Raw genomic sequence first — 144,179 nt, 5'->3', positions numbered from 1 at the left:
ATTTTTTTCCCCTTGACTTTGATTTTGTATGATTTGGCAGTGTTCTGGCAGAAGGCAGAAAAAGTGTAGTTAAACATATTATATAGAAAAAAAGTGTGATAGATGAACACTGTTTTGAGGTACTCAAAACATGGGACTGTGCGTGTTTAGGTAAAATTTCTCTCAAGATTTGTTTTGTAGCTCAAGAATTCATGTTTTGATTTTATTTTTTAATGCAACATGTTCAAAAACATTTTACTTGTTATTGCTAGAAAAAGCCTTTTGAGTTTTCCTCTTGATATTGAAAGAGGTGATACTTTCATTCTTTTCTTGAAATACTCCCTGTTTCTTGTAAGTAATAAAAACAGGCTATTTTTGTTGTTTATTCTTTTCCTTCTGCTTTCACCAGGACTTAAACATCTTTCAGAATTTCCATTTAGAAATCTGCTTTCAGAATTTCCTATACCTGTTTATTTTTCACGTGCCTGCCCCTCTGCTGATCTCCGTTTGACCTTATAAGCCTTTTTCACTGTATCTATTCTGTAGTGTTCATTGTTGTAATATCATTTTTATTCTTGTTTCCTTAAGAGCAAAACAACCCCCCAAAAGACAGTTGAAGTCTCTGGAAGGCTCAGGGTATGAACCTAATGGACAAAAGTATCCTGAAGTCTAACTTGTGTTGTCCTTTTTTCTTCTGCAGGTTTGCTCTGTCTAGTTTTTCTCTTGTGAATTAGCATCATGAACTCCTCCAAGGAGGATCAATTTAGTTTTGCAGAGCGATGAAGCTCTCACTGTATTTTAAATCTAATGTAATTTTAAAATACACAACTCTTATCTTCATCAGTAAAGTAGTAATAAGCTGTAATACGTTGATATGGACTAGGTAAGTTGTGCCTCTCATTTCTGTGGTAAATATCAAGGAGCAACTGCTATATGCTTATTGCAAGCTTTTATATTTCATTGATTTAATGTTAAAAACAGTTCTTGCTTTACTGTTTACAGCTGTTCAAGATGGTCTGATTTTCCTGGGCTGGAACTTTGGGGAGTGCTTGGCTTGCTGCCTGATTTTCAGCAGCTTGTCATGGACAGATGTTGTGCTGTCTCCTTCTGAGTATTTTAGAGCTGCTCAAGTGAATTCTTCAGACAGCACTTATAAATCCACATGCAGGCTTTTGAAGGCTAATAATTTAAACTGTAAGGCTAAAAACTTAAAATCTCAGATGGCATATTTGACATGCTATTCAGTGAGAGCACACAGAAATCAGTGTCAGCCTTTGCTAGTTTAAAAATACACTTAGAAAAAATTAATGAACTCTGGTAATTATGTAAGATTATGAAACAGGAGAATATGTAACTTTGGTGAGAGGACCATGTTGCTCTACTTTGCAATGTGTCCAAATTAAAAAATGTGTATATTTATTATAAAATAAACTTTGAATATTCACATTTTGAATGTGCAAGTGATTGTCATAGGTTCACTATGCCTAGTTCACATAATTCCAGATTCATGTATATAATGGAAAAAGTAAAATGATTTTCATGTCCATGACTACAAGGAGAAATTTGCAATATAAATCAAGTCTGACTGCCATGTCAGTCATAAAAGCTGTCAGTGTTTCATGTGATTATAACTTTGGAAATGCAAACCTAGAGTATATTTGTTTAAAAATTGCATGAGTCTACTGTTCTATACCATACTGGCATAAAGATAATTTCAAACCAGTAGTAAGAACTCTGTTTATCACTTGGCTAAAAGAAATGCCAAATAGGACCAAATGTATTTTTTTATTTTCCATCCAAAACTTTCTGGAGACATTAAGTTGAACACAGGAGTGCTTGATACTCAGTTTTTTCTTAAGCTTTTGTATTCTACTCATATAGAGAAATTGCTGTGTGAGAGAAGGGGTAAGAATTCGAAAGTTGGTGGCTTAAAGCATGGAAAATTTCACTTAGCCAATTTTGGTACTAAATGGTTTAGAAATATTTTCCTGTTCCATCTCTCTCATCCTTCTATTTTACTTTAATGGCATTTACCATCCTGATACATTTGTTTTATTCTGGGGGTGGTTTGTAGCTGCATGTCAGCCACTAAAGCAAGGCTCTTGTCAAGCTGTAAGCTGAAAGGACCAGAGCGTTTAAGCTAATGCAAGTGCAGAGGCTCCAAGAGAACAGAAGATACTTTCACTAGAAGTTACAGCTTGGTTTTGTTTTTCCTCCCTTAGTATGCTACTTCAATGCATGTTATTTTCTGTAGTTGTCCCTTTCTCTTATATTTTTCTCGATGATAGGAGGTATAGGGATTTTGTGTAAATATGCTGTGTCCTTTAGCGTCCACTGCAGGCCACAGGAAAAGAAGACAGAAGTGATCCCAGCCATCCTTTATTTAGCTTTTTGCATGTGAATAGACATGAAGGATGATCCTCAAGTTGAACTAAACTAATGTGAATTTGTATTGTGTGTCGTCCCTTAGGGGGATTTAAAGGTGTTTGGTTTTTTAAAAATGCATTTATCCTCACAGCAGTTTTGTTAGTGGGCTTTTATTGCCACTGTTGCCCATGAAGAACTGATACATAAAGCAGCACAGTATTTTAGCTTGCCTCTAGCAAGTTTTGGCAAGTGCATTGAATTGCAAGGTTAAGCTTAGTGTGTTTGCTAAGGGGTGATCCAGAAGTTCTGCAACAACTTATGCAGAGACCACAATGTACAGTAGCCTGCAAACAAAATAAGCTGTTAATCACATATTTGTACTGAATTAGCCTCTTTCTGTATGATCATGGTTTATTTCATTTGTGTTTGTTTCATTATACCTAAGGCTTAGGTCAGTATTCTCAAATACTGAATACTTAATGGCTTAGAGATCAGATGCAGGTACTTTTGTAATTGAAATATGGTAACAATGCTGTTGATACATGAGGTGGAAGAAAATCCTGCTTCCTATCTCATAACTATTATTTTCTAATTTCTGTGATAACATAGAATAAATTTATTCAGTTAACAAGTTCCTTGTAGATATGCCTGTGTCCTTGTAGATACACCCATGGATCTATACATGGAGCTGAGGAGGGAGATGTGAAAGTTTAATCTTTTTTTTTTAAATGCATGTGATGTGCTTGTGGGGGGTCACAGGATAATGCAGGGTGCGTGAAGGGGAGTTTGGTGCTGCTCCTACCCCAGAGCTGGGTGAAACAGGATGGGGGGGGGACTCAGCCTTCTAAGGGGAAATGTTCAATAAATCTGCCTTGTTATTAATGTTTCTTTGTTTTCTCTATAGTACTTTATGGAATTTGCAAAGCTTTTGTCTTTCAATATACAAACTCAGGTCTGGGGCTATGTTATTGGTTATGTGAAGATTTGTTGCTTCTCCACAACCTATAAACTTTACAGTACTTTTGGAGTTTTTAAGTAGGCACTGCTAGGATAGGGACCTGTTGTTATGGACTAAAATGTGTATCTCCACCTCTTCCAAATTTTTAAACAGGTGAATTAAATTTGAATTGTCTCTTTGAATTTATACATAAGAAGAAAGTTACAAATCTGAGTTCATCAGTTTGAGTCATCCTCCACTCATTTCCTAATTTCCCCTAAGAAATCTATTTCCCTTATGTACTTCTTTCTGCCTTCAAACTTGTACAATTACAAATTATGTTGACGCACAATGAGATATATTAATGCAGCAGTACATTTTCCTTTCCAAATGCAATCCATGTAGAATAATGAAAAGGACAGGCTGATCTCATTTGTGATATATGTGGTGTTAGCAAGAGATCATTTCTTCTTCTGTCCTTGATGAAAATTAGGCTGTCAAATATACTAGCTGTCCATATGTTAGCAGATGGGTTTCCTTGGTTCTAAATGTCACCAAGTTTTATTATGGTAAAGGAAGAAATTGGGGAGAATAGGTTGTCGTTAGCTAAGCAGAATTTAACAATGAAAAAGCATTCTGACAATTATTTAGAAAGGTGTCCCATCATTTTATAGTTTGTCATCTTTAGGGTTTCACAATTCTGTGGAAGAAAATAAAATGTACAAAGATGCATTTAAAAAAAGTAAAAGCCCCTTCTTGTACTTTATCTTTAATGTCCATTATAACGAAACCTGCCTAAAGTTGGTTAGTTTTTGTAGCAGATAATAGTTTTGATTAAAGAATTCTCTTCCAAATCCACTTTAATTAAAAATCCTGGGAATTAACTATATGCCATCTGATTGCAAAATTGTTAATGTAATTGTTTAACTTGAACATTGGCAATAAACACTGTGGTTCACTTCAAATTTTAATCTGTCCCAGATTCGTAGTAAAATGTTCATTAATTCTGATCTCAGATGGTGCATAAAGTCTTCCAAGTTTTGTTTTTAATTTTTTTTGTATTAACTTATGAAAATAGTCGCAATAAGGTGACAGTTTAAAATATATGCAGAACTCTGAGTCTGAATGTTGCAGATGGTTGAGTTTTCATATTCCTTCTATCATGAAGCAAGCATTAATAAATGGCTTTAGTATTGAATACAAGTTTTGAATATCTTTTACTGAACAGGTCCTTCGAGACAGTAACTGCACACGGGGTAATTGAATCTGGGTTACAAAACGTTTTGAGAGCACCCTGTGCTTAACCAAGACAGACTGAATGTGTACATCAGCCTGTCAAAGATATACCTCCTCCAGCCAAGAAATGCCTGTACAAACTTTTTTCAGCATTTTGAGTGCAGCACCAATGAGCACCTAAATTGGCAACCAGGTTAATACACATCTGGGGTACCCTTGCTCCCCAGAGGAGGAGCACTAACATTAAAAAAAGTGGAAAAAAAAAAGTGTTTCCAGCTTCATAACTTTAGAAAGTAAGGGGGAAATAGTATAAAACCCAAAATATAACCCCAAAGTTGTCTGAACTGATTTGCACAAAAGTGGTAGGACTGCAAGGAATGAATAAAGAAAACTTTATTAAGGAGTATCTTGCATTCCTCTCTTGCTTTCTGCCTGGCAATGCCTAAGTATCTTGTGATGAATTTGCTTTATAGTTCTTTGGTTTTTCAACTAACCAAACAACTAATCCTCCAACAAAACAAAACGCACACATTACAAATCAGAGTCACTGCTGCAAGCCTGCTTTTTTCTATCAAGCCTGCCTCTGCCATTTGTGGTCCTCTGGTCTGTGGTAGGCAGGACGTGAAGTGACTTCAAGAAACTGTCACGGCCTTCTAGCTAAGGAAGTTATGCACAATTAACATGTAAAAAACCCACACCAAAACTAAGTGAAGCTGGTTTTTTTTTTTTTAGAGCAACTATGAAAATGGGCTGCTGATGCTAGTGGTATCTGCTGTTGCTTTTTAGAAAGGGTTTTGAGAAAGGATTTGTGTAATGAGCTAATGCCACTCTGTGACTATCAGATTGTTCTTGCGCTCAGCTGAATGGATAAACCATCAGAGAGATTATGTTTGAGGATTTGGAAATTTGTGTCTTTGGAATATTGTCTATGTAACCTGTATTTACAGAGTGAGAGTTACACAATGAAAGAATTCTGTATTAATTTGTTAGTGGAGGATATTATTAATTACAGACTCTCTCTTGTGAGCAAATTGGTATAATCTGACTGTGGAACTATTTTTCTGCATGGGTAAGCAGATGCATTAAACTATAAACAGAGATGTATTGGGGCTTCTTCTACTTTAACACAGGAAAAATTAAAAGTTAAAGTTGGTGAGCAGGTTCAACATAAAGTAAAATCACCAGACCAGCAGATAAATTTTTAATGCAGAATGCAGATCATCTTCATCACTCAGGATCTTAACACCTCCCAAGATAAATAGGATATTCAATGCTTTTAGTGCTCTGTTCAAGTTCCCTTTAAAATGAGCCAGATGCAGCTTCATCAGTTTTTACTTTGAAGGAGTTATGGTACCATATTGCTACATATCAGCATAATTAGAGATGTACACTCAGTGAAGTTAACAATGCATATTTACAAGATGTAAATGCAGTTCTATAGTTGTGAAGTCCAGAAATTAAATAGCTGAATTAATCTGGCAGAAGCAGAGTCAAGAGAAATTACTGAAAGCCAGAAAAGAAAGTCTGCAGTACACTTTCTTTATTGCTTTAGCTTTATACAGTCTGTTACTGATATGAACGCTCTGATTAGCCGTGGGAAGGGCTGAGAGTTACAGTGAACAAATCTGCTCATCAAATGAGTCCATGATGGCTAAAAAATACCATAAACATTTTTCTTGTGTTTCTGCTGTTTACTGTCAATCCTTTTTATATATTGATGAAAAAGTCACTTTGCAACCTGTAATATCTGGCAGGTTTATTAATGCTGTAACTTTGAGCACCTTAGGATGCTGGGTAGAATGCTTATAGCCAGCCTTGACAAAATATCCAGTATCAAGTGCAGTGTTCCAAATACAATGTTTGTTTTATGGATGTGAATGGTGAACTGGAGTTTTTTAGTGACAATTAACTCATGAAGCCAAGAAAAAATTCATATTAGACACTGCAGTCACAGGTAATGCTTTAGTGTAGACCCAAATTAATCTTGTGACACTTTTATTCAGACTTGGACTGTTTTGCCCCATCCTAACAGCACACAGGATTTAAATGTTTACTGTGAATTAGTAAGATTGTCCCACCTGCTCTTGGTCTTTCTCTTTCAAAATGGTATTTATGCTATCAGTTAGCATTAGTTCTCCCTCTCTCAAAGGGTTCTGCTTGAGACTGCATGGTGACCTCCTTGAGAGGCTGTATCTTCAGATTTATATTTCAGCTCAAAACTAGTTTTGAGAAATGCGAGTTTGGATGATTTACTCAAAGTTGAAAGCCTTAGAAATGCACAGTAAATACCTAAACCCTATTTGGCACCTTAGGAAGGTACTAACAGCAGCAGTCAGGAACTGATATAAAGAAGGCTTAGTTTGCTTATATAATTATAGTGGGGAAAAAAATCCTAGAAGGTGTAAAAAAATTAAGATTATGTGGGAATCCGGTGCAAAGTATCTGAAAATTTTTAGGCTTAAGAGAACAATCCATCCTAAAAAGTGGTGAAGGAACCTTTACATTTAATGATGCATCTATGCATGTGGTCATTCCTCTCGAAATGCAGCAGTTTGATTTCTCCCCTGCCAATTTCTTCTCTGCCTCTCAGAAGTATTATTTCAGCTTATTGGGGAAAACAGTATTTCTGTAAACTTCAGGCCTTTGTCTTAAAAATATTTTTATTATTTTTTGTGGTTTATTGTAAACAGGTCAAATTAATAAGATGCTTTTTGTGGTGTATTTGGAACTTCAAAGCTTTAAAGGTGGTGTGTTCCTGTGCCATATGGCTGAATTTCTAATTATATAATGGCTTCTAATTTCTAATTGGTTTTATAGTTGCTGTACAAGGATGCAAGAAGATAGCAAGAAGGCACTGGTCTTGGCTGTCCAGTTTGAGACTTGGAGGTGCATTTTGTCTCATATCCATCCTTTTTTAACACAATTCCCAGAAGCTTCAGATAACTTGTGAGCGCTGTGTTCCCTGTTGTAGCTAGTAATTGTTCTGTTTGTCTGTGAGCAGGATGCCTAACGATTGTGTGCTGTTATTTGTCTGCATTTTGATAGCTGCACTTTTTCTTTAAACTGAGACCTGTAGATACCACAAGTGCAAAATATTATTTTTCAAGCTTTCATTATGCAGATGCTCTTCGCTTTCTGAGTTGTTTTTTTAGAATTTTAAAGTTGTTAACCAATTACAACAGAGCTTGTTGCAGCTTGGCTCATTTAGTGTGTTCCCAAGGAAAAAAAACATATTGCTACTCATGCATTCAGCTGTAGTTGAGTGTGCATTAAACTATGCCTCACCCCCTGTATGCTATTCTGAGCTTCTGCATGCAGACATGCTGAGTTGGGCCAGGTATACCAGCAAAGCCTTGGGGATGTTGGCTGTGATGGGATGAAATCATACACTTTGCTGTTATAAAAAGTGTCAGGAAAAAACCTTCTAAAGAGTTTGAGGAGGGTTTCAGGGGAAGAGTTGTTCTGGAACACTTTTTTGCCAATGTAACTTGCACTTCTATTACAGGAATTAGCAGAGGCTGAAGTATAAACTCTGTGTTAGAATTACAGTTTGTGAATCACTTCTGACCTCACTTCCAGCTAAGAGCCCTACTGGCAGGTGTTACGATGCCACTTACAGCCACAATTTAGGAGCTTTCTTCTAGGAGGGCTCCAGAGACTGGTGGTTGAACTGTGCTCTTTGATTGCTTTAAGTCTCCCAGCAAATGAGTAAGATGTGTTTGTAGACACAGGAAAGCCCACTCCTAAGGCTGTTAAATGAGTTGATTTGAATCTGGGAATAGGAGTTTCTTCATCACAAAATCCTTTCCCAGGTATTCTGGAGTAGTCCTACAGTGGCTGTAGGTTTCTGTGACCTTTAAGATGAAGTTCTTTATTTAATAGCAATTTGCTAAACTTTGTTAGATGGGAATTGGTTTTATTTGCTGAGCATTTCTTCTACGAGCTTTCAGAAAGAAAACTAAATACTGCAAAAATATACTGTGCAAGTACCAAATTACAAGACTTTATTTTTATGGCCAAATGCCAATTATCCTGAACTCAAGTAATTAGAACAAATACTTTCTAGTACTCCATGTGCCTGGCAGTGAGAATGTAGTATTGATAGGTAAAAGAAAACCAGTGAAGGGCTGTGATAGGAGCCAAATATGTGTATTTCCATAGCTTGTTCTATTATAAATATATTTTGTTGTTTAGCATCTAATATACTTAATTTTTTAGTCAGTTTTTATAGAATTTGTCAATTCTATACCTAGTGGTTAGTATTCTGTACATGCTTAACTATTTCCTTGTTTCTAAGTACATGTAGCACTTGAATGTGTAAATGTTCCGAGTTTAAGGCAGTTTGAGAGGCAGAAGTAGTTAAATAAAGCTGAACAAGTGAGTTGGTTTTTAATATGTAATACAGTGAAATATTTTGAGCAAGTCCAGTGTCTTTCTGAAAAGTGCAATGTGATACTATATGATAATGTTTGAAAAATGTATGTGTCTCTGACTGAAGGGGTAGCTTTGAATAACACAATATTCAAATACATGCCTTATGGGGTAGATAACCACGTACTGTGCATCCTTTGCTATAGCATTATGTAGTTTGGCTGTTGTAAATTCCATTTGTACCTGAGAGAAATATATTGTAAGAGTAAATACCAACCAAAACTTATAAAATGCCTTATTCTGCAGTCTTTAGCCAGGCTTCCTCAAGCAGAAGTGGTTTGGGGGAGGTGGCTATTAGTGCTTTGTGGTTTAGTGGGACCCAGTGAACGTGCACCTGAAGTGATATGCAGTAAAAAATCGAGAGAGAAATGAGCCTTTAGATTTACTGCAACAGGGAATGTAAACTCTCTGACTAGTTGAGACCGTAGCGCTGAAAAGCTGGTATTTTTTACTGTCACTGTGGGTGTGTTTTAGGAAAACGCAAAACTGCAAGTTGCTGCTGGCAGTTTGAGTGCAATGGGATTGTGTCATGTTTCTGACAAAAGCTTTGCTGTGCAACCACATGACTGCGGCATCCAGAAATAATCACATAATCTTGCTGCTAGAGGGCCTGCATTAGACTCACGGCAGAACTCTGTATTTGGAGCCTAACTGATCTTTTCTTTATTTTTTTTTTTAGCTGAAGGTAGAAGGAACCTTCCAAATGCACCAGGCCCCTTATATTACTTGTCTGGTTTCTATCTGCCAGACATTGTAGAAAGTGAGTTGTATATTTAGAGATAATTGAAATTGTACAAATGCATAATAATTTTTAAAAATTAATTTTTGCTTTAGAGGGAGCATCTTAAAATTAAACATAATTCCAGGTTATTGCTTGTGAAAAATAATGTATCTAGGAAAAGTTGCACAAAATTGAATTTCCATTTTGTTCCTAGGGTTAAGTTTATTACTTCTGGTGGCATTTCTGAAAATCTCAGTAATTCTCTTATGCAACCACTGGCAGCAATAATATGCTCTAAGAAAGCATGAGCAGCCCAGTCAAGGCCAGGATAGAATTTAATGCTTTGAATAGGGAAATCTATTGAGCAACCTGATCTAGTGAAAGATGCCCCTGCCCATGGCAGGGGGGTTGAACAAAACGTCCTTTAAAGGTCCCTTCCAACCCAACCTATTCTATGATTCTGTGAAATGTTAATATGTTCAAGCTTCTACCTATTTAAAACAATTGCTATACCTTCGCTACTTGCCTTTCCTATTTAGATGGCAAAAGGAGGAAGAACTTTTTTTGTAAGCTATACCAGGTTTTTACCTGAAGTGGGCTTTTTCAGACCCTGAACGTAATGTCATGTAATTGTAATAGACTTACATATTGTTTTGGTTTGGTTGGTGTTTTTTAGTTCTGTATTCAGCATGCCAACTTTCCCTGTTGTATGCAACCTTTAGAAGACTGGGAAGGGATGCTTTAGCTTTTGTCAAGGTAGGTTTCTCTTGTCAACAGAGATTATAAAGACAGGCAGTGCTCTTGTTTTGGGTAACCAAAACAGCAGGGAGGGAGACTGGCTGCCCAGAACTTGGCTGTGTAAAAGCTGAAGGTGGTTCTGCAAGTCTTGCATGTTCAGGTGGGGGGGTGTGTGTGGGGAAGTTACAGTGTAAGGCTGGTTAGAATTGCCAGTTTTATATGGTCAAGTCTTACCAGCTGACTGATGTAAATCAGTATGTTCTGTCTTGGGTAGATTTTCTGATTTTTAGCATCTAGCTTGCCCATGTCAAACACATTTAAGAACACTTACTGCTTGAACCCTCCAGCCACTGTTGAAGGATGCTTCATAACCAGGTATCCAATGCAGTTAACTCAATGTGATGTGGCATATGTAGGCATTGCTCCCTAGATGTTGTATTATAATTTTGCCGGCTTGTGGCTCTGGCTTCCAGCTTCTAGTAAAAGTGTGGAAGATCAACTTACTTCCCCATTAATTTCCATAGTTTCTGTAGTGTCTTCACCAAACTGATCGCTGAAGCTACTATTTTTCAGACACCTCTTTTGATGATAAAGGCAAGTTAGGGATAACTTTTGATGCTACCAAATTATGCAATAGCTGATGTGTGTAACTGTTATTTTATGGTTACCACTGTCCTCTCCATATTCAGTAATACAAAGAGTCTCATTTTAAACAGAGTTGTAGTCTTTTCAGGACAGAAGATAATATATGTATTGATTGATACACAATAAATTCTTGATGTCAGTGCCTTCTTATAGCCATTTTTCTTTCAGTATGGAGACCGTTACAATGTGTTTGTAAGATTTCAGATGTAGTGGGCTTTAAAATGTGAAATATAGCTCTTCCATTGTATGAAATGATTTCTGTATACATGAAAAATTATTTCAGCAAAGCTTGTTGGGCTTTTTTAACTTGCTCACAAGTAATAAAAAAGCCAGATAATAAAAATTTTGTGAACAGGTGTTCACAATTTTCTTATTTGAATGTCTCAGTAACCTTTCTTACTGCTTAGTCATGAAATTCTTTTCTGCAGGTATTGATTGTTTAAAATTATAGAAAGTTATGGTACCAATACTTTTTAAGCTCACTGAAGGGTTACCGTATTGATTCCTAACCTAAGTGAGGCTGAAAGTTTCAGATTTAGTGTGCTTCAGCCTTAGTTAAATAAGAAAGCTGAATTTCCTCAGCTGCAATGGTTTCAGATTTGTAACTTCATGCAGGATTCAACTTTGGAATTAACTTGGGTTCTGTCCCTGCAGGCTACGTGAAAGTGGGGAGCGTTGTAGCGGTGGTGCTGTGTGGGGGGGTATGAGCTGTGTTAGGGAAGGATGCAAAATGCCTCCCACTAGTTCAGGGTAATTTAATTTTTAATTATAATATGCTTTATCCAAGAATCTCAAAGTGCTTTATAAACACTCATGGCTTCATTCTCACCACATGGTTCTGTATTGCAATGCTTTGCAGTAAGGGAGTGCTGTGAGAGTGAAATGTTACCTTAATTTTCCACATACAAGATGGGCGTGTTATGGGTCTAGTGCAGCAAATGTTCTTGATGACTTCTTGCGTGAGACACAGGGTAGACCACAGTTTAATAAAACTTAATCAAACAGTTGCAGGCTAAAATTAAAGGCCGTAACCATATTGTTAACAGCCTAGAACTGTTCCACAGTCACAGAGGGATTTAGTGCTATTGTTGGTAACAGATATTAATACAGCAGTCAACAGCGTTGCCAGGTCCAAAGCTGATAGTTTTCTGATCATTCACAACACATGAAAGTTAAAATAGACTTAAGATCAGGAAGGCCCATTCCTTATTTAATATGCTTGTTGGCTCATTCTGCTTTTTCACCAAAACAAAGATAAACCAAAATAATGGTTTTAAATACTATTTTGCACAGCTTCGAAGTAATGAAAAAGTTTGTAAAATGGCTTTTTAAGAGATGCAGTATTTAATCAATAGAAATTAGAAAATGGAAAGAAGCACAGTAAGAGAAAACACTAATTGAATGAGGCTACGAATCTCAGCTGCAACAGTTAAGAGAATGCAAGTTCTGCTGTTTCCTTGGGGGCCTCCTCATTTTTCTTTTTTTTTTTTTCCTTGTCTTATTTAATCAATATAGTTTTCAGGTTAGTGCTTCTTCATATCATGGTTCCTTAGCAAAATGTCACCAGCCTAGCAATGCTTCAGGTTGCAATCTGTATCACATCAGCAGCCTAAAACTGTAGATGGAGTTACTTGTTTTTGCTCATACCTCCCTAACATGGCCATTTAATAATGGATTTGTAAAAAGCAGAGAACTTGATATGGAAACATTTACTATGTTTTAATGATTTTTTTTTTTCCCCCAAAAACTGCGCAGGCTTTAATGGAAAAACAATTTTATTTAAATAAGAAATCGAATAAGTATCTTGGAGACGTGGTTTCAGCAAAGAGGAGGTCATGTGTAGTAAAGCTGAAAACTGTGAAATGCAGTAATTTATAAGCAAGCTTTTGTGAAAGATGTAAAGAATAAGAAAGCTTCCCCTCTCATTCTTGATTGAAAGGTTCAGCTTTTCCTTAGATGCACATGAACACTTCTATACAAATGGGGAAAGCCAATACAAATATGAAGACTTCTTGTTTTATTATCTTATTTGTTGTGTTGGTAGTGTTTTCTCTAGCCTTCGTGCTGCATCAACAGTTGTATATGTGTGAAGATCTGTAAAGTTGACTCTAGTGAAGAATTCAAAACAGGAGAAAGATGTCAATGCTGCATAACATCAAAAATCTTTCTGTGAGGATTCAGTGAAGGTTCCATGTGATCTTAGGTAGCCTGAATTCTTTTCACTTTACAAAGAGAAAAAAGTTACTTCGTAAACTTGAATTTATCCAAATTACCTATATAGTTGACATACCATTTTTTCTTTTACTTTTGTGAGTAAACATTTGAGTAAACTTGTATGTAGCATGTTGTAAAGGTGAATTGTGAATTTGATGGGTTCCATGCTTCCACTTTGGCTGGATAGTGACACCTCTAGATGAATCTGAAAATAAGTTTTATGTCATAAAAAAAAGCAACTTCATAAAAAAAAATTAGCAAAACCCAGTTTGGATTTTAACTTCTGTTTCCAGGTCTGGGGTTTGGCTCCTCTTCTGCCTTTAAGCCTTATTTTCCAAATGTGTATGCAGACTTCTCTTACCCTTTTTGCTCAAAGTCTTTTCTTTTTTTCTTAACTCCTCCTTTATAGTCACATTCCTCAGAACAAGTCCAAGTTTTTTTCTGTTTTCTCCTACAGTGAGGAAAATGGGATTTTCTAATTCTGCAGTTTGGCAGTTCTCAATTCTGGTGGTTTCTGTGCTAAAGAGACACATTTCTTAGAATATTAGTTGTCTTGAAGGTTCATTTCAATTCAAATATGTGAACATGAACCAAGATTATTGTGCATTAAATTATGACACATTAACTGTGAAAGTCCACTTCTTACCTCACTTTCCTGAGTCATGGTTTTTATTTTGTGCTTTGAAGCATATAACAAATGCTACTGCAAAACACTCAGTATGATTGCTAGTAAGTTGTGTAAACGCTACTCAGCTCCAGGGGTAAAATAACCAAGGTGTTAGGTTCACAGTGGTGCTTTCTGGTAGTTCATGCAGGCCTTGCCCAGGTCTTTCTATGGGGTAGCAGTGCAGCTGTGACTGCTCTGAAGGCTCCAGTGAACTTAAGCTGAATGGGCATAATTTCTCAGCTAAGACACTCGTTAGACTTGTCCCTGCTTAAACAAGATTTGTGTGTTGTGTGGCTTTGACTTTACTTGGAGTTGATTATGTGATGGTTCTCTGAGTCATGAAGTTTTTCTTATATGTAGATAAAAAAAACCTTAATGTGGTCTATGCTTTGTATACTACAGTCCGTTGTCTTGATTTCTTGCGTTATTTTCCCATTTTTAGTCTGCAAGTAAAAACCTGTCTTAAGTGTCAGTGTGTATTTAAAGATGTTTCTGTTTACATCTGCCTCTGATGTAAACAATATGCAACAGCATCCTTCCTGTGTACTCTTAGCAGAGGACATTGGTAAAGATGGGTTGTTAAAACACTCCAATTTTTCTAAATTTTCTTCGTTATTTGCTGGATGCGACCAACTGCCACCATCTCCCCCCCAGTATTTCAGTATGTACATGTTTACAGAATATTTGTGACAAATTTCTGGAGGAAACCTTGATGCTCAAAGATGCTCATTGATATCCTGAGCATGCCAGAGAGCCTTCTTGGTTATCATTAGTCATGGCAAGATGCATCTTCCTCAGCAAGCATTGCTTCTTACACCTTCCTCCCATACCCAGTGGTGCTCATTGTCTATGTTTCAGTTTGAAGTGTCCCTTCTTGTAGATCCTGTATGCTAACAGTCATACTCAATGTGAACACGTAGATGAGGCTGATCTGTTTAGCTCGTTACTAGTGCTAAAATTTGAGACAAAACACAGAAAGAAATGACATGATAGATGCTTATGTGAGGGTACTGTGGTGAGCAGGGAAGAGATTCACATTTCTTCTCAATTCAAAAAATAAGGGGCGTTATATGAATGAGGGTCAGAACAAACAAAAGGTTCACCTTTTTTCTTCAGCACATGATTGATCTGTGGAGCACCTTGCCCTAGGATGCTGCAGATGCCCAGTGTTTACAGTATTTTTAGGAAGCAACTGGAGAAATGAAATAAATGAAGTCCTAGACATGGCTCTAGTTCAGAAAATTGCTTAGCTACAGGTAATGCTTACTAGATTCCAGCTATCCATGTAGTCTTTGGGTACCTGAGATCCACAGCTGAAAATGGGACCCTGGGCTAGATAAACACTCGTTCCATCTTTGTGTCACTGTTCCTTATGGGATCAAGTCTTGTCCATCACATTTGGAATGGAAACATACTTTGGTTCTTATTTACAATGCTTTAAAAATTCTGTCAACTTAAAGGTTGGAATGAACCTGTAAGAAGATGCTGAACTTGTTTGCAGAGTTATTACTGTAATAATTCTCAGCTGTTAGCTGCAATTGGTGCTACACATCATGGGTAGATAGCGATAATGTGGAGAGAGCCTGTTAGCAGTGAACATTTTCTCCCTGTGCTGTGTGAGCTGAATTACGTGGTTAATGGGTGTGCGTGGATGCTGTGTTTAGTGTGCCTCTGAAAAAGCATGGCGGGTTTGCTGGCACAGTTATATCTAAATATTAATGTCTTTGGATTTAAAGAATAACCTTCAGGTTTGCTATTATAACACTTCTGTGTAAGTGTTAGAGTAGTGCTACAGTGATAGCACTACTTTTTAAATTTGAAAAATGCTAGACATTTTCTGATTAAAAGAAAATGGGGAGTAATTTATGCTGTCTTCTTGTATTCTGTAACTTGCTTATTGTCATTGAACATATTAACCTGACATCAAGCATGTGCTAAATGCAAAGGAATACAATGTTGGGGGTTTTTTTTGGCTTGGTTTGTTTGTTTTCTGGAGAAGTTTGTGTAAAACCAGAGGTTATTAACTCTAGGCAGTCTTTTTTGGCTTGTTCTGCTTTGCTGTTGAATGTTGAAAGAATAACATGCCTGTAGCCACTTGTCATAAAAGTCAAATCCAAATAATTACCTGTTGCTCTGCAACAAATTGTTGTGAAGACTACACACACAAGCAGAAGCCAGCTTCTGAAAACAAAACCTTTTATTAGGTCTCAAAATGTGCTCTTATACCTTTCATTTATATGTCATACAGAAAAAAAGGTATTTCTGAAAAGGAGGTAAGAGCAAAACTGAACAGCTGAGCAGGTAGACAAGGACTATCAACCAGAATTACAGAAAGGCAAGGGAGGAAAAGCAGCATGGAGCTAATGCCCCATACAGGTCTACTAAACCAGTCTGTTGCTTGCCTTCTGTTTGTTGGGGTTCTTCCTTCTGTTTGGTTTTTTTTTTTTTCTTCAAAGCTTGCTGTGAAGTTGAAGTCTTGAGGCTAGAGAGATGGTTTCTCAGAATGATTTGGGAACACTGCAGCATAACAGGATCAGAATGAAGCCTGCTTAGAACTATGGTAATACTATATTAAGGTTGATTATTAAACTGTAGAGGGACACAGCAGTTTTTTTTGAAAACTGTAATTACTTAGATTATTGTCAAGCTGAAATGAATTAGGTTTTTTGCTAATAATCGAAAGATGGAAGATAGGAAGTATGAGGGGTGGCATAAAACCCATGGATGCACACTTCTTTTGCTGTTAAGAATTTGTTGGCATCTTCACCTTAAATGTGTTGAGAGAATTGTTTCTATTGCCAGTGACTCTTTGTCACTGTCAAGATGCCACTGAAAAAGTAGATGTTGCAAAATAGTTGTTTTGTGTATGTGAGATAAATAGGATAAGCAAAGAGTTAAGAAAAAGTTTTATTTCAACTTTGTAAGAAGATGCATTCTGTTTTATCAGTTCACTATCAGCAACCAGTTCAATCTGTCAGTTTGGTGCTTTATGTGAACTTTTCCAATGGCAACCAGGAAAGATTATGGGGTTTTTTCCCCCTTGTATATATCTCTAAATCTGTCAAAGTCTGCCTTCAGCATGGCTATTCATCCATATGCTGCAGAATACTGAAAGAACAGGAATGTAGCTATTTCTTAGGCAGAAGTATTTTACTGTGCTCTGGAATGCTGGATGTGGAAGCTAATCAGTGTTTTTGGGAAATTTCTTTGTAGTTTATTACTCAGTGGAAAATTTCACCTGGGTTTATGCAGACAAGTTCATATTTATCTTAGCAGGGTAGTATGATGTCTGAATGGCAGTGGCTAACAGTAAAAAAAAATGGGATGCGGTTCATTTTCTAGCATCTTACAAAATGGTTTCTCTGAGCTGTTTAACCTTTCCTGTGTAAAGCAGTCACTGGGGAACCTTATGTATAAGTCTACATTATAATATGTTCTTACACATAAACCAACTTCAAACATTTTTTTCAGTGTGCTGCAGTGGTTCAGTAGTTTGTTTTTTAAACTGAGCCAAAATAACCATAACAGCTCTTTGTGGGTGTAGAAACCAGGTGTCAAGAGTCTCAGAAATTTCTAGATGCCCTACTACTAGTATTTGAACTTCTACTGGTGCAGTTGTGAACTGTGTAGGATTAGAGGGTCATCTGGTTCTCTAAAATTACTTTGCAGCCATCACATTAGAAATGTATATGTGAAAATATTTCTGCTTTTTATGGCCATGTACATTCTGATGAGAATCTACTAGGATTTCGGTTTTAAGGGAAAAAATTTTGTACCACCAAAAGAATAAATCTTAGCGTATGTGAAAACTTTCTTCCCTGTTAAACAGAGCTCACACATTTTTTCTTCCTTCTCAGTCCTCTGAATTTGCTGCACTGTAGCTTTTGCTGTCGTGTCCATGAGACTCAGTGGTTTCAAGGTATTAGGAAAAATAAATCCATCAGTGTGTACACTCAAATGGATGCATCCTGCAGTATGTTACCACTGAAAGTACTTGCACTTAGTACAAGTAAAGTCCACTGACTAGATTATTTTTTTCTCCTGGATGGAAAGTGTCCTCTTCACTTTTCTCTTCTGACTTTCTGATAATCAAAGCAACATACATTGTAATTGACGGTTTCTTGATGAATCGATAGTAATACTCATGACCTGTTGAGGTTTTTTTGGCTAGGTGCAAGAACATTGGTATTGTCTTGAATGAGATATTGCCAACATATAAGTAAGAATTAGGTTTTTTGGAATGCGTTCCATATATTCAATGGAGCTGTATTATAGGCAGAAGGGAGTTTTAATCCAAGGTTTTCCATCAGTCGTAGGAAAAAAAAATTGAAAGATAATTCTTACCTTACCCCAGCAGTAGATGCAGTTTCCAAGAGATTCTTCTCTCTTGTTCTGCCAGTTTTTCCTCTGTATCACTGTCCTGCCAGTGTTTTAATCTTGATTGGTTTGATCTCAATTCGTAGGCATCTTATTTATATTTGGTGCAAAGCTATCAGGGCAAGTTTATGGCTTTGGCCAACAAAAGCAGCACATCTGTCTCCCTAGGGAGTAACTACTAATTTTTCTTGGAATTAACCTTGGTTCTTTACATCTTACCTGTTTTCCTGTGTAAGCTTTGTTGGGGATAAGCCAAGGCTGCTAATCCACGTGTAGTTTGGTGCCATCAGGTATGATGTCAACTTTTCCTCCTCAGTCTGATAATTTCTTTTCTGGGGAGAAACGATATGTCAGCAGAGGGCTGCCTCAGCAGCCTGGTCCTTGAGGACAAATGGGGGAATCAAGTAGCAAAAGCTTCCATGAATGAATGCATCTTGTACTTCAGAAGTATTTTGGCATAGCTAAGCCATACGCTGCATCATACTGAAAAGTTTTGAAGGCAATGTTTGCATATGTAGGTTCCTGGCTATACTTTGCCCTTGAAGAATTTTTACTTTGCATTCATGGTATCACGTGGGGCTGGGCAGCCTTTCTTTTGTCTTTGGATATGACACTTTAAAACTAGACTGGATCCTTAATGCTCAGTTCTCAGGGGAATGTGGCATGATTTGACTGTACCAAACTTTATTTTTCCTTTGGACTGCTTGGTGTTATGCTTTTTCCTCTCTTCTCCTGGGGCACTGTGGCTGTTTATGCCTAAGTGAGATTTTTCTTGGCACAAGCTGACAGACAAACCTAAGAAATAGTCTGAAAAACCTGCTACTTTTGACTCTCTTCCTAGCTAGGAACTGCGCTGATTTTATGAATGGGGAGAGAATCCTCAAGAGCATGTTATCCCAGTCTAGGTGGTGTTTCTGGCTAGGCTGGTCTAGAAATTTCTGCATGGACTCAGTAAGTCGGGTGGGAATATGAAGCAATAAACTACCACCTTAGTCAGGAGACCCAGACAGATTTAATTTCTCACTACCAAGCTATATACTACTGTATTCATATCTCTTCAAAATATATAAAGGAATATTAGTGACTGGGATGGTAAATTTGTGGTAATCTGTGATTAAGAACTAAGAGCTTTGTAGGGCACTGAATCCAGACTTTCTTTTGGCCTAAGGGAGAGGTGCACCCCATGTTCTTTAAACAACCAGAGTATAGATACTAAAAATTTAACAATACACTGACCACTATTGTCTGTATGTCAGTGATGCTCTGACTCCTAGGATGCCTCTCCCAACTCATCTTATTTATCAGTTCCTGTACAAGACATGTATTTAGTGGAAGGCTACTTTTTTGAGTATGTAACTTCCCGATTATATTTTATGGCATTGTGCAAGCTGCTGTCTCTGGTTAGGGTTGTGTCTCCCTTGAGAGTCAATTCATATCTTGTTTGCTTGTTTGTGTTGGGCCTTTCTAGTAATTTTGAGATAACTGGAGAGAACAATACAAAGCTTGATAAAACCATATGTAATGACATGTGATGGAAAATGAAGAGAACTATACTGTGTTTTTGTTTTGTTTGGGGGTTTTTACTTTGCAAATTATTGTGTTTCACCCAGCTAAAATGCTGCCAGGGCCTTAGACAACCTCTTGTAGCTGAGGTTTTACTATGATACCAGGCTCATATGTCTTTACTGAAGAGGATCCTGTTATGATAAGAGATTTGAACTTTGTGTGTTTGCTGCAGGATTTCCAGCCCCCAGCTGTGGGCTGGCAAGGAGGGGGTTATCATTAATATGTCAATACCTTATGCACAAAAACATTTCTCATAATCAGATACAGTAATACATACCATGTTTTATTATAGTCTTGTTCCTTAACTTTTCCTTCAGACTAATGTAACTTATTTCTCTCTAGGCTAGGCATGCTAGCAAGAAAACAACCTTGGGGATAATAGCAGGTTTTGGGGTGAATATCCTAAACTTGGCTAGATTACTGTGAATACAGAACATTAAAATCAGGCCAAAAACCAGAATTGTACGTAAGGTTAAAAACTGACACAGAGGAAATACATGTTTGAAATAAATTCTGGTGTAAAGTGCTGTAAGTGTCCGGTTTGTCTTACGCCCTCTGAAAGAAATCTGATGTTCTGGGTTCCATCCTCAGTTGGCATGTTGCTTTTCATGAACTGTTGCTCTCAATATAAGTACTGTTTTTCACAAAGTAACTTATCTCCAGCTAAAAATACACGCTGGAGTGTCCCTCTGTATTTTACTTTGTCAAGTCCTTCACAGCATGAATGCCTTGGTTCTTTGGTGAGGAGCAATGTGCTTTGTATTGGCAGGGTGAAGAAGGTTTGAAAGTGGAAGAGTGCCATAGAAAGACTTGGAGGTACAATGCAGGCAGATGTGCTTCATGCATGTGGAGAGAGATGGTTCAGCAAGTGAGGAATAACAATCTGCCAAAACAAATTCATATGTTCTGTGGCTGCACGTGGTCTAGTTACATCTGGCTTCTAGCAGCCTGAGAGAGATTTTGGCATGTTCCAGAGAATGAGTGAAAAGCTTGCTTTATATAGTTTTAACTGTTTTGCTATAGTGTTATTGTTAAGCAGTATGTTTTTACGATAACTGTTTTCTGGCTCCAGTGGTTTTTTTGGAAGCTGACATGATTGAGTTGGTTTGCTAAGGGCAATATCTTTTTCCAAATGGCGGTATCCTGTGTTGAGTGATGCTTGTGGTGAGTCACACTAAGGCAAGGCTTTATTGTAGCATTATCCATTGCAAGTCAGAATAAATTCCGTAGCATGTGAAATGAAATCTGAGAATCGTGTTGTCTTCTGCTACAATTCATTGCTGGAATGTGTAACAGTGCTCTGCTGGAGAGTCTTCCCATGTGTTGCAGAGGATGATACATGGGTAGGAATGTTGAATCAGTGTTGGCCTGGGCAGAATGAAGAAAAAAGGAACTTTTCTGTTAAAATTCAGATTTTTTTCAATTTTTTTCATGCCATGTATCTTGCTCTAAGTTTTGCTTGCTGTACAACAAGTTTTTATGTAACAATATGTCCAGAGAGAAATTAAGTGTATAAGAGAAAGTTCTCCCATTTGTTCTCTGTTGGGAGTAACAAGGCTTTGTTGGGCCACCTGGAATACTGGGCTGAGTGCAGACCCAGCTGGGGGAGTAACATGGAGCCACACATGTGGAGTGAATGGCACCCTGATAATGGTGGGGTGGCAGACCACAGCCTCATTAAGCTCCTTTGTAGAAATTTGGGGTACTTAAGACAGGCTCTTTATGTACACATCTACTCTTCACAAGTGCTCACAGCTTTCTGGTAAGAAACATATATAATCATTAGGAACTCTAGCAGTCTCCAGTTTTTTTCATGTTTTGTCTAATGAAATTATTTCCTGGGAAATGAAGATGTTTGTAATGGCTCTTCTGGTAATTTGGCAAGTCTCACTTCACAGGTAATGTAGTTTTTCCTTTATGGAATAAAATAATTTGCATAGCTTTCTTGAAATTGTCCTTTACAAAGACAATTATATATATACAAGAGCTGTTAATATAATTTTCATAATTCAAGTTGCCTCATTTACTCTAGGTTTTATCTTGTTAGGAGGCCTGCATTCGTCATAACTTTAGAAGTTAGCTTTGGGATTTGATGCTCAGAAGTTACCAGTGAGGAGAAGGGCTGGGTTTGCTATGGAACTTGGAAGATGTTTTTCAAAAAGGTGAGGTTTGTATTGGGCCTAAATCAGTCAATTATATCTATCTTTCCTATATTTGTTCTGTACTCAGGGCTAGTACGGGGTTTAGCTTCTGTCTTAGCCTGGGTGCTTTTGTTTGCGCTTTTTTATATCCTGTACTTCAGATTTTTATTGCCTTCTTCATTGCACTACTTAAGCATTTAGTGATGTGTTTAAACAATGACTCCTATATTTCACATGTGGATTTTGTGTAATTTAAATGCAGAAACTGCCTGTCTCAAACTGGTCTTTCTGAAATAATCTGCATTCATATGCCTCCTGGAAATTAATTTTTGCCATAATTTTTTTGACAGATTATTTTGCTATATATGGAATAAATATATAAATGCAAATCCCCAAAATGAGTTGCCATGTTGTAATCAGTCGGTACTTTTACCATCTTACTGCAATTACACGCATACATGCACACACCCTGTAGTTAATGTCCTTTCCTTTGTCTTGGATTGTATTGGGACATGACTAGTCCTTAGACTGTTGTAGGTAGTAACATGAACAATTGAACAGTAGCTGCTTGGAGAGTAGAAGTATAATGCCACTTGATTTACATTGCTATGTTTTCAGTCAATTTCAAAAACATAATTGTGTTTTGCTGAATATAAATAATCTTTGATATCCCTCCAAAATATATGCATATACCCAAACTTAATCAGTTCCAGGCTATATTCTTCTGCCTGTCATCTCCAGTTGATAAATTCTGGACTTCCTTTTTCTCTCTAATAAAGAAATGAAGAAAGTAAATGAATAAAAATTGTTTCTCAACACATACTATAATTATGGATGTTAGTCATGATTTTGAATGGTGTTTGTGTTCACAGTGCAATTTGTATGTGATAACATCATCCGCTGAAGTTAATGTGTCTTCCTGAACACAGCCTTTAATTGGATATATTCTATTTTAACCTAACTTGTAATGATTTTCTTTGTATATCATTGATAATTACAAATAATAGAAAAATTGTATCAAGGAAAACAAATAGCAGGTACAAAAAAATCTGAGTTATCTTATATTGACATGTATTTTTGCAGTTTAAAAAAATCCCTGTCAGACTCCACAACATTTTCTTTGAAAGGGAATGCTGTATTTCACCTATGTTTTGATAAGGGAAAGCCATGTAGCTTTAGAAGTTGTGAAATATTCAGTACACAAGGAAACTGTTGCCTGACTAGATAAGCTAACTGCTTGGAGGAATAACCTAAAGCATTTTACTGTTAAGACTTTTAAATTATTTGTGTTGAGTGTGTTTTGCAAATCACCATGAAAGTGCGAAATATTGGCGGTCTTTAAGTATTTCTCCGCAGTTACTTGGATCATATATATTAAAAGTGGGGGGTTTATGTTTAATAATGCTTTGAGATTTTTTTAGGATCATCATTGGTTGTCCCTGAAGTTCTGCAGGCATTTGCAGTCTTCAGGCTTGCCCATTATGTACATGCTGGGTATTGAAAATTAAAGCAGAGCTGTGGCTCAGGTCTGGTGCAACAGTAACTGCTGCTGGAGGAGGCAAAACTGAAGAGGCTACAGGTACTGGAGCTAAATTTAGATGCAAGGCGGCTTGTCTCTAAGGTAGCAAGTACAGGCAAAAAAGAGATTTTTAGTTCAGTAGGCTTGAACAGATCTGTCTCACCTTGAGAAGGAAATTGTACCGCCATGCTCGTGGCAGATCTAGAGGGGTCTTTCTGCAGCTCTCATCTTCGAATGTAACAACAAAGTATTGATTGGGCTGGCGGGAAACTTGTCTGATTCAACCAAAGATCACGGTGGGGAAAGTACTTCCAAGTTCTGTCCTCCATTTTGCATTGTACACAAAACAGAACAGCTTGAGCTGGGAAGAAAACTGAGGGGTGGGAGGTAACTGCTATTGTTGCCTGTTTTGGAGCAAATTCCCATGTTTTAGGCAAGTAATGTGACCTTAGGCAGGACATAAGTCAGGCTGGATGCAGCTATTACCATCTATTTTCAGAGTAGTCTTGAAATTACTGGCAATAATTAAGAACTTTTTATTTCAGAAATGTCAGAAATGTTTTTTGACACTTGGATTTTATGTTGATTACTTTATTCAGAGAAAAAAATTCACTGTTTCTTAATTGAAAAGCGATAAATAGCTTTGATCCAAGACTGCATGTATGCTGAACCTTCTGTGAAATGCAATTTTCATAGTAAACCCAACGGACCTTTTTAGCCTGTTATGCCATTGAAACATAAGCTATAGCTACTCCAGTAGGTGTTCTTCCCTAAGGCTTTTGAAACACTGGAATTCTTTGCCCCATTACATGAGAAAAAAGTCATGACTCTGCCTCCTGATTTTGGTATGTGTTCATTGCTGGAGTGTGACTGGGATGTAGAGCCTGTATAGAGCAGTGGTGGTACAGAAGGAAGTTAAGCTGTGGTGGAAGATAAAGGTTACTATTGTCTCCTGATAAAGACCTGCAGTAGGTGTCTACATTGAAATGGAAATGAATTGTACATGTATGAGTTAATATTATTGCATTACTTAAGCATGCTTCATTTTTCAAAGATCAGATTTAGCATACTAGGGAAAACACTTGGCAACCAGAAGTTTGCAGAATGCATTTGGGGAGAACCTGAACATATATAATTTTGCGGTGTGAAAGTGATATTGCTGATCAATGAAGAGTAATAAGCAATAGGCTGTATGTATTAGAGCTTTTCTGAAAGCTGTTTTTGGGAATGTGGGAAAAGAAGCATCTTCTCATTGAAGAGGAACTACCATAATTGTGTTGGTTTTTATATTTACCTAAACAGGCAGCAAACAGGTCTGAGAAACTTGATCTTGCCACAAGAGGCAATAAATGATTTTTAAATCCTTGTATGAATCACTAATATGTAGTGACCAGAGGGTTTTGGGTTTTTTCTTTTTAATTTTCCCTCTCAATAAATGAATATAGAGCTGTCCATCTTAGGAAAATATATACCAGAAAAACATTAATGTTTGTACTTAACTTCTGCTTAGTTTTTGTGCCTTCTGTGTCTTGATGTAAAAAGAACCGGTGGGGAGGGTGTGTGTGTGAGAGAAATAGCTGAAGCTTATCCAACATGCATGGTGATGAGGAGAAATGGTTGAACTAAAAGTGTATGCTGAGCTAGCACAGAAAACAGGAATAGCTGTACAAACCCGTTTGTTTCCCAGGAGAGATTTTCTGTGTGACCAGGAGACCAAGGACAGACCTTGAGGATATTGTCTGAAAAGACCCAGGAATGCCTAATTGAGCAAAAAGATTCAGTTCAGCGGGGGTGGGAGCAGGGGTGCAGGTGAGCCTGCTCCCATGCACTGTCATCCAGTTAGTTTACTGTTTTCCAGCATATATATGCTTTTTGTGTACTTTAATATATTTTTTTGTTGAACTGTTTCAAAAGTTTTTAGCATGGTTTAAAGTCCTATGCAGTCCTGCTGTTGTCCTGCTGTTGGTCTGTCTGGTGCCTTTCTCCTCTCTTCTGGCCCATCTTCTGGTAATTTTCAAAGCTACTATTCATGTTCAAGCATGCTTAGAAAAAGGATGCTAATCTCAGTATCAAGTCCTTAAAAGCAATGAAGTTCTGAAAAGTTCCCTAAAACTTCATGTAGGTCCCTACATAAAAGCAGGTGGGAACTTTCTGCAGAGAGATGATGTTAAATGCTCCAACTGAAGGACTTTGTCTTGAGTGTGTTCATTATTAGACATGGATGAATCTCCACAGATAGGTGCTGTGGTGAGCACAGGACAGACATCAACTGAAGCTTGCTATTATCTGGAAAACAGAATAGGAAACCCAGTTTGACTGATGATGGCAGTTGGAAAACTACTTGTCTATGATTTAGCTGAAATAGTGGAAGTGAGATCAAAAGATTTACTTACACAGACATTCATTTGAAGTTATTGTCAGAAGGCAGAAGCTGGGAAAAGTTTCTGTGCTGAGGGCTGTAAGAGCGGTTTCTTTCATCACTGGGCTTGAGCAGATGCGTTTCAGAACAAAATTCTGATGAAATCTTTTTGTTGCAATGATTGATTGTGCTAGCGATATGATGCCAAGGTAGTTAATCCTGAACATCTGGCAAGGTGTTCAACCTGAGCTTATTGAAAGCCTCCTACAAGGCAAATGAGGTTATGTATGAGCAACTTTACACAGATGATTCTGCTTTTATTAAAATACAATATAGAACACCTCAGACTCATCATAAGCAAGTTTGCTGAGGCAAAGAAAAATAAAGATGCACTTTCAATGTGAAGAAACCGAAGGAATGTGCTATTGCCTGTTACTACCTGAGAGACTATGGAGTAACTCTTTTATCGTCAGCAGGCTTGAACTCGTTGCTGGGTCAGGTTTCCCTCTTGTTAGTTTTGTCTATGCCCTGATTAATGAAGACACTTACGATCCAGAAGTAAAATGCTGTGTGTGGCAAATTGTTCAAAACAGGTCGGTACTGAATAACAAGGCAAAATTGGTGTTCTACCAGGTCTGCTAAGCATGAGCAAAATACTGGAACTACAGACGTGGGAGGAAGAAAAATCCTATTAGGATATGTGCATGCTAAAACAAGATAGAGCTGAAAAGAGGCTGAAAAGCAATCCTTCCGCTGCACAAGTGGGTTTTTTGAGATATGTGGGTTTTGTTGCTTGGTTTGTTTTATTTAGAATAGAAGTCTGATTCTGAAAGGAAGAAAGGGTATAGCAAGCTAATAATTAGAAAGAAATTAACATTGAGGACATCCAAGAAGAGGTCGTTGTTTGCCTCAATGTTTAGCAATTGTTATAAATATTTAAAAACATCCATAAAACATGTTATAACATAACTAGTGGGTTAAAAAGTCCTCTAATGCAGAAAGTTGTGAAGACATGCAGTATAGCAAGATGGAGGGTTTACAGTATAGCAAGATGGAGGGTTTGCATTATTGGAGGAAAAATAGTTGGGTGCTGCTTCCAAATGCCACACCATTCCTCTGTGTAAGGGGGGGGCTATAGATCTGGAATTGAATATAATCAACAAGCCCAGGGAGCTAAATTGCCTATTTTCCTCTTGATAGGTAACAAATCACTAAAAACACTGCAGAATATATTTTGTTTGAAAAGATACTTAATCTAATGTTTGAGTTTAAATAAAAAATCTAGAGAAATCTGAAGCAAAGTGCATGAAGGCATTTAAAGAGTGATTTGTCCATTTCAATATGTATCCCAACAAGCTGAATTTACTGTTTCTAAGTAAATATTTGTCCTTTAAACTTGATGTTCTTGCAGCAACTGAGAATGAAATGTGATTATCTTAAGGTCAAACTCTGAGAGATTAGCTGCAGACGGAGGCTTTTGGTAAGTGTTTTACAAGTTCAGTGGGGTGGGTTGACATTGGCTGGCTGCTCGGTGCCCACCCAGCTGCACTCTCACTCCCCTTCTTAATAGGCCCGGGGAGAAAATAGGATGAAAAAGCTCGTGGGTCAAGATAAAGACAAGGGGGATCACTTACCAGTTACTGTCACAGGCAAAACAGACTCAATCTGGGCAAGATTAATTTCTTACTAATTAAAAATAGCCTGCCATAGGCTTGGGAAGGAGGTAGCATTGCAGGTTACACAATCTTCACATGGAAGAAATGGCTGCTCCATCACTTATCATGCCTGCGAGTGTGTTGGCTTCCCTATGGCAAAACCCCTTTCTCTTCCTGAAGTCTGTCTATCTTTCTTAGAAATCAAAGCTGTGGTTCAGCTGCAGGGCACTCCTATTCAGCAGAGTACATGTCCGAAAGCTTAAGTAATATGTTTTCAGCATATGCTCACGTACTTCCCCCAGAAAATATGGATTTGAACACATGCTTTTCTAGATTAGTATTATGAACACTCAAAAATAGAAACTCAGTATGGTGACTTAATCCATCATGAGTGAAAACCGACTGTGTGGCAGTCTCAAATATTTGCTACTCTAGTTCAGTGTAACCACCACCAAATTTTCCTTTTTGGGGGGGTTGCCATTTATACCATCTCTAGGGGAAACAAAGCACTTAAATGTGTTTGGGGAGAGTATTGCAAAAACTTAGCACCTGATTTTTTTGTCCAATAAATCATTATCTCACTGTTGGGGTTTTTTTGCTTAAGGTGCTGCTAGCATTTTATTGTGTTAACAAGCTGTTCACCTGTCTTTCTTGATTGTGTAATGATATTCTGTAGATAAACACAGAGCAGCTGTCAAAGCCTTAAACAGGCTGTAGCTTTTCTCACAGTGTTTGTTTTTTACATGTTGTCATGACCAATAGTCATATTCCTCTTGGAGTCCATTTTCTTTTTATGCATTTGCAACACCAGTTTAAGACTTCATTACATTGTACAAAAAATGAATGTTGAGGGAATTGTCTCCCTTTTTTTTCCTTAATGGATAGCACTTCAGGTAGTCAGTAGATTAAAAGGAAAAAAATACTAAACAAAAAACCAAAACCAAACAAAAAAGCCCCCAAAACAACTGCATATTAGGAGTAGCAGAGTTCCTCTTTCATTTAATATGAAGAAATATTTTTGCTACTAAAAATTACGACATCAGAATTTAATGATCAGAAATTTAGGCTCACTTGCCTGTTAGAGGATGATGATTTCTTATTTATTAGCATTTGGAAATAAATGAAAAATTCAAAGGATCTGTCCAAAGGAAGGGTGTGAGTACATTTGCTTACAGTTGGATATGTTTCTGTCACTGTAAGTCCATTATTTTTCACACTGGCAGTGAATAAACTTGGGACTTTGCACCTAAATCCTATTAGTTTTGAACAAAACACTTTTTCCTTCTGATAATGTTACGTAAGTCTTAAGTTTAATTGGCATAAAACTAGTTATATGCAACATCAGTTGTAGACTTCAAAAATACTACGCTGCCTCATCACTGGCTATATTTAAAATGCTTAGGGCCTAATTCTGCCTTGTGCACAGAACACGTTCTCAACCTATACAATGAGTTGTTTTCCAAAATGTTAGGTGCTGTTTCCTGTACGCTGCGGAGTAAGATCAAGTTCTTAACCTATAACTTTTCCAAATTCCTGTCTCAAAGGGAATGTGCTTTCACTTGTGAAGTCCCTTTTCTGATTTCTGTGCTATGCAGTAATGGTTTGTATTTGGCACTGTCTGATAGTGGCAGCATTTATTTGAGGGAATGGAAAGTTTGAGGTTGACCCTCCTTATCTGGACATATGACAATGCGCTGCTTTCTTTTCCCCAAAAATACAGTAGACAAGAGATTTAGACTGAGAACAACTGGGCCCTCAATAATAGAGACATTTATACCAACCTTCCCACTTTCAACCAAAGTGGTAATAAAGGAAGCTGCGTAGGTGACAGACGGTTCCACTGATGTGAATGCCATGGCCTTTTTCTAAAACTTTTCACTTTGGCCATTAGAGTTGTAGCAGAATAGAAATTGTTGAGTAAGCAGTTGATGTTTGTTAACCTTCCTGGCTAAGGAAGAGTGGTGACATGTGGCACCTACAGCAGTTATAAGTATTGCACATGGACTGTCACCCAATATTGTCCTGTGATTGTGAATGCAGTTGCTGCAATGCATAATAAAATACAGGTACTTGCGTAAAATGCACCTTTGACCATTACCAAGTACTACTTGAAAAGTTATCCCGATGTATGTAGGTTTACTTTGTTCCCTTGTCAAAAAGTAATCTGGATTTACCATCAGCAAAATGCATATAATTAATGCTTTTCCATATAATTTGTTTCCATAGGGATCAAGTCAGGGTTTCTGAGCGTGTGGGAGAGACGTAAATGCTTAGTGCTGGAAAAGTGCCAGTGAACAAGGGAGATCTGGAGCCTTTCATCTCAGGTCCATGGATTTTATTTTAAGCAGGGTTGGGGTTTAGCTGTTGTTCTGAAGCCTTTAGATCAGCAATTCAAAAACGATGAATATTATTTCCAGAGGATAACTGACAGCCATCAGAAGATAATTATATCACTAGCTGGCATCTTGCTCATCTGCATGGTTCCCTTGCTTCAGGCTATTCTTTGGCTCATTTGGGATGATGTCTCTCTTTGTGGTAGGGCTCTGTTCCTGTTGCAATGTCAGTAGAAGTCCGAACAATATCCCTACAAAGGATCATGGAAACCTGGGGGAAACGTTCCCTTTAGTGTTCAAGTTACGGGCTGCTGTTAGTTATGTTTATAAGATGAGGTGTATTTTATGTGTTACTCAAAAAAGAAGCAGTATTAATACTTGAAAGCTGTTGAAAGTCACGCAAAAGATGCTTGCAATTTTGTTTCAAAAGGAGGAAATCCTCCCGAAGAAGAACCCATATTTTTGGAAGTGTGATTTTTTTTTTTTTTTGTTTTGAAGGCAATTCTTAAACCATACAGTAATTTTGGAATTTGAGATTGATCTCTCAGCACCCTGGCTTCTTGTCACAGTATGAGTTTTCAGTCTAGCTGTTTACTTCTGTCCTGTGTTGAGAAGTCTCTGCTAGAATTTCTTCCTTTCCCAGTTAGTTGACACTTTTTTTAGTGACAGCTTCCAGTTTTGATAGACCGGCTTGTTTACAAGATGTGAGAATAGCATCTTTTCACCTGATAACATGCAATAAGTAATCTTACAGACTGTTACTTATCTAATAACCTGTAACAAACAGGTCTTTTAAATTAAGATGTTTTCCTTTTACGTTCTCTTATAGTCCATATAAATCCTGACTGAAAAATCAAATCAGAATTCATTATGTAACAAACTGAACTAACCTAATCTTAGTTGCTATTCATTGGGTAGGACTTCATGGGCAAAACCAGACTGTAACTGGTTCAATAGTTAATACAACTTTTTCATGTGGACTGTTTTATACTGACCTTGATGGCAGACAGTTGTCTTCTGATTTTGATCTCTGACCTAATGAGTGGTACCTAATAAAAAGTAAAAATCATTAAAAGAAATATTCAGTGAGTGATCTTTCATGAAAAAGATGAATAATGTGGTATTACATGACATGGCTAAATGTTTAAACAAGTAACTGATGGTGTGCTGATTCTTGTCTTTGTACTGACTGGAGTGATAATTAATGTATATCATACAAATCGGGACGATATGTTTTGACCCATGTGTGAAGTGATGATTTCAAATCTCTGGAGAATGTGCTCCAGTGGTATGGTAAATTATGCGTTGGCAATATAGCTACACAGAATAAACTGGACCATTTGGTGGGCTGAATCCTTTTGGATGCTAGGTGTGGAATATAAAGAAACATTAGAGAGAAGGAATGCGGAGGGTACTTATAGAGTAAGACTCCTTCCTGGATAACTCACACTTGGGAGGGTGTTGGGATAACAGATTTAAAACAACAGTACCACCACACACAAAAAAAACTTCCACACACCCCTGCACCCATCCAAAAAACCCAACCAAACAGAAATCCTCCCCAAAATCCCCAAACCATATATGCAACCTACGGTGGTGATATGGTTGAACAGGCAACTGCAGTCTGTGGATACAGAAATAGGCAAATACAAGTAACGTAAGTACTCAGTGCTTTAGTGGAAAAAGGCAAAATGAGCAGTATCTAGAAGTTGAAGTCCAGCAAATCAAAATGAGAGATTAGATGCATTAATTTGATGGTAAATGTGATTAATTCCTGAAACAAACTACCAGGATAAGTGGTAGGTTCTCTGTTAGGTGCTTTCAAAGGAAGTCTTTCTATGAATTTCAGCAGCTGAGGCTGGGATTTACTAATCCTTATTCTGCCAAAGAATAAGTAATTTGGATGGAATTATTTGAACCATATTTTGCACAAACTGAAAGTAAAAAAATTGGCGTTGAGCGTGGCGCTATCTCTTATTTTCTGCTACCAGTTGTAACAAATCAAATTTAGAAAGTTGTGGTTATTTGCTTTAAACAGTCCCCCGCTAAGAGATTTAGAGTTTCAATGCAGCTTTGGCTTGCCAGGGACTACATCTGATTGACACAATTAATCAAAGATCATGCTACTAATCCACACCAAACATAACACAGTAGAGAGAACTCAATTAAAACCTATTGTTCCTCCAATTTAAAAGATCAGCCACGGGGGAGCTAAGTATCTCAGCCTTAGTTGTTTTGCTTGAGACCAGTCTTAATAAATTGCCTTATTTTGCTTCTGTGATGCAATTTAGATGCTTATAAATCAGCAGTCATGCTTTGCCACAATTCCACACGTGAACTCCTGCATCTTTGGTTAACAACTTTCTAGACAAAGTTTTAATGGGTGTCGATAAATACGGAAGGAAAATGTAAAAAATTGAAATAATAAAAATAATTGGGTAGCGGAAATGCTGAAAAAATGCTTTACTAAGCCTTACTTCATAAATACAGAAATTTAGAACTAAACAAAAATATAGTAGTTCAATTATAGGCTCTCCCTCTTATTATCATTCATTTTGAATTTTGTTTGTTTCCCTGACTGTATATCACAAGCTTTATCCTTCTCCCTGGGCACCTTTGTATCAAGGCTATAGTGAAGACATTATTCAAGACTGTAAATTTTTGACAGCTTACACTTAGGGTACTGAAACTGCTTAATAAACGACAACACTGAAGGGATTAAGAGGAAGAAGCTTATGATTGCGAAGGCTCTCTATTTTGTAGAAAGTGGCTGTTTAAAGAAGAAAAAAACCCCTAACACTTTCATTACTGTATTTCACCTGCCTGAAAAGAGGTTTCATTTCTGACTTGCTTCAGAATTTGGGTGGTGTGAAGTAGTGATGTAGGAAGCTGCTAGGGCAGTGTGATGGCTCACAGACATGTTAAAGGTAGTCTTAAATTCACTACATTCACGCATAAATAAGGCATATAGGAACAGGAATTGGTGCCTCTATTTTCAGGGAGGACTTCTTGTCTTGTTAAATTGCTGACTGAAAACCAATACAGCATGTAACACTGAGCCAGTATTTAGCATCACTTACAAGACTAAATCTTTTTCCTTAGGTCTTACAGCAATAAAATACTTGCAGTAGTTAACTCCTTGATCCTGTCAAGTGTGGAGGATGTATACTGTTCTCTTCAAAAGGTGTTAATACTCTGGTGTTCCTTTTCAGGGACTGAACAGCTGTGCAGGTTTTAATGCTATTGAAGGCCTGAAAGGATTTTTATGCAGGATATATATCTTGTGGAGACTAAAATAGGGAGTTTAACAATATGTTGTGGTACCTTCTGTTGAAATTTTTTTGGGGGGAAGCAAAAATAACTGCTTTTTTCAAGTATTCCTGGTGGCATTTATTGTGCTCTCACCAATTCTGAACCTATATTGCTGTTTGCAGAGGTTTGCTACTGATCTTTCTTGTGTGATCCCAAACAACTCCCGTCTTCTGGATTGGTGCTGCAGGACTGGGTGTATGTGAAGCGCGAGATTCAGCTCTCTAATGTATCTTGATCATCTCTATTAGTGCTTGAAACCTGTGGTTTGCTAATGGCAGTATTTCTGATCCCACTGCATCCATATGCCTATCCCTTAAGAACTTTGGTATTTTATCCTTTTACAATAGTGGAGATGTTTTGTATTTCTGATAGAAAATGTTATGGTTGACAACATCTACTTCCTCATTATAACCTCAGTCATTTTGTCTTTTGCCACTTGTTGCATTTGGTGACGTTGTCTTTTAAAGTGATGTTATCTTCTGTTCTGCTGTTGACTAATTTCTTCAATCTATTGCACTTGTTTCTGTTGAGTACAACAGAGCAAAACATGTACTGTCTTGTACATCTTCAGTAGCTGTCATTTAAAATGTGTTGCTTCTTGGTAATTTCTATGTTTTTGCTATTATTTTTCAGTTTATAAAAGCAATATTTTCTTTTTACCCAACAGTTTTCTTTACCTGGAAGTTCTTCCCTATGTTAATGTTTTCCCCCGATGTTTGAGTCTCTTTAAATTGCTTCTATGCAACTTGGTCTTTATTTTTACTGATTCTTATACATAACCTGGTCCTTCTAAAAGTATTTTTGCGTTGTTTATTTCTTCAGTGCTTCAAGAATCGATTTCAGATACTTTGTGGCTATTTGTTTTCTGTAGTATCAGGTGTTTTCTCTTTCATGTAGTGACAACTAATTCTAATTCCTACTTTACAGTTAGTGTAGTCTTAGTGTTTCTTAAACTGTGATTAAAACCAACTATTTTCATTTTATACACATTTCCTGCAAATCTTGTGTATGTTTTATTAACTACTTCTTCAGAATAATATGAGGTTGTGCTTATCTGAGCCCATGAATCTTTCATGAAGGTGCTGGCACCTACAAAAAGCTACTCGCTCCCTCCTCCCACTTGTATCTCTACTCTCTTATAACAGTCAAAATTCTTACCTCCTCCCTACACATGCTGATTTCTGTTATTTTTCCAATATTTTGGTGAAAGCTTTCATAGGGTTTGGAATTTCCAGTTGTTAATATTTTTTTTTTTAAGGAATCCCTTTTATGGGGTAAACTTCTATTGTTAATATTTGTCAATATTTTTGATGATGCATTCCTTATTCTTCTGTTCTTTCTGTAATTGCTGTTTTGTTTTAATGTGGCCAAAAATCCATTGTGATAATTCTGTTCTTTGCCACTTGGAAGCCTTCTGGCATAATTTTCTCTCTGTAATGCCTTGTTTAGTCATATTATTTGCCTTGTGAAGTCTTTACATCTGTCTGGCTCTGGTAATGTATCTAGTAGATCCAATATCTTTCCTTTCTGTGACTTGATTCTTACAATCCTCAAAGTGAGGATTGTGCCCAGATAACACTGTGCAGCATGTTACCCCACTGCTTGGCAGATTATCACATTGCTTGATTAGATTTGGGGTTTTTTGTTTATTTATTTTAACTTGGAAAGCAACTTTGTCTTGTTTTGCCTAGAACTGAAGTGTACTTTTGTTTAAAAAATAACACTTGTGATTCAGTTGTTTGCTCCACCAGATAATTATGCCACAAGTAATGAGAACACTGAGATGGTTTTCGAGATAAGGGTAGCTGACTAATGGCCCCAGTTTCGTTATGTGAGAGGTTTTTTTCTTCAAGGTAGAAAAAATTTGTAAGTGTGCATAAATGTCTCAAGATCATTCTTTTCCTCTGCCACACTACTTATCTGGCTTAAACGTAAAAAGAATAGCAATAAATATAATCAGTTGAAGTGGGTTTTTTATGTGCAAAAATAATGTAACATTGTGTATGTCTCCGTCTTCAATGCAGAGAACAGACCCGCAGCTCCTTGCTCAGTTCTACTATGCTGATGAGGAACTAAATCAAGTAGCAGCTGAACTGGACAGTTTGGATGGAAGAAAAGACCCACAGAGATGTACACTGCTAGTCAACCAGTTTCGCTCTTGTCAGGTAATCAAAATGGCACTATCCTGACTTCCTGTACACAAAAATGTCAATGAAATGTATTACATTGTTACTTATTTTATCAATTAGTTTTTATTGTTAAAACCCTTTAAAATGAACCTTTGGTAGATATATGCCTTTCCTTACTTTAAAGGGTATATTTTTGAAAACACTATTCGTAAATTAAATCAACTGTATCTCATTTCAGAGTGTGTTGATGCTTTCCCTTAAGTAAGAACATACATTAAAGACTTTGTTTCTTTTATATAAAATAAGCATACAGAACTTGCTAGAACATATTACAAACATATTTCTTAGTAGAAATATTTCAAAATTTCAGGCAGTATAAAGTAGCCATGTCTTCTGTAGATGCTCGGCTTTCATACCTTCTGAGTCTGATAGCTTTTCATTAGTACATGAACTATGTGAAGACAGCTCATAGCTTTACCTATTTTTGAATGAATATTACCTGCTTCATGTAAAAAGTCTTGAAGATGAGAGGAACTACTGAGGAACCAAGCAAAAGAGGGTTTTAATCTGTAAATTATTTCAAAAGTACGAATCTGTCTCTAAGTTCCTGTTGTGTAATATAGTTCACCTAAAAAGAGATTCCTGGTATTATTTGCTGAAAGTATGGCTATGCTTCGAGCAAGAGTTGAAGGGAGAAGAACCAGAGACTGCAAAGACCAATTCAGTTAAGTCTAGCTCTCTAACTTGGATGGTTTTTGTGATTTGATTTATTAATAAAAACAATTCAGAAATTGAAAAACAATTGAGAAAATATAACTTTCCCTGTCACGCTGTATGCCATTCTACATCAAGTTTTTCAATAATTTTTAGAGGTAGAAACTATGTTTGTGGTACACTTCGTACTTGCACAAATACTTCTCCCAGTCACACCCAAGAAAAACACTTTGAACTGAAGTAGGCTCAAGTCAGAATACACCGTGCTCAGGTAGTAGTAGGATTTCTGTATGAAAAGTAAGCACTTGCTGTCAACTCAGGAGAATTTTAAGTGGGAAGAACATAGTGATAAAGATTCGTTTACATCTCCACCAAGTGAAAAATGGCAGTTAAGTGCAAAGGAAGTATTTTGATTCACTCCTTGCTAGAATTTCTTACTGTTACTAATAGTAAAATGTACCAAACCCCATTATGTGGAAAAATGTCAACACTAATCAAGTGAAGATGAGTTTGAAGAACAATACCCTGATAATCGTAACAAATGTTCACATTAAGTTAGTTGAGTCTGTTGAAAAGAAAAGTCAGGTATTATGTGCTTGCTTGCAAGAAAACTAAATTTTAAAAGTGCAGTTTTTTGAAGAGCGCTTACAGAGAAAGAGTTGACAGTCAATGTATTGTTATGTCAGAAACAATTTTAATACTTCTGTCTGCTTTGAATATTTTCAGTTTCCTACTGTACTGTCACTAGAGAAAAATGTGGAGTTTAAGGATTTACCAAACTGGAAGCTGCATTTAGGAGCAGTCAAAATTCAGTGACTTGGAGGGGAAAAAAAATAGGGGTGGGAGTTATCTTGAAAAGTCATTGACTTCACTGTGGTGGATCAGCTTTACCTAAATCCCTCTTCACAAATATTTTTGAGTTGTTTTTATAAACCTCCAGTAACGTACATTCTACAAACTTTCTAGGCAAATTCTTTCCAGACAGTTTTATTAGGAAAGGTTTTCTGATAATAAGGATGGATGAACAATATCATGGTATCAGATAATCTCCTTGTTAGTTATTTTATCCCTGGAGATGACAACTTATTCTCTGTTTCTCTGCAGGTGCATGGGCTTTCAATTTTATTTGTTGTAGTATAGGCAGACCTGAGGAGCTGTTCTGTTCAAAAAGTAGCTTCTCTGAATGTTTCACCTGTAGGAATACAAGAAATGCAGACTCCTACAGCTCCTTGGTCAGTTTTCTTGTCTTGTTATACAGTGACTCACCACCTTGTGACTCTTAATACCTTCTGAGGCCTGGTAATTTCTTCTTTTCATTTGTCAAACAGATTGCTGTTACTAAAACAATCTGTTGCTAGAGCTGAAAGAAAAGATGGAGATGGTTTTATTTTTTCCTGTAATTTCTAATTTTCAAAATTCTGCAGAATAGGTCAGATCATCGTCAAATGTCATGTCAAAAATGGCTTTGCTAATTAGGATTTACATTATTTTGTAGTACTTTGTGTAAAAGCAATGTTTTCTGGTTTTTTCCTGTTAAGATTTTGTCATGTGAATGCCAAACAAGAGAAGGAGCAGTATTTTAGTAAGGATTCAGAATGTAGGTATTTGCTAATCAAATACTGTATGGTAAGAGGAAAAATTGGTTTTAGCCTAAGGTATGGTGGAGTTTGAGGAAAATGGAGAACCAACAGCCAGCCCTGGGGTCAAAATGGTTGTAATGGAAGATTGTGCATATGAAAGTCAGTTAGCAGCTACATTGTGCAATACTTCTGTGATATCTGCAACAACAATCACACAATTGAGACCTTTTTTTAGAAATGTGCTCTTTCTGACTTTTCAAGCAATGCTTTCAAAAAGGACCTTGTGACCACAGAATATAGTTAACCAGACTCCCAGTCTTTGCATGAATTCTTCTTTTCCTATTTTGTCCTTGCTTTTCCTTGTGTTATTAAGGTTTCCAGATTACTTCCAATTTTTATCTCCCTAAAGTTTACAGAGGCATAGTCTTTCTATCAGACTTTAGTGTTTTCTAGGGACAAAGATTTCTAAAATCCCTTGACCTTCTACCTTTTAATCTAGTTTTGAAATTAATTCACTGTTCCTGGGTTGCTTATTTTCACATGATTTACTGATAGTGTTTGCTTGATCAACAGGTGATGTTTTGGAATTTTATTTTGTTTTATTAACTTGAGGAGGGAAATGTCTTTATATTACTGTGATTTTTCTGAAAGACCAACAAGTCTTATAAACTGTGATTCTTTTTAGAGAGAGGTTATATTCTGTTGGATCTTAACTACATCTGAAGAGCTAACTTTGTCTAGATTTTCAACTTTTGGTACTATTGTTAAAGAGTTCTGAGTTTACTATAGTGTGTGAACAGATTCAGACAAAACAAAAGGACTCTGCCTAAAGGATGTAATGCTTTATAGTGGAAATACTTAATGTTTTGTATCTTAATAAAACTGGCAGTATTGGTCAAGTCAAGTTGAAGGTACGGTGCAGAGAACTTCAGTCTTCAGGACTGTTGACACTTCCTTAGTAAGGAACTGCAACCCTGAATGCTGTTTTATACTGTTTTGCCTTTGATGATCAAAATCACGCTTTTTATAGTAAATTAACTTTTCAAAACTTCGGAAGGCCTTGCAACTTGGATTTCAAATGCTATGAGTTGACTGTAGAGTATGATGCTGAGTAGCATATGTCTATGAGTAAGAATCAAGGTAATGGTTTTCAGAGCTTCACTTTTCATTTTCACGTTAATCCAATATAACACTTTTTTCCAGTTATGGTAGCCTATAAAAATGATATCCCTAGTTTTGCTTTGGTGTTTGCGTGCATCTATTAATGCAGTATTTCGCATTCATTGTGTGGTTAATACCTATCCAACAGAATAAACTACTTCTTCTTCTAGTGGTTTCTGTTAAAATTAACAATAACTTAAGTGTGCAGAGATGCATTATGAAAAGCAACACAAATAATTAATTGAAGTTTTTTTATATTAGGGTTATAATAAGGTATCCTTCTTAATGCTGTTCCCAATATCACACGGCATTGAATTTCATAAGAAGTAATGGTAATTTGTATGTGTTTTTTAATTTATCACTCATGCATTTGCGATCATTCTCTAAATTAATTTGCCTTGATCGTTGCTATTTTCACGTTAATTAATATCTTGTTACTTGAGTTGATAAACTGGTTTCAAACAATTTCTCAGCCATTTAAATGGTATTTGGTTTAATGTTACATATTACAGAACTTCACTGTTTTTTTTCAATAGTAAGAAAACCACTTCGTTTCTATCCCAGAGATTTTGTTAGGACTTGATAGGTAAACACTGAACCTGTGTATAAGTACTTTACATTGTGAAAGTGTGTTCAGGATCATAGTACTTGCTTGCTGTTTCAGTAGGCTGATAATTATTTCTCTGCGTACAGTAGTGAGGTCTCAGAATAGCATATGAGTCAGTTCCTGGCATTGTTTTATAAAAATTAGTCTTTGAACTGCAGATTGTGTCTCAGCAATGTGTAATTTGATCTGCTAAAGTACACTAGGAAGGAATTTGCCCCTGTCAGGGCACTGACCTGGTGCAAACCACAGAATTGCCTGGCTGTCTTACCCCTCACACCGTGCCACAGAATAGTAAAATGGGGAATTTACAGTATTTGTGAAACGTGACTGTTTGTGGCTCACTAGTAGGAGTGATTGACTGGTAGCATATTACTGGCTCTTCACTATTTTCCTGATATGTACCTGCTTGGGAAGCACCTCTTGAATTATTGTAGTTGGCAGTCCAGCATTTTCAAGTCCGCTATCAGCAGTTTCAGTTTGCTGTAACATTAGGCTTTAAAATCACCAGGAGGTATTTAAAAGATGTGTGGATGAGGTGCTTAGGGACATGGTTTAGTGGTGGACTTAGCAGTATTAGGTTAATGGTAGGACTTGATGGTCTTATAGGTCTTTTCCAATCTAAATGATTCTATGATTCTAAATGTAGCCTTTAGTGGGCTGCTTCATGCATAGGTCACTCCTCTGTATGTGGGTGGGTGAGAAGCAGACACCTATGAATCTGAACCTCATTATCTATCACAGTATAAGTTAATTTTTATGAGGAATCAGAGCCCTTAGAGAAAGCTGAAGCATATTTCAGTGTTGTGTTGTTATCACTTGTCTGTCTCAATTTCTGTAGCAATATAAAATATGTGGTGAGTTATTAACAATGCTGTGTTTCAACCAGACTTATCTCCATGTTTTTTCCAGCCCAATTTAACAACTGAAAGCATCATTATGAGATGAGTTGAAGTTCAAGTGTCAATGAAAACAAAGGTTTCCCTTTATCATAAAGGAGTATGTGTTAGAGTGGTTCAAACCTACAGGCTGAAGGAGCTTACTGTAGAGTGTGGGAAGAAGGTAAAAATGGACTGTGGGAAACAATGAGTACTAAGATGGTAGAGGGTAAAATGCTGCTAGGAGCTCATCTGGGGAATCTCCTTTGTCACAGAGTGGCATACTAAAATCATAGAATCATAGAATGGTTTGGGTTGGAAGGGACCTTCAAGATTATCTAGTTCCAACCCCCCTGCCATGGGCGGGGACACCTTCCACTAGACCAGGTTGCTCAAAGCCCCGTCCAACCTGGCCTTGAACACTTTCCAGGGTTGGGGCATCCATAACTTCTCTGGGCAACCTGTTCCAGTGCCTCACCACCCTCATGGTGAAGAATTTTTTCCTAATATCTAATCTAAACCTACCTTCTTTCAGTTTAAAACCGTTACCCCTTGTCCTATCACTACATGCCCTTGTAAGAAGTCCCTCTCCAGGTTTCTTGTAGGCCCCCTTCAGGTACTGGAAGGCTGCTAGAAGGTCTCCCCAAAGCCTTCTCTTCTCCAGGCTGAACAACCCCAACTCTCTCAGCCTGTCCTCGTAGGAGAGGTGTTCCAGCCGTCTGATCATTTTTGTGGCCCTCCTCTGGACTTGCTCCAGCAGGTCCATGTCCTTCTTATGTTGGGGGCCCCAGAGGTGGATGCAGTCCTCCAGGTGGGGTCTCATGAGAGTGGAGCAGAGGGGCAGAATCAGCTCCCTCGACCTGCTGGCCATGCTTCTTTTGATGCAGCCCAGGATATGGTTAGCTTTCTGGGCTGCAAGTGCACATTGCTGGCTTATAGTCACTTTTTCATCCACCAACACCCCCAAGTCCTTTTCCTCAGGGCTGTTCTCAATCCACTCATTGCCCAGCCAGTATCCATGTTTGGGATTGCCCTGACCCAGGTGCAGGACCTTACACTTGACCTTGTTGAATCAAAATCTTAGTTAAAAAAAAAATTAAAAATTACACTCTTCATCTTTGAAATACACTTTTTGCATATCTTAAAAGCTTAAAAACATTATTTGCTTTCTGAAGCTGGAGATGGATGGATAAGACAAGTCTAAAAGTCGGGGTAGCTCTTCATCTAATACTCTTCAGTGTCTCGTTGAAGCAGTGATGTTCGATAATGGGTCACTTCAGGAGGTAATTGCCAATTTCTGCCTGATACAGGGAAACCAGTCTGGTTGCCTTTCACTTTAGCTTGCACCATGTACATGGGTAGATTTCTAGATTGCTTTCTTCTTTAATTTAAAAAAATACCACACCACCACACACAATGCTGAAGTTGTTGCAGGATTTGCAGAATACCTAGTACAATTTCCTGAGTCAAGGAGAACCATGACTGAGCTGCAGTGAACTTGGTTGTAGAACATGCGTGGATTTATCTGTAGTGGGAAATAGAAAGGATCTTCAGAGTTTGACTTTCCAATTTTTTCACATATATATATTTTTATATATATATATAAAGTTGGTGTAGCATGGAATGACAACACAGGTGGCAATCAATAATGCATAAGGGTGAAACTGAAGCTAGATTAACAAGTTGCTAAATAATGAAAAGAGAACTTATCTTTGTATTAATTAATTTTTTATCAGTGAAAAAAGGATGTGATTATGTTAAATGGTGCATGCTGGGGAAGCCATAGGTTGTTATTGAAGGGACTGTGATGCAAGGTTATGTTGCACCATCTGCTCATGGTGACCACATTCATTGCATGCAAACTCCAATGGAAAAACACTGTTCATGGTGGAAGATGAGGTAGTCCTCCATTTAAAACATGAGGTGGTAACAGGAGAGTAAGATTAATATTTTATCTGTACTTCAATTAGAACAGTATTCTTTTATGGTCCACATGTCACAAGTTTTGCTCAAATAAAAAAATATGGTATTTTTTTCCTTGTGAAAGAGAACCTGGCTATAGAAGGCTCTTAATTTCTGAGGTTATGAAGTCTTCTATCATTCTATTTAAAAATATAAGATGGTGTTTCATTTCTTAATGCATGATTATCTGCCCTAGATCGCACTTTTTATATTAAGAAAATTGACATGTTGGTATCTTGATTGAATACTGACGTAGTGAACTTGAGACACACTGGTGTAATTCACAGAGCATTTGAAGGCTAAATGAGGACAGTGGAGCCAGGTCATTTCAAAACTGATATTTCTCAGCATTTGTGAAGTATGAGACTATATCAGATCCACTTCTGTAGTGATTAATGTAATGTGACTTGTCTGACTATCAGGGGCTTTATAGTTCTTCCACATTCTTCAACGGTGCCATCAGAGGATTGCTGTCAGCTCTGTTGTATTTCTCCTTTTTAAAATTTTTTTACCATTGCAAAGAAGGATAAATTCTAGTATCAGCCACTGAATTGTTTATGCAGTCTCATGACTTAAGTATGCTTCAATTTGCCTTCCTTCCTCCATATGCACGTGGTAGCACCATGTTACCAAGATACAATATGTATATTTGCAATACATGCAAATTATTCATTTGGTGATATTTCTGTACTTGGGGATTAAGTCTGTTTTCTTCTCTTAGAAGCTTTTTCACTTAATCATATAAGGAAAAAATCCTTTATTTCATTTAATTTTTCTTTAATGCTGGGGAAGTATGATAAGAAGGACAAGAAGGCAAATTAGTTTTTAAAGACAGTTCTTAGCAGTGGAATTTAATTGTCATTTTGACCTTAACATACTTAAAGTTAAAATAAAGGCTGTCTTCATGATTCATAAATCATGAACTACTTCATCTATTTTCAAGGGATATAACACCAATACTATAACACTGTATGTATATGTGTTTCAAATATGAATAATGGATTATTGTGAAGAATATTTTGTGGAATATTGTGCAACCTTGTTTTCTCATGTGTGAAGTTATCATAAGTAAGTTTTCATTAAGCAAAAGGAAGCCTTTAGATGTTTATCTACATATATTATGCATTGGGCACAACAAGGACTTCTACATAAAGGAGGGATTACAAAATATTTTTGAATTTGAGAGAACAGATGAATTTCAGACTGCTGTTGTTACTGTTAATGTATAATTTAACAATAAACTACTAGTTGAATGGCTGGAGTTCAAGGTGATGGGAAGAAAATAAACTGTTACCCATTAGGGTAGATTGTTCAGTCATTGTAACTTTATAATTAGACAGAGAGAAGGAGAAGCTTAAATATTTAGTCATAACTCCAAGTTCCTTTTGTGGTGTAAAGATACAGCAAGTGTCTTCTGCCTCAAGCTTATGCTTTGGAAAGATTTTGGGTTAGCTTATTGCATAATGTTCTTGGTGGAAAAAAATGTAAACTCCAGGACAGTCATTTTAAAATTGTTCATTTTTAAAAGAAAAACATGTATTAGCAAGTTAGTATTGCTTCAAAAAAGTTTGAAACGGCTAGTATGAAAACAGCTTGCGATAAGGAAAAGTTTGATGTTGGAGAGCAGGCACTGGATGGTAGGCTTTACTATTGCATGCTTTTGCACTACTTGCACGCATAAACACTTCCCATTTTAAATCAGGCTTTGGAAAAGAAATATTTGTGTGAAATGAATTATGCAGAAAGTGTGCTGTGTTGGTTAAGAACGCTTACTTTTTTGCTTATGCCATCTACTCTCTTCTGCTGGATTTTCAATTTTTACAGGGTAGTGCTATTTTTTCAACACTTATTTTAAAAGTAGTGTTGAGATGAACAACAGCAGTATTACCCCAAGTACATGGTTCTTCCTGCTGCAAAGCCAATAAAGCTAACTTCTTTTATATGCAGATACTGCTCCTTGTTCCATAGTTCAGAAAAAAACCCAGAACTTAATTTTAAAAATGTAGTGCTCGTGATACTACTGTATAAAGTACACTATAAATTCTTGGTTTTGCCCTGAGAATACATTTTCAGTTCTCAAGGTTCCTGTGCATGAAGATTACTTAAGCAAATACCAAGCAACAGGTATTTGTATTCTTTGATTTCTCAGGTGCCCCAGGGTATCTGTAACTACTGCTAAAGTTGCGGTTCCACTTAGATAGTGCTCATAATAAAACAGTGTAGTAGTTAATATAGAAGTGTAAGTGATCATCTTTAGGCTGCAAAGCTTGTTGAATTGATTTGTGCAACTGAGGCACTGAGATAACTGTCTTATTGATGTAAGCTCTTGTAATTTTTGCTTTAGAATTGTTCTGATACTGTGAGAGGGTTTTTTTTCTTGTTGTTTTTTTCTGGTTAGGTATGATGTAGTCTCATAGAATCATGGAATCATAGAATAGTTTTGGGTGAAAGGGACCTTTAAAGGTCATCTAGTGCAACGCCCCTGCAATGAGCAGGGACATCTTCGACTAGATCAGGTTGCTCAGAGCCCCGTCCAACTGACCGTGAATGTTTCCAGGGATGGGGCATCTACCACTTCCCTGGGCAACCTGGTCCAGTGTTTCACCACCCTCATTGTAAAAAAAAAAAAAAAAAGTCTTCCTTATATCTAGTCTAAATCTACCCTCTTTTAGTTTAAAACCATTTCCCCTTGTCCTATTGCAACAGGCCCTGCTAAAAAGTTTGTCCCCATCTTTCTTATAAGCCCCCTTTAAGAACTGAAAGGCCACAATAAGGTCTCCCCCGAGCCTTCTCTTCTCCAGGCTGAACATCCCCAACTCTCTCAGCCTTTCTTCACAGGAGAGGCGTTCCAGCCCTCTGATCATTTTTGTGACCCCTCTCTGGACCTGCTCCAACAGGTCCGTATCTTTCCTGTGCTGAGGACTCCAGAGCTGGACGCAATACTCCAGGTGGGGTCTCAGAAGAGCTGAGCAGAGGGGCAGAATCAGCTCCCTCGACCTGCTGGCCACTCTTCTTTTGATGCAGTCCAGGACACGGTTGGCTTTCTGGGCTGCGAGCACACATTGCTGGCTCATGTCCAGTTTTTCATCCACCAGTACCCCCAAGTCCTTCTCCGCAGGGCTGCTCTCAATCCCTTCATCCCCCAGTCTGAATTGATACTGGGGGTTGCCCTGACCCAGGCGCAGGACCTTGCACTTGGCCTTGTTGAACCTCATGAGGTTCACACCGGCCCACTTCTTGAGCTTGTCCAGGTCCCTTTGGATGGCATCCTGTCCCTCAGGTGTGTCAACCACACCATTCAGCTTGGTGTTGGTCTGCAATCTTGCTGAGGGTGCACTCGATCCCACTGTCTATGACATTGATGAAGCTACTAAACAGTACCGGTCCCAATACAGACCCCTGAGGCATACCATTTGTCACCAGTCTCCATCTGGACACTGAGCCATTGACCGCTACCCTCTGGGTGCAACCATCCAACCAATAAATAAACAAACAAGGATGTACTCTAGCAGGCTTGCAGAGTCATGTCTACTTTGGACTTGCATGATAACTGGGTTTAAAAAATATTTTCCGTTTTCACACATTCCTACAAACCTCTGGCCTCAGTGTCAGCCCTGTTTATTATTTGTACTATTGTCCTCCATAGGCATTTTGCAGATTTGACTAGAAAATAATTTAACCCTGTAGCTGGAATGTGAGGAGTTACCTCAGTAGATGTAATTAACATATTTTTGGTTGTCTGGCTTATTCTGCAATGCAAATAGGAATCTGAAAGTACCTCATAATTGAGAAAATAAAATTTGGAGGGCATTCCTCAACAAGGAAGGCAGCATTATTGTTATGTAAATTTTTTAGGAGGGCTTTAAATCACTCATTTAAAGTATACAGATAGTAGAAATGATCCTAGGCCTGAATACTCTGTGTTTGAATAGAGGTCTCCAAAGTTTTGGGCTCTGCAGTTTTGAGTTGAACTGTTGTTGGATATAACTCTTTATTGGTGATATAATACAATATTGGCCTTTCTTTGTCTTTTGTCTACAGCTGCAGAACTTCAACATAACTTTCTCAATTAACTCTGTATTCAGTGAAATCAGATTTTTCCATTGTTTTTTTAATGCAAAGTGTGTTCTTGCTCTCCCAGCAGGTAAAGGCTTTTAAAGCTACCAGTGCTGTGGATTAACACTGCTAGGTTTTATAACTCTATTAATGGAAATGCATAGAGTGATTTCATTAAAAAAAAAATGGGTGGTTTTGGTCAGAGTCCTATGATAACTTTAGCAGCTGTGCATGTTGATTGCTCAGTCTTTGATTCAAGCAAGCCCTTGGGCACTCAGTAGAAATGTTATAAATGTTCTAGTTTCAGTAAATCTCTCAGCTTTATTGCTTTGATACGTAGTTGAGTATGAGCAAACAAGATAAACTTTGATTTTTATTAAAAAATCTGCACAAATATGTATTTCTGTGTTATCACACATAGTTCCTTGGGCATAATTCCATGGTCCATTGGTAGTGTCAATTTAAAGGTTTTTCCATTCCAAATTTACACTCTTCTTGTTCCCATCCCCACACTTCAGCATGGCACCCCCTCAAAGCACAGCTTCCCATTAGCTTAAACTGATTTGTGACTGTGCTGCCATCAAAAGAGGCACCTTGTCTGTCCTTCCTTCCAAGACTGTTCTGTGTGCTCCAGGAACCCCAGCTTGTGTTCCAGCAGTGAGTGAACAGCCACGGAGTGGGTGGGATCACCTGGAAGCCTGGTTGTAGAGGAGGCTTTGGTGGGGTTGCTGCATCTTGGCCAAATGGTCGTGTTGATCCATGCCATCGTGCATCTATATGGACAATGAAAGTGCTGACGTACAGCTGGAGCAGTGTCCGCAGATAGGAGTGGAGAGAGAGGGGTGAGTGTATAGATCTTTATCTACAGCCAGTTTAAATAAACTGTGGCCAGCTTTAGACCTCAAGGAAACCACGTCTTCAGCTGCACTGATATAATTATTTGCAGAGTCATTCTGTGAACTTCAACAGCTAAATGACCCGGGTTACTGTGGCTCAGTGCACTGAAACCATTCACATGCCGCCTGTACAAGTTAGCTGAGAGTGCTGGTGAGATAGCCTGGAGACAGGGACAAAAACTGCAAAGTAGGTGTGATAAGGGGCTGACTTCTCAAGCTGGCCTTGCTGCCTAATGCTTACACTGCAAAATGGCCTTATGCTGTTTGCTACCCATCTTTGATGAATTTCAGCTGTAAAAGAAACTTATCTGAAGGTGTTTCCTATTATCTGGTAAGTTTAAGTGGTATGAGAATAAGGAATCTCTAGGAAATAAAAAACATGCCCTTTTATTCTGTGCTTTATCTGGATTGTATCCATGCTGAAGAGAAAGCAATGTTTAAAAGAAAGTCAGCACTAATGAGCATCCCTTGATGAAGAAGGTATCTGTGAAGAGCTGTTAAATAACACATAATAATGTCATAGTGGATTGGCAGTGAGTTATCTAAGAAGTACTAATTGTATTCATTAACATTCTTGACAAGAGCAAACTGGGAGTATGTACTATGATCACTGTGAACAATGAGGCAGTTCAGAGGTGCGACGTTTTCATGTTTGATTGCATCTGTCCATCGAAGAACGCTTTCTTGTAGAATTACACAGAAATAGATTTCATTAAACGAGACAAGTTAGAATGAAGCTGTAAGAAACTCCCTGTTGGATTCTCATACCTAATGATTGGTTAGAAGTTGGCAAGAATCTATTCCTGATGTTACTTTGTTAATTGATACAAAGGTTAAACAGTGTGGATTGAGCCAGGAGTACTTTTAGCTAAAGTAATGGCCAAGTCTTTCTAGCTTGCTTAATTTGCAACCCTTGAGACATTATATTAGTTACGTTAGTGGAGGTCAGTGAAAGAGACAGCAGGGTAATTACTGAGATTGAGGGAAGAAGTTGACTGAAAGAAGCCTTTGTGTTCCCAAAGTTTAGAAACTGTAGTAGACAAAGGTATTTTTAACAGTAGTGGGAAGACATAGGAACCAAAAGCAGATCCTGTCCAGCTGATTCAGTTGTGTTGGAATGCTTGGGTGTTATTCATTGATCTGTGGTGAGGAGGGAATCATGCTAGTTTTCTGAATTGTACCTCTTTATGAGGCTTTTTCTAAAATATAACAGAGCTGCTGGGCTCTAGAGAAATTCTCATAAGGTCTATATTTAAGAGGCTTGATGCAGATGTTAGGAAAGCCAGAAATTTGTGCCAGAAGGATTGGGCAGTTGACTGATGGGAGAGTGAGCCAAGCCTTGTTCAAAGGAAAGTATTCTCTCTTTTATACAATCTTTTCCAGTTTAATTTAAGTGGGGACAGTGCCAGTTTAGAAAAGAAAGTGAAAAGGAGAAGAAAAGCATTTTTTTAAGTGATGATGTCAAGATTAACCTTAAATTCTAGACAATGCACACTTCTGCTGTACTGTTTATCTGTGATAATAGAGCTTGTCAGGTTTTTTTTCCTATGGAGTTTCATCTCCAGTTCAGTTGTTTTATAATTGATTACAACATTTGTCATTTCATTACTCCTAGCGATGATTACTTGTGTGAGTTGCATTGCTCCAACAGATGTCTTCTCTCTGCTGCCTGACATCTTCAAAGGGTTGATGTCAGGTACCTGATTGCTGTTTGGGTAGGCAACTGAGTGAGAGCTTGTACCTTTTCTTTTGAAAACACACAGGCTTGTCAGCCCTTTCATATGTTTTTACTGTACTTCAGAGCATTGTGAATGAAGAAAAAGAACGTGAGTATAATTGTGCTAAATACACTAAACAGCCTGTAAGTATCAGAAAAGTTGATTTTTTTTTTTTTTTGGTCTGTTGGGACTCAGGCTACAACTGCAGATTTTAAATTTACCTTTTTTCTCCCGAAATTTTAAGTGATCAATGGAATGATATAGCTAAGTAGAAAACAAATGTGCAGCAATGAACGTTTCTAATTAGTAAATAAAATAATTAATTGTGTCTTTTTAAATCTTGTCTGTTTAACAGCTTTTCTTCATCGTTGTTGGGAAACTTTTGGTCACTTGCATTATTTTTCACTTCAGAATGATTAGCATGATGGCTAGAAAATATAAACTGCTTGACTGTAAGTTGGGCCATCAGTACAACTCTATCAACTAACAAGAATTTTACTTTCTTCCTATGTTTTGGATTCATATTTGGTCTTATGCACAAAGTGATTTAATATTTCAAGATATTTTTTCTTTGAAAAAAGGCTTATAATAGTGTGTACTACTGTAGTCTTAAATTGTAGTTTTGCATGTTAACAAGCTTTTTCCTGTGTTTCCACTTGCTCATATGGATCAAATAGGTCATTCGGAGAAACTGCCTATTATCTGAGACTGTGGGCAGCAAGGATTGAAAATGCTGTGCACTGCAGGTCAGAGAATTAATTTGCAGCAGAGAACCATGGGGAGGAAAGCAGGCTCCATGCCAGCTCAGCACTGAATGTGTTGGGGATGCAGGGTGCTCTCCCTCTCTGCAGTAGGGGAAGGCAAAGCAAAGGTGGCAGTAAGTCATGATAACATGCTACTGCCATTCTGCTCGTGGCCTCCGCTGTGGAGCAGCTTTGGAGCAATACAAAGAAGGTGCTGCCAGCTCTGTGCCAGGCTGAAATTCTTTCGTTCTTGGGAAATCTTGCAGTAGGTTTTAGGGCATTTCTGGGATCACTGTACCATGGTAGGAAGGCAGTTGCCTGGTACTGGTGAAGGAGAAAGCCCATTTTTATGTTTATTGCAGCAGATACCCATGTTCAAAGCAAATGTCTCTTATTCTTCTGTTGTTATGAAACTATGGAAAAGGTGATGTTAGTGTAACAGGTTATTTACTGGGTTATTTTCAAATGTCTTATATTAAAAGACAAACATTTTAGTCTTTATAGAAAGGCTTAAGTATGTATACACTGCTGTAAGAGCATGTCTGTATCCACGATGTTTGTCCAGTAATATTTTGATTCACTGTGGACAAAGTTCTTAAGCTATCTCTTACTGATAAAGGGAGGCTGGCTGAAAAGCTCAGTCTTTCAGTACAAGTTTGGGTATACTTCATTTTGGTAAAGACAGTCATGTCTAATATTAGTTAATGGCCTTTTGGTGTGGAGGACTGAAACAGATTTTTTTTTTCCTTATGGTAGCATCAGGAACACTTAGATTGTTGAAATCTGAAAATGCTCTTTACTGCAGAGAGGATGATGCCCTGTAGCGGTGCTGTACTTAACATAGTCTCTCAAGTTGGTTTTAGTTATAAACAGCCTTTCTGTAAATGGGGATTCCTCTTTTATTTACTGAGAGCTATATGTGGGTGGTAACAAAAGAGGGAAATGAATTCCATGATTAGGTCTTCGTGTTAGAGACACTCAGAACAGATGCAAGTTAAATTTAAATGTAATTTTTCAAAAGAGTGTGCACTGGCTTAGTGAAAAATATCACTTTAGCAAAAAAATAAATAATACATCTTTGTTAAAGAGCTATTTTTATTGGTAGCTGTTCTCAAATATCTATGACCACTTTTGTTTGAAAATTGGAGTGCCGGTGTTCATCACTTTGAATGTAACAATTCCTCCACTTGGGGAGATATAATTATTCAGTGTATGCATAATAAATTTTGAGTATATGCAGGAAGTAAGATCAAAATTTCCATTAATAAACCTGTGATATTTGGAGCATTTAGTGCCCTCGTGAGGGTACACTAGCAAGACAGTTCAGGAAGAGAAACTTTAATGTTGCAGTTCAACACAGACTGCAACAATCATTGTTGCTGGGCTGGGGCAATACAGCATTTAAATTGCTAGAGATCCAAGTTGCCTTTAATTCATGATGAATTTTGTTACTGCTTTATAGTGGGCTAGGTTAAACTAGGAGCTACTGCTTGAAGTTCATACATAGAAAAATCCTAAGTTACCTTTAGGAATTGGAGCCTTTAGAAGTTGGCAGTGGGAAATAGTCAAAGAGCTAATCAGACAGAAAAGAGAGAGTGGAAGCATGGCCCTTGGGATCTGTGCAAAGTGGACTGGAGGGAAAGTGGTGGAATGTTGCTGTCTGGAGAGAGACTTTGGATCTCTGATGGGTGAAATAGCCATCTGTAGAGACCCTGCTGGGTTCTGAAGCCAGAACTTTTGAGTGTCCTTTGAAATCCTGTTACTTATATCAAAGAGTATGTCACCTTATTGATTTCTTCTGTTAATGAAAGTTACCCATAAAAACCTGACTACTAGCTAATTGCTTTAATTACAACAAAATCTTCTTTTATGCTTGGCTTTGTGCTCATCAGTTGCTTCTGTTCATCATAAATGTGATGCTGAAGGAGGTCTGCAACTTAACATCAAGCCAGAAACAGAAACAAAAAATATGAAGGATATATTTAAATGAAGAGGCTAAAATACCCTCTATTAACCTCATGGTAATATTATCACAGACTGTGTTACCTTGGCTAGATTTTACTGATAATTCAAAAAACGAATGCTAAAGAGGTACTGAACAACATGGGACGTTATCTTCCTCTGAAGAAATCTTGCAAAAGACCTCAAGAAGGTCATGTTAAATTTAATAGCGTGGAAGAGCATCATAGATTTTTATCAAGGACATGTACAAAAGGGTAGGTAAGTCTGCCTTTTGTTGATCTAAATGTACGTTTTAGAGCATAAGTAAGATGAAGTTATTGGCTTTTCTTTTTGTACCTATTCCAAAAGCTAGTACGGCATTTGCTGTTAGCTTTATGCTCTGATTATTGAGTATATGGCCAATTACTGCTGGGCCAAAAATAAACCAACTTTTTGTGCTCTACTGTGGCTAACTGCATACATTGTCTCACTACTACTCATTATCTTTCCTATCAAAATAAAATATGAGTGCTCTCTGTTATATGAAACACTGAGCTCTGTTTTCCAGGAAATGAAGAACTTGGAGTAAATCCCAAAGCAGAATCTTGCAGCGGCTGCCTGTTGTGCTGCTGGAAAGCCTAAACAGAGCAACTGAAACAACACTGTGCTCATCCCAGTATGCAAATGAACCAAAAGATAACAGATAAAGCCACCAAAGGATACATTAAAATCCGGAGGCTTTTATATAGAAAGATGGATCAAGTGAAAGATTTACTACTTCAATTCCAACTAATTGATTTCTGTTGCTTAAATTAGAGCAAAACCTCAATGCTAGCATGTAGCTGAACCCATTCATTCTTAGCTTACAAAGCAGAATACTGTAATTAGCTAAATTGAATGTTTCTTCAAGCTTTTTTAAAGAAAAGACTAATTTGCTTACAATGCATTGGATAGTCTGTCTAAATTGGCTGGCATCCTTCCAGTTTCAAAGCAGCTGAGATTTGAAATCATTATGGAGCAAGTATTCCAGATTTCCTATTTAGGTTACTCTCCCCTAGGTGTCATAAGGAGGAATGGAAGAGGGAAGGAAAGTGATGGGAGAACTGGTTTTTTTTTTTGTGTAGTAGGATAAAATAAACACTGTAGAAAACTAGAGAATTTGGGAAATTGCATATCTTGAAACAGCAAAAACTATTTACCTTGTAGAATTCTTTCAGCATTTACACAATAACTGGCAAAGTTCCAACAGCTATTCTTTCCTTAATCTTCCGGTATCACCAATAGAGTATGCGGGAAAAGATGCTCATCTTTTTAATTGGCTTTTTCACTTAGCTTTTTGACAGAATTACCAGCTGCCTATGTGAAGCCATGTAAGTCTTTACAAACAACTGCTAGTAGTCCAGAGATTGAGCTATTGTGATTTATCTCCATTGGGAAGTGTATATTAAAATTCTAATTACTTATGGTTCAACGTATTACTACTGCACAAGTTACAAATAATTATTTTTTTTTAAACTGACTCACAGTTTGGCGTACATGGAGATGTGTTGGTAGATCTTCAGTGCTCTGGAGCAGAAGCATCTAGAGATTATAGGAATATTGAAGAAATGAGCAAGAGTACTGAATATCATTTAGATGGCAAAAAAATGATACACTGAAAAATTAGTATTATACTTGCTTTGTAAAAAGTATCTTATAACCTGTTGCCTTCAGTTGCAATATTTAAGATAAGTGCATTAAGGTACAAAATTTCATGATGCTTAAATAATTATCTCCTGAGATGATTTAAGCAGAATCTTAGTACTTTTTTACAGGTATGATGATTAGAAAAACAGGACAAAAATACAGAGCAGTTACTTGGCTAGGTATGAGTCCTGTTGCTTTATTCCATTTGCATAAAACGTTCTTTGATATATCAGGAATTTTGATTATGTATATAGGTGATTATAGAAAGGGAATTCCATCTGTCTTGTAGCTGCTGTAAAATAAGATTGCATTTGAAAAATAATGCATTAAAGTAAAAAAAAAGAATTTTAGGGAGGAAAGCTTCTCAATATGGGTCTCATCCTATTCTGTTTAGCTTTTTAGAAAAAAAAGCAAGAGATTGAAAATTACATTTTCCCATGTTCAAGTTTGGTGGCAAGTAAAATAAATTGGAATGTCATGTCCTAAAATAAAATAGAATTGGGTTATTTAAAATCTGATATCAGATTCAAATATAATTCTTCTCAGAGTTCCCTGCCTTAATATTTCTCTATTTCCTGCAGCTTTTGTAAATTTTAACTGGTAGGATCACTTTTTAGCACTGTATCTCTCCAATGCTAAAAGATCTTTGCAAACTTTTATTAATTCCCTGAAACCAGGCATCTGGCTTTTTCATCCTATTGTGCCAACGTGTATTTCTCCGGTGATAAAGTAGGATCTACAGGCAAAGACCTGGTCTCAAAATAGATCAGTAATAACTGATTCAAAATACGTCCTGAGTGACTTGTGTCCTTCTACAACTTAAATGATTTAATCCTCACTTTCATTCTTTGCTCTGTAATTTTGGGTAGAAACTAAGTGGTTTAGGAGTTGATTTCTTATTGGACCTACTTTAAAAATATTGCGGTTCCCCAGCTAGATCTAGCTAAGTAATGATGAGAGAAGAATACTCAATAGCAGGAATTAAGAAATGGAAGGAAGGAAAATAGGAAACTTGTTATTAGTCTGCTTTTTCTCACCCTAAAGCATCATACTAATTTGCACATGATTCCTTGACTGTCTCCTTTTTATCCTGGAGAGGGGAGGTGGTGACAGTCTGGCTTGTTCTTCAGCCAGTGGTGCAGGATGGCAGTGCCAAAACAGGGTGTGGGCATCTTTGCTCTGTGCTGTAGTCTTTGAACTTAAGTTCCCTTTGCAGTTTAGTTACACTAGGGACTATTGTGAGGTTGGTTTTCCCTCAATTTCTACAATGTGCATCTCTTTGCATTCCTAGGGATCCAAGCACCCCACTAATTCTGGCAGTATGCTAATACCCAGCAGAGTGAGGGGTGCTCCTCTAAAATTAAGTATTTCATACATCGGTGACTTTAGCTTTGTTTCTTGTCTCTTCTCATACCTTCTGGCCACGGTCTGTGTTGTGGTGCCATGGAGGAGCTACAGAGCATTTGGTTTTCAGATTTGTTTCTAGAGAAGATGGTTGAATATTATGTGTGCCAGCATGTTGTAAATGTTTGTGGTGGTGTGTTTGTTTTTAACAACTTTATTGAAATGAAATGTTACCTCATGACAGACTTGCAAAAAATACATTTATGTAAAAATGTTTTAATTGTTAACACATGAAGTACCTTATACCAATGTGTAATAAATGTTGCCAATGGATAATTTCTTTATTTTGGATGAAGACATCTGTGGTTATGGTATTAATGTTCAGATTATTTTGTGGCAACAGCATTCTACACTGAAATTACAGAAAATGTGAACCTTTTTTTGTACCTGAAGTTGGCTTTGTCTTTCTCAGTAGGGAACACGCAAAGGGGGCAAGTTTCTTAAAAATTCCTGTCTTGTATTATTTTTTAAAAGCAGAGGAAAATAAAACACCAAAGTGTAGACCTAAAACAATTCTATCTGTTAAGCAGTTCTATACAGACAGATTCGTTTTTATTTGTTTGAAAAATATTTTAAATGGAACATGAATTCAGTAAATAGTGTAAGAAGCATGAGACAGACAAAATATCTTTAATGAAAGCACTCAGCCTTTTTCATGCTTTGAATCTACCTTTGTTATGTTAATCAAATTCCATGCAGTTTCCAGCAGGGGTATGTGAAAATTCTCTTTTCAAATAAATGAATGCAGATTATTTACTGCATATCAGGAAGCTGGGTTTAGGTCTTTGATCTTTGTCCTGGTGCAGACATAGATCAGAGCAGTTACTAAGACCCTCTAACTTGTGCGGTGTCCCCTTATCTTCCGGATGGCCAGGGGGTGAGCTGGCAGGCAGGTGTGCCAGCCCTTGCCCGCTGGGGACTCAAGTGTGGAAGCAACCTGCTTTTGATGCCCAGGATGAGTTTAAGTCTATTCAACCCCAGTGGTCCTAATCAATTTCTAACACCTCCAGGGTACTCTGTCAGGTGTTCTTTTTTGGGAAGAATGAAGTGTGTATCATTGGGGCTGGTGAGAGGAAATGAGAGAAGTCTAATTTACTTGTACTTCTAGTTTATTTACTGATATTTTACAGATAGATAGCTGGAGGTAATGAGCTCTTTAAATCATGCCTCCTCATCAGAAGTCCCACTAAAGTAGTCAAAGTTAAGAGCTGTGAATCTGAGAAACAATCTCTATGAAAACTAGAAAAAGTGAAGTTTGTTACTCTTCTTTCTGTGCAATATTCTCCTCTTTGTTATCTCTGTGTGTGTGATGACCCTTAAGAGTTAAATACTGCATTTTCTATTTTACTTAATTAGTTGGTGCCTCACTAATAAATTCTATTAAAAGTTAGAAAAAAATTTGTGGTATTTCTGTGGGAACAGTATATATGCTATCCTATATTTTGCTTCAGGATAATGTTTTGAACATCATAAATCAAATCATGGATGAATGCATTCCACATGAACGGGCCAACCGAGACTTTTGTGTTAAGTTTCCAGAGGAAATACGCCATGACAACCTTGCAGGACAGCTTTGGTTTGGAGCAGAAGTAAGTCTCTCATATTTCTGTTACTTGGGTTAATGGACAATTTTCTGTGGCATAAAGTCAGAAGTTTAAAGTATGTCTTGAGACTTTTCTGAAAATTACATATAATTACTGAATATACACATAATTACAGAGCAAAGTAAACATCTTTGAGAACTTGCTCTGGATGCTCAGTGGAAGGGGATTCTTTTAACTATGGTTTTGGTATTGGTTGGGCTAACAGCATACTAGTTTATTTTCATAATTGTCCGCTGTCGTTATGACCACATTTTTAAAACTATATTTTGTGAATTAGCATTTGATTAATAGTCTTTTTTTTTTTAATCCTGATGGACCCTCTCACATCTCATGCTTTGAGAATCTGAGAAACAAAGATATGTAAGGGAATTTTATCGGGATAAAAGTTTCTCCAACAAATAGAAGTGCATGCTGTCACTTTAATGGCTATATTATGCTATAACTCATATTAAACATACATAACTTTGTTGAGCTGACATTTGTTGCACATAATTCACTTGTTTCATGCGTATGCTAAAAATATGGTTTCTGTGCAAAACACTGAAGTCCACTTTTCTTTTACCTGGTTTATCTCAGACCTGCTTCTACAGCAACTTGTAGGAACAAGGGATTTTTGTAGTGAACAAGCTTTAATTATTTTAACCAAGGGAAGCATGAAGTGTCAGGAAAAAATGATATGATATGCAAGATACTTACTCATTAGTATTGATGGCTGTTAGCTAAAAAAAAAAATCATTGTGGCATCTTTAATGATAAACATAGTTTCTTCAGGCCTGTTGGCCTGAAGGTGACTTTAAGCACCATGGATTTGTTGAGGGTTGGAGGGGAGTAGTCTAGACATCCCACCACACAACAGCATGTTGTGTTTTTGTTTTCAGCTTTGCCTCTCCTGTATTTGAAGCAATCCCTCAGCTCCTGTTGTTATCCATTCTTTTCTCTACCAGTTCCTCCTTTCTTTTTGAAGTGCACGCTCTCCATCAGTAGTTCCTATCTTGTTCAGTCCAGTATGCCTCCACATGTTCTGTTTCTGAAACTTTCTTTGACAGTTGCTCATTGTAGGCTTCTCTGAATCAGGGAAGTCCCAGGTAGAATTTACAAAATGAATTTGATATGTCAATGCTTTATAATCCCATCCTCAGCAAAAGCAGCAGGCATTTTTCTTCTCATTATCATGTCACCTTCACTGCCGTCATCCAGGTGATGCCATGCTCTGTTTTAAAACGCTGATAGCCTGACATGTTGACTTAATGGTGCTTCCTTGGTAGTTAGGTAGGAGAAGATGGGGTAATTCTTTCTGCAACCATCCATAATGAATCCCTGTGAATACCATTATCCTTTCTTACTCTAAGGGACTAACAAACTGGGATTACAGCAACGAACAAACAGGAAAAATGCCAGCCAATGTAATAACTTCCCCTTGCATTGTGGAAAATGCTTGAGGGAATCACTGAGACAGCCAGTATCTTCCAGGAGAAAAAAAAAAAATCTCCCTTTATTCACTGTTTGTGTTACATAAGCTAATGCTTTTACTCTTTCCAAATCAAACCAACAGGCTGGAGAGACCTGGTGGTTTCAGAGAAAGTAACTGTCCGGTTAAAGGGCAAGGCAGTTTGGCAGAAAATAAACCCCCTTGAGTTCCAGCTTGTCCTCAGATCTCAGAGGGGCTGGGGGCGGCTAGGCTTAGATTCTGAGTGATGCCCAATTCTCTGTGTTACAAGTCCGGTCACGTTCAATGTATTGAACTGTCATGATTATGGATACACTTGTAACACCATACACTTTCAGTCTAGTCACGTTCCATGATCTAGCGTGGCCACACTTAAGGGGTTTGGTGGCATTCAGTGAGAACTCTCAAGGCTAGATTAGTGAATAGTGCGGTTTATTGAAGCAACAGATACACAAGTTCTTTTGGATTGCTGGTGATAAAATTACTGCCTGCAAAGCATGTGCAAATACCAAGAATATGAGTAATACAGCCTGGCTACAAACAAGTTAAGTTATAAAGCAACTCTATAGAGATTTCTAAGTTTCCTGGGGAAGCACTCAGTATAACCAAGTGATCGAATCTTACCCAAAGGCGTCCCTGTGGGGGAGAAGAGAGGCTCAGCCCGTTGACCGATCCCAGGTGTCAGAGGTAGTCTGCAATGGTATTTTCCCTGGCATCCCTCCTCTCTTAAGCCATTTTTCTATTATTTGTCCTTACAGGTGGAGCTTGAGTGACTCTAGTCATACATACCTCTATTGTAATTGGTGTAAAAGTTTCTTGTTCTGCTTTTAAAGGTATAGACTAAGAAAAATCCAGAGCACAAGCTCAATGAGGGGTGGTTGCACCTTGGAGGTGGGTAGCTTTGGGATGGAGGTGTGTTTTCTGGTATTATAATGAAATTACAATGAGCAAAGTTCACCCAAAGGATAGTTTTTTGTCAAAAAGTGACAGACTGTTGGCTCAGGGTGGTAAATACGCAGCTTGTCAGTTCCGTGGTACCTTCTAGTTCCCGTCTTATCACAGAGCCTGGCAGCGGTGTCTCCACTCTGCTCCACCCTCTGTGCCATTTCTCTTAGAGTCAGCACACCAAACTCCCCTGGTGTTGCCAACATCTAAGGTTGCCTAGGGAACTTCTGTGGGATGGATTCCTTGCATATTTGCCACACTCCACCTTGAAGATTTCTTCAGTGCTGTGCCTTTAATATAAATGTAATTTCTAAGTTACCTCCAGTAATTATTCCACAGTAACATATGCAGTGATGAAGTAATGCTAACTCATACTACTGTAGACACTATCCTGTAAATTCATGTAGTGAGGAAGACTGTATGGACTGTTATGCATATACACTTACGTGTCCTTGTCCATGCAGTTGCTCTGAGTTATCAGACTAAGAGTACCTATCTACAGGTAAGACTTGCCCTATCCATACTTTCCCACAAATACTGCTTTGGCTGGTAAGAGGTAAGAACATGATCTTCTCTGAGTGCCCTTAAAATACGAATCAGTGCATCAGGTTGCTGAGCAAGTGCTGGGATTGCAGGTCCCCCATGTAGAGCTGCAGAAATGCCTCCCATCCAGGGGAGTGCAGGGGAGAGGGAAGGGACACAGAGCTGCAAATGGAGATTAAAAAAAAAAAAAAGGAAAAAAAGATAACTTAGAGACTAGTATATTTTCAGTTAATAAAAATATTTCCATTAATACAGCAAGTGTGATTTATATCAGTGCTTGTTGTTTTCCAGATGTATCCATATAGGAATAAAGGCAGCAGTGGAGATTATTAAATAGCTTGGTTTTAATAGCAAGATTTTAAAAAAGTTCTATTAATGTGTTACAGTAAAAATCTACTTTTAATGTCTTTGTGATCTGGTCAGAGGGAGTCTATGTATAACTCTCACGGCAAGGAGTCTCTTAAATAGCTTTCCAGAAACTAAAAGGGAAGAATCACCCTGTAACCTGGTTTTTATGTTCTTTCCTATAAAATATGTTCACGGCTTCTGTGGGAGGCAGGATACTGGTCTACCTGGGTCCCTGGTCTGATAGCCAGTGTGACCAGTTTTGCTGCACAAAGCATCATGGTTACAGAATTTCTGTTCTTCTTGTAAGGAAGAGATTTATTTTACAAAATCAAGCAGTCCAGCCTGAATCAAACCAGTCCATTGATTGTACTTCAGCTGCATTCAAATCCTTTTTATGCAAGCAATCCTTGCATACATAGTGTGTGTATATATCCTACCAATACTTATTGCCCTAACTAGTGGGAGAAGAGCTTTGTTAAATTCTTCTTTCAACTCTGTGGTTCTTGCACTTGAACCTCCCCCCTTTCTCATGTCTCCCTGACTGAGCTGCTCCCTAACCTTGTATGTGAAAGCTTATGACTCTCCATATCAGTCTTAAATCTTTCACTTGTTTAATAATTTGCAACAAATTGGGGCTAAGTACTGCCCTTGTTCAAAGTATTAAATATCACATCTTGTGCTTTTTTTTAAACATAAAAGTAACTTTGTAGAAATTAGTATTTTCTCTTTTTGTGTATTTCATAGTGTTTGGCTGCTGGTTCAATTATTATGAATCGTGAAATTGAGAGTATGGCGATGAGGCCGTTGGCCAAAGATCTGACCCGAAGCCTAGAGGAAGTTAGAAATATCATTCGCGACCAGGCCTTAAGGGATTTGAACGTCTACACAGAAAAAATGAAAGACTCACTCAAGCATTTTGATGTCCTTTTTGCTGAATTTGAATTAAGGTAAAAGATCCGAAGTAAATGTGTTGTGAGCATTGGCTTGGCTACTACAGCTGTTGTGTGGCTTGTTGGTTTTTGGAAGTTGGCTGTTTTGTTCTGTTTTCTTTTTATGGAAAAATATGTAATTTTTTTATAACGGGATTTGAATTCTTCAGTAATTTGTTGTGTTTAGATTTTTTCTCTTCCAGTGTAGCAATAATGGAAAGAAAATTAAATAGCTTTTTAGCAATCAACATTTGCTCTCTTCAACTAAACTATAATCTTCCATTTGCATATTGGCATATGGCGTTTTAGGGAGGTTTTCCAAGACACAAAAGGAAGCCATAAGTCTCTTCCCTTAATGTTTTCTTTGTTGGAGGAAAGGCGACAAATATGAGACATTAAAAAAAAAGTATGAGAACAAATAGTCTAGAGATTATGAGGTTTTGTTCTCTTGTGCTTAGAGATAGAGGCAAGATGGACCCAGTGAATATAAGAAGGCAACCGAAATCTGATGAAGGAAGTCTTACAGAAGCCATAATTAACTGCAGAAACTCACTGATTTAAAAACTTGTGGTTGAAAAATGGCTTGGAGGTTTATACCAAAAATAAAAATAACTGCTTTGGGGGTGAGAAAAGTAACTGCTTATTGCGTCAAAGGTCATCTTGACCAAGTCTTGCATTGTGCTTCAGAATTTAAGTCAGCCTCCTGCATGTCTGTTAGATGTTTGGGGTGCTGGGCATAGTTAGAGACAGGATACTGGTCAAGATTATCTATGGATCTAATATAATACAGCCATTCCTACCCTCAGCAGAACAGGTTTCTTAGAATTGAGTAGTGTTTTAAATTTTTCTCAGGAATAATCTGTAGACTGTCTTGTCTCCCACTACTGTTTGCCCTTCTTCAGTATTCATATTCCTTTGTATTATTTTACTCAGGTAAGCAATTTTTTCTGATTCAAAGAACCATCATTATACTGTTACACTGGAAAATATTTTCATAGAAAACATCGGTTAAAAATGTGTTTTTAAGTGTGGCTTTGAGTGCAGACACCAATGACAATAATAACTGGTTCTTGACAGTGTCTGTGCACAGTTTCTGGCCTGTCCATGCCAACTCTACATACAGCATTTCTCTTTGCCATGGTTTTGCAAACAACTTTTTCCCTTCCTGTGTTACCTGTAGTCTACAAATGACTGATTAAGTAATACAGTGACAGAAACCCACTTTTACCGATGTTTCTTGCCTTGTGAATTAGTGTTTTTGCATGTAATTCCATATAGAAACAAGGCCAACTTTAAGTCTCCTAAATTGTCTCTGCTGGCCAACTGAATTTCACTAATATAATTTCAGGTAAAACCTTTCTAGATAAAATGAGCATTTTAGTCAGTTTTTTTTCTTAAGGAAATGCAGAGTAAACTATTCTATCTTCAAGCTGCGGCAATAAAGATCCTTCTAGGACCTACCTCCCCATGCCATACAGTATGGAGTTCCAATTGCTAAATGTGTGTAATTGTACTTATAAATTACTACTGAGTTCCACTGCCTCAGTCTGCAATAAGTAAATCAGCTGCATTTCTTATAGCTTCTCACACTGTACAATTTTCAAAGTAAGTGCTGTCAAAATAAATACAAATGGTACAGGAAAGGTTATATTTCTGTGATGATTTGTCCTAGGTTTGTTTTTATTTATAACCAGATTTGTTAAAGTGTGTAAAACAGTAGTACATTATTTTGTAATCTTTGTAGTTATGTGTCGGCCATGGTACCTGTGAAGTCTCCAAAAGAGTATTATGTACAGCAAGAGGTAATCGTACTTTTCTGTGAAACTGTGGAGAGGTAAGCATTTTAGTGAAGAACTGTGCTTACTTTCAGTCTGAGCTTTTATAGAAATACTTTAACTGTAGTCTTTAAGAAGCATCATAAAACACTGGGTATTTTGCTTTTATAGTAAGTGACCAAGTACAAAGTTAAAAAACATTAAGCATGCTTGTCAGGCACAAGCCCATACTTTTTTGTTTTCTAAACAAACAAAACCCCCGAAAGTTAATAATACAACAATAGCAATATAGTTGGTATGCCTAGTTATAGATGGGTAAATGAAGACTAAGCATTTAAATGAGCTAAATCTGTTTAAGGCATCAAGACTTAATGATATTTCATGCAAGACTACATGGGGAGATGATTCAAATCATCTGTGAAACTCTAGTGATTATCATAAAGAACTTGTAAAGGTTCTTTAAAATCTTAAAGGACTGGAGCTTGACTCTTTGTATGAAGAGATGATGTTAAAAATAAATAATACAGCAATTCATAAGCTCTTTTAGAAGTATAAGGTGATAAGAAAAATGTGAATCTGTTTGGAATGTACTGTGTTGAACAACTTTTTTTTCCCCTGTGACGGAGTAACTAGCCTAGCAGGTGGGCAGTAGAGAGGAACAGCATGTGCAATCCCCAGCTTTAATGAGGTTTAGAGCAGTGCAACACTGTTCTCAAAAGGAAACTAGTGAAGGTGTAGTCTGGGTGAAATTATTAGAGAACAATGGACTGTAAAATGCACTTGGAATAAGTGTTGGTTTTACTGTCATATTAGGAGAACTTGTGAAGCAGGACCCTGGGTCTGGTGTCATTGATACATTCATTAAGGAATGAAGGAGTACAGAGCACACTGCCACAATCTGTAGACGACACCAAGTTCAGAGGTGTTCAAGCATTTTAAAAGGCAGGATTACAACTGAAAATGGTCACAACAAGTAGGAGGAACTACATTCCATCAGTCAGAGGGCTACTACATATGCACATATTTGCCCAGTAAGAGGAAGAAGATGGTTTCTCATTTGCAGCTTTGGATAATCTGGCAGTGGACTGTAGGAAAGAACAGCGGGTGAGAGTGGGCCACGTGCTCCATGAGTCCATCTACCGTTAGTACAAAGCAGTGCTTGCTTTCTGCTCATTTTGCTGTCCACCACCAGCAGTATTGGCAAGACAAGTACTGACAAGGAATAAGAAAAAGTTATTTCCACTCTTTTTGGGACTAGTCAGATCTCAGCAGGACTAGTGTGCAGTTTTGAGTATTATCTTACGCACTGGTATGGACAAAGCAGAGAATAAATTTGAGGAAGTTATGAAACTTATGAGGAAATTAAGAAATTGTGAAGAAACCTGGAAAACATAGCCAAGTGAAAAGCCTAAACAAATTGGATTTTAGTCTAAAAGGAGCTGAAGATATTTGAAAAGTTATTAGAGGACAATGAAGTGTCCCCCAATTCTCAGACTTCAATAATAGTTGCTGTGTAGAACTGGTTTTTTTTTAGTTTAGTTTTTTAGTTTAGGGGGGTTGACCTAGAAGATTATAGCAAGTTTTATTTGAAAATGAAACCAAATACTTTCCCCTATTACTTCAAAAATGTTTATTTTAGTTGAAAAACTCTAAGCACCAGTGGTTTTCAGTAACAAGCTAAAGCTTGTCATGAAATAGTAATTAAAAAGGGAAAGTGTCATAAAAATTATTTTGGTTTTGGATGGCTATAAAAGCTTTAAGTGTTTAAAGGTTTTTTCTTATTTTTTTTAAAGCAGAGACTACAGCAGTTTATATATATAGTGTTTCAGATTGTACAAAAATAGTTCATGAGTTAAGCCAAAGCAAATTTATAGCATTTATAACAATTTTTTCAAATTTTATCTTCTTGAAATCTATTCTTTGAGAGTTTGATCTCTTACTAAGTAATTTCATTTTCTGCTTAGAGCCTTAAGGCTTGGATACCTCACTCAAGATATGATAGATGACTATGAACCAGCTTTAATGTTTACAATTCCAAGATTAGCCATTGTATGGTAAGTAATCTTTTTAACTACTCTCCACTCTGCCTCACTTGAAGATTTCAAAAACTTTGTTCAGAAGTTTGGCATATTTTCTTTCACCTGAGTTTGCTTGTACTTTTTTTAAAAAAAAAAAGTCAAAAAAAGAGGATTATCTTTTGTTTTGTGGTTTGGTGGTTTTTTTTTTCAAATCAGTACCAGTTTCCTGTAGAGTATCAAGAGAAAAAAAGTAAAGAGAAGGTAGAACTCTAGAAGGCAGGAACCTGAAGCAATTGATCAGTCATCCTCCAGAAAGAAATTTAAAAATGAATTAAGAACATCAGTTTACAGAATGTCATGTTGTCAGAAATTTTTCAAAAGCAGATATTTTTGTGTCACTCAATATGACCTAAGGGTGGTTGGACTTGATGATCTTACAGGTCTTTTCCAACCTTAGTGATTCTGTGATTCAAGTCTTGAAAACCAAAAATTTTCAATAGGAATTGTGTATTTTTCTTCATGGCTCTAGGTTCAAAAGGATTTGTTATGACAAACTGCATTGTGACCACTGAGTTAGGCTTAAATATTTTTCAAGGAAAGTATTAACATGTATAACTTATGTGTAGATTTGTGCCCTGTATTGACCACTCAAGACAACTAAATTAAAACTGTTTTTTGCTTCATGCAGTTTTTGCAATATTGAACAAATCGGATGTGTTTTTCCTAAAGAGTCTTCATGATTTAATAAGACAGCAGTTTCTCTGGAGTAAAGCCAGCATATTTCTAATATTTTACCATTGTGAATGTTTTAAGGTTAGCTAACATAAGTAGTATAATTGAGGGAAATAAGAAACCTCAAAACCTGAGTGTAATACACTTCTCAGGAAATCCCTGTGGCCCATTGTTCCTGTTAAATAGGATATTGTCTGTAACTGTCATTCTGAAAATAACAGTGATAATCTGATTATCAAAATACAACGGGAATGTTAGAACTCAGTTTGAAGCTGCTGGAAGACACGATGAAGAAGAATACATCATGACTAACTGGAAAACCAAGGGTCTCTGGAAAACACGCCATATCAATCCCAAATTACAAAGAAGGACAGAGAGAGAAGAGAAAAAAGTTTTAACTGCTCCAAAGTATCCAGGGATTTGAAAATAAATCACTGCCATGTGAAGTTCCACAGAAAAACTACACTATCCAGATATGGTGTTGTCTGGAAGAAATGCAAGCCTTTTATTTGGACTGTGAAAGGAGAAGTGTTTTACACACAAGACAGGTGCAACTCCCAAGTTGCCATGCTGTTGCTCTATTGTGTCTTAATCAGAAGGATGGGTCTGGAGCAAGGAGAAGCAAAGATTTAAGGAATACTTTTCAGAGTCATTTTTATCTAAGGTTTCTTTTCAGACACCAGTTTACCATGCGCGTTATACAGTGTATGTTGCCTAGTGTGTGAAGAGGTGTCAGTGGAATTTGAACCTAGTAGGAAATATTAAGACACACTTATATCAATTTTTCATTCTTTCCATGGTACAACTATATTCAACCTTTGATTCATAACTCCTTCAAAGGTCACATATATATACATAGGCCATTCCATAATCTTTTTTGTAGTGCTCTAGCCCTCTTTTTTTTTATTTTTTTTCTGTGAGTTAAGCTCTATGGAAATTGAACTATACCTGGAAATTGCCAACGGAATGGTGATTTTGCATCAGTTAGAAGTTCAGTGAGAGCAGCCTTGAGCTTCCATTCAGCAAAGTAGTAACATTTTTTTAGGCAGAACATTAGTACGTGAGTCAGCAATAACTACTTTGGTTTGTGGCACCCTGTTTGTTGAAGCTCAGAAAGCTTAGGGAAAGAAGTATTTAACCTTGGTAAGAGGATAATTTGTCTTAAGCCACAAAAAAAACGGTGACTTGCAAAAGAAGCAACTTTTTTCTCTCTCTCCGCTTCTCCCCTTTCCCTGCTCCGGCCCTGAAAACATCAGTCACCAAAGCAATGTTGATCAAGTTTAGTAGCTGAATTTCTTTGACCCTCTATCTTGACAATTCTGAACTTTCTGATGGCTGTCTTCCAGCCTGATGGGAGACCAGGGTACTATCCTGGTACCAGGGCATGAGCCAGACACTGGGTTTATAAACAGAAGAAAAAGAGCAGTGTTTCCCAGATGGTAAACAGAGTGTAATTGGTCCTATTTTTTTAATACTTCCGTGGAATTCATATAACTTGTGACATCAGCTTTGCTGTGTCTCAGAGAGCCTTCGGTGGTCATGCAGGGTGCTTGCTAGTGAACAGCTGTTGAGCAAAAGACATCAACAGTCTTGTTAGTTAGCTGAGGGTCCCCATTACTCTGGATGACTTGGATGCAGAGTAGGTACAATACTCTGAAGCAACATGTAATTGGAGTGTAAGAAAAGGAACATAGGTTTGAGATACAGGCAGCTCCCAGTTACCCAAGGTAAGGGCAGGAAGGGGAAAATGGTCTAGCTAAAATATGTAATATTGAGTGTGAGAACGCATGATCCATTTGCCTTTGAGAAATATACATTGTTTTTGCAGTAGGCAGAGGATTAAACAGTTTTGAGCAGAGTAGTGCCTGGTGTGGGTGGAATCTACTTCAGTCACGGTGTGGTATGATGCAGCAGATCAGATAACGGTGAAGAAAGTGAATGTTGTTTAATCCCTGACACACAGACAGGTTTGGGCAGTAGTAATTTGGTCAGGAGGAACTATTGAGATATCTACAGTGATCATGAACTAACCTCTTCCCAGGGGAACTTCTGCAGATGCTGAGCTGATTTAGAAGCATGGCATTATCTAAATGCGTTTCATGTGATTTAGCAAATGTGTTTTCATTTTTACCACATCTTAATACCAGGTTGTATTTATCTTAGAGGTAGAAGAATAGGAGCTCAGGAGTCAACTATCTTACCTAGAAATTATTTAGACTGGAAAGAAAAAGCCATTTGCAATCTGTCTTAAGTCAGTGGACTTTCCCCAACTTACTTGATAATCAGTTTCTTGTTATATTTTTTTATGGATCACCTGCAGCAATGAAGTAAATATATGTTCTTCCTCTTATGCTTCCATTGCTTTTTCTCCCATGCTTTAGGGGGGAAGGACAGAGGGGAGGGGATCTTTCTCCTGTTGCTTTAAATAGCATTTAATTCTGACTGTGGGTGAATAAGACAAAAATAAGATAACAATATGTAACTTGAGTAGAGTTCTAATGTTTATGTACAGTTGCTTTTCTGACTCCTTTTTCAGTAGTTGCTCTGTGGTAATGAAATTTTCATTTTTTGTGTTTGTGCATGTGTTTGAACTACAGTGGCCTTGTCGTCTACTCTGAGGGACCATTAAACTTGGACCATAAACCAGAAGATATGTCTGAACTCTTCAGACCTTTTCACACTCTGCTAAGAAAAATAAGGCAAGTAATAAAAGATGGTTGTAACTGCTTCTCTTCTGAAGTGCAAATCAGAGGCCTAAAAAAGAACACATAAATACCTAGAAAAGTGTTTGTTTGTTATGTTAACCATAAACTGCATTTTCCTCTCATCTGCCTGATATGCCCATGAAATAACTAAATATAGTTTTTTCATTTCATGGGAATTTTCTGAACTTTTCATATCTTTGTGACAGTTTCTTTTTTTTCTGAATATCATTTTATTACATTTCAGATTTTCCTTAGGGTTGGATGATGCCTGAAATACTAAAGTTGCAGTTTATTTTTGGGAGATACTGTTTCTAATTAGCATCAATGTTTCTGTTTAACTAGGCTTATTACATTTTCTCACTATGTTATGATGCAATACTCAGATAATTCTTAATCTAATAGAAATGACTATCAGTTTTTCATATTGAGGATCCGGTTTTACAGAATAGATAATTATATATATACCTTTTTTCACAGTGCTTTAGTCTTGGTAACCATTGGAGATGTGGGCTTTCGCTCAAGTATAAAGGGCATTAAAATATATTTTTTTAGTTGAGGTCTTTAGAAGACTGATCTGTTATATTGGAGAAATCAGGCTGTATCTTTAAAGGATCTTTATTCAGTTTTTTGTGTTCACCCTTAAGGTATCTTATCTGGGTGTTAAAAGAAACTGTTTTCGAAATCTATAAGCCCTATTATTTTCTTAGAATTCTAAGTTATATATCAACTGCAAATTTTGTTCCTAGAAATCTCTAGAGACAATTTAGCAGAAACTTTTCTTTCCTCTGTCCAATTTTCACCTGTTTATCGCCTTCCCTGTATGACATGATGACAGTTTGATGTACGAGTAGTTTTCACTTAGATAAGTTTATCCAGATTAATCTCCTCTCACCCATTAGAGGTGAGGCGTTTCCTAAGGGAGGATGAAAGCTCTGTCAGGGATGGTTCAGAGAGGAGCCTATTTCTGAAGTTAGCTTTTATGAATATCCAGACCACATCCTTTTGTCTCCCTTGAAGATTTCCTACTATTTCTGTCTAGAAGTGATACAATTTTATTTTTAGGTACATTAATGATAATCATATCGAAATATCAGAACTGACAAATCGACATGTTTGGGGTTTTTTTTAGTGATTATGGTTTTATAAGACATTGAGTAAAGAACAACAACATGAACTGAGGAGAAAAACTTAATTTAGAGGGGGAAAAAAAGTCCATGAAGTTTGCATTAAAATACCTTATTCCCAATATACAGCTATAACAGAAAACTTCACCAACATTTCACTGGCTGACTAAAGCCAAAAGAATATTTAAAAGCTAATATACTTCTAATAATCTGTACTTTCTGCTTATTCATTACATTTCACAACATGGAAAATGAAAATCAATGAAGTCAGTTTATTGCTTAGTCCATTAAATTTTCAGTTACTCTGAACTTAATGCTTGGGTTGAAAACAAATTAGTAAAATGCCTGTTTGTTCAATAACTGCAATTTTCAATGCAAACTTCAAAGAATAAAAATACTCAGATTTGTTTTTGGAGAAAGTTCTGATATACTTTAAGACTGACATTTTATTCTTTCAAGTGAGCATTAAGAAATGTGATTTTAGTTGTCTAGTAGACAAAGTTTGTGAAGTGTTCTTGGATAGCATCTATCAGAGCAAAAATTTAAGCAAGTTAAGATGCAATGTGAAATATTATCTCTGGCAGTCTCTGAATTGAAGGAATGTTGAGGAACTTGAATATTTGAAAGAACTGGGCTCAAAAAGATCTTTAAGTAATATTCTTGAGTGAAAAATACATCGAATGAAAATAACAATAAGTGTGCAGTTCATGTAGGATAATTAAATTACTTTTAAAAGTACCTAAGCTGTCTAGATTTTTTTTTTTTATCACAGATCTTTAACTTATCAGGCTGCAATTCCTACTCAATGAGAATGTTCACAGCAACCTGTAAGGGAAGATAGAATGAGATATTTGAGCTCGTCCCCAGCAGAAAGGGAGCATTTTTTTCCAGGAATCTTTCTCCAGTCTCCATCACCAATAGTTAAGGCATGAAAATAGATTCAAGTAGTTTTCTGTTAAAATAGCTGCATCTTGTGTTGCAGTTTTATGCCTGTTGTAAGAACATAAACAACATCTTACTGCAGAATATGGTCACATCCCAGTAAATTTCTCCGTGAAGTTGTATAACTTTATCAACTAAATATTTCAAGTCATGGAATAACACCAAATATAAAGCTGATTATTTTGTAGGATTACAGGTAATTTTTAAGCTGTATTATCTTAAAACATACCTCCTGTTTAAATACAGTGCTTATCATTACCTTTATGTGGATCCACATAGTGAAATCAGAACTGGCAGAGAAAAATATCTATCGACTAGGAAAATTTCCAGTGTCCTGTTGGGGGCTGGCAACTTTGAAAGAAATAGAGATTCTTGAGACTCTCTGAGCAAAAGGGTTCTTGTTTAGGTTTTGGTAAGGTTGAGCAGCAAACGATGACTCTGAATGTTTTAATTAAAAAAGTGCAATGTTTTAATTAAAAATTAAAAGCAATGTGCTTGTGTTGATTTTTATTTTAGATATAAAACATCAGTATTGGTATTTTATACATCTATTATACATTTATACAATGTGTAATTATATAGTAGTGTTATCTCTGTTCCTTTTAAATTAAGACATTTGAACCGTTTTTGCCGAACTACTGTAATCTGCACAGTAAGTATACAAAGCATATCATCGGGTATATGCATAGATACTTAATTTAGATGCCTGTGACAGTCAATGTTCTTGTGATAAAATATTACCTATACTATATATACATTTGAGGCTGCTATACGGAGATTTTCAGAGGTAAGCAACTTGGGCTTTCGCAGTACTCCTTAGTTCTGCCCTTTTTTCAGACTCCCCTGCATGCCTGGTGTTTGTTTCTGGACCATTGCAATTGATGGTAGGGTCCCTATGGATTTTGGTGGTGCAGAATCAGAAAATCATACCTTCTTAAGTACACTGAAACCTTCCTGTATCATTGACTAGAAATCAAATGCAGTATACCTGTTGTCAATGTGCTAAAGTATGGGGCGGGGGGGAAACTTGTATGCTTTTACAGTGTGCACAGTGACTGGGGAGAAAACTGGTTAGTTTTTCCAAGATGGCTGTGTTTAAAACTTTGAGTTGATTAAAACTTTTGGCAGTGAAGGAGTACCAGTGGTATTTGTTATAGATCAGTGTTGGTTTCTCAGTGTTGATGTATCAGAGCAGATCTGCAGGCTTTGGTGTGCTGGACTCAGCTCAGCACTGCAGAAGCAGGAGGATGCAAACTGCATTCCTGTACCTACATCATGTTCTTATGGTGGCAGCTGTTTATGCTGTGTACAAAGCATGAACTGAAGCACAGGCTAGCAATATCAACAATGCTGTTCTCCGAAAACAATTTAAAATTCTAGTCAGAGTAGGAGCAAAGTTAATGAAGGAGGCTTGGAGAATGTGCAAGATCAGTGTACCTGGGGTTTTGTGGCCCTGTCCTCTATTCAGCCAGACTTGTCTTTAAATGGACATCTGGCCTCAGATCTTTGAAGAAGTAATTTCTGCACCCTAGATATTGATATTGGCAGTAGAGTAAAATATGTTTATTGGTTTTGCAGTAGGCAGAGTAAATTTCTACTACTGCTTGTAACAAGTGGAGTACATCTTAAGAACTTGCCTTGTTTCTCTGCCAGTGGCTGTAGCCACTGGAAGAAAAATGTTCCCAGTATTTTCAAGGCTAGATTGCCTTCCTGTGATGCTATGCCAAAAAGAGTAAAAGCAGGTGAACCCTCAACACATGCCTTTTTTACATTCAGTGTTTTTTAAAGCCCCTCTATAAGAAGGAAGCACACCGCTGCTGTCAGGGTGGATTGCAGAAGCTCTCTTTTCCTGCGGCGGCTTAATAATGAAAGCAGAGGGAGAAATTTTTTTCCATATGAGTACAGCCCTTGGTTGGATCCAATGATGAGTTACAGATGCTTCAGCAGAAAGGAAATCAACTGTGGAAGCAGCTACAGCTTAATTAAACCTTATGGTGTAATAACAATGCCTGATGTTTAGTTTTAAAGTTTCAGTAGTGAGATTTAACATTTCTTTCCGTATACTGGTTGACATACATTTTGTTCTCAATAGCTACATGGGCATTTTAAAACATGCCATGTTCCTAATGTTGGCAGTGAATCCTGTGTAATCTAATATACAGTGTATAAAAAAAAAGTAACTGTTGATCAAGCATTTGTCACCTTGCAAGGAAGCTTGTATTTAAAACAGCCCAATGAGTCTAGAGGATTTTTATGCAGAGAAGTGAAGATAATTGTCTGAACCTCTTGTGGCACAAGCTATGTTTGTTAATAGCAAAATTTCTGCTGTTTGAATTGGGGAAATGAGCATATTTCCTTTGAATTTAAAGCAGGATTATTTCTCTACTCAAATAACAGGGCTGGTGGACTACCGCATGTAATCTGACTGATTATGTATAGCAACTTTTGCAAGGCAGCATGTATCTGACTCACCTAAAAAGACACAAGGACTGTCAGCTGGTTTCACTGATTTTTTTTTTTTAACCAAGCTTTATTTACTTATCCTCAAAACATGTTCTTAAATTTTGAGGTCTTGTTATTGGCAGAAACAAGGGGTTCATTATTCAAGTCAGTGAAGCTAGCCAGCATAAGTAAATATGTATTTCCAGCACTTACTTTACAGTGAGTGTGTGAAACCTGTCTCGGATAGGTCTAAGCAGTCAGGCTCTCTGTGCCTTCAGAAAGGAAGCAGAGCAGCTCTGGGCACCCAGACATCCAGGAATCCCAGGCACTGCCATGCGATGTTCTGGAAACGGAATAAAACCCCAGACTAGATGCTGAAAGTCAGAAGATTCAGTCTTAGATTTTCCCTGGGCCCATTTAATTCCCAGTTATGCTGATGAGTTTGGATGGAAAGCAAATTCCTTTGAATGTTGCTAGTATAGTCTATGTTTCCAGAAGTTGCTAATTCTTATCTCACGTGTTTTGAGAAGAGGGTATGACTGTGGTGTGTGGAGAAGCATAGCTGATGTTTAAGCAGTTGACTGTTGATCAGTTCCCGATGCACATATTCTCATCCATGCAAGGGAAGTTCACTGAGGATTATTGAACACGAGGGTGCCACCTTGGTTCTGAAATCCCTGAGCTACAGGCTGCTGGAAGCTGGTAGGATGCACTCAGCAGAGTGTGCTTGTCCTGTTCTTGCGCTCTTCCTTAGGATCTGTTATCAGAGACAGGCTTCTCTACTTGATGGACGCTGGCCTGACCCAGGAATATCTCATGTTTTTAGTTATCTTTGCATAGGTGAGGGACAAGCTTAAACCCTTCACTGTTGCCTTTGTGTGCCTGCTCTGTTTGTTGTGTTTTTTTAAATTAAAAACCCAACTGTTTCTAAAATCCCAGGTTATTTTGTTTCTGCTTATAAAATCCTGTATCACAGCATTTCTGTAAAAACTGACAAACTGAAAATTCATAATACAAAGCCTCATGGCAAAAATCACATTAGTCTATGTTTTCATTGATTATATTGGTATAATTCTTTCAAAAATAAGCAATAATAATACAACTATTTTTATGTTGACTTTAAAACTTAAACCATTCTCTGTCAGTTTGTTTTTATGGTGATGTTATGCTTCATGTCTTGCAGATACTGATTAGTGTTTAAATAAAAGATCTGAGTAATGAGATGGTAACATTATGTACTGTTTAGACAAAAGAAAGGAATGTATAGGTATTTTAAAATATTCTAGTATGCCAGATAGCAATTAGTGGTTTCTAGCTTTATTAGGTAAGTGGGGTCTAACAAAGATTGCCCATTTCCCTTTCTTACTCATTTATGACTGAGAACATTGTCAAACTTCGGACTCAAATGCATGTGGAATGATTTAAAGAAATACTGACTTCTTTATTAGAGAACGTGGAAACAAGTGAAAAGGGGAGGATACGATGGTGCAATTGTTCTTAAAAGCTACTTTTTCCGTAGGCTTAGAATTTTTTTCAGGATCGTATAACTCTTACATAAAAACATGATTATTTTAAAAATGAAGATATTAATTTTATGGAATGTACATAACCATAAAAATGTATATTCTATTCTTATTCTGACTTAAGTATGTTTATCTAAACTGTTACCTTTTTTAAAATCGTAGGGTAGCTTATATACAAGTCAGATACTAGTGATGTATTTTTGGGGCAATTTGATCTTTTAGTGATAGTACTTGGAAAAATATTTGGTCTTTCAGTTAACAAGTTAAGAATGCCAGCAATTGACTGGAAATCAAGATGTCAGATGTGTTGAATGTTTCTTTGGGGTTTTTTTAGTCCTCTTGTTTAGACTGAAGTTACTCCTTTAAGGGAATTACTTTAGTATGTAGTGGTGGTGCCAGCTGTATGTCACCTGCTAGCCAATGATTTCTAAACACATGAGGAATAATGAACTCCTAGCCTCTGTTTTCAGCAGAAGGTCTTGCTTTTCCCATCCATTCATTTATGATAAAATACACTTGCTGGTCTTTGAAAATGTTGGCAGCAGTTCTTGAGAGAGGATATTTTTATATGTGGTTTCTAATTGAGAAGCATAGTGTAAATCAAATTCAGACCTAAAATTAAGTGCTGCTATGTCTATGGATTTGTTTTAAAGTTATAAAGCACTTAAAGATAACAGCCTCAAATAACACTTACGTTTTTAGGTGCCTATAGTCCTAAACTGCAATACTGAGGACGCTTGATGTCATTGAAGATGCTGCATGTCTCTAGAAAACATAGTTTACTAAATACCTAAATGTTTGCTTTTAGGCCTGCCTGATTCTTAACATCATACAGAAGTTTAATTCCCTAATGACCGAGTCATGTGTTTGAGGCAGGAGAGAGCCAACTTCCAATCCCTGTTTCAGTGAGCAGGCTTCCAAGACATTAGTGTTGCATAAGCAATATTACTATTTTTAATGAATTATTTTTATCTGACAATATAATGATGTGAAACTTCTGCAGTACTCTTCTGCAGAATAATTTTCAGAATCTAGTACAAAGGATGGCAAACTGGTTTGCTAATCAAAGTAAAAATTGCGAATTAAAAAATAAAAATTACAAAATATTGTGGGTAACACTTTCACTATAAGTAGATAGGGAAGGGGAAAAATCCATTTTTGGGTGTGTTTTTTATTTTGGGGCTTCATTGCAAGGATGTAAATAATTTGATACCCTGTATTTGCATGAATAATCTCAAATTTAGGCATCAGCAATCACATGTGTTCTGAATATGAATGCCAAATGCACCTTGAGTTACACAGCTGAAAGTACGCTGTGCCCCAAAGTTCTAAATTTCTGTACTAACAGTAAAAGCTGTTTTAAAATCTGTAACTCCAGTGCCTCCTATGATTGTAAATGCAAAGTGATGTGTGCATTTCTTCATTTTCAGGGATCTACTTCAGACATTAACTGAGGAAGAACTGCACACACTGGAACGTAACCTCTGCATCTCTCAAGATGTGGATTTTCCTGTCAGAGCGGATCCTGAAGTACCCTCTGTCATTACACCGGGCATAACTGCGACTTTGCCTGCTAAGGAGCTTTCAGCAAAAGCTGAAAACACAGAGGCTGAGCTGGCTTGTTCTATGCAGTATGATGAACAGGAGCTGGAACAGCTGAATAGGATGGTACACAGAGTCGGAGATGAAATGTCTTCTCTGCTTTCCCCTCCAAGCATCTGTCAGTCTCCAGCTCACAGACCTAGCCTAAGAAATAGTTCTAGCACAGAAGCTTCACCAACAAGACACCATCTTGACAATTTAACTGATGAAGAGGACAGAGTGTTTTTTATGGATGACCTAGATGGAGCAGGAGAAGCTCTTGCTGGGTTGGATTCAGTAAGTGATACTTTTGCTTGGGTGAATAACCCTTGCCATGATTCAAAACAGAACCTGCAATATAGAGATGCTTTGCTGTATGAGAACAGCCATCAGACAGAGGAAACTTTACTTTTAAAAGATGCTGAAAGTGACTTAAGCAATAATAACAATATTGAAGATAGCAAACAGATGTCTGCCATCTCGGTTCAGAATTCATGCAGCTGTCTAGAAGGTCCAGACTCACAGTTATACCTCAATGGCTGGGATGCATATGCTGATGATGCAGAAATGGCGGAAGTGATAGCTCACAGGACAGGGGGAATGAAAATATCTGCTACTGTAATATTCAATCCTAAATCTCCCTCTAGCTCAGAATCCCCAGTAACAACTCCAGAAGCAGCTATTAGTTGTGTTCCTGGATCTGCTAATCCATTAGCAAATGAGGAGGATGAATCCCATAAACTCAGTATAGCTGCCACAAACTGTCTAATTAATTCCTGTGTGTGTTGTGGCAGCTGTGAAGACAGCAGGGAGGACAGTGTTGAAGGTTTAAAGACTAAACATTCTGCAGGAGGTGTTGTAAATGCTTCATACACGTTAGTAAAGTCTAAAGAAATGGACCACTTAGATAACTTGGACAATTCAGTCCCTGCACAGGAAACATTAAAACCTGAAACTTCTGCTTTGTTAGTAGAAAGAGACTTTGGCAGAGAAGAGCAAAAACTGCCAATCTCCTCTAAGTGCCTGGCACATTCCTCAGGTTCACAGGTAGGAGCAGAAAATGACTCACAAGCAGAAAGCATCTCAAATCAGCAGAAGAAGTGGGAGAAGAGAAAACAACTATGTGAGAAAAAACAGGACAACAGTGAAGATGCTAGCAGTGAAAGGACAGCAAAGGAAGATGTAAAGTCAAGATCTAGTTCCAGGTAAGAGCAACTTGGTGTTTTGGTGGTAACTTGCATGTAAAAAAAATACCTATATCCTTGTACTTCAGTGATTGGTGTTTAATTAATGTCGATTTTAAAGAAAATAGCGTGTTGCAGGGTTAAGGAATTTTTCAATATACATGTTTTAATGCAAGTAGCTTTTCGTTGGACTTTATCAGCTTTTTTGGAAAACATTTAGAGAACACCTGAATTTTAATCGTATAATGTCTCTGTATCATTGAAATCAAGTGTGATAATCTTGGCTGTTTAATGTAACAAAGGGTGCATTGCTGCTAAACACTATGTGGGTCATTACCTCTATTGTACTCCGCTTTTTTGCAGGAAAAGTGTGTCTGGCAGACATTAAAAAGTTAACTTCTGCATCAGTGCACGGGATTAAATTGGGATCTAGACACACCTTAGCTTCATTTGAGAGAACGGGGTTGATCTGATCATGTTGCCTGTGGGCACGAGTGTATTTGTGAATGTCTGTGTGCTGAAGGAGCCTAATAGAGTGCAGAAGCAACTTTTAAAGCTATTGGACCATTTCAACCAAAGCTGATAGAAGAATAGAGGTAATGGATTAAGGTTCTACATGCTTAATGACAATAAGGACCTAGATAACAGGGAGAAACCATAATAATAACGTGTAGACGTGGCACTTCAGGACATGGTTTAGTGGACATGGTGGTGTTGGGCTAATGGTTGGACTTGATCATCTTAGGTCTTTTCCAACCTTAATGACTCTGTGGTAACAGTTGTGTTAAAGAAAATGCTACGCTTCAACGCAACTTCGATTAGACACTAGGGATCCTACACACATCAGTAGGAAACCAGGCTTCATTTTATTTTAGAGAATAACCTGTTTTATAGTGAGTAATGTTCTTGGTTCCCTGAAGTATTAAAATCACAAAGCAGAGGAAAGAAATTAAATAGAAGTTATTATTGTTTTCTGTATTTCTGTGACAGTTTTCTTCCTTGGTGCCTGACTGTGTCAGTACTGCTGAGATTGTGTGTGTGATGCAGGATCTCTCTTTGTTATATGTGTAGAGGGTTCAGGATAATGCAGTGTGGGGGTAGCTTGAAACGTGAAGCATTACCACAATACAAAGGCTACAGAAATAAACATTTGTTTAATAACATACCCATTGAATTAAGAAATATTTCACTGGTAGTGGAAATAGAATCAAGAGTTCTTTGGGCCAGAGTTAATTCCCCTTACAGGTAAAACACAACTTACCATGCACAAAACTCGACTTTTGAGAAGGTAATTTTATCTTCCTCATTATTCTGAGTATTTGTGATGTTAGGCTTGCAAGTATGATTATATTCAAGGCCTTACAACAGAAATTGAGTGGGCTTCATTTTAAGAAGTAATTCACAAATCCCTTTAACATTTCATGCTTTTATAACACCCCAAGTGGAATATTGCTCAAGAGTAATTACTGCATGTCCTGATAAATCATACATTGTTTACAAAACTCAGACAATTTGTCTACTAATTCTTTCCTTGCGGTAGGGTATTAAGTAAAATTTGTGGTAACAAGTCTGCAAAACATAATAAAACTATATGTATAAAGCTTCTTTTTCCGCCTCCCATGGTTTGTGTATGTAATAACCTCTTGTCCAGCCTCCGTTAATATTGTGTAAAAACTTTGCATGAGAATCATCCTTTTACAGAGTTCTGTAGGTCCGTGTTAGCCTGTGTCCTTTTGTTTGGACTGGACCTGGCTCTTAACAGCTTCATTGAACGGCTCCTAGATCCTGCCTGGCCTCTCTGCACTGGTTGTGATTTTTGTAGGCCTCAGTCATGCTTTGCCTATGTGGTCACTTTTTCAGGTTGGAAAAGTCACAGCCTACTTGATCATTCTTTGTCCAGAAGTTGTCCATAGCTTTGATAATTCCTTTTTGTCTTTCTCTAAACCTTTTTCAATTGTACTATTTCCCCTCAGCGATAAGTGAATCAGAACTACACTTCACAGAATCATTAGGGTTGGAAAAGACCTATAAGACCATCAAGTCCAACCATCAACCCAAAATCACCATGCCTACTAAACCATGTCCCGCAACGCCATGTCCACACGTTCCTTGAACACCTCCAGGGAGGGTGACTCCACCACCTCCCTGGGCAGCTTGTTCCAATACTTCACCACTCTCTCAGTAAAGAAATTTTTCCTAATATCCAGTCTAAACCTCCCCTGATGCAACTTGCAGCCATTTCCTCTTGTCCTGTCACTTGGGAGAAGAGGCCAACACCCACCTCTCTGCAACCCCCTTTCAGATAACTGTAGAGAGCGATGAGATCTCCCCTCAGCCTCCTCTTCTGCAGACTGAACAACCCCAGTTCCCTCAGCCACTCCTCATCAGACTTGTGCTCCAGACCCCTCACCAGCTTTGTTGCCCTTCTCTGGACACGCTCCAGCACCTCAATGTCCTTCTTGTAATGAGGGGCCCAAAACTGAACACAGTATTCGAGGTGCGGCATGGATTTGCACAGTGGCATAATTATTTTCTGTTGTTTTTCCAATGGCTCCCAATATTTGACTTTGGATTTTTTGCCAAGTGGTGAGCTGATGTGTTTTTGAAGTTGTCTGCCAAAGCCCCAAGATCTTGCTTGTGAGCTCAGAGGCTGTCATTCTATATCTGACGCTAAAATCGTTCTCCCTGTGTTTACCAGTTGAATCTCATCTTGCCATTTTATTACCTCTTGTTCCAACTAAGATCCTCTGCAGTTCTTCAGTCTGCTCTTGTTATTATTACCCTGAATGATTTTGCACGGGTAGAAACCTTTCAGACCTCATTGCTGTCCCCATTTTTGCAGATTGTATGTGAAAACAAAACCCCCAGGGTTCTAAAGAACTTCAGCAGTGACATCCCGCTCATGTGAGAAGTGGTTGTTTAACAGCTTCTCCCGATTTATGGTTAAGAATTATTTATCCATTTTGAGCCCCTTCCTCTTACGCTATCTCTCCTTAGTTTTCTTAAAAGCCTTTAGTTGAGGTGTTTCAACAGAACCTGTTTGGAAATCCAGAGGCTGCCAGCTGAATCGCCATTCTTCACAAGCTTCTTGACCCCTTCAGAGAGCTCCCAAGAGGTTCCCTTTGCAGAAGCCATGTTACTTCTTCCCAGGCAGATCTTCCCATTATTGTCTACCTATTTTAGCTTTGGATATGTTCTGTTAAGTTGCTTGGTACGAATGTCAGGCGCACAGAACTAGAGTTGTTTGAGTCCCCTTGGAGTCCTTTTTATTTTTAGAGATTGCCATCTTTAAACTCCAGGTATCAAGGAAGTTTTAAATGAGAGGTTAATAATTAATCTGATTCATTCTTGAGTTCTCCTAGAACTCTTGGGTGAATATTTTTGAATATTTTGTTAACAAGTTAGTGGGTTTTGTCTGTTTTCACCATAGCCTCTTCCACAGTTACTTTGTTGGTTACATCTAATTCTCTATTCATTATGGAGACTACAGTACATCTGTTACTAATTGGCAAATATGCCATCTTTGCAGAAGTGGAGAAATAGGGATGGAGGTATTTGTTACTAGATTGTTGCTCCTTTATTTGGAAACATTCTGATATTAACTTCTTCAGTATATTCTGTGAGACATCTCACAGAATCTGGGGATCTAGTGAGGACTAAATTTAAAAATTATATGTGTGTAGATCCTTAGTTTTATATATATATATATACACACACCTATATTTAGATTTGGTTCTTGCCTCTGAATCACTAGTCACGTTATTGGTAAAAGAGAGAATTCCGTTACAAAACCGAACTTTATGGACCTTTTCTTACTCATGCTTCCCGGGTGGTGACTAATCACTGCTTTTCAGTGGTATTTTTAAGTTGGAAGATCACATTAGGCTTCTGCAACTGCTCCCTATTTCATGCTTGCGAATGCCAACTTAACCATAGGGGAAATGTTGGAGACAGTAGATTATTTTCAGAATGATGGACCCATTAGCTAGAACAATAAGCAATCTAATATACATGGAATAGCTGCAGGATATACTCATTCATCGAATTGATAAATGTATTTACTTTCTAGTTACTGTAAGTCACCATCTAGGAGAGGAAAATTTTCCTTGTCTGAATCAAGCAGCTGTCAAATGCGTATGTTATGACACAAACTGTTTCTTTTAGTAAATCAGTTCTTACACTATGCATTATGACATTGTTTATAGATATAATTTCAATGATCCAGTCAGGTTTACTGTAATTAATCCTTTAAGTCTGAAATACCTGCTATTTCAGGCTTCTCTATCTAGCCTCAATATTCAGTGGAGTTTAAAATGCAGATTAAATACTCTTCTACTTAAAATTTGTGTGTTGACATGTCTTTACTGCTTTGGTTTTTAAGTCATAGCTGATGTTATGTCTTTCTCCATTATTTGCTTCTAAGTATCTCAAAGACATAAAACACAAAGGGCACCCAGAGTCTTGGGCAGCAGCATTAATGAGATGCAAATAGAAAAGTGCTTAACAAAGATGTGGTCAGTATCTGCTCTGCTGCACGGTCCAGATGATAAGTAAAGGCTGTCATGTAGCAAAACAAACTGTTAAAGGGGAGAAATAATGTAAGAATAATACAGAAGATGATAAAACTATGATAAAGCAGCATTTGGTGTTTTGGGGTAAAAAAGAACTTAACACCAAACCCACGCTTTAGATCTGTATCTAGTATTCCTTCTTTTCCCCCTGACAGCAAGCTATACAGATTTTTTAAATGCTTATTCTGTCATAGTACTCTGCTTTTTCTAAGGGGAAAGAAAATTACAAAGAGTGAAGATCATGTTTATTTTGGTGTTTTGGAAATCCTTGGCTTTCTGTTCTTTCCAGAGTTGAAGAGTCCTTGTAAAACTGCTAATTCTTCTACGTGTTTTAGAAGTTTGGCAGCTTGTCTCATATTGTCATGCAATGCTAGTGTTTTCACGTTTTAAATACCTGGTTGTGTTGCATGTTTGTTTATCTACATACTGACCTTAAAATAGTTGTGATATAAAAAAAGGATTCTTAAGTGTGGTTTCTTTCCTTTCCCCTGCAGGTCTATTATGTCTAGCTTAAATTACACTTTTTTTTTTGCCATTTTCCTTGATCTTAATGTATTTAGTGAGTGTTCTCTTGACGAAACCTCTTATGGTGCACCTGAGAATTGGCCAAAGGAGCTGAAATTTATAGTGAAGTGATATTCTTGCCTTCACGCTTTCTGTGAGCTCTAGCTGTGTCCATTGGCTGTTAGATACTGGTGCTGTTTGCATTTATTTGTTTGCATTTATTTGGCTTAAAAAATAGAGTATGTTGCCATATACTTTTGCAGTGCAAGGAGGAGGAATGAGGCATCCTTGGAAGAGCATGTTTTGCTGTTTGCTGATCTGTATTGCAATTCTAGAATAAGATAAATAATGTATTCTTCTCCAGCTTGGTATTCCAAGTTGTCCCATTTCTTAGTGTTGCAATTCTGTAGTCTAAAACTGTGACATGTGTGCGCTTTTTCAGTACAGCAACTTGAAGGTAAGTCATTCCGCCTTTGTAAAGGCATGGAAAAGAAGCATTTGGTTTTTTGGATGGCTAGCATTTACATTTAACAAAACAAAAACAAAGCCACACAAATTACCTTTCTAGCTTGTCTTTTTTGTTTATAGCATTTGATTCTATAAGTGCTCCTTTATCAAAACTAGATTAATTGATATTGCAATGCAAATTAAGTTGCTTAAATGTCTTAAATTCATGCTTTCTCAGTAATATTCCCATCACAGTAAGACCTAAGGAAATTGTGTGTGTCTGTCATGGTTTAAGCCCAGCTGGCAACTAAGCACCACATAGCCGCTCGCTCACTCCCCCCCTGCCCCAGTGGGATGGGGGAGAGAACAGGAAAAGTAAAAGCGAGAAGGCTCGTGGGTTGAGATAAAAACAGTTTAATAAGTGAAACGAAATAAAATAGAATAATAATAATAATGATAATAACAAAAATTATAATGAAAAGGAAAATAACAACAACAAACAAGAAAGGCAAGTGATGCAAATGAAAACAATTGCTCATGATCCTCTGACCGATGCCCAGCCCAAGCAGCAGTCCCCCGGCCAGCTTTCCCCCTAGTTTATATACTGAGCATGACATCATATGGTATGGAATATCCCTTTGGGCAGTTGGGGTCAGCTGTCCCAGCTGTGTCCCCTCCCAACTTCTTGTGCACCCCCAGCCCACTCGCTGGTGGGGCGGTGTGAGGAGCAGAAAAGGCCTTGGCTCTGTGTAAGCACTGCTCAGCAGTAACTGAAACATCCCTGCTTTATCAGCACTGTTTCCAGCACAAATCCAAACCACAGCCCCATACTAGCTACTATGAAGAAAATTAACTCTATCCCAGCCAAAACCAGCACAATGTCTTTACATGACAAAGTTGCCTTTTCCATTAAAAATCAATGGACAGCTGTGCGTGTTCACATAAACAAAAACATGTCTGCTTAGTGTCTTGTATTGATTAGTCTTTTAACTAGCTATTCAGGAGAAAGAATACTTCTCATCAGCAAGAAGGAAATAGTAGTTGATTGGAAACAAAAGTATCACCCTTTCAACTGCAAAACTTCCCTTAAGCAGTCCTTTTCCTGGCTGTTGATTTAAATTCCTCTGTTCCCCTTCTGGTATTCTGTTTCTTTTCTTTGTGCAACTGGCCAAATTCAGATTCAGTATAACGAATTTTTTTCAATCCCTCCTCCCATTCTTTTTAACAATACAAGTCTCACATTAAAAGTGGCAGTGTTTGACCTTGTCTGTTGAACACTGATTTTGTGTGGTATCCAATAATGTGACTGCTGTTATGAAGCCTTAGTGTGCAAATAAAAGGTGTTAATGTTTTGTATCCGCTTCCCTTTTTTACTAGGTCCACATATCAAATGCAGCAACAGTGAACTGTATTAACTTTCAACATACAGATTCCTGAAATGAGTACAGTAGATAAAACAGTTTTAAGAGCACTTACTTAAGTGGATTTGGTGTAGCTGACACATGAGGCTTTAAAGTTAGCTCTCATGTAGTGTGACATAGATAAAGAAGAGAAGATCCATGCTAATTAACTAATCCAACATGGAATGTGATTGTAACTCAAGTAATAAAATTCATGAAGAAGCCATCCTGTGAAACAAGGAAAGGTTTAATTAAATGTAAGATGCTGGAAACACATTCCAGTAGAAAAGAGCACACAGTCCAGGATAAAGTGGCTTTCAATTTGTTTTTTTTACTTAAAATAGTTACAAAAAATGGCCAACAGCTTTAAATAAATGGTTTGTTAGTTCAGTCTGCCAGTATGCCATGAAAAAAGGCAGCCACATCACCCCATGTCACTTTGGTCTGTTGCCTCAAATATTTTTTCTATCTTTTTGCCAGAAGTGCTGAATTCTGTTTTGATGAGCATGGATGGTGGTTTTATCACATGCTAGAATGTAATTTTAAAAATATCACTGTAGGCGTTCAAGACCTCACAAACGAAACAAACTTTTGCCACCTTACACAGTTTAAACAGTCCTATGAATTCCAATCCAACAAGCCACTAGTTTCAAATGAGCATGAGATGCGGTGAAGTTCAGGTCGCCTGTGGGCTGGTGTGGGAAGAAAGGGTTGGCTGCTATCAGCTACAGAATGTGTCTGTATGCACATACTGTGTCGTCTTATAATTGTGCTGATGAACATGTGCACGAGGTACCTACCATCAGCTGATAACAGGAAGCATGAGTTGGGAAAAGCAGGTCAATTCACCTCAGGATCTACCAGCATCTTAGAAAAGCTGAGCGAATCTTCAGGCAGACACTAATGAGAAGAAAATTCTACAAAGAGGTATCCCGAATCTGCATGTACTGAGAAAGAATGCAGTATGTCAGGAGTCTTTTTTGTTGTTTTTTAGGGGAAAAAAGCTGTTTAGTATAACACTGAGAAGGTATAAAACAGTTATCATTATTGGATTCCCATTTCTTGGTACTAAATAAACACAGAATTTCTCATTTGAAGATTTACAGTCTGAATATGAACCAGAAATAAACATTGTAAATAATAAATATTATTTCTGGTAAAAAATGTGATCTTTATTGGTACACAGGAGTGAGAAAAATGTTTACACACAGTAATTGTCAAAACTGCACATCCTTTACTACAACAACCTAACCTCTGTGAGCATGGTTTGTGTCAAGTGTGTCCAAGCAGTTTACATTGCCAAGTGATGACTGACCAGATGGATATCTAATCCTCCAGTCAGCGGGTGCCTCAGCATGGCCAGGTTTGTGCACCAAGTAAAAGATGGCGTAGTGGAAAACGAAGGCATTTATGAAGCAGTTTAGAATGGCAAACGGTGTTAAGACAAGGCTTAAAAAGAGATGAGATAGAGAAGCTGATGAGAAAAAGTTATGCTAATAAGGACTGGTTAGAGGTGAGAGGACTCAAATGAGGCGGGGGGGAAGTATGGAGAAGAGATTTGAGATGAGGTTTGTAAGCTGATCAGAGAAACATCTATGAAGATGAAATAACAATGGCATTGAGGTCTTTGATAGTCTGGTAAGCTGGTCATGTGCCATTATGTTGACGTTACTCATCTTACTATTAAGCTCTAGTGCTTTGTGCCTTCTTTATAATTTTGCCTTCTGGCTTGGACTGTCCACTCCACAAAGTTAGCTCAGGATATAAAGTGATTCTGTGACTTGCAATAATGTTGACAATAAATATTATCCACTCTTAAGAGAGATGTTTTGATTGGATTTCAAATCTATCAGGCAGAGCTTCACAGAAAGCACTGAAGGACAGCAAGCTGGACATATTTCAGAAAAAATGTTACTACCCAAATCAGCTGGTAGGAGTGTTACACTGGAAAAATCTGGAAATGGAGGGGAGGGGAGAGAGAATAAAAGAAGGTGCTGAGTTTGCTAGTTGTTCTTCTTTCCTGGTTCTGATGTTCAAAGATTACTTTATTCTGAACAATACATTTCATATTTGCAAGACAGCTTCTCCTGCTCAATCATGCTGTGAAATCACATGCTAATGGTTTTTTAATATCATTTAGCTGTCATAAAACAGATAGTAAAAGTATGTTTTAGTAGCATGACCATATTGTAAGATTGGATGGGTAAAGGTGATGAGCTATAAAAGAGTAAGCCTTTGTTTAAATGCATATATCTCTACATAACAAGCAGAATTAGCAAGGGAAATTATATAAAACGAATGAAAGTTAAATAGATTTTTGTTCAAGTCTGATAAAATTATTTTCCAGTTGTGATGGCTCTCCTTTCAACTAAAGCATAGTACACTTGGGATTTATTCAAATTGGCATTCAGAAATGAGGAACATGAAGGGGTACATTTTCTAAGCGATTAGTGGGAGGTATGCAAACAAATCCTATTATTTCTTAGTGGGATTAGAGCACATACCTTCCGTACACTGCTTTGAAGAATTCCCCTTAAGCATTCTTCCAGATTTCTAGCTGCAAAAATAGCTACTATAGTAAATTTGGTAGAAGAAAAGAATTTGGAACGTAGCTGGTTTGAATAGGAACCCTGCAAACCAAAAGAGCATAAAAAAATCTGCTAGTAATTGTGGAGAAGTAAGGTAAAATAATCCTGACCTATATGATTACATCTCTTTTAACTGAAGATATTTCTTAGGTTTCTCTCTGCATTGTCCAAAGATTTCTGTTGACTGAACATTTGAGTTCAGTAGGCTCGAATGATTCTTCAGCACTGCCTAGAGCCAATACAGCTTTGATACCTCTGCTCAAGATTACATATTTTCTTATCTAGTATAATTTAATTTTTTTAGCTTGTGGAATTTCCAGTAGCTGAGCAGTAAATTGTTACTTAAACAAAAAATGGGTGTTTCCAAGATAGTTCCGTAGTACTTATGAAACTATTTTTAATCTTCTAATCCTAGTTTGTTGATAATATGATGTAAGATCTAAAATTGTGTTATTTAAAGGCTTTTCATTAGCCCACAGATGCCAGAGACAAGTTGTATACCATTCATTTAAATTATTCACATTCTTTTACTTAGTAGCTAGTGGATTTCCTCTAATGAAGTCTCAGTGGTTTGCCATGGGACTGCTCCTTCCTGCTCATTTGGTTAGTTTATAGCACAAAATTTGACGTACATGTATGGCAGTTACAGGCACTGAGCAAATTTAGGGGTAGGGGTATTATCTTCATCTCCTTCACTGAAGAGTCAGCTTTCTGCTTCCTCACAGACTTTTTCCTTCCTGTTGGAAGGAAACTTGGATCAAACTTGTCATGATATTTCAGAAGTTCTTGAAGCTTACTGTTTAGAGTATCTCGGCCTGAAACTTGCAGTGACTTTGTGAACTTTCAGTTTTGTTATGTCTTCGTTATAACATTAAACCATGCTTAGCAGCATGGGCATGCTATTCCCTCTATACCCTATGAAAATGTAAGGTCCTCGTTTTTTTCCTGAATGTTTTAACTGTATGGCATGAATTAAATTGAAGATTTTTAAGATGTGTGCCCAATGACTTTGCCAAATTGTCTGTCCTTTTGGGAAGAAAACAAGATAGGTTTGTATCATCATTTTCTGAAAAGCAAAAATACAACTGCCAGTTGACTCTTATTTCTGTATAATCCGTGACAAGCCATGAGTTATCACAGTGCACTGTTTTTTACCTTTGTTCGCTTCAGCAGTTCATTTTGTTTCCGTATGTTTTTTCAGTTCTCAGGATGGCTTACGTGATTCCCCCCTCAGCTCCATCTCCAGCAGTGACTATGAGAGTGTTTCTGTCACTACATGTAGTCTCTCCAGCATATACGCTCTGAGGTAATAACATCACTTCGCAGTCAGATTTGACAAATGGTTTTGGGTTATGCTTGGTTAAAAATCTTCATTGAATTAACAGTCAAGTGACAGCAACACTTCTGAGTATTCTTCCTTTTGAACAGCAGGTGCTTTTTTTTTCTTAGCTGTTTTCTTCAGTGCTGTGGCAATTGAGAGGCAACTATTTATGGAAAAGCTCTAATGCATACAGCAATGAATTATCCATTATCCATGATCTCCCTTTTATTTGTCCTTATAGCATTTCTTGAGAGACTTAAGGTTTTAGCTTGAAAAGTACCAAATGTTTGTCTTAGCTAGGTCTTGGCTTTCTAGAAAACATGTCTTTTCCATTTTGTTTGGCTTAGTAAAATAAGGTAGTAAAATGAGGGGAGCATTCCATTTAACAATAATGTAACTTCCACAGTGCTGTTGGCCAAATTTGGTTCAAATACTAGTTTATAGGCTTATCTTCTGAAACTGCATGAGTTTTAACTTTAATTAGTTTTGTTCAGAGCACTTAATGAGAATAATAGAGGAATAAAGTTTAGGGCAGAACAAAGTTACTAAAGCAGAAATGTGAGTTCTTTGCTCTTTTTAGGGTATGCATAACATATATGTATGGGATATATTGCATACATTGTATGCAATAACATTATTACTCTGGTACAGGCAGATTGAAATATCACTATTTCCATCTAGGTAGATCTTCTTCCACTGCTGCTTGTCCTCCCTTTTTCATCTGTTTATCTCTATCCAGCACTTCATTTGAACTTCAGGAATTCCCAATTTTGTCTAGGTTTGGGGATAGAAAGAGGGGGTTAAAAGGTCTTTTCTAGCACTGAATAGAGAAAATAGTACATATAATAATATGTTTTGGGTTTTTTAGGATATGCACATCTTCAGGCTCAATTTTTTTAGAGTTTTGTATTTTTAAAATAAGGGCAGAAAGATGTGACTAAAACTATTTTTCATGGTTTTAATTTTGAAATACATTTCCTTTCGACTGTTCTTCAAACAAAACCCAATTTGCCTGCATGCAACAGTTGCCCTCTTCTAAACACTGTATACATCAAAGAGACTGTTTTACACAAGGCTGTCTGAACAGACAATAGAAATAACCTCAGTTATTCTTCAGGAATAACTGGAGCAGTGAGAATAAGTAAGTCTTCATTAGGTGCACCACCTCTTTTCAAGGCCTTACTGTACTGCCTTTGTATGTTAATATTGTAGTTGCCACTGTATTGATGCTTAGGGTAAATTAGATCTGTCTTTTCCCTTTTTTCAAGTTTTGTTTTGCTTGAAGTTTGATTTATAAGGCAGTGTTTGTACATGTGCATTTGTGCTTTTGTCCACTGAACTGTAGCATTGTATGATCCCTGAGTGTCATGCAAGAAATCTAAGTTGCCTGTTTTTCTGTATCTGATTGATATTACTAGAGATCTAGCTACTGTAGCTTATGGTCAAATTATAAAAAGCTAAGTGCGCGCTTGACTATGCTGATATGAATTTTCCTTTTTGAAATACTTAGTTTAAAAAAAGTTTAAACTCCTTTTAACAACTTAATTTAATAAAATAAAATAAGACAAAAAAAAAGCTCAGAAGTCTAACTGCTTCACAGTAGAATGTTCTTAGATCTGTGTGCATAGAAATATAATATTCAGTACATCAATTTGTATTATATTTTAGAATATGTCATTTTTAAGGGGCTCCCCTGTTCTGTTCTTATATTACCTAAAGAGTTTTATTTGGCTATTAAACAACTTCTCTAGAGTTGTATCATTTGTTTACTACAACAAGCATGTTCCTTGCTAAGACAATCTCTAGGAAATGTTCTTTTCTGAAATAATTAAGTTCTCCCTGATGTCATGTGCATATCCAAAATAATACCTAAATTGTTTTTTGATTGTTTCTTTTTTCCTGTGAAATATGCCAGTTTAATGTACTTAATTTCTTGCAGTTTTCACTTACCTTTAAATTGCTAATTGTTGTTAACATGTGCAATTTGTTCTGAAAAATAATTAGCTAAACTTAGAATTTTTGAAATGCATTTATTTGGCCTTTCAACCTCCTGTGAATCATAAACAATTCCTTTGTACTGTTAGACAACTAATACTGAGGCTGAAAGTCATGTTGTCAGATTGCGATGTGTTTTGTAAATACCCAAGTGCTTTCAAACAATTCAGTTCTCATAGAAAAACCACCTTAGCCAGAATAGCACAGTGTTGAATTAACTGCTAGTGTATTAAATAGCATAGACTGAATGGATTTGAAACAATGAAGTGTTGGCTATATGGAATTCTGTATATTTATAAATGTATTGTTTTCCAAATGGAGAACTAGGGAGAAAATTCCCACTCCTTGGATCCCAGAGCACTGTGGTCATTGTTTGCCATTTTGGTTTTTATTGGGAGGAAAAAGCTGTTAGGACTGTAGGAACCATTTGGGACTTGTTAAAGAAGGCTGCTTCAAATCAGCCTGTGATTTACTGCCTTAGACTTTCTCCATCATCAACCAGTGCTGTGTAATTTTTTGAGCTATATTCATGCCACCTAATTTTAGGCACCAAACTGATACACCTAAATTAGGAGTTTTGCTGCTGTGGATACCCTGTTAAGTCAATGGAGAAAAGTGGAAATCTCAGTTAAGCATGTAGCTTGTTGACAGTGCACCTGGGCCAAAGATTTTCGGTCTTAAATCAGAGCTATGATTGCATACTTTGATTACTGACTGTGCTCACATAGGAATTTGAAAAACATTTTAAAACCTAGCTTGAGGTTTCTAAAGCACAAATTGGAAAAAGAAGATACAGAGGGCTTCTCAAATGGTTTTGCTAAGGAAAGGCTGATTGTTTCATTGGTACCTGATCTGTGTAGAAGGTTCTTCCTTCTAGTCTCAGAGGTCTGATGGTCAAGAAGTTCAGCCCAGTTCAGAAGGTGATTTTTTTCAAAATGTTCATTAAGCAATATCAGACTTGAGGTGTCCATGTCAGTAGTCAACTTTCTCAGCAAAGAATAGGTGTATTCCATGTGTTTTAGAAGGTTTCAGAGAAACTGTGGTTTTGTGCAGACTTGCAAAAATATGCAGAATTTTTTTTATTACATCCATGTGTCTGTGGAATAATACTGCTGACTTGAGTGAAAATGAGATGTTTATAGCTACCACAGGGAAGTGACAATTGGTCCATTGTTTATATTAGCTCCAGGAAACAATCCATCCAGTTTTTCCTTTTTAATTGTTTCTTCTCGTAAACGTAATTTTTAGAACAATTTTTAATACTACCATAACTTACTGAATTGTAAATAGGCAGCTAATAAAATGCACTGCTGGAAACTTATCCATGTCAGGGCTGGAAGTAGTAAAGTCAGTAGTTTTTGAAAATAAACTGCAGGAATTTGTCAGCTTTCAACACACATTAGAATTATTGGGCAAGATCCTGATATAGCCATTAATTTGAGTGGAAACCTAAGTGAAGGCCATTCATATACTAACAGAATGAGATGACTTGATATGCTTAAAGCCAAGAATGAACCTAATTTCTTTGAAAGACTGGAGATAGAAAACAGCAAGTGTTATTTTGGGAATGATGAAGAAAAGTGAGACAATAGAAAACAAGGTAGTTAATGAATTGATTTCAAGCCTCATTGGAGTTTTTGGTGTAAGATAGTGCAAGGGAGGAAGAAATGCTGTATTCAAGCGTTTGCCTGCCTAGGGTACATGGTAAAGCCTACTTCTTCATTTTAAAGTTATGATGAACCAATAAATGGCAACTTTAAATATAAATAATAACTTTTAAAACCAACATTAATGATACAATAGATGCCTTCCCTGGTCAGCAGTCACTTTTTTTTAGGTATGTCATTGTGGCTTAAATAGTGGTGTTTGGTATATTATTGTACAATTTTAGGCATTTACAAAAATTGGTGGTGAAGTTTTAGCCTACATTATTTACAGTCTGTAAAAGGAGGTATCTGAAATGTATTGTGACTCAAGTCTATGCCAAAATAGCAAGAGTCTCCCAGCGATTAGAGTGGGTTATTTATCTGGCTATTTCTGTTAGAATATCTGTATTTGCGTAATGTGGGCAGAGCCCAAGGCTGTTAGCTCAGTGGATATAATTGAAGGATATCGCTTACTTTATTGCATATTTTGAGTGTATCTCTGTTAGTATAAACACACATGTGAAACAAGGCAGGGAAGGTTATCTTAGTTTATAAATGAGATGAAATTTTGATTACTTGCTTCAGAAATAGAGGGTGTATTGCAGAAGACTGTTTGAAGCTACCTTGCCAGTCAGTTCACAGAATCGTAGAATAGCTCAGTTGGAAGGGACCTAAAGATCATCTAGTCCAACCTGTCATGGGAAAGGGAGCCTAGATGAGATTTGTCTAGCATCTTATCCAATCAGACCTTGAAAATCTCTAGCAATGGGGACTGTAACACGTCCCTGGGGAGGTTGTTCCAGTGATTTACTGTTCTTAGTGTAAAGTATTTCTTTCTTATATCAAGATGAAACCTCTCCTGGTGCAACTTGTCCTCTCCATGTGGCTCCTTGTGAAGAGAAAGCCTCCATCCTTTTTGTAGCCATCGTTTATGTACTGGAATACTGGGCTGAGATCCTCCTGAGCCTTCTCCAAGGAGAAGAGACCTAACTCCTTCAGCCTCTCCTTTTGTAGGACTGGTTCTCAATCATCTTCATGGCCCTCCTTTGGACCCTCTCCAGTTTATCCATGTCTTGAATTGTGGAGACCAGAACTGGACACAGTAATACTCCAGGTGTGGCCTGACAAGCGCTTGGTAGATTGGGATGATCACAGTCTCTTATGTCTGCTAGTATTGTCCCTGCGGATGCAGCCCAGGATCCGATTTGCTTTTGTTGCCGCAGCAGCACACTGCTGACTCCTGTTCAGCTTGTTGTCCCCAGGCCCTTCAGCAAGGCTGTTCCCCAGCCACACAGATCCCAGCCTGCACTGGGCTCTTTGGTTGTGTCATCCCAGCTGCGGGACCTTGCACTTGTCTCTCTAAACTCCGTACTGTTCTTGCTAGCTCACTCTTCCAGCCTGTCTCTCTGTAAGATGGCTTTCCCTTCTGATGCGTCCACCTCACCACCCAGTTTGGTGTCATTAGCAAACTTGGTGATGGTGCTCTCAATCCCATCAACCACATCATTTAGGAAGATGTTGAACAGCATGGGGCCCAGTATCGATCCCTGGGGGTTTCCACTTGTGACAGGCTGCCAGCCTGAGTAAAAACCATTGATCACCATGCTCTGAGTGTGACCTGTGAGACAGCTTCTTGCCCATCTTGCAGACCAAGCCCAGTTCTTGTGGGTGGACAGGTTTTTTACAAAACCGGGTTTTATACTGTGCTTCTTCATCAGTAGAACTCAGTGCCTCGAAGAGGATGCAAGAAGGAAAAACAACTTGGTCATTCAGCAGGACTGTGAATTATGTTAGGAGAATTCAGTTCTTTCATCTCATCGTCCAGAGATATCAAAGCTACAGTGGAAATTACATCCCCGCAAGTTTTAATAGATATCACAAATAATCCTGGGGATCTTGTAGGTGTAGATAGTGTGGAGGACAACAAATGCATTAGTGATGTATTTTAACTGATGTGTCACAGTCTACCCAATCAGCTGTGTCTCCAAATCTCCTCTCTTGTAGTTTTACCACTGTTAACCTGGTCGGGTTATATTTAAGCTATGCAAAATGACAGATTAATTCTGCATTAATGTTTGGTGCTGTTGCTTTTGTTTTGATCAATGAATTACCGTAGATTTTCTTTTCCCTTTTTACTGTAGAGCTGCTCTTTATGGAAAGACTGCTTATAATCAGAAAAAGACTGGTGGTAATGGTTTTACATGTACTGTACTGGAATCATGGAAATAAACAGCTTAGTGAGAAGAGTTGAGGGAAGAGAAAGGGGTTTATACTGTGAGCAAATCAGAATGACTTCTAATATAGATGCTATTACTGTCTAATGATTTTGAACTGCGAACTGTCTGTGTATGTTTTAGGCACTGTGAGTCTGTGCTGTTTTGTACAGCTCTGTCACTCAAGCAGTGTGAGGGCAATTAGTATGTGTATTAATACAGTCATAAACAGGCTGCTGTGTACAATCTTCTTGCTTTGCTGCTAAATCCCTTGCCCCAACAGCCAGCTGAACAGTACCAGCAAAACAAAAAAGTCAGCATTGATGAGGTCTGTCAGCTTTTGCTTATGATTCTAGTCAGCGAGACATATGTGACTGAAGCAGATGTCTCTAGTTTTTCACCACCAGGATCCTTCTTGATGTGTTTTGTGCCTATCTTGTTCGTCATTCTGCAAGACAAAAAAATCAAATCTCCAAATGGTGCAGCATTTTCTAAGCTATAGCATTCTCTTTTAGGAAATCCCACAAGGTATTTTTGGGTATATTATATGCATATATCTTTGACTTCAGTAACAAGTAACTGATGCTGATTTTATTTTCTCAAGGAATAACCCAGGCAGCTTGTGTGAACTACTTGTTAACGAGAGCTTGTTACAGTGGGAAGGTGAAAATTCAGTTGTTCAAAGTTTTTTTTGTCTTTTCCTATTAAAATTATAAACTTCTTCATACTTTAGGGATGTTAAAATGTTCGATATGGTTGAGGTAAATTAAATATAAAGTATGTTGCTCTCTGTGTAAATCAAGTGAAATAGGGCAATATTTTAAGCTGACTAGCATCAGTGGCAGAGGCAATAAGCCTGTTCTAGCAAAATTAGACACCCCAAAATTTGCCATTTGGAGACTGTATTCCAGGTGGCATATCAGGCATGTCATCTGGCTGGAGACTGACACAAACTGATCATAATGGATTTGTGTTCTTGTTTCTACATTTTCGGTTTTAGTAATTTGGCCACATTTATAATCGTGTTCATTTTAATGATGTGTAAAAATCTGTTGAATGTCACTTGGTGTTCCCTGTGCTACTAACAGAACAAAAATTACTAGCTTTCAGAAATCAGATTTTATTTTACAGATTGTTTTTTCCTGCAAAACCCTCTTAGAATACCATGTTTGGGAGTTTTGAGATCATGTGTAATTAACTAAAATCACTATAGTAACTGCAGTTTTTGCAGACTTTTTGGCAATGCCTAAAACCAAGATACATCGTAAAACCACAATTATATCGGAGGAAAAAAGAGAGGATTTCCTCATACTTACAGCAGCATTGAAGGTGAAAAATGAAGAGAAAACTTTCTTTCCTACTTAAAATTTTAAGGCTCCACCTAATACTTTAATTAGCTTTTCTCAGCTTTGACTCCCACAGCTGGATACCGAATTCCTGCGGGATTCCTCTAGACCCTAGGATGCTTTAATGTTTCAACTGGTTGTTCTGTATTATTTTTTGAGGGAACTGATGGAGGCGATATGAAAATGTTGTGCTAATAAGTTTCCCTATCCCTCAGAGTTCCTCTTGCTGGAAAATGTTTTTCAGTGCTGCTTCTCCATCTTTGTCTCTGCCGCACACAGGAGTTGCAAATCAAGACAGTATTTGCTGGAATTGGATGCTAAATTAATTCACTTTTTACTATGCCATACAGAATAGTTGCTTGCATATCGCAGAGGACTCTGCTGAAGAGCTGTATGAAATGACTCTTTGCCCTTGGAAGAATTTGTATCCGGTATCAGGTATCCAGGTTCTGTCTGTCCTGTATCAAGTTCTGGATAAAGCATAAAAGCTGGGACTGATGCGTTTCTATCCCTGTATCAGATACCAGAGCTGGTATTACATACCATTTCTTCATACATGCCATATTATTTCTGTTTTTCACTTCCAGTTTTTCCAGTTCAGGATTATTTTTGAACTTTAAATATTTCTGTGCTCTAATCTCATATTTTTTGTCCTTTTGCAGTGTGAGTGAACGTTTGAGAGCTTTAAATGCATGTTTGATTACAATCAAGTGTTAGAAAAAACGTCATGGTGGAATTGAGAAAGTCTTAGTAGAACCTAAGCAATATTCTAACTTCTTACATTTTTAGTTCTGTTTTTTCTTGAATTTTTATAATATCCTTATCTTGCAGGTGTTTTATCCCTTTCTGGTTTAAATTTTAAGAAAAGCAGTATATGTAATACCTTGCAAGTATCTGGCATTAAATTTGATGGTTAGAAAGCAACCCTGTTGATTACTAATGCTCTTAAGTTATTTGTTCATATTTACAGAAGTTTTATCTATAATGACCAAAAAAGCTATTTGGGAGGGAGCACCGTTGAAGTTGATAAATCCTGCACTGGCATTGTTGTTTATTTTAATTCCCGTTTGAAATACAGTATCTTTGCATTCTTCTTAAAACCCAGGACAGAGTGGTAATGAGTTTGAATAAGCCAGTTGTCTAGGTAGAGTTTCTTATGGTGGATCTATTTAGCAAGATGCTGCTTCAACAGCTGTGTCCTTTTGAAAAGTCGAACACAGTAAGTACAATAAGAATGCTCTGCAGTTTGAGGTTTGAAGAGCTGAGGAAGGATTCAAGAAGGTATTCTTCCAATGGAGTGGGCAACTACAGAAGCTGCCAGGATGTGGAGCAGACATTCTTGCTGTTGATTTCAAATTTGGTAGTCTTCAACACTTGGGAATGTTTCCTGACTGAAGATATCATTTAGGACACATGGCTAATCCCATTAGCCAAATTACTTATTTTAATCAGCTGACCTCAGATTGCCCACCTCTACTGGAGTAAAAGAAGCTAAGAAGGGGCTTCTGCAAATCTTGCAGTGTATGAAAAATAATTCCCCTACTGTGGAATTCAAAAGGTTGACAGCAGATGGGGCTTTTAGCACATGTCCTAACCTGCATGGAGCTGGGCATTGCCAATACATGTGATAATACTGTAGTCTAGTCAAGTCCATTCCTTCTGGAGGTGCCTAGCTAGATTGTTCCTGATAGAGGGATTTGCATGCAGTTGTATTATTTGTTTCTCAAGACAAAGTTTTGAAGCCTTGGGAACACTTGATGGGTTGTTCTTTTCCCTCCTTAGCCTTTTCTTTTAAAATAGAGAGAAAATACCTTAAGGATTGCATTTAAAAACCCTCTTGACCTAATAAAATATTAGGGTTCAAAAGGCAAGAAATAAAGTTCTGAATTAAACCTTTTTTAAATCTGCTTTAAATGTAGCTTCTGGCATCATTCCTTAAAATATAGTCCTTAGCTAAATAACTATATGCTATTACTCAAATAATAAGACATGTTCTGGATTTGGTTTAAATTACTCTATTTTAGAGTGTGTAGCCACCCCCTTCACTTAAAATAATTGTAAGAAGCCATTAATCTCACAATTTTCCTCCCCACCATATCAAAACTAGTACATGTTAGAAACCAAAGGGTTTTAACCTGCTGTTTATTGTGTTTCTTGTGAGAGTATCAAAAAAGAAACACCAGAGGTACTGCAAAAAGCACAATGGGAAGTATTAATTTTTTTTTTACTGCCATGGAATCATACGTACCAAACCCCTATCATTTTCCTCTTGTCATTCCTCATGTGTACAACCTTTGTCTTTCCCCAACTATTTTCTGGTCTTTTAGACGGCCTTCGGAGCAATTCTTTGTTCTTATTTTTTTTCCTGCAAATTGGAACCCAGAGTTGACTACAGCCTTACGAATTAAAAAAGTAAGAGTAATAGCTTGGGAAAGACAGGTTGATAGGTTAGTGCTGGGGTTTCCAGTTACAGCCTGCATGAGTATCAGTGAGATGAATGTACCAGTTACTGAAGTAGTTTTAGAAATTGCATGCAGACAATAGCATAGATTCGCCTGCAAAAGTTTTGGATGAGTGTCAGTGCCCAACAAATTCAGCACGAGGCCTACGGTATCACAGATGGTTACCTAAAATGACTGGCTACTTCTGAAAATGTCAGTCATAATCTTCTTGTTCCCTGGTCCTGTTTTCCATTGTGTACGGATACTATTGCTTAACCTGGCTCCCAGGTATCCTTTGGAACTTAAAAGCTGTAAAGCAGATTGCTTCCACGGGTGAAAGATGATATTGTATACAATTACATTATTGGGTTTTGTTTGCTTGTACATATTTGACTAAATTTCACAGTCAAGCTTTGACACCAGGCAACTGTTCTAGACATACATCTTTAAAGTGCTGAAAGAGTCTTGCTACTCTTCTAACATGACAAATGGAGACTAGTTTTAAAATTGCTTGCTAAGTTAGGTAAAAAGCTAATTCATTGTATCTGCCAGAACGTATTTGTTCCTTTATAACGTATAAGCAGGTTTACTGTTTGGAATCAACCTTTTACGTGATGTCTTATTTCTTGATATTTGCCTTCAGACGTGTTAACTTTGCAGTGTTTTTACAATATGAAAAATAAATACATGATAAGCATTGCTTATATGATAAATATTTCACAAGGGGAATTTCATGCTTATTTTGGTCTTATCTCTTCTTAACTTAATGCCTTGGGTAATGCAGGGTTCCCTTCAACCAAGAAGTTAGGAAAATGAGGACTTGCCTTTAGCTACTTAGTATGGCTATGTATATTCTGCAGTGATATTTGATTCTGCAGATATCAGCAGTGAAACATTCCAGATCTGAGTGTTGTCTGACATTAATGAAATGCTTCCTACACATCTGGTATCAGCTGAGAATTTTGAGCCAATTTATGCGTGTTAGATAAGGCAAGTAGGAATGGTATTCCTTATAGAACTAAAAAAATAACTTGTTTGGAAGAATAATTTGGAGAAAAGGTAAGCTGAACTCTGTAGATCAAAATTCAGGTTTATTTTCTAGAATATCAATTTTAAAAATCAAGAGAATCTTTAATATTTGCATAGATGCAATCACTGCTGTTTGGGATACCCTGTTACAAGAAAAACTGTCTCTTTTGCTGTTTATCTAAAACAATTGCTATGTTTCTATTCTTACAGTATTTCTGACTGCCTCTACAATATTATTTTTTCTAGCTACATTCTTTGACAGTAATATATATTTTGAAGTAACAAACAGATGGTCATTAGTCATTCTTTGAGAGTCATTTTTGCTAAATCTGACTTGGTCCTGTTAGTAATGGTAGAGTAATTGTTTCTAACTCTGTAGTGATTCTTAGATATAGTTTTAAATTATTCTGGAATGCTCACTTTCTCTTTCCTATGGCACAAGCAATCCTGAATACAAAATATCCTCTTTTCTGAACCTCTTGTATATGGGTATTGTACTTTACATGTGGCTGTGTATATGAAAGTATGTTATAAATGGGAGTATGCATACATGTTGACCTTCCATCCCACGGTGCTGAAGCAATTTGCATGTGCTCTGTGCTAGAGATTTTTAGGACAAAAAAGTTGTGGGACAACTTTGTGGTGGGATGTGACCAGTCTTAATGAAACACCACAAAATCTAACACAGAATAGCCTGGAGCAGAAGTAGGTCAAATCACATTTCTTGGAGGAATTAGGAAGTAGGTAAAACTGCATTCCTCCCAGTTGGAGGAGACTTGGAAAGGCAAACATTATTATTAGAATTAGTCAGAGCTTGGTCAGAGTTGTGGAATGAGCCTTTATTCCTTTCTGCAAAATGGGAAAGGACTAAGTAGTTTATATTCTTGAAAAGTGCTCTTCACAGATCTTTGCCCAGTTAGCACCTTGCTTTGAAGTATTTCTTCAGCTGTGATTTGGAGGGAAGAGTCATCCTTGAATCAGCACCCCTGCTTTCCCCTGCACTAAGGTTTTTGCTTATTGGGAGTTTCAAACAGACCATTGTATTGGGATTATATAATTACATACAGACTGCATTTGTCTCTGTCGTGAGGTCCATGCTTGCCTCGGAGAGCAAGTTGTACTCCAAATGTGTATATATCACTGTAAGACGAATTCTTTTAAAAAAAACAACAACAAAAAAGTAGACCTTATTTGGCCATGTTACAAGGCAGACAAACTCCTTCATCTGTGTATGTGAGCATTTGTGCAAATAGACAATCATCTGCCGCATGCCATTGTGATTCAGGGATTGCTTCCCCTATGGAAAAGCAAAGGAAAAATTGATAGACAGAATTCTCACTCGCTTCTCAGGATCTTTAATAAATATAATCAGTCATGGTGCTGAGGGAACTGTAAACGTAGAACTAACATCTTTTTACAAGAAATTGCTTTTGTTAATAGCAATCGATAACATGAACAAAATGAGTCTCTTGCAAGCCTGCTGTTTACTGTGTCTTTGAAAGAATAGGAAGCCAGTTAAGATACTCATGCTACACATTTTCCATTGGTATTGCTATCAATAGCTGATCTCCGGTATTTATTTTTAGTTCTGTTCTTAATACGGCTTTTAAGGTGTAAGGCCTAATAAATTCATTTTTAAGCTTTTAAGGATTACCTGTATAGACTACAGGTAGAATTTCAAAAGTATATCCCCTAAAATTTTGTTATAAATAATTATAAAAGTTACCTGTATGTCTTATCACAGAATGATAGGGGTTGGAAGGGATCTCTGGAGATCATCTAGTCCAACCCCCCTGCCAGAGCAGGTTCACCTAGAGCAGGAATGCGTCCAGGCGAGTTTTGAATATCTCCAGAGAAGGAGACTCCACAACCTCTCTGGGCAGCTTGTTCCAGCACTCTGCCACCCTCAAAGTAAAAAAGTTCCTCCTCATGTTTAGATGGAGCTTCCTATGATCAAGTTTGTGCCCATTACCTCTCGTCCTGTCACTGGGCACCACTGAACAAAGACTGGCCCCATCCTCCTGGCACCCACCCCTGAAGTATTTATAAGCATTAATAAGATCCCCCCTCAGTCTTCTCTTCTCCAGACTAAAAAGACCCAAGTCCCTCAGCCTTTCCTCACGAGAAAGATGTTCTAGTCCCCTAATCATCCTGCAATAACTGTTCATGCATACTGCCATAGGGATGGGCTCTGCAAGGTGGTGAATGTTTCAGCACCTAATAAAAGCGGATTGAACTTGGAATGTGTTAGAAATTACTTCCTTCATTGTGCACGCTATTTATGCAGTCAGTAACTTTTTTTAACATACTAGTTGTCTGCATAGTAGAGTGAGCTGGAGTTTTGGACAGTCAAAGTGTGATTATAAGTAAAATACTCTCATTTTTTGTAATCATTGGCAAGATTAATTTTTTTCCAATATGTGGGGAAAATGATTTAGTGTTCCTCTGTCTCTGGATGTAGTAGCGTAAGAGGGCATGTCTCCTTCGATCAACACAGTGGAAGCTTAGGACTTCAGTGTAATTACATTCTGCGCTCTACTCCCAGTTAAGGTTTTTTCCATTGGCAAAGTGCTACATTTTCCCTAAATACTTCCTTTTTTAAAATATACCTCTTGATTTACAAATAGTTTAGGTAATTCCTGATATCTTAAGAAGCTGGATTCCCACCAAAGCTTCCCTGCAGTCTCAGGCTGTTTCAAGCTTCCTCTCCATAAAGTGGGGGGGGTGGAAATGACCAGCAACTGTGCATCTGGTTTTTAAAAGAAAATATAAATCTCTAGTAGACATTTGGTGACACATTTTGATCTCTTTGGAGTTGATGAGCCATTCTGTTACAATAGTTTGACATTTCAGCAATTTCTACAGTTAGGTATATAAGGTGACTAATCTACCTCTCTACTGTGTAAATTATATTTTATCACTCTTCTTTCCATTTTTTCATGTAAGGTTATATTTAGATTCTGTTCTTGCTATTTCAAGGTAACATAATTCAGAAATTTGTTTTCTGAAATTAACTTTCACATTAATAAATTTCTAAGTTGACTTCAGAACGGACCTTCTCGTTTTTAGGTTGATATTCTCCTTTCAGATTTTTGGTGGAGTTATGATCTCAGGACTGAGCTTTTAGAAGAAGTTCATGTGAAAAATGGCACAGCACTTTGTAATAGCCAAGGAAAATGCAACAAAATACAGACAAATGATTTTCTGCTTAAAATTTTTTTGCAGCTATGCCACAAAGCAAAAATCAAACATGATGGTGATTGATTGCATGTTGATTAACTTCAGCAAGAATTTACAGCAATTAGTTCTGGTTTGCTATAGAGTCTTGCCTGAGTCATAAATCCTTTAGGATTTGCTGAACATCCTGAACAACTGAGTGAAGATTTACATTACTTTTCTTTACTTTTTTTTTCTCCGACAGTAGTTTAATGACGAGTTCTTGTTCATCTGATGACCTCGATCAGGAAGAAATCCAGCTCGCTTTGCAGGCTGCTAAAATTGCCACCCGAGAAAAGATCAGATCTAGATTTCATGGCAGTAATGATCTTATTCACCGCCTTTTTGTCTGTATCTCAGGTATGAGAGTAGCCTTTTGTTCTGAATGTAAAAATTATTAATCCTTTTCTTTATGCACATAAAGTTATGGTTGAAGGGACTAGAGATGAAGTCGCAGGAAGACTATTTTGGGGCCTAAGTTGCAGGCTGGTCTAAAAAGACCTGTTACCTCATGGTGACTTACAGAATCAGAGATGCAAACATCTTAGACCTGTCGTGATGAAGAGTTTGGGCATGCAACAGGTTTGACCTCCTTTTTCTTGGTGTGATGTCCTATGTCTTCAAGGGAAGACATTTGATGCAGCAGTTGTATTTTGATGCAAAAGGAATCTCTCCGCGTTTCCTGCCAAAGGACAAGGAAGATACATATCAAATTGCAGGTAGCATAAAGGCTAGAATGTAACTTGGGCATTATGGAAAATTAATTTAATTAATTGTTCAATTTTTATTCCTAACACAAGCAAGTGTTCCCCTCAAAAATAAATATGAGGCTGTTAGAGGTATCAACAGGACAAATTGAAACACTTTTTTTTACAGGTAGTGTAATAGTCTAGTAATGGTTTACCCGTTTTCTCAAACCCCTAGGTGTTGCTGACCAGCTGCAGACAAACTATGCTAGTGATCTGAGAAGTATCTTAAAGACCTTGTTTGAAGTTATGGCAACCAAACCTGAAACAGAAGACAAGGAAAAGCAAAAGAAAGGTAAAGAGATTTCAAGAGTTGTTTTCCATAGTGAATTTCTGCTGGTAGCCTCATGTGGATCCATGAACTATTTGACAAGGATTTCCTTAACATTTTGTTAACACTTTGACAGGGCTCACTGTACAGTGATTTGACGTAAGTTTAAAAAAAAAAAGTCATGGAAACAGACTATAAACAGGTTGAAGTCACTGGAAGTACAGGTACACAGGAGTACGTCTTGAGGCAAATGTTGAAAAAGTTAAAGCCTTCAGAGTGTCTCTACTCATTTCCATATTCCTATGTATAACAGTGTTTGTAGTCCGTACAGCCATGACAAAATGTGTGTAAGGTTTGGACTTCATAGATTATTTTTTTCCTGGTATTATTTCACACTGGACACATTTTAATTTACCAAGACATGTATCTTTGATTGTGAAGTGTAAATAGCTGTGTAAAAAGAGCAGACTGTAAGATGAGAATGCTCAGGAAAATGCTGAAATCTGGCCTGTCTTGTAAAAATTGCAGAATGCTGAATTTGGCTTCAAAATAGAAAAATATCCACTTTTGAATTCTAGGTAATTAAGGTAATGGAACCAGAACTAGATCATGAGCCAATCCAAGAATTTTTTTTGTCACCATTTTGATTATTTCTTTTTCAAAGAGGCAAGTCTGCTAACTTATCTAAAAATAACCATGTCATCCCAGCAAGACTGCAATTACCTTTGTCCTTTGTTATGATTAGAACTATCAGCATCTGAAGGTTATCAGAGCGCTTTCTTTTTTTCCTCACTTTCCTCATGATTGAAAACTTTTGCTTTCCCTTTCTCCTAATTTCATTTAAAAGCATTGAGGATTTTATATGAAACACTAAGTTAAAAAGTCGGTTAAATTTAGCAGAAAAACCTCCAATCCAACCCAACTCTGCGGTGGGATAATGCACAACATGCATTACCATCCCCTATTATTTGTGATTGAAACTTCCACAACATTTTTATGGTGGCAGGATGTCGTGATATGAAAAGAGACTGTTTTTTTCACTGGTAAGAAAAAATGGGGTTAGACAGAATTGCTAAAGAGAGGATTACAGAGCTCCTGAACATTCATTCAAATAAGAGTAATAAAGAAACTGGAGCTGTAAAAAATTGTCACTAGGAAATATATTAGTCAACAGTACTTGGATGGAATAATTTTTAATGGATTAACTATTACATTAAAAAAAAAGGCCTTAACTACAGTAAGCGTAAACAAAATGAGTGAATAAAAGGGACATTTGGAATGAAGTTTCTCTTTGATATATGTGGTTTGATGTGTGTGATTCACCTAGGGAATACCTGGTTGTTCTTATAATTACTTCTTTGTGTAAAGGACCCAAGTTAAGAACTGGGAAATAAAATATAGGATGCTGCTACACTGCTAGAAGTAAGAGGACTGTATGTCCTGTAGTAACAGCATGCTTCATTTCTGTTGTCATTCCAAAGAAGAATAGAGGAGACTTCTAACTCACTGTTTGTGTCAGGGTAAAGAAAAAGCAAGAAGTGTAAGAAGGTACATAGAGATGCTACTGTAATCTAATCCCTGAAGTCCTAACATGAAAATTTTAAGTGCAAATTGGAAAAATATGAATTTCAGTACTTTTTGGTTTGTTTTACAGTTAATCAGGGTTTAAGGAATGCAGCATTGGAAGACTGTGCTCTATGTCAAGAAAGCATATCATCCTCAGAACTTGCAGCAAAAGCCAGAGATGGGGACTTTGAAGGTATTTTCTTTTTTCTGAGAATTAAAATGAGACAACACTGATGTATTAAAAAAAATAAAAATCATAAAATGAAAAGGAAACTCTCAAAGTTTGACTCTGGAAAGTGGTTATAAAATGTTGTCATAGTATGGTTTAGAGACAAAGTCAGGTGATAAACTGAGCATATTTCTTTCAGATTTTTTTCTAGCAGCCTTATGAAACTCTGATCTACAAATTGTCATAGCCAGTATGAATTCCTTTGTATCAGTGGAGGAAGGTTCTGTATAGTAAAGGCTTTAATATAGCCGGTGACATTACATGTGACAAGTTTCAGAGGATTGTGTAAGATGCAAAGCCCTATGTAAGGTATTCTCAGCCAAATCTAAAAGAGATCTTTTAGATTGTTTGCTATATGTGGAGGTGCTACTTTTTCCCACAGTAGAAGTACCTTTCATATTTTCTTCACTTTTGTCTTTGGTTAAAATATTTTGATGATTATTTTCATATTCTTCACTATATTACTTCAATATTACTTCAAAGAAAAAGTTAGTTTTAGCTAAGTCTGCTGAGGTTACTTGAATATCACTGAATACATGGTAAAAGTGAAGAAAAGTGCATATGTAAGTCTCAGTTTTGGTCACGTTCTGAGAGCTCAAAAGTTTTTTTTCTCTTTTTTTAATCTGAGCTGCTGCAGGAGTGCTTAGGAGTCAGTTATGGACTATAGCGCTAGTATGGTAAATGTATAAAAAATGGATTAAAATATATCAGAGCACTTGCAGTCAAAGAATAAGAAAAGAGAAAGCAGATGTATGAGACAGAGCAAACAAAGCAATCAGCTTTGATCTTCAGGGCTAAGTGGTGGTTTCAACACACCAGGAGCCCAATTATTGGAGTGGTGGTGTCTCTGTGGTCAAGTGAGAAATACAAGACAACCGTCAACTGTGAAAATGTATCTAAGCTTCTCAGAAATACAAGTGTGCAGTAATTTCCCTGTGCTTTAAAACTTTGATCTATTGTTGTCTATTTGTCCACATACACTACTGCTCTTCCAGTGAGGGGTTTTGAATGCAGGATGACTGAGAACTGAGTGATACACAGTGTATGTGTCTGCTTGTATGCACAGGGGGGTCACCAACAGAAAAGAAATGTTGTTTCATATCATTTGTAACAAGATCAGAAATTGCGGGGGGCGGGGGGGGAACCTCTTTAAAGATTGGGTTTTGGAGTAATGCTACTTATTTATAAGGTATTTTGTGCTTATATGAAACCCATGGCTTGCTTGCTCACCCTTCTTCTGAAACTGCAGGCTAAAGGATCTCAAATGTAATCTATTTATTTAGAACAACAGAGCTAATTCATGTATAATGCGTTGTAGAAATATTATCTCTTCTGGAGGAAGATGATTTGGTGGCAGATAAAGAACTATACAGTAGTCATCTTAATTGATTTTTCTATTGTGCCATAATTCAGAATGTCACAGAAGGTGCAGTAAAGAACAAATCTTTAAGCAAAACCCTTACCACATGTAGGCTATATTGGAAAAGAACGCAAGAGATTATTCATTCTCTACCATTTCAGTTCATATTCTTTTGTTTTGAATCGATGCCTGATGCTGTCAGTGAATTTTACTTACAGAACTTGAAAGTTATTCAGAACTGCAGGATACTGAATAACCTTCTCACAGTGGATATACATTTTGTCATGTCAAAGTCACTTCACTTCCCTGCCACATCATTCAGCTTTTAAGGTTCTTCAGCTTTTCATGGCATCTTCTGTTGGCATGGGGAAGGTTTTATGTTTGGAGAAGTGCAGACTATGGCTTGGGATGTTATTTATTGAAATAGATTACAACAGTCTGGGTGCTTAGGTGATGTTATAGCTGCATAGGAGTGCAGTAAAGGGCAATCTTTGGAGTTATGAGGGCGCCTGCAGCACCCAGGCAGTGTGAATCAGTTCTTCACGCCCCTGCCCTAAGCAAATGGTAAACCCCAACCTGTAGTAGTAATAGCATATGCAGGTGACTGTAGCAAGAACACACCCCTGCCTGCACCTTTGTTCTGAAATAGCAGGTGTTACGTATGCCTGTGTGATGGAAAGTGCAGCCTTGTGGGATCACAGAATGACAGGGTTTGGAAGGGACCTCTGGAGATCATCTAGTCCAACCCCCCTGCCAGAGCAGGTTCACCCAGAGCAGGTTGCACAGGAATGCGTCCAGGCGAGTTTTGAGTATCTCCAGAGAAGGAGACTCCACAACCTCTCTGGGCAGCTTGTTCCAGCGCTCTGCCACCCTCAAAGTAAAAAAGTTCCTCCTCATGTTTAGATGGAGCTTCCTATGATCAAGTTTGTGCCCATTACCTCTCGTCCTGTCACTGGGCACCACTGAAAAAAGACTGGCCCCATCCTCCTGGCACCCACCCCTGAAGTATTTATAAGCATTAATAAGATCCCCCCTCAGTCTTCTCTTCTCCAGAATAAAAAGACCCAAGTCCCTCAGCCTTTCCTCACGAGAAAGATGTTCCAGTCCCCTAATCCTCTTCGTAGCCCTTTGCTGTACCCTCTCCAGCAGTTCCCTGTCCTTCTTGAACCGGGGAGCCCAGAACTGGACACAGTACTCCAGGTGCGGCCCCACCAGGGCAGAGTAGAGGAGGAGGATAACCTCCCTCGACCTGCCTGCCACACTCTTCTTTATGTACCCCAGGATGCCACTGGCCATCTGTACTGATGCATGGGCTTATTCCTCCCCAGGTGCAGTACCCTACACTTGCCTTTGTTGAATTTCATAGGGTTCCTCTTTGCCCAACTCTCCAGCCAGTCCAGGTCATGGGATAACCAAGTCCCTTTTGAAAAAGTAGACTTGGATGCCAGGATGAGCTTGGCTGCCTTGGCACAATGTTTTCCTATGCTAACACATACTCTAAGCAGAGCCAGTTATCCAGTGCTCCTGCAGGTACTCTGCTGTTGCTAGCCATGCTTGCTCACTGGGAAGGCTTGGGCATGTCTGAATCAATCTCCTTGCAGACTTTCTCTGGGAGTCTTACTTGGGTTGTGTGTAAGTGGTTATGCTGTAAATACCTACTTGTACAAATCAGTACAGCTCCTCTGACTATGTAAACTAACTAGTGTAGTCTGCTGTTACTTAGCTTTCAGGTTTGCTGATGGGCAGGAATTTTTTGTATGACAAAGAGACCGAGGGTGTTGGGAACATGGAGATGAGCTCCACGTTCCAAACCATAACAAACCACAGAGGTCTACAAAAAGGGGCATCTGAAGTGGATCAATTTGTTGAATTTGTGGGAACTGTAGAAACACCCATTCTGTCCCCTCTCCTCCAATACATTCCAGGCCCCTATCCCTTCAGGTCACAAGTTGTCATTGCTGGCAATGCTGTGCAGACTTCTTTTCTACTGAGGTATGCAGTGATAGCTAATGGGTTACATGCTTTTGCTATCCCTAAGGCATCCAGCGTGAGACAAACTTACAGCAATATTTTAACCTCAGCAGCCATGTGCCTTTTCCCCTTTTAACACCTCCTCACCTACCTAATCTTTGCTGGCCACTGTAGAAGCAACAGCCCCTGACTTTCGGTGATGTTTGAGTGCAGGTGGAAGATGTCTGATTGTTAGGACAACCTTTGCTGCATCAACATTGTGCCCTGTTTCTTGCAGCAAGCCTGACGTGTTTGTCCTTCAGGCCAAATCTGGGCCATAGGCCACCAACGGGAGTACACCACAGTTATCCCTGTAAATGGATTCAATGCAAAGTCTGAGAGCATTGCACCAATCTGTCGACAACATTGCACCAAAATTAATTATATCCTTTTTGTACATCATTTCTACACTTCAGGTCTCACTTAATGATTTCAACTGAAAGTGAAAACAATTTAAAGCAAATGAGCACATTAGTAGCTCCTCCCTTCTGCCATTGTGCCAGAATATGAGCATGTATCAAATTGAGAAAGTCCAGCAAGCTATCTGCCAGGAATTTTTTCCAATTATCAGCTAAATCCCTCTTACCGAAAGTACCGAATGTTTAAGATTGCATCCAATCAATGGTAATAAAAAAAGGAAAGCAAGCCCAGCAACCTGAACAAATAAATGGTTTTAAGATTCTACTGAAGGTTCCAGCCTCTACTTAGATTATAAAGATGAATCACTTGTTTTTGTCAGATTTCTCATTCTTACTGTATATAAAACCCACCAGCTGGTCTGGGTCATAAAACAAATATGAATGTTTATTATGAGCCAACTGACATTGGCAAGGGTATAAGAGTTAAATCCTGTGACCTTCTGAAGGTTGAAATACAATAAACTACAGATTAATTGGCATTCCAAAACAAAAGCATTTTCGAAAGTACAGATGAGCCTATGGTGTATATGTTCATCTTTGCTGTCCTAATGGTCTAGGACTTTTTTCAAGGAAGCATATGTATTTAGACTTCATAAAAAACACTATATTTTTATAGGGAGAGAATGTAAAGCAAATACATTTATATTTTCCCAGAATATAAGATTAATTTATACAATATTCCATAAATAAGTTTTAAATATAGTAAAATTTCATGCCCTGCTTGTATGATGGAAAAGATGGCCAGTGGAGACCAAGTTCTGTGTATAACTCAAAGCAAATTGTAGAGGCATCTGCTCAGAAAAAATCAGGCTGGGCTCTTTGCTACCAGTGGTCCTTGCTCCGTATTGCCATAACAGCAGAAGGGGAGAAGGGGCCTGTGGCCTGGGATCTTTGTGGTACTGCCTTTCTCCCTGTGTCCTGGTGAGCTGTGAGCCAGCACAGGGAGAAGGTTATTGGGCAGTTCCTGAGCTCCAGCTTGGGACAAACCACTCTTGGATAATAAGCTGACCAAGAAGTTTGCATGGGACTGAGAGTGGGCAGCATGGGTCACACACGAATTAAAGGAAACATCCACATTTGAAAATGTAAGAAAATTTACTTAGTTAACCTCGTATAAATGTATCCCTGCCCGGGACAGAGCTGAGTCATTCTTAATATGTATTATAGCTTTAAGAAAAAAAACATTAGGGAAGTAGAAGTTTGATGTCTTTCTGCCATTTATGTGTCTGAGACCATGTTTCTAGCCCCAGCACAAAACTTGCTTTGTGTTTGCCAACAGGTTCCCATATAAACACATAGATATACACACACAGAGTGTAACTTCTTTTTTTTGTCTTGATAAGGATTTTTATGTATTCATTTCTTTTATCAATCTGTAGATGTGATCAAGCATAAGTCCATGCTCACCATATTTGGGAGCATTATGTTTATCCTTGTCAGCTTGATGATTTTAATAATGAACTTTGGCAAATCTGAGTTTTGACCATACATGTATTTTGGGGTAATTTATTACTCAGGAAGATTCATCTGTTGCGATTAAGGGGAAAATTAATATTTTTAATTGTCAATGTCATGAAGTTACAGGCTGGCTAAGAAAGTAAGTTATCCTTCTTGTCTAGGAATAAGCGTGAGACTTCTAGAAATTGGAAGATTTTCTCAAGGAAAAACAGAAAGCATTATGAAGCTGTTGGTGCTCCATGAAAATATTTGCTGTAGCATCTCAGCTCTCTCTGCAACCATTTTCACTCCTTATCCCTCTAGCATCCATACAGAACTACCTTGCTTGCTGCCACCTAGTTATAACTCCAGCCATAATGGATTTGCTGTGGCTGCCAGTACAAATAACTGCTTGTGCCAAATGGTGTTAGCATCTGTTTGCTGCACAACAGCACGCTAATTCTCCTTGATCCCTTTCCGTCTCATAATATTCCAGCCCACCCATTTTTGTCCAGTCACAAGTCCTCACTCCAACCAGCAGCACAAACACAATTCAGTAATTTATGGTCCCAAAGCTCGAGCTCTTGTTCTTGTTGCAATAAGATGTCACAAGGTCAAGAAAAGCCACCCATGCTACTGTATGTGTAGAATTTAATTGCTGTGAGTCTAGAATTAGCTGTCAACCCTAGCTGAATGCTTCAGTTTTTCTTTTGTCCTCTAGATGCCTATGGTTACTCTATTATTTATAATGATGACCAGCAACACTTTCTAAATGAAAGAAGTTAAATTGTTGCACAGTTCAGTGGCCAAACATATTCTGTCCACATAACTTTTTACTTTTTCCTTATTCAGCTGCTTTGCTTACGCTGTGAGAGAGAAGAATCTAGCATCAAGTTTTCCATATTGAGGCAATGTTTTCTCAACTGAGCATATTTAATCAGGCATGTAAAATTACAGGATTTTGTACAGTTTTTAGGTTGTATTGCAATAACTTGATCTGACTTACATTTTAAGAACTTGTTCAGAGCCTTTTACCTTTTCAAAGATTGTCCCTCTCAGTCAGCACAGTGTGGAACTGGTTGAGACTTCATTGCAGGAGGAGAAAACATCCCGTAAGTACTGTAAAGCCCAGGCTCATTCAGCTCCACAATGACATAACTGGGATTTTTATTAGGTTTGAAATTTTCTGTCCTAAAAATATATGTTTTGAGAGTTCTTCTGGCATGTAGTATGTAGATCTACATTATCAGCTTGCTTCTAGTTTATAATTGTTGGTAGCTCTTACAGAGAAAGTCTCCTAGTAACAGTTGTATGAAGGATACAAGACTCTGGTCCATCTGATTTAAAGCGAAGATTTGAACCATATCCCAGTATTTTCTATCAGAGTTGTTCCGTTTTACGTAAATAATTATTTTGCCCAAAGAATGAGTTGCTGATCACGTACCTGTACAGAATGGACACAGGGCATCATCGTTCAAGGTCATGTGGAACCAGGCAGAGCAGAGGCTTGAGCCCAAGTCTGCAAAGCTCCATGCTTTGGTGAAAGCTTTCTAGATTTGCACAGAAACTCCACCCTAAGAAAGCTGTTTGACAAGAGCTGTCCTTGAAGCTACTAAGTCTGTACCTCTGTTTTCTCCCTCACACACGAAATTTTCATCAAATAATATTGTTGAAGCAGAAAATGTATTTTTATTGAAAAATTTCAAGACAGCTGTAATCAACACTGAATCTACTGAGCAAGGGTGAAGATTACTTTGGTACAATTGCCTCCTAGGAATCTTATAAAAAGTCAGAGATGGCCCAGAATGACATGCAGAAAATTATGTGTGATAAGGGTCAAAAACATTCATCTTACTGTGGCAGTTGAAGTGAGGGCTAAAGTCATGTCACCTTAGTTCTTTACTTTCCATACTTAAAACTGTGAGAATTTACAATTCCTACTTTCATCAGAAGAGCTGCAGCAAGCCCATCTGACCTTTTTTGCAGCTGTGAGGGTAATGCGCTTTGACTGCTGCAGTGGTGCAAGTTCCGCAGGCTGCTGTAGGAACATCCCTCTTAAGGTTAGTTTGGTAAAAGTATAATCAGGGTTATTATGCATGATGTGATCTAAAATCTAATACACATCAATGCAGGAGGAACTTTCAGTTTGAGTTCTGCATTAGGAATGTTTGATAAAAAGAAAAGATGCAGAAAGGATCTTTTCTATGAATTGTCTGGCCATAATGCAAACACCAACACAAACTGAGGGTTTAGTAGCTGCTGTTCAACAGGAAGTTGTGGTGTGCATGTTTTCTGAATTGTTTTCTACCAAAGTATAGATTTACTGAATTAGGCCTCCTGCAAGCTCCAACAACTTGTGGGATTATTTCCCTCCCCCACTCCCCAACCCGGTCTTTCGTGTGTCTCAGCACCACTGAGTGAACTTTCTGGTCTAATGTTGTTTGAATCAACACTGTTGATGGATCCAGGTCCATCTCCTTGTGTTCTGGGACACAGAGATGTTCTCCTTGGTTTTGTAAAATTAGATGGGACTGAAGGAGATCTATTGCACATACCTTAAGCAAAATGAATTCACATGTGCTTTTTGACAGTGTTTACAGAGTCTATGATTTTTATCATGATTGTGGTTTTCTTAAAGCTCTAGCATCTTTGATTTATGTGAGATTTTTAACTTTTATAGAACAGAAAACTTTACTAGCTAATGAGGTTGCAGAGAAATGTAAAGGTGAATTCTAAAAACTACAGCATAAAACCAATAAAAAGACTATAAAATTTCATGATTTATGGGAGATCGTAATGCAAGAATTTTGAATAGTTAAGAGTTGGGAATACGGTTTCTCCTTTTTAAATGTCTTTTTCAATCTTCACACTATTTAATTTTACCTTGTGCCTTTTCCTTTCTCCAAACTTGTTTCTTATTCCTTTAAATACTTGTTTCTCTTCCTTTCTCTGCCTTTTTTTCTGTACATGCTTTTAATGTTTTCTTCTAAAATTTATTTCTGTAGTCCTTCTGTCTCGTTAATCCCTTCCCTCCCCTCCCTTCCTCCTCCTCTTTGATGTTTGTGCTGTGGCCTTCATCCGTTTCCCAACAGACTTAACTCTGATTGCATGATAAAGCAGAGGGCCAATTAGCCCACGAACAAGGTTTTCCCTCCATTCCTTGTACAAATCCCTGAAGCACAGGCAGATAGTGCTTTAGAGACTGGATGCTTCCATTTGCTGCTGCACGCTGAGCTAACGGAGCAGCGCAGCCCAGAGAAGGACTATTAACATAAAAAGCCTACGGGTGCAGTGCTGCTGCCTTGCTTCCAGCGTGTCTTCAGGCTAATGCTAGGGGTTTCATTTCTATAACTCACTCTACTCCTCATATTGAAGCTTTATCCCCTCATGAGACTGCTCTTCAGAGAATATTTTAAAAGCCTGTTCTATAAAAACCTGATGACTCAATCATTCATATATGTAAGTCAAAGGCTGCTCCCAAGGTTGAGCGAGATGGGGCATGTGAAGGGGACCTAGGGGTGTTGATCCCATTGCCACTGGGGCTTGCACAGGCTCAGAGAGACAGAGTCATTCAGGGCTTTGTCCTTCCTGACAGCGCGAGTACTTCGGCTCCAGTCCAGGATTGCGTTTAATTTCTAAGTGCTTACTCTCAAAATGAAGGCTCTGTGGTTGGATGCAGCGTAAGGACTTTTTCAGTCACAACTAGAAGCAAAGGCATAGGGCTAATGGCCCAGAGTTTCTTATTTCAAATGTCATTTCAGGACTGCACCACTGTGTGATTTTGGGCAAGACATTTCTCTCCTGATTTGTCCCCACACAGACTTACTGACTGTAGCTGGGTGACGAGGATTAAAGCAGTTAATGTTTGTACAGCATTTTGAATGTTAAAAGCCATTACATAACTAAGTGTTACTATTTGGGGGTGTGCTGCAGTGCAGCTGAGCTTGGTGCAAGCAATTGGGATGTTAGGGCACTAAAACCCAGAAGCAGTGGGGCCACGGGGCTGGCCGCATCGCCCTCTTGAAGGGCCTCACTATTGTTAAGTCACTGTCTGGGGGAAAATGTGCCCTTTAGCTCGCTCTACTGATGCGTTAATTTAGTGAATCAGCTGACATGACACCAACATGGAGGTAAAGGGAGTCCCTCTAATGTGGGAGAACATTCTGTAGAGAGGGTTATACTTAAACTGTTTCTATACATTGAGTACCACTAAGACGTAATTTATTTTTTTATGCAATTTTAAAAACAAAGTTTGCAGATGGATTCATCTGGCAGTCAAGTAGTTCTGTAACCGTGAACTATGGATTATATGACTTATGAGTTTATAAGGTTGTTACTTATCAAAATAAATTTGCTGTTTGTCATGGGGTTTTTTTGCAATTTTTCTTTGGCACTGGAGACAATTAAATACATACAAGGTCAATTAAAAAATAACTTTTTCAACATTGTGCTTCAAGGTCAACAACAGGAAAAAAACAACAAATAAAACAAAAACCCAAATGGTAAACACCTGATAAGAAAGCTGCTTTCTGCTGATGAGCTCCAGAGTCTTTGTGGTGGAGTTGCGTTAGCTTGTAATGTGTCTGGACTGATCATGAGCTAAGGGAAGGAGTGATTATGGTACTAGGTGCTGTGGAAGTTGTAGTTCATATTGGCATGCTGCAGTTTGTACAAAAGGGGCCTGTGTTTTGTGGCTTTTCTGTGAATATTAAAATTAGTAACTACCTGAACATGGTAGTCCATATTGTAATGCAGTTGATAAAGCATCGGTAGCGAAGTAGGCATCTTAACAAACCTGCTTCCACCAGCCCTGTGTTCATTTGGGAGGGAGACCTGATGGCACAGAGCTTGAATAACTACCTAAATTTTTGCTGTCTTTAAAATTAGTGAGAATCAACAGGATGGTTAAATCCCTGAAAACATAATCAAGGCAATGTAGTCTAATGGCAAGTGTTAAACAGGAGTATTGTTACTGGCTCGGTTATTTTGTTTGGAATATGTAATAACCCAAGGGACTTCCTGGATGGAGAATGTGGAGATGCTCCAAGGTCAGCAGGCTTGCCATGGTTTCAGGTCAGAGATTCCTGTGAAAGTGTTAACAAAGTCTTCAAAATCTACATTGCATTAGGAGTAAGTTTCACTGGACAAGTTACATGTCATAGCTAGGGAGGTTGCAGAGAAGGAAAAGAATTGGAAAGGAAAATCCCTTAGTTTCATTGCTATTAATGCTTTGACTTAAGCTGGCAGTCCTGCATCTCCATGCTGCTGAAGGAAAGCCTGCCTTTGAAGTAGGAATTTGTAGCCTTGTGTCCTCACAGAACATTTTCTGGTGAACTGTTCCCAGGGATGAGGTGAAGGCTGCTATGTGCAGCCTCATTTTTTTCACCACATTGGTCATTTCTCTGCACACAGACTGGTTTTCGTTGCTGTCCCTATAGTTGTGACCTTTGTCAGACCAGTTTGTTCATTAAGTGAAAGATTGCTTCCTTGAAGTATTTTAACTTCCAAAATAGTTTAGAGGAGCCTGTAAAAGCTGAGTCAAGATTTGAAGTTCTTTTTGTTTTTATTAACCTGCTTTTTGAACATTTTCTGCATTGAATGCTGTATCCTTTTTACTTTTAATTTGACACGTTGCAATGTGACAAACACATGAAAACTGGTCACGGTTATGTTTGAACAATACAGTGGATTTTTTATTTAATTATTTTCTTGCTGCCTGTAGCTGTAGCCCTCTTGACCTCTGCATTAACTGCACCATATATTTTGTTGTTTGATAATATGCTCCTTGAGGCAGGGATCTTGCTTGTCAGGTTTATAAATCAGCAATTGCATGGGTTGCATACTGTAAATAATACTCGGAGAGAAGCTGCATACAGGGAACTTGGGTAAATACATCCAGCAGTTCATGTTCACTGTGTCCATGGATTCCTTCTATCTATTGCTTTGCCCTTCATTAGATTTTTAACAACATAATTAAGCAATCGGCTACCTCATTTCTACACTCGTAATTTTAGACTCTCTGAGGTCATGTCAGCCTGTCGCTAGCAGAAGCAGCTCAACAGAACTGAGCCTAATACCTTCTGCTTTGCCAAAACCAAATAATTTCCCTGCTTGGCTTTTATGAGAGGTTAGAGAGCTCACAGGAGAAATAAACAACTGAAACATGCTGTTAGGGATAATGGTCAAATTCTTTCTCTTAAGTCTTGTACACTTGATTTTGTGGTTTTGCTGTAGTTACTGGTGACTTCCAGTAACAGTCCTAATAGTTTAGCAGACAGTAATCAGGCTCTGAGTTTATTATCTTGTAGAGCTGCTTGCCTCATTGCAGAAAAGCAGTCAGCCTTTCTGTAGGGAGGGCTGAAGAGGTGGGGAATGTTCTCAGCTCTAAGCTCGTTTTGATGGCTGGTTGCACTGAGAAAACCACCTGTGTTCCAGCTCTGCTTTAATAGTCTCTTGTCTTCATACTTAATTTTGCTTATCTTCTTTTCCCTGCCACTTCCTCTTGAAGAGGATATATTTCATTTCGAGTCCAGAGCAGCCATGCACTGTTTCAGTGCCTGCTGTGCTCTGCCCAACGGTGGGTGCCTGGCAGCGAAGGGGGGAATTGAACCCTCCTGGGCATCCTGAACTCACCTAGCTGCCTGTTCGCAAAGCACCTTGAGAAACTCAGATGAAAGCAGCTGCTGTTATATTTTATTCTCCCTACTCCCTTGAGGATCTGGTAATCGCATGTTTGTTTTTATTCCCTTTTGATTTATGTTCCCTTTTGTTGTGGTGTTTCTGACAGATCCTCCTGACTGGGTTCCAGATGAAGTCTGCAGCTACTGCACTGCGTGCAAGGCTCCGTTCACAGTCATTCGCAGGAAACATCACTGTCGGAGCTGTGGCAAGGTAATGACTCAGTCAAACGTGACAAACTATCCGCCAAGGAGAACAGCAAATTTATGTGTACCACAAACTCAGCTGCACAGCAAAATGCATGCACTTGGCCAGGATTTTCAAGTCACAAGTGTTATTGTATGTCTTGGCTGTCAACTGCTCAGCTTAAGTTTAGAAAGTGTGTAGGGGGAGGATTTTGACTCTTATACAGCAATAAGCATTTGTCTGCTAATAAGCAGAACTTGCTGTTGAGATCCTGGAACAAACACCCTGAATCCAGAGTCACTCTAGACTACTGCTCTAAGCTTTAACGAGCTGCAGCAGCCTGCACTGCAAGGGGCGATGCACAGCTCAGCTGCAGGGATGGTGTGCTCCTTGGCTTTCTTTCTAAATCTTTGCAGGAGGACTGCGGTGTGTAGGGCTGCTGCTTTGCAATTTTGTGGGGGAGGAAGAGGGAGCGAGGGAGAATAAAGCAGCCATGTGCCTCGGGAAGCCAGAAATCTGCAATCCTATTTTGCTTGCTTGCTGGTGTACAAGTTAAAAAGGAAGAGGGTAGAGAAGCTGTTTTTGTTAACTTTGTAGCGGACTTGCAGGAGTAGGAACTTCGGAGATATTCACAAATACTCCCCTAGTCTTTCTTTAAAACCAACGGAGGGAGATGCTTCTTTTCATCTCTGGTGGAGCTGCCTTCCCTTGTGACCTGCAGAGCTAGACAGGCCTGCCTTGGCTAATGTCAGTGCTTGGGCACCCGAGAGGCTAAGCACAGTCAGATGAATTTGTCATCAAGCTATGAATTGCTGCAGAGGGCTTTCACTTGCTATGCTGAGGAGGGTGGTGTTGCCAATACACAAAAGCCCAGCACACACAATCTTCTTTCCCCTCTCTTGAAATCAGTTTTGTCCCATCCAGTTCTTCAAAGGAACTAAAGTGGAATCTTCCTCTTGTTTTTCAGATCTTCTGTTCCCGCTGTTCCTCCCACTCTGCTCCATTACCTCGTTATGGTCAGATGAAGCCTGTCCGTGTTTGCACTCACTGTTACATGTTCCATGTCACTCCTTTCTATAGTGACAAAGCTGGTATCTGACATATTAAACTACTGATGTGTCTTCTGGAGTCTTACCCGGACTGATATATTTGACCTAAGCCAAGAATTAACTTGAAAGAGGGACCCCGTGAGGGCATGTAGGCTTTGACATCCATTATTATAAATTTTGTACAGACAGTTTTTATTGCATTTTACTAAGCTGCTAAAGGGAAGTATGACGCGTCTGTAGCTCTAAGGCTGCAGTACAGTCTTCCATAAATTTATAACATTGATGTTACAATGCCATATGCAGAACAAATGCACTGTGTGGAAAGAAATAGGGCTCAGAGAATTGAACAACTGTTGCTGCTTATCTTACATGCTAGGAACAGAGTAGCAGGTTAACTAGTCCATCCCAGCAAATCAATCCCAAAGCTCGGACACTTCTGTGCTCACTAGAATACCAGCATGGCAGTGGATGTCGGCGCTCTCCCTCCTGCTGTGGTTTAACTTTCCCATTGCTAGATTTTTGCTACCTATGCTAGGATTACTTAAAGCAAAACCATGTCAAACCCATATTCGATATTTACAAAGGCAAAATTTTCTTTGAATCACATAGGAAGCACTGAAGGTCCTGAAGCAGTTTATTTCTGTTGCCTTCCATTTACCAAGCAGAGCAATAACTCCAAGTTGTCTTCTAAAAATTAAGTTTTACAACTTCCAGTTCCATATTTTGGAGTTTGGGAAGTATTGATAATCTGCATAATTTATGCTAAATCCTCTTGCTAAAAGTATAACACAGAGCTTTGGTTTCTATGTCAGCATTTAAAACTTAACAAACTTCAGAGGAAATGGTTAACAAATTAATTAATATTAAAATACATATTTTTGAAAGAGTTTAGCAGCAAAATTCAGTAGATGTGACAAATTATTTCTCCCATACTGAGTTTTTTAAAATGGTTTTTAAAAGGCAAATACGTAATGATACATTCAAAAGGTCGTACAGAATGGTCAACTAGAGAAGAGTACTTGTTGTCCACATTTGGCAGAGTAACTGTGTAAAATATTGCATACTGTTGCTTCACTCATGCTAACAACTCAGAAGACGTTTGTATTTATTTGAAACACCAGGGATTAATTTTTATCTCCACTTGGAGAAGAAAGAAATAAGACTCACATGGATTGATGCTATGATCTTGCACAAACTATTTGCAGTAAGAGCTCCCTGAGCACTGAGGTTTCAAAGGCGTTTGGACATGCTTTGAGTTAGCCACATGAAAAGCAAGACAGTGTGTGCTGTGGTTACAGAGGAAATGAGATCAAGAGCTCTTTTCTGTATCCCCTTTCTTGACACTCAGTGTTACACACTGTGTTTCAAAGTGATACATACAAAAAAGGATGAGGAAGTTGTTTGCGGTATCATGCTCAAGAAAGGTCGTCATTCAAAATGATAAAGCAAAACTGGCCAGTGTTGTTTGTTTTTTTAAATTTCTTTTTTGGGGGACATTCCCCATTTGTTAAGTCGTTTAATATTCAGTGTTAATGAGCCATATAAGGGTACAACAGTTTGGCACTACTGTCGTTTTGAATCAGATGAAACAGCTTCACTTAGTTTATGTGTAATGCACAAGCCTTATGATGCTGTTTGTAGACAATGTCAGCTCTGATGTGTTATCCTCACCTTATTTATATTTTTTTATTATTATTATTATTTCCCTGAAGTCCTTCCCACGGAATCCTTGAGTTGGAGTGTCGGCATTCACCAGAGTTTGGAAATGCATGGGGTTGGGCGATTGGTGGGAGGTGGGTAACGTGGTGCAAGCAATGATACTTATTCAGGCTTAAATCTCAGGCTTCACATTGCAATGATTATTGCAGTTTTATTTTTAGGAAAAAAACCCAACAAATTTAATGCTTCTTTTATAGGATAAAAAATACAAAAAACTTCAATTGTGAAATAAATATGCACAAAAAGTTGCTTCTGTGAAAAAAAGAAAAATAATCTTATTTAATGGACTGGATATTTATTCAAGCTTGTTTTTATTTTGTAAATGCTGTAATTCAGAATCATTTCCATAAATACGATATTTAAAGATCTCAGACACTATAGTTTCTTATGTAAATACAGACTCCTATTTCTCTTACTGAAAAGCACAATGACTATATCAATACTAATATACATTTGCCTCAAGGAAGACCTTCATCTTGTAATCTCTTCAGATAATTAAAGTGTCAGGACTTTCTACTTCCATGTGCTGGATTGCTCTTTCATTTCGGGGTCTGTTTATATGGAGTGACAGCTGCCATCCTGTCAAACAAACTGGCCTTAAGTCTTTCCCACTTTCGTTAATAATATGAAAGAAATTAGTTCAAAGTTGAAAATGGAAGCTGCCCATATGGAGAAGGGGTGGTAGATCAAAGCTGGAGCACTAGCCTGTCACTTAACATTGCCTTGTGCTATCCCTTGCCGCAGGCTGAAAAATCTCCCTTCCCAAAATATCTTGTGTCAGTGGCCACTTCACACATTAGGCATATTTGATCTGCCTGTGTCACATCTGAATAATCTTTTCGGGGGGGGGGGGGGGGGGGGGGGGGATGCAAATCTGCAACGAATAATAGTGCTCCTTGGATCTACCTGCACAGTTATTCTTGTGAAGCATAAATGCCCAGTGCTGATTTGTTCTGCTCCTTTGTATGAGATATAACTGGTTTAGCTTTTATGAGAATTAAATTTATTTTCCAGAGGACTTAATGCATGGCTTTGGGATGCCATTTTACTGAAGAACCACCATGTTACAGCTCTGTGACATTAGGGTCTCAGCTTCAGAGGTGCAGCAACAGGAAAAATTTATGGAAAGTCTGCACACAAGTTTAAGATTGCAGTTGAATTAACATGCATAATATTTATGGGCAAATAATGAGAAATTTGACCTAAAGAGACTTTTTAATGAAATTTGCATTGCTTCAGGGTGTAGATGGAAAAAGGGGGATCTCTCTTCTCCAAACCCCAGCAGTGTGTTCCACAGCAGTTTTCCTGTTGGGGATACCACAATGGGAGCAATATGGGATAATAAGGTAAGAGCAACATTGCCAAAGGTGGCAGTAATTCACCTGGTGTTGGACTCTTCTGTATGATGGGTTCCCTCTGAATCACATCTCTTTTCAGAAAAAAAAAAAATTTACAGTAAACTCTGAAGTGATCCTTTCTAGATCTGTACAAATCATACAGTGTTTCCTGCTCTCTCTAGGTTTGTAAAGGGAGGTGGGATATCGGGGCTTCCTCTGCAGTGAAAGGAACTTCAGTAAAAAAATAACTCTGCTTCCAGAGGATACCCCTCTCCAGAAAACTCAAAAATACTTAAAAGCTGTCACACGGCAGCTCAGTGAGGAGGAAGCTGGATGGAAGTGATGGGCGAGGAAAATGACCTGTGTTGTCATCTAACCAGGGAGGAAGGAGGAGGCAAATGGGGTGCATGCATGTGTGGTTGTGCCTGTACACGGTGGGGGGACATGAAGGGTGGGCTGTGGAAGTGGTGGAAGGAGACTTGACTGTAGGAAAGCTTCAAATACAGCCCCATCACAATCCTGCCGGGGAGCTGGAGGAAACCACCAGCATTCTCAGTGTCCCCAGCTGAACTCGCTGTCAGTTGATGCAAAGTCAAAGCTGCTGGGTCTGCATCCTCCGGTTTCCGTGGCAACCCCCGATAGCATCTGTCCACCGAGTGCCAAGACTGCAGCACTCCATTCCCACACAGGCAGGCACAGAGGCTTCTGCGTTCTGCTTCGTCAGAGGGATTGTGATTGCTCAAACATCTTTATTTGTAACGAGGATTTATGCTGCACAGTCAGATACTGACTGTGAACTCTGTTTTCTGATGATAACATTTTACTGAATTATGCTTTATTTATGTTGCTTGTCTGGAAGAAATTTCCTCTGTGGGTATCCTTTTGGCTATTTTTGAGGGTTCTTTAGCTATTTTCCCTTCCCCTCTTTCACCTTTTACCCCACCCCATCACTCAGCTTTCAGTTTCTGCTGTGTATAAACTTAGATGTCTTATATAGCCTCCTTGGGTATCTTCCAGATAGTGAAATATTAGAGGCAGTATTAGACAATTCACGGAGTTTTCATCCCTATTGCTTCTTGATCTTGCCCTTCATATTCCCAAGCACAGGCTCATTTCAAACCCTTATTTTGGTGTCCTTGTACCTGCAAGAGCATCCTGCCCCACAGGTCCTTCCTGGCTGCCTGAGCTGCCATGGGTCTTGCACCAAGGTGTTTAAAGTCCTGCAGTATTCCTTTACTTAGTGGAGGAGGAAGGATGGATCCTAAATCCCAGGTTTTAATAGCTGTTAGTAAATTATAGATATTGCAAAGACTGATATTTTTTTCATTTGGCTCTCTTTTCTTTGGTCTCAAACCAAAAAATGGCAAAATATTAGGCCAGAAACAAGCTGTAACTGCATGTGCTAGGAATGCCGGGGCTTATGCATAAAACAAACTGGGCAATTAGTCTTTCATGAACTCATTTCATTTCACTAAACATGAAGGCTCTGAAGTGTAATGCATGATTTTCCCTCATGTTTCACTGAAAGGTATGAAGTTGATTTGTCTTCTGTTTGGTTTTTCTCTGCAAACAAACCACCAGCTTGTTAGGGCTCTGGCTGAGCTTGTCTGCAAAAGAGAAAATTCTGCATCCAAAGCGATGCAGCCAACGGCGGGGCCTCCGGGCCTCCTGCCTGCTGCTTTGGGCTCTCCTGAGCAGGAGCGAGGGGCGGCTGTGTGCGCCCGTGGGCAGGAGGCAGCTGTAAAGGGGGCTGTTGCTCGCGTCCAGTTGCTGAGCGGTGCTGCCATCTGCTCTTTCTCATGAGCATGAGATGTCTGACACAGCCCGGGGTGTGAGGGACCCCTGTGCCTGGGAATGGCAGAGCCAGCCAGCCTTTAGCTGTAACTACCTCAGATACTACAGAGATTTCATTTTCTGAAACTAACCCCATGCCAGGCACTCATACCACTTAAGCAAGCACTAAACTCGTGTCTTACTCTAGAAAGTCTTATTTACATATTTCTGGACAGGGCAATAAAACTTTGTTACCACCATGACTTTTTTTATTCGCTGAGTTAATAATAAGGAAATAAAACAGCAGCAGGGAGGGTGTTCGTGGTGACTGCTTTCTAAATAATATTGCAGCAGTGGCCAGCTTTCAGTTTTTTAGCTGGAATTAGGCTGCAGTACTCATGGTCTTGTCAGTATGTGGGGAAGATGCTGAGAAGAAATAGTCCTGAATAGCATTTGTGGTGGTAACTTTTCTCTGATGTCCTGTAAAACATGCTGAAAATACCCATCTTAAGAGGTGTGTCTGAAAATGACGCTGAAGTGCCTCAGCCTTTTTGGACAGTTTGAAGAGAGTTGTCCCTCGTCCTTCAGGGGCTGGGCTGGTGGCTTCACCTTGGGCTGTCCCAGACAGAGATCTTCAGTCGTGAGAAGTCGCCAGTCAGGAACGTTCAGAGCAGTGAGACTGTCCTGGCGTTATTAGCAAAGGACTTGTACCGTGCCATCTTCCTTTGCGTTTGGGGGGCCTCTGAGATCAGATTTTGAGGCACTTGATAGACAATTATTTTTTTCTGGCCAAGACCATTTGTGGTTGTTGCTTCATTAGCAGCTTTTCTGTTTATTATGCAGCAGTAAAGCCTGCTGGTTTGGAGTTGTTTTGGTTTTTTAATTAATTTCACTTTCTTTGGCTTATCTGCAGAAAGCTGGAAATCAATAATTGAAGATATAAACAGAAAAATAATCACTTCTGCAAGTTCATGAACATATTTAAAAGGGAGCTACCCTGTGATCCCTTGACTCTCAAACACTGGGAGATGGTACAGAAAGAAGTGAACCCCATGTAGTTCAGAAGTCCTGGATGTCGGTCTCTGAACAGTCTGCTTTTGTCTAGGAGGACTTCTTGTAGCTAGCAGAACGGGTAATGTGGATGGATGATCGCTGGGGGAAATGGTCTCTCTAGTGAGGGAAAAAAATTGAAGGTTTGAGCCGCTGATTGTAATTCTTCTTTGCCTAGAAATAACTCTTATATTTTAAAAAACAATGAAGGAAATTGCTATACTCCCCATGTAAAGAAGCTCCCTTCAAATAAGAAAATTCAACTTATTTGGTCCAAGTGTGTTGGAACAGAATACAGAGCTGCCACAAATTCATTCAGTGACCCATTTTATAGCCTCTAATTGCCACGTTTTTGAGAGTTTGTTTCCGGACAGGGCATCAGCCTTGCTTGGAGAACAAAGTAGGAAAACCTTGCCCAGCCATACTCCTGAAAGGAGGTTTTATCCATCACGTTTGTTCCTCACATTCTGTTTTCTGCCTTTTCTCTTACTTTTTTTTCTCTTTAAAGGAATAATATTGGAGTTACACTCTAAACTGAGTCTCAGGGAAAATGCTTCCGTATTTGCTTCCGTATTTCTTTCCCATACGCAGCATTTGAAACATGGCTGGTTTTCTGTGACTAGTGTCCATCTCAAAAACTTACATTATGAAAAGCTGAGGTTTTGGATGTGAATTTGCATCCAGATGCTGCCTCCGTGCAACTTTTGTCTCACACTGGAACAAGAGCAAAGTAGTTGTTGAAGTAAAGAAACCAAAATCAGGCTGGTGACAAGTGTGAAGGCTTAAGGTCGTTTTAGGAAGAGACTTTTGACGGTGCTTACTAAAAATACCCAAGTAGAGAGCCAGCCTCAGTCACAGAAAGGCACGAGCCCTCAGGTGACGCAGCCCTGTGCTGGGGACCTGGGACCTGGCCAGGCTGAAGGGAGAAGCTGAGGAGCAGCCAGCTCAAGGGACACAGCCTGAGGGGATTTTTTTCCCCATTGTTTTGCTAAAATCAAATCCCAGGAAGAATACGAGGTGGTGTCTGACCTACTGCGTTCAGGGTATTTTCAAGCAGCTTGGAGAAAAATCCATTCAAGCGCATGGTGTGTGCTACTTCTATATTCCCACCCAGGGTTAACAGAAATACTAGTCCTTGGCAGGTGGAGGGGGTCAGAGAGAGGCTGTTGTCTTTTTGCTTGTTGATTATATTTTTAATCTCTTTTGTGCTTGCTTGCTGCAGTAAAAAATAAAAAGAAAAAAGTGTTTGCTTTTTAAAAATCTCAAATTCCCATTCATGCAACAACTCATTCTCGTAATGTGTTCCAATTGCATAGTGCCAATAAATACCAGTCATTAAATAATATTAGTTTGGTTTTAAACAGAAGAATCAAGCAATTACAAAAGCGCTTCCTCTGGGTACAAACAGCACAGAAGCTATCGAGAATACCAGCGCAGTGCGATAAAACCCTCTCTGCCAGCCGTGCAGCTCCTGGAGGCTTTCCAGTCCCCTCCCAAGGTTCAGATGTTGTCACAGCGTTTGCTGCCAGAGGAAATCGGTTCTTGCCAAATCGTATCTTCATTGCTGCTCTGTGTGCTGCTGGGGTTCAGCACTGATGGGGCTGTGAGCCTCTGCAGGGTTGCTTTTATTTGTGATATTTATAAAATGGCTTAAGCACCTGGCAAAAAGGAAGATGTAGCTGAATGGGGGAAGGTGTTGAGCTAGCGTACGGCTAAAAACAACATTTCTGGTGTGTTTTGCTGTGAGGGAAAAGCCATGGGAATGACTAAGGGATTGGAAATCTTCGGGATTGCAATCTGTTGAATGTATCAAAGTGAAAACTAATTGCACACACAATCGACTACCCTATAAATGCCTACGCTGGGCGCACAAATCTGTTAACCAGGGCTTCATCTAGCTGGCAGGCGTCTAATGAGAATCAACAGCCAAAAGTTGAGCCAACTTGAGCAAATCCACGTGAGAAAGAAGAGGCTAATTCTTGTGTGGATAATCAGCTGTTGAAAGAGTGAACTAGTAGTTGTGGTAACTCTCTATTTATCATCACTAGAATTTTTAACATGACATCAGGGGTTTCCTACAGGCGCAGCGGTGCAGCCGCCTGTATTGGGACTAAGGCAGAAATGAATGCTTAGTGGGGCTGCCCTGCGCTGGAGGCCAGGGGAGGTGCTGGTCATGGTGGTCTCAAGTTTATAAATCGATTCATAAATTCTCAATAAGAGGGATTTCTTTGTGGGCTGATGTGCGAGAGGGATGCAGCAGCACAGGCACAGCCACTCAGCGCTCCCCATTTCACCCTGGAGTTAATCCTGTGCCGGGGCTGGAGTCACACCAGCGTTGGACGATTATAAGCAGCAGGGAAAGAAAGGTAAGGGATCAAACACAAAGAAGGAGGCAGGGGGAAATACGCTGCCATTTGGAAGCCCAGTGTCTAAAGGAGGGGAAGGAAAATCCCCCAACCACAAAACCTTCCTATGCGCAATTCATAATCAGCTAAATGAACTGCTTCCCACTTTGCCAACAGCAGTTCTCCTACCCTAGTGAGCCGGCTGTGATTTCCTGCAGCGCTTGTCAATACTGGTGTCCTGCTGAAAGCATCACTCCTGCAAACGACCATGCTGGGCTACGGGTACCATCAGTGTGCCACGCACGGGAACTGAGCAGGGCTGGGCGTGTAAAATCACTGCTTTCCCAAACCCAGCCTGCAGCTAAAGAAGAAATGATCCTTCCGCTTTGTTTTCCTTCACAACTGCTGGATGTGACTCTGCTGCTGGACTGAGCCAGCCCTTGTAGCTGAGCCCTGGGCAATGGAGGCAGCGAGGTGGGATTTGGGGAGCTGGGAGTCGTGTCCCTGCTCCTCATGTGAACTTTAGGTCAGTTGCTTTGGAATTCAGGCAGAGCCTTTGGAGCTACTTCCAGGGGCGCTGCATCAGACTCCAAAATCCTTCCTGTGCCTCAGTTTTTCTGCTGCAGAGCAGGGAGATTGCTTGCCTGAGGAACCGGGATGGAACGCAGCGGCCAACTGTGCACAGATGTTACAGTGAGGTACAACAGAAGATGTGAGTAAACCTCCTACACCAAAGGGATTTATTCATATCCTTGCCCAGCAGAGCACATCAGCCCTGAAGGACCGGAGCGGGGAGCCATGCCTTTCCCCCGCCTGAGGGTGGGGAGTGGCCTGCTGGCCCCCGCGGCTTCTGCTGAGCCCCCCATCCCAGCCCATGGTCACTTATCTTCCCATCAGACATGTTCAGGCTAAAGGGACTGTTGTGAGCGTTCATTTGGGCACCCCCACAGCAGAGGCGTCGCAATACTGCGCTGCAGTGGAGTCCATAGGATATTGTATAGTAACTCCTTCCTCAACCCTGCAAACCACGCAGTGCCCCTTATCTTTCCCTGCTAACCAGGGTACCAGCATGCTAATGCACCATCACGCGGGTCCTGCTTATGTCACTGCTGTAGGTATGTTACCTCCATCCTACAGAAGAGTTTATTACAAGACTTAGGAACACAAGATTGGATCGTCCTGTCCTGCTGTCTCAAACAACCACGAATAATCCCTTTCATAAATCTCCCGTACCTCATCACAGAGGTAAGTGCAGTTTTCTTTACTGTACTCAGATCTTAATCTTCTCAGTAGACTGAAGATCTTAGAGATGCTGAAGTCTCCAGAATCTGATGTTTTAGTGACCCCTTGAAGCTTAACCGTGGATCTCAGAGTCAGTCCTCCCTGTTCCTCCTGTGTGCCGGGGCACCTTTTGATCTGTGCTTATCACCTGGACCCTTATCTAGAGACGTGTCTTGTGGGAAGAAGATTGCTTGTGGGAAATGTCTAAGCTGCTCTAAAAGAAGGGTGTTGAGGTCTGTGGTGGCTCTGGGCTCCAGCTTGAAAATCACAGCTTCTCCTGGTCCTCCAAAAGCGACCTGTGTGCCATAGGTTGCCTTTCCCTCTGGCAGGCTGCTCTCATCCTAAAAGCGGTCTCTGGCCTTCATTTGGCTTGTTAACACTTCCCAGGCCTGCTGGACACGTCAAGCACAGGCACTGGTGGTCAAGGTGGACCTCTGAAGGCTAAATTCTGCACTCATCACCATCGTTTCTGGGTCTACAGGAGCAGCTCTATCTCAGCAGGCATTTACCGACATCGGTGGGTGGCTCAGCACATGAGGGTGCTGAGCGCTGGCTCGCTGCTGTGGTGTCAGCACGCCTGAAACAGCAGAGGACACCTGAATCTGCTCCCAGGGACTGGGCTGGGGAGCAGAGCTGCCATGTCCGGCTGGAGGGCGTGGGCCACGGCCGCTTGGTAACTGCTGTGGTCTGGAAGACAATGTTTCTGTCTTGCGTTAATCCCTTCTCTGGCTAAACACAGCAGAGACTGATTGGTTTGTTTTGCTTAGATGGTAATGAAGCAGATAATTGCATTTGGGAATGGCTGGCTCTGCTTGTCTGCTCAGGGAAGCATCTTAGAGGCTTGCCCTGCGGATCCTGGGCTGTGTAAGCACATCCCAGCCACCTCCCACTTCCTGGGCCGCTCGGCTTTCCCAGCTCCCTTGTTGGCTTGTTTACTTCTTTCCAAACACGTTTTATCTACTCGTCTCAGCAGCCCTCCATGCTAAATGTTGTCTGTGGCGATTCGCGGCGCAGAGGTGCCTGTGCCAGCGCGGGCTCCTCCTGGGGACGCCCGGGCACGGGAACTGCCGGCACGGCACCGTGCTTGGGTGGCCCTATACCCGTGGGAGTGGGTGGTTGTGCTGCCGAGTCAGTGTATTATTGCTGTGGTGTGTGATTCCCACCGTGGCTGTTCGCTGTCCTCGGGTGTTTCGGGTGTGCGGAGGCTCTGCGCTGCCCTGACGGATCTGCAGGAGCTCTTCCAAGTCTGCCACGTGCTAAAATGTTTCCCCTCCTTCCCACTTCTACCAGTAGCCCCCTGTTCTGTTGGGGCATGACCTGTTACCCTTGCGTTGCATCCAATAAATACCAGGTTTATTTCTTTTTCTTTTGTAATTTCTCCACTGGGGCCTTTGAGTATTTTTAAGGCCTGGCCTGGCATCCCAAACTCATCTTCCAACAAAACAGCATTTCGTATTTAAAATGCAGCAAAGTTATTCTTTCCAAGTCTTCTTGCCAAATCATAATTTCTCCTCTTTTGATGGCCCGGTAGCTTGGGGCAGGGAGAAGGCAGTGCTTTCAGAAACGAGCCTGCTTTACCTGCTGTCACAGCACCAGGGTTTGGCTGTGCAGTCAATTATACTTTTAGGTCAAGTGCTTGAGCTGTGTGGAAGCTGATCGGCGCACCTGAATGGTGTGGTTGACACACCTGAGGGACAGGATGCCATCCAAAGGGACCTGGACAAGCTCAAGAAGTGGGCTGGTGTGAACCTCATGAGGTTCAACAAGGCCAAGTGCAAGGTCCTGCGCCTGGGTCAGGGCAACCCCCAGTATCAGTTCAGGCTGCGGGATGAAGGGATTGAAAGCAGCCCTGCCACGAAGGACTTGGGGGTACTGGCGGATGAAAAGCTGGACATGAGCCGGCAATGCGTGCTCGCAGCCCAGAAAGCCAACCGTGTCCTGGACTGCATCAAAAGACGCGTGGCCAGCAGGTCGAGGGAGGTGGTTCTGCCCCTCTACTCCACTCTCCTGAGACCCCACTTGCAGTACTGTGTCCAGCTCTGGGGTCCCCAACCTAAGAAGGACGTGGACCTGTTGGAGAAGGCCAGAGGAGGGCCACAAAAATGATCAGAGGGCTGGAGCACCTCTCCTATGAGGACAGGCTGAGAGAGTTGGGGATGTTCAGCCTGGAGAAGAGAAGGCTCTGGGGACACCTTATTGTGGCCTTTCAATACTTAAAGGGAGCTTATAAGAAAGATGGGGACAAACTTTTTAGCAGGGCCTGTTGCAATAGGACAAGGCGAAATGGTTTTAAACTAAAAGAGGGTAGATTTAGACTAGATATAGGGAAGACTTTTCTTTTTTTACAGTGAGGGTGGTGAAACACTGGCCCAGGTTGCCCAGAGAGGTGGTAGATGCCCCATCCCTGGAAACATTCACGGTCAGTTGGACGGGGCTCTGAGCAACCTGATCTAGTTGAAGATGTCCCTGCTCATTGCAGGGGCGTTGGACTAGATGGCATTTAAAGGTCCCTTCCAACCCAAACTATTCTACCATTCTATGATTGCATTGGGGGGCAAGTACTGAGTCCTACTGCTCTCTGCTTAACTTTCAGGCAGGAGTGTTAAAGCCTCCCTACTCCAACACAAAGCACAATATTTGGGTCAAGTGTAAGTAGTCAACCCTGAAAGCTTTCCCACCTCGCACATTAACAGGGATCACGCCATCCTCTCGGGGCTCTCACCAGCCCTCGGTCCCAGCACGCTGCAGGTCTGCGTGCACTCAGCCGTGTGGCTGCAGGGTTTGGCACGAGTGCCGGTGTCTCGGAGGCCTCTGCCCCGATGAAGCCGCCCTAACAAGCCCCGGCGCTGCAGGGTTTGCTGCGCTCCGGCCTCGCTGCTCAAGTGGGAAGTTCGGTAAGGTCTTCAATGCTCCCTGAACCCACCGGAGACCACAAGCTGCTGTGCGAAGCCCCCGTGTCCTCTGGGGAGGGAGCAGCTTCCCCGGGTGGGACAAAAGCGGCAATTCTGATTTTCATTTCTAACCCCTCTGGGACAAAGGGGTTGAGGTGCTGGAGCGTGTCCAGAGAAGGGCGACGAAGCTGGTGAGGGGTCTGGAGCACAAGTCTGATGAGGAGCGGCTGAGGGAACTGGGGTTGTTCAGTCTGGAGAAGAGGAGGCTGAGGGGAGACCTCATCGCTCTCTACAACTACCTGAAAGGGGGTTGCAGAGAGGTGGGTGTTGGTCTCTTCTCCCAAGTGACAAGGGATAGGACTAGAGGAAATGGCCTCAAGTTGCGCCAGGGGAGGTTCAGGCTGGATATCAGGAAAAATGTCTTTACTGAGAGAGAGGTGGAGCACTGGAACAGGCTGCCCAGGGAGGTGGTAGAGTCACCCTCCCTGGAGGTATTCGAGGAGCGTGTGGATGTGGCATTGTGGGATGTGGCTTGATGGCCATGGTGCTGTGTGGTGTGGGTGGGTTGGTTTGGTGTGGGTTGTGGTGTATTTTGTGGTTTGTGGGTGGTTTTTTTTCCTTTTTTTTTTTTTGGTTGTTGTTGGGGGTTTTTTTGTTTTGTTTTTTTTAATGGTTGGACTTGATGATCTTACAGTGATTCTTACAGAACCTTAGTGATTCTGTGATATGGAAACGCAGCCGACGCTTGTCCCCTCGGCCCAGCCCCGGCCCTCACCTCCGCCTCGCCCCGCTCCCCGGCGGCACGGCGCCGGCCGGGGGCCCGGCAGCCGCGGGGGCGGAGGCGGCTGGTTCGTCCCCGCGGAAGGCGGCTGCCGCTGACCCAAGCGGCCGAGCGGCGGCGGGTGAGGCGGGCAGGGCCGGGCGGGCAGCCGCGGGCTCGGTGTGACACCGTGCGGCCGCCCGGCGCAGTGCCGGGGCGGGGGGAGCGGCGCGGCGGCGGGCGAGCGGGGCTTCTCTCCCCGGGGACGCAGCCGAGGGTAACCTTCCCTAAATATCACAGCGCTCAGCCCGTTGCAGCACAGTTAACCTCCAGCCTTAGCAAAAATCCCAGAATTCAGGCGCCAGGGCTGGGCTGGTGTCCCCGGAGTAGGAACGGCTCGCTTAGCGCAGGGTGCCGGTGCCCGGACCGGGGAGCTCGGCCCTCCGCTGGCTCCTCCCGACAGCCCCCGAGCCCGCGTAGCCACGAGTGGGTGCCTCTCCCTCGGCCGCGGTTCCAGCACTCTTTCACCTGCTGTCCCCTGCACCGGCTGCGGCGTTTAATGGGGGAAACGGCGACGAGTCCCGTAAGCAGCCAGGCCTCCAGATGCCCTTGGAATTACAGCTGGAGATGAGAGGCGTTTTAGTGTGTTCCCAGTCTCAAAAAGTCTTGAAATGGAAGTTGGCGGCTGAGGTTGTTCAGCCAAGACTCAGTGCCCGAAGTGATTGCACTTTGGTTTCCACGGCCTGGCTGCAGCGGGAGCCAGCGGCACCTGGGGCTGCCTCATCTCCGTGCGGGCTGCGTAAGCACAAAGCTCCGGCCCTTGTCCTTCACTTTATCAAAGATGATGGCCGTGCCTGCCTGGCCGATGTGGGAGTCTGTGGGCTGGAAAACCTCTCAGCCACCAAAAATACCCGAGCGGCTTGTGAACATCTGCTCTGACAGCAGCACGCATGAGGCAGGTTTTGGAAGGGTGTGGAGCAGGACAGCCTGGGCCGGTGCTGCTCCTGCTGAGTTGTGACATCTGAGAACAGAAACCAGCTCTGAACATTTTGCAGTTCAGCCCTCGGAGGCTTAATGTAGAGCCTGGAGTCCACAGATCGAGTGAGTGGCTGCTGAGCTGTGCTTGCCAGGGCTGATGTTTAATGGCCTCCCCTGGGGTGGGGGGAAGGAGAAAGGTCTGCTTTTCTGCTGCCCTGCCACAAACGCTTGGTCTAGGCCTTTTTTCTATAAAGTTCTCCACTTGTTTCTCTTACTGCACTTGCCAGTGGCTTTTGTGAGTAGGTTCAGGGAGCACTAGGGCAAGATGTTCCTCTCGGAGGGCTTCCCCGGCCCAGTGAGAAGCAGTAGCTCTGCAGAACCGGCCATCCCTGTGCATGATACTTGTGATCGTCTTTGCGTGGCTTCTACCAAAACTCAGTGTGACGTTTTACACCCACCCCATGCAGAGATCACCGCACGGCTGTGTGAGACCAGGAGAAACTGGAAGGAAGGACTTCTCAGAAGAATGACATTTCAAGGCCTCTCATGCTGCTTGTTTGTTAATTTACACGGACAAGTATTTACAAAAATTTCCACGCATCCAGCCCAGAATGTCCCGCTGTCTCCGAATGTGCCATATGGCGCGGTGCTCGGCTTCTGCTCCAGAAGCATCTGTGCCACCGGGCACAACACGTGGGACCAAGGCGCTGACCATGAAAACCTGCTGAGCAGCTGACATGGCAGAGCGGAGCCAGGACGCTCCGCAGGGCTCCTGCTCCCAAATGCCGCTGATTAAATACCTCAGTTCTTCCTTCCCCTCCACTTGGAAATCTCACCGTTAACTTGACTTAAGGCCACCCTGTAGGTTTGCAAACTTGGAGGAAATTTTTTTTCTTTCAGAGATGAGTTCTCCTTGCCAAGAAGGTTTTAATAACTCACCATGAAATTTATAGCATTTAAATTTAAACCACACGTGGGAAAGTGGAGCTGTAACAGTTTAATCCAATTTAACCTTGAGCGATCCGTTCCACAGTGCTCAGGCAGACAGTTCACACCACAAGTGAAATTCCTCTGTGGGGTGGCAGACAACAGCTCTCTCATCACGTCTGTGTCCTTTCCTAAGCACAGAGGACCAGGGTTGGCCATCTATGTCTCTTTGACTGGACTTTTTCACCCTCCTGCCGGTCTCTTCCTGTGAAATAGCAAGAGTCTGATGCAGCTTGGAGCTGGGCATACCCCTAGGAGAAGGCTGAGATAAGGCTTGTCTAGCTGTCATATTTTCCTTCCTGTGTTAAAGAATATCCTTTTCATGTCCCACTTGCGTGCCACCTCCTTTCCCTGTCCCATCACAAGAGGAAGGCACATTTCACAGGTGACCATATAAATGCAACTCTCTGGGGAAGAAATTTCCTGGGGATCTGCCCGATATCCTCCAAGGAGAGGAGGTAGGGAAGTTTCATTGACAAGCAAATGCTATGGATCGTAAAAAAAATAATGATACATTACAGCACAAAGAAAACAGTTGGGCTGCTTCTGAGCAGTGCTAAAGACTTAATGCTATTTAAAGAGTTATGCAAGTGTCCCTTGGCAGCCAGCACAGCAGGCAAGTCTGTGTCATTGGTGAGGCAAAGCAACATATGCTAAGAAGCTCTGACCTGCACAGTATCATCACATCCATGGAATAAATAATCCCTTGATCCTGGAAGGGGCTGTGGTAGGGCCTTGGAGCTCACTATAGCCAGCGGTGGTGGAAACTGTATCGTGGCATAAAACTCAGATGCCGCCTTACAGCAATTGTATCCTCCCAAGTGCAATGCCCAGGAGACCACCACCACTGGTGCTGGGATCTCTAGAATAACACAGCATTGAAGTTTTACAGCCTTCGGCTTCACAGCCATCAATGATCAGGGAGACTCAGACGTATCACGGTTCCCAGACGGTTCTGCCACTGGATGGTCCAACGCAGTGATGCTGAGCCGAGCTGGGAGAGCCCTGATGTGTTGAGCTCCCCTCCCTTTTCAAGGTTTTGTCAGCTTGCTTGTATGCTTTGGTGCTCACCTAAGCAGCTCTGCTGGACAAACAGAAGCTCCTGTACCATGGAAATGGACACTTGCTATTGTGTCTTAAGGAAACTAAGGCAACAGTTGTGCTGATGGGCTGCTCTCCTCTCCAAAGTGCCTAGGTCATATCCCTTGGTTCACAGAAACGCAACGGTTACAAATCATGATTAGCGTGCATTTGACAGGTAAGTGTTGAAAGTCTTCTTTCCATTGACCTGCTTTGTCTTTTGTAGCAAAGTCAGTTTTATATCAACACTGTTCAAGTGTGGAGACCTGAAAGACCAAATGTACATTCGTAGCACAAGTGGGACATAGAACTGGCAAAAGCCTGTTGAGTGGGGGTGTAAAATGGTGTCCAACTAAGACAAGGAAATTCAACACTAAGCAGCCACAGTTGTAAGACATCTTTACATGTTGTATGCATCTATAGCAGTCGTGGTTGTCCTAGTAATGAGAACTATGCTGCTTAGCTTTCCACTGCAGTCCATAGGAGGCTATACCTGTTGGAAACAGGCAGACCTGATGATTTTCTGGGATGGCCAGTTGGAGAATAGAAATCCAGGCTAGACCTGTCATGGCTTACCTAAAGCTTGGAGTAACTACATGAATGGCAATGCTGTTTCTGATCCAGCTGAACCAACACTACCTGTGGTTGGCCTGTTTCTGCATAACTGTCCTTGGTGCTGCCTTTCTTGGAGATATCCCAGCAAAAAGTGCATAGATGGCAAATTCTACTTTTTGGAATTTTTTTTCCTTTCCCTTGGGCTTGTGCATTCAACAGATGATCATCAAATAGCTTGCTTTGGTGAGATTTGCTTCTTTTCTGTTTTTTCTGGAGAGAGGGAACTCATAGCCAAATATTCTTTAGACACGTTAGATGTGATATGGTGAGACCAGAAATGGGTTTCATGTCGTCTTTCCTGCCAGGCAGTCTCCCAGGGAGGCTGACTGCTGCCTGTGCAGCTCAAGTTGGAAACTTTGGGGTGGTGGAAAAACAAAAATCCCAAAACCGGATTCTGTTCCAGCTTGCCAGGTATGCCAGGTGCCTCAGCTGACTCACCAAGGCGGAGGTTTCCAGAATGACTAATGACCAAGCAGGCATTGATTTCTGCCTGTCTAATGGGACATGTCTTACAAAGTCTCCAGTTTCCAGACTGGGTGGAGTGCTTGCCCTTTGAAAATCAGATCCATGTATTGTGTATTGAGTTGGCTGCCCTAAAAAAGAAACCGTAACCTTGAGATCAGGTAAGTGTGTCAGCAGTAGGCTCCAGGCTGCCAACAGTCATACAAAGTGCTGAGGCAGCTACTACAGCTGCCTTCGTGTGCTCCCATGCTTCACTGTTGACATAAACAGGGCCTGAATTACAAACTAGGCCTTTCAAAGCCTTGTGTCCTTGTGTAAAGGGTTAATACACTCTCTAAAATGGAGCTCCCTTCCATTTTTTTCCCTGTAAGGGTAATATTTGCTCTCCTGTTGCCCCCTCTCTGCTCTTGGTGAACACACAAAATCTCTGCATGCTTAAGCCTGGCCATTCAGTGAGGCTTGAAGTTGGTCTTGGTAGCTCCATGCCAGCTCCCCAGGAGGTGAGAGCAGACCTAAGGCTGTTGTGAAAGCAAGAGCATCGCAACATTATATGTTATTTCTCATTATGGCTGTGGCTGTTTATTCCTGACTCAGTGCCACAGAAGAAATACAGAAGTTAATTAGACATCTGCCACAGAACTCGCCATTGAGCACCTGGTTGACAGGAGTGGCTTCATACCTGATCCAGGTTGAGGTCTTCAACTGATGTGGGAGTGGGAAAAGCCCAGGTCTAGCTTATAAATCTGCCAAGCAAATCTGCTGCACTAAACAAAGTTATCTCCCCTAAAGAGCACCCACTAGGTGTGAGGACACATGGCTTTGGGTTATTTTTGTCCTTGTATTCTGCTTCATTAGTCTCTGAAATTGATTGCACGGCACCATGCGCATGTGGTTTCCCTGCTCTTGGTGACAGCTATCAGCACAGACGCAGCGTGATGTCCCTGTTCTCTGCCATTTCAGAGGGCATGGCAGTGATGGGCTGCTTTGGACCTGGGAGATGCCCTTCTGGTGGTTTTCCAGCCCCATCTGGGGACATGTGTCCCACTTGCGAGGTAGGTCTGAGGGGCCGGGTGCTGCCTCTGGTTTAACCTTCCTTGAAGCATCCAGGGGCAGCTTCTTGGCCCCAAAACATGGGACCGTCTCCCTGTGGAGAAGAAACGGGGGCTGCTACTATAACCCAAGAAAGGGTCTTTTCACTGCTCCTCTGGACTCACAGTCACCCTTGCAACTGACTGTCCATTGCACGCCAGGGTCAAGTCCTTTACGGGTGTTTTAGGGCTAATTTTGCCTGGGCAGGGGCAGCAGGGAGAGTTGGGCACAGTCACCATTGACTGATGATATCAAAGGCATCCAGGCAGCCTTGATAAACATGATCGTGATCAAACCAAGCAGTGTTTTGTGGTCTGCGCGCTACGCCGGCTACACACACGTTGTTCATCAAGCTCACCTTTTCCTAGGAATAAAACTCCAGTCTCAGGCAACGGAGGAGGGAGAGAGCATTAGGCTTTTAAGAAGCTGACTTTAGAGACTGCATCCTCAAATTTTCTGCCATTTAAAATGTTTCCCTAAGGTTTTACCGCACATAAATGAAATGATAATTACAATATTTTAATCCAATTAGCTCTCTTCATGATCTGGCAGGTGCAAATTGGAGATGGATCATACTTCTTACTGTGGATTATGCCTGGAGCCTCCTTAAAGCTGCTGTCTGGCCCTGTGTGTACACGCTGTACAACGTGTGCTACGGAGGGGGGACTGCAGCAAGGTCCTAAATTATGTATAGCGTATGAATTATTGCTGAAATGCATCACTAAGATTTCACTCATCAAACACTTCCAGCTCCATGTGAGCAACATGGGAAAAGTAAAGAATTTGCCTGTGCTGTGGGCAAGGTTTTCATTTGCATGGATTTAAATGGTGTGTGTCAGCGACAGAGTCACAGGTCACCTGGAGTTAACTTAATACATGCCCCTACATCTTGAAGGAAATGTATTTTGCAAGCTTTCATCTGGTTAGCATGGAAATTACACTGGGGCTTCTCTTTAAAATGGGGACAGAGTTGGGAAAAAAAAAAAAATCTTGATGTGTTATTTAAAAAAAGAAAAGTCTTTGAAGGCCAGTGCAGCTGCCCTTCTTCAGGCAAATCTCCAACTCACGTCTGGAAGAGCATCCCCTCTTCCTCCTGCCCATCGAAACCTGGAGCCGCGAGCCCACCTTCTGCAAGGACAACGTGAGAGGGACGTCTCCACAGCCAGAGCAACGAATATGGCCTAAGCTGGCAGCATCCTATGGAGGACAGTTTCACCCTGGTTTTCCTAACACCTGTGGATATGGCTAAGCTAAAAAAGGTGGAAAACTGCCTGTTAAAACCTCAGCTCCAGACAGTGCATTTGCATAGCAGTAGGGTTTTCGTCTCACAGCACTGTCCTGATGTGGCCATATTGCCCCAGGGACCCCTGTAGTGCACTGAAAGGATGAAGAAATTGTCTTTTGACAAAACTCGTATGACAAAACCCTGTGGGGCCGTTTTGACAGTGTTACATCACCCATCCCTCAACCTGAGGCAGGAATAAAATGACACCTTTTCTTTTACTATTTTATTTTATTTTATGGAAGTGACTGCATTTGCTGAGAAATGACTAAACCTCCAGATCAGCCAAGTTAAATGGCACAACTGTCCCTTGAACACACGGGTCTGTACTGGCTGGGCACCCACCTTTACCACATGGATGCGATAAAGGATAGCTTTCTTATCTTTGGCTGATTTTGAGCGGAGAAATATGATTTATTTTGCCATTTATGTTCTGATTTCCCCTTGGAGGACTGCTGCCAGTCTGCGCTGAATGAAAGCTCTTATGGGATGGGAAATCTTCACTCCTTTTAAAAGAAGGACTCAGTAAATAAATCTCAGAATAAGGTTTCTTGATACTTGCTTTTCAAATCCCTGCATGCTGACTGTATAACATCCCCTTTACGTTTCTGTACTGTCTTCGAGACAGGTGGAAAGGGAATTTAAAACTGCCTCTTCTTTAGCATTAGCACCAAGACTCTGTCTGCAAAGATAGTCCTCGCCAGTGAAGGGAGAGGAACCAGCCCCAGTGAGATGCTGGAGCTCAGTTGTAAGGACTGAGCCAGAAATCACATGAAACAATAAAAAAAAAAAAAAGGCACTGAATGTTTTCAAACAAACTGGAGAAAATTGGTTTTTGCACATTAACAGTCTGAACATAAGGTGGTAAAATCCTGCCGGCAGCGATTTACTCTGCTGTCGGGTGTAGAGACACAGCTTCTTGGTGGGAGAGGGACTGCGACGGCGTTATGACGAGCGAGGAAGAGGTGTGTGTTTGAACGAGACCTGTACCATTAGCATGAGCAGTGGAAATGCTGCATAAACCCTGGGACAGACGGGAAGAATTGTGCCTTAAAGGCTGTATGTAAGATTATTGCTCAGCAGAACTGTGCATGTGGGAATGTATATTAAAAGGGGAGTGAAGTACCAGCTGGAAAGGATGTTTTGGTGGGCAAAGCAAGCTCTTGAATGCTCTGTGGTGCAATACGGTTCTACCTTTCATTTCCAGGGGATGGAGAAATTCTGTCGCCTTGACCCAAGAGTGAGATGGGGGTAGTCTGTTATCTGATCTGACCTTGTGATTCGACATCCTCCACTTCAGGTCAAGCTCCCCCATTTAATGTGGGGGCCAGACCGACCCCCATTCTGACCCTCCACAGACGAGGTGCAAAGTGGGGACTTCAAGAAGCACTTCTGGCTGAGAAAGTCTGCTTCTGCAGGAAGAGGTGTGACGGTGAATGTTCAAACAAAGATTTGGGTTTGGAGTCTTCAACCACCCCACAAGGTTGTTTAGTTTGAGTTCAGCTCCATTTCTTCATGTGAATTTTTTAGCACAAAAGCGCAGAGCACAAGAAGCAGAAGCCTTGGCAAACTGAGGAAACCCACCCAGGGAGAGATGGAAAATTTCCCGTGGTTGGTGAAACCAGAGCCAACAGAAAACCAGGAGCAAGGCAAGGGACAAGGGAGATGAGAGGTAAGATTTGCTCTGGATGAGGCAAACAAAATAGTCAGAGTTGAGTCCCATAACCAGTTTAGGGAATTTACTTGATGTCTGCCTAAAAAGTCATGTCCTTCATAATTTTTATTGAAAAATGAAAATGAGTCAGGTTTGGAAAAAGCTCTTTTTTTCCTTCTGTTTTTGCTAACATCATGGTGGTCTACCCCAGGCCTCCTGCTGGGAGGGCTTCCTACTGCCAGGCTAGGAGGAGATGGGTTTAGAACAGCCTCTTCTCTGGGAATAGGTCCATGTCGAGTCATGCTAACTATGAGGTGCTGGGGAAACCTTTTACTCATCCAACACTTTGGAGGTGGGTGAATAAATCTGTTCTTTGGGCAAACAAAGAAGCAGCCGCTCATTTGTTTGCTGGGTGATGGCTTGCAACTCCTCTGCTCTTGGAGCATCTCCTTACAGGCAGTGCCCAAAATGTCCCCTGCGGAGTAAGGCACAGTCCAAAAGGTGTGAAGGTATCAGGCTCTGTCCTCCCCATATTGCACATGAAACAGAAATGGATGCCAAAATGGTGGTGTTTCCACAGACCCTAGAAATCCTCACATTTGCCTTTTCACCACATGAATTATTTAGGGAAAAAAAAAAAAACCCTGGAACCACATTTCCAAGTGGCAGCTGCGCCGGGTGCATCTCCCAGCAGTGCCCTCTGGACGGCAGAGGCTGGCAGTGACTTTCTGGTGGGACATGAATGCTTAAAGGGTTTCTCATTCCCATCACAGACCTCCTGCGTTCCCTTGGGAGGCTCCCTCCTTTTCTTGCCCTTCTCCTTACTACTGCTGAACTACGCTTCCAGGTATTGTGAAAGAACCAGGACACAGCTGCAGTCACAGAGATGGGGACAACAGCCCGACCACCACAGCAGGGGAGGTGGCAGGAGCAGCAAGCCCCACCTCAACTCCACTCCACCTCCTCGATCAGCTAAGTCACTGCCCGGAACATCGTGGAAAAAAAAAACGGAAGAGCTGCTCTGTGCATGGCAAAACCAATCACTCCCCAGCCCGGGCAGGAGAGGGGTGGTGGGCTGAAGGTAGCTATATGCTGATGGGGCGAATTTCTGGGTCCTTGGTTGCATCTTTCGTTTCTGCCTCGCCACTGACTTCTCAAGAAATCTGCAGCAGTTTAATGTTTTTGAGGCTGGTTCCTCTAGCTCAAACCGCCTGACATTGGCCAGCGCGGGCTCTGATGCAGCACCGTGGTGCCACAAGCCCTGTCGCAACCTGCTGTGCTCATTGCCGGTCCTCGTGGGAAGCCGGTGCCGTTGGGTAACGCCGAGACTTCTGCAAGACTCGTGGTGAAAAAGAAACCAGGGTCTGGTACTGACCAGAGAAGAGTCAGTTAGGGATAAGGGGTTTTGTGAGGTCCCTGTGGTCACTGGGGAAGATGGAAATGCTTTAGGTCCTTATTTATTTAACAGCGTTATGTCGGTGGGGAGGTGGGAGTTAGGGTCCTGCCTGAACCTGGGCCTGGGAGAGAAAACCCCTGAGAGTACTTTGGCTCAGTTTGGGAGCAAACAACCACCCTGCTCCCTGATGAAATCCTTAGCCCCAGAGAGGCCTCTGCTTAACCAAGGTGCCAAAATTGCCATCTCCTGCCTGCATAACATGGCTGCATAAATGTCCTAGGTGACCGGCCAGACATCTCCAGAGCCTGCAGTCTGTCTTGCACAGGCGCTTCCTTCTCTCCACTGACTGTGTAGGAAAAATGGGGTGCCTCCAGGTGGCAGCCCTGTCCACTCAAAAGGGGTTTGTTTTTCCCTTGAGATGATGAGGAGACATCGGTAGTGGAATTAACTTGGGATCCAGTCCACCTTAGCAGCACGGAGGTAGGACCATGCTTTATGTGCTGGTGGTGATGCTCCCTGCTTTCATACAATTGTCCAGCACCTGCAGGACTTGTCCCACACCAGAAGATGTGGGCTCTGGGCTCTGCCAGCCCACAGACAGGGTGGGAGGATTGCAGGACTGACCCTGCAGCCTCCACAGCAGCCATGGTCCTGCCCAGGACCGCGCTGGCAAGAATCATGGGGGCAGAAGGACGAGCATGAAACCAAGCACAGGCCTGAGTGATTGCAGCACTCAATTGACTGGTTACAGATAGGGACCTGGAAATACAACATAAAAATGTAATTAGATTAAAAAAACCCCACCAAGTATAGACTGGAGTCCTACGTAGAAGTGACCACCACCACCAGCAAAAAGCCACCTTCTGGCACTGGGTGGTAAAGTCACCATCTACCCCCTTCTGTGCTTGGGGCATACCTAAAGGCTATTGGAAAGAGAGGTGGAAAGCCCAGGCTCCAGCCAGCTCTGCACCGCCAGGATTTAGGTGGTTGGGCGCCCACAAGCACATTGTTGGTAAGAAGTCAGAAATCTGTGGGTAGCAGCTGAGAGGCTCTTTGCAAAACTTCAGCTTGATCCCTTTGTGGATCCAATCAATAACACCTTGAAGGACTTCTTAAAGGAGTTTAAAATAGTAATAAACCGTTTGCACATCGACAGCAGTAATGAAATTTGGGTGTTTCCAAAATTTGCAGCTCAGTTTCTATTCCCAAAAGAAGGATCAAAATGTAAAGGTTTTAAGGATCCAGCTAGCTCATTGCTCACAGGTGCTTTATGATATTCAGGAAAATGCCCTGTTTTCTGACCAGAAAGGAAACTTGTAGGCTGATCATGCAGAGTTTGAAATTTTGCTTTAATGCAGTGAAAAAAGCAGTGCAAAGAGTTGGTTTCTGAATTCTGGTTAGTCTAAGGATAGAAATGCCTCTTATTCATACTTTTAATTAAGGATGAGTTTTTTGTTTCTGTCACAATGCACAGATTATTTCTAAATCGTATTTGAGGCTTCCAGCAGAAAAGGTTAACTAATACTGTGGACTCATCCACCCAGGGGAGCTCTGAATTAATGTGGCATTTAAGTGGGGAGATCAAAGCACTGATACCAAATGAAATGCTATTAACAGTTTCTCACAAGCAAAAATCGTCAAGAAATTTCAGTGCAAGATGATAGAACAGAGCAATGACTGCGGATGGGGAAAAGGTGGCTCCATCCCAGTGCTGACTTTATTTGACAGTCAAAGCAGGGGCTAACAGTAGTAAATCATTCACTGAAAGTCGTGGATGTCCTGGCCGTGGTCAAGGATGTAATGTACCATCTGAGAAGCTGCAGGGCAGAAGCAGAGGCAGCACTCTGCAAACCTGCACGGTCTTCTCCCAAGTTTCCCAATGAAGACAAATGCCGAGGTGTGTTGCTGTAGTTTGGATGTTTCAGCATCCCACCTTGCACTACAAGCTACCTGCTGCTTTTCCCACATCGTATCCCACTAAGTAGTTCAGGAAGCTGCTCTACCCTGTGGCTTTTTCTTTTTTCCTCTTTTTAACTAGAAAGCAGCCCAATTCCCAATGTTCCCATCTGGATGGCAGTTCTGCTGTTGGTAGTAAAAGTCAAACTCGTTGAATAAACCAGAATTTGGTTGCCACCCTTTCACCCCTTGTTGCTTTGCTAAAAAAAAACAAAACTAAAACTAAAGTATTGCAGAGAGACTGCATTTTTCAAAGCCTGCATATCTACCTTACACCAATATTTTCCTAACTCCACAACTGCGATCAGGTCAACAACTTATAAGGGTAGGGTTAGGCCACTAATGAAGTGAGAACTGTAGGCAAGATTTAAGTGGGATCTATGGGGTTGACCTGTCCTTTTTCAAATGCCAAGTTTATATACGTGACCATGCATTTCAAATGGGTCAAGAGAGCTTGGCTGTAAGTACCCAACACATTGCTGTGAATTAATATTTAATCAAATGTACAACAGAGGGCTGAATATTAAAGCTTATCTTTGATTTTTACTTCCATGATTTTCCTGAGTTTCTAAACCCCTCTGAAAATACTTCAGCGTTTCATAATAGTGTTACTCATACGAGATGTTTCTTAGCTGTGATTAAAGCTAGTGAGAATGTAAATCTACAAGGGAAATCTAAGCATGACCTCATCAGCATAAAGTATGTGGGAGACTAATTTAGTTACATCCCTATTAGTAATGACAAATCAAATTGTTCCTCCTGTTAAATCACTAATATAGCAAGATTTTGCAATTCAGCATATAGCACGTACGATAAATCAGTTCAGTCTGTACACAAATACTGATGACTGCTTTAAATCTGGGTTCATTTCTGATTCCAAACTATTTCAGTGCAGTTCAGTTGAGCCATCCTAGAAATACCTGGAAAGAAAAAAAACCCCAAACTTAATCTCTACTCCCCTGTACCGTATATTAAGCACTCAACATCTATAACCCTGCAGCTGATTGCTTAGCAACATCTTTGGGAGGAACGGCTCACCTGATGCGCTATCGGGCGATCCTCTGTTGCAGGGGAAGAGGACGGATGAAATGAGGTCAGGCAGCGTAAGCTTATCCCGTGCCGAGTGGCATTCGTTCCTCTCCATAATGAAATTAATCAAGGTCATTAATTTGATCCTGTTTTATTGTTGTAATTTGAAGCTCTAATTTGAGGCGGCTCAAAGAGGCACAGTCTTATCTGTAATTGTACCTGTATAATTACATTTATATTTTAAAGTAAACATTTTCATGTATTGCTGTAAATAGCCCATGTATGACGGAGAATAATGCTGTCTCATACCGGTTTTCAGCCAGAGCTGCATTATTGAAAACATGGACTGTAAATGGGAGGGGGAGCTATTGAAGTCAGTCAGTTGTGTGCTATTTAATTTGTTTTTATGGGAGTGTTTTATGTATCTTACACCATAAGGTTAAAACCGAGCCTAAACCCCTATACAGGCCCAAAATCAAAGGCTAGGGCAATTGAAAGAGATAAAGAAGAATTGCTGTTTAGTCGCATTAACTTTTAAAAATTGCAGAGCCAAGGCACAAAGATTGTCCTCATCTGGCAAAGCTCTAGGAGTTGACGGCAGCTGAAAAACCATGTGCTGGAGACACCACCAGACCGACGGTTGTGACAACGGTGGGCAAGCAGCGAGGGACCAGCCCTGCCGATCCCGCAGGCGATGGTGAGGAAAAATTGCATTGCTCGTCCCTCGTTTAGCATCTCACTCCGTGAGACCACAATGGGGGTATGAAAGCACCTTTTGTCTGCACATCCAATTTGGCTGCCTGTGTCTCCCCCCGGGGCTCTGCTCACCGGCTGTCTCCGTGGCATGCATATGAGCTCCCTCCTGTCTCTGCTCTGGAGCAAACCAACTGGTTTCTCCCAAGGAGAAACCTCGACATGACTGATGGTGCTTTTTTCCAGGGCTGCCCAGACAGAAGAACCTGTCATTGAGCTGGACCAGACTCTACCCTGGACAGTCCTCCAACCATCCCAGGAGACCTCATGCCCACCGACCTCCATGCTGTGCCGCAGAACCGAAAACGCCTTCACATCCTGCTGCAAAACCACCATGCTGGCAGGCTGCCACTCAATCCTTTCATTGTTTGGAGAATTTAAAAATAAATTTTAAGAGTCCCTGATACATTAATTATTGACCCAGGGTTGGTGGTGCTCCGCAGGGAGCTCAGAGGAGACCCAGGCCAAGTGCTGCATGGCATGAAGGTAACCATTGCCCTTCAGAGAGTGCTGGTCCTTAGCGGTGTGGACACAAGCCAGCCCGTAGCAATGAGCAATGAGTT

General features: G+C 39.6%; 1 protein-coding gene across 3 annotated transcripts; it reads left to right on the top strand.

Moving 5' to 3' along the window:
• The first annotated feature begins 56,135 nt into the window (after positions 1-56,135).
• On the top strand, positions 56,136-117,248 carry ZFYVE28 (zinc finger FYVE-type containing 28). 3 transcript variants are annotated; one of them, XM_059817957.1, is made up of 14 exons: positions 56,136-56,258; positions 60,301-60,503; positions 62,230-62,319; positions 64,225-64,314; positions 67,608-67,709; positions 75,177-76,486; positions 90,255-90,274; positions 96,285-96,306; positions 100,866-100,881; positions 101,449-101,588; positions 102,153-102,269; positions 103,900-104,004; positions 116,054-116,157; positions 117,098-117,248. In XM_059817957.1, exons 1-14 carry the CDS (start codon positions 56,151-56,153, stop codon positions 117,227-117,229), a joined length of 2,559 nt encoding a protein of 852 aa, XP_059673940.1. In that variant the 5' UTR covers positions 56,136-56,150; the 3' UTR covers positions 117,230-117,248. The 3 variants fall into 3 exon arrangements, with proteins under 3 accessions (XP_059673940.1, XP_059673939.1, XP_059673938.1); XM_059817956.1 differs by lacking the exons at positions 90,255-90,274; positions 96,285-96,306; positions 100,866-100,881 and adding an exon at positions 87,223-87,327 and having other exon boundaries at positions 75,177-76,532; XM_059817955.1 differs by lacking the exons at positions 90,255-90,274; positions 96,285-96,306; positions 100,866-100,881 and adding an exon at positions 87,223-87,327 and having other exon boundaries at positions 75,177-76,532; positions 101,434-101,588.
• Positions 117,249-144,179: the final 26,931 nt, after the last annotated feature.

Source organism: Gavia stellata, chromosome 5 (assembly GCF_030936135.1).
Source record: "Gavia stellata isolate bGavSte3 chromosome 5, bGavSte3.hap2, whole genome shotgun sequence".
Taxonomy (NCBI): domain Eukaryota; kingdom Metazoa; phylum Chordata; class Aves; order Gaviiformes; family Gaviidae; genus Gavia; species Gavia stellata.
Note: the sequence above shows the minus strand (reverse complement) of the source record. Positions and strands in the feature narration are given on the sequence as shown.

What these genes read in the sequence shown, in the direction of transcription:
- ZFYVE28 (XM_059817955.1), top strand. Translation starts at nt 56,151, where the DNA reads ATGGATGAATGCATTCCACATGAACGGGCCAACCGAGACTTTTGTGTT. An exon ending in CCTTTTTGTCTGTATCTCAG is followed by an intron (nt 101,589 to 102,152) that starts GTATGAGAGTAG and finishes TCAAACCCCTAG; the next exon opens with GTGTTGCTGACCAGCTGCAG. An exon ending in CAAGGAAAAGCAAAAGAAAG is followed by an intron (nt 102,270 to 103,899) that starts GTAAAGAGATTT and finishes TTTGTTTTACAG; the next exon opens with TTAATCAGGGTTTAAGGAAT.